The 122,497-nt window shown below is 35.1% G+C and overlaps 1 protein-coding gene across 1 annotated transcript; it reads left to right on the forward strand.

The window, feature by feature from the left end:
* Positions 1 to 30,039: 30,039 nt before the first annotated feature.
* Positions 30,040 to 118,202, forward strand: LOC144237628 (uncharacterized). Its single transcript, XM_077771327.1, has 3 exons — positions 30,040 to 30,255; positions 76,517 to 76,568; positions 118,129 to 118,202. The coding sequence occupies exons 1-3, from the start codon at positions 30,040 to 30,042 to the stop codon at positions 118,200 to 118,202; spliced, it is 342 nt and encodes a 113-aa protein (XP_077627453.1).
* The last annotated feature ends 4,295 nt before the right edge of the window (positions 118,203 to 122,497 follow it).

Raw genomic sequence — 122,497 nt, forward strand, 5'->3', positions numbered from 1 at the left:
GGAGCTACAATGGCGGCAGGCGCGCCACCACTCTGAAGTCTAGCCTCCATGAACCAGCACAAAGAAGCAGTTTGTGTGCTCAGCCCCCTCCAGGACCAGTTGGCGCGAGGGGACCTGGTGTGTAGGTATTTGGCAAGTACAGTCTTTCTATGCACCGAGCGGAGATTTTTCTCCCCCGTGCGTAGGTTTTTCTGTTTCGGACTCCCTCCTTTTCCCCTCTCACTCCCCGTAGAGGGTAGAGGGGGATCGCCTCCCACCCTGGAGTCTCCGATCCCAGCCCGATTTTATCTTCCCCGGTTCGCACTCACATTAGAAGGCTCTCTCAGTGGATTCTGCGTCCTTTTTCTCCCAATCTCTCAGGTTTTGTAAGGTTTCCAATGGCTTCAGATCTTTTCTGTGTGATGTATGGGCGCGAGTGCAAGTACGGAGCTCCTTACTTCTCCGCCATCTTGCCCTCTCTTGACTAAACTAGATTTACGAAGACTAACATGAGGCCTCTTATACCAGAGCTTGTTTATTAATATTTATTATAATGAGTTGGCTCATGTGATTGTGGGAGTTAGCTAGGCAACTCTGAAATCTGTTGGGTAAATTGTAGCCCACAGGTGGAATTTCCTTTTCTTCAAGGAAACCTCAGTTTTGCTCTTAACTTAAAGCCTTTCAACAGATTGGATCAGACCACCCTAATTATCCAGGCTAATCTCCCTAACTTACAGTCAACTGATTAATGATGCTAATCACATTTACAAAACAACTTCCACAGCAATACCTACATTAGTGCTTTATTGAATAATTGAGGACTGTAGCCTAGCGAAGTTGACACATAGAGCTGACCATCACATCATATGATTGAAGAGAGGACAAAGGTTGCATAATTTTTTCAGTAGATGGCATACGTATACACACATACACTTATTCAGTAAAGTTGAACTAGATATCTTGTTTTGATAAGGCTTATCTACAAAAATTAAAACAAAACCCAGAGATATTGGTAAAAGACTGAAAGCTTTTCCAATAAGATCAAGAGTAAAGAAAAAGATCTCCACTCTCATCACTTCTATTCCCTATTGTATGGAAGTCCTACCCATGTTAATTAGACAAGAAAAAGAAAAAGAAATTCATCTCTATTCTCAGATGAAATTGTATGTGAAAAATGTCACAGAAACCATATACACACAAACAAAAAATGTTCTATTTAATAAACAGGTTTACCAAGGTTGCAGTATATATGTTCAATACATTCAAATCAATTGTATTTATGTACACTAACAATGAACAATCTGAAGATGAAATGTGAAAACAATTCCATTTACAATAGAATCATAAGGAATAAAGTACTTTGGAATAAATTTAACAAAGAAGTACAATAATTCTTTACCGAAAACTACAAAATGCCATTGAATGAAATTAAAGACCTAAATGAATGAAAGAGACATCCCATGTTCATGAGTTGGAAGACAATATTGTTAAGATGGAAAGACACCAAATTAACCTATGAATGCAATACAATCCCTATCAAAATTCCAGCTCTCTATTGGCAGAAATTATAATATGAATAATAATTCATATGGGAATTCAAGAAAAGTTAAAATGATCATGTAGAATTTGTTCAAATTTGTTCAATGTGGAGAAGTCACACTGCCTTATTTCAAAACTTCCTACCAAGCTTGTAGTCACACAGTAATGTACTGGCAATAAAGAAAGATGTATGGAGTAGTGAAATAAATTGAGAGTCAAGAAATATACACATAAATTTATGGTTAATTAATTATCAATAGGGTGATTAAGGCAACCCAATGGGTAATGAATAGTCTATTTAACAAATGACTCTGGGATAACTAGATATGTACATACCAAAGAATGAGGTTGAACATTGTTTTCACACCACACACAAAATTAACTCAAAATGCATCTTTAACCTAAATGTAAGAGCTAATCTATAAAACTTAGAAGAAAACAAGCATAGGCTCAGGGTGGCATGTGGAGAGGAATGGGGTGTGACTTCTATTGCGTAAGGGTTTCTTTGGGCTTATGAAAATGTCCTGAAGTTAGACTGTGGTGATGGTAGCATAACTATGTAAATATACAATAAAGCACTGAATTGTACACTTCAAATGGGTGAGTGTACAGTATCTCTCACTAAAGCTATAAAAACCATGAAAACATTGGTAACATGGTGACAAAATAGAAAGGCATGATGCCTCAAGGAGGGTAGAATATAATGTATTATATATATGGATTTTTAAATTTCATTTTGGAAAATAAGTTTGAATTTAAGCAGATACAATTTAATGTCAAAGGTAAACCTAGTATTAAAAATACCAACAATATTGCATAGTAAATGTGAAACAGGTTAGAGGAATTAATGTAAGCTCAATAAATGGTTTGATATGGTTTTCAAAAAAGAAGAAAGGCATATAATTGGGTATGTTAATAGCATGTGTCTAGAACAAGGTGATATTTTCTATTCTATGACAGGTCAAATCAGTTCTCGGTCCAAAAATTTAATAGAGCCTTTGAAAAATGGATTGTGTCTAATGAAGAACACCTGTGCTCTTTTGAATGACCAAATCATCCAATATAAAAATCATTTTTAGAACAAATGTGTTTAACCTGAAAAAGAGAGGTCAGTATAAACCTGAAAAAGTGTGGTTGGTATAGCTAATTTTCTTTAAATATTTAGTGTAAATTACTTTACTATAATATAAAGTATTATTACCTTTTGATCCAGAAAACAGAATTAAAAACAATACCAAAAGTTAAAAGTAAGCAGATATTGATTTTAGCAATAGAACAACTTCTTTTAATACAGTGAAATGAATTGGTTTAGTAGGAGGCAAATTTTCCATCAGTAATAGTGTTCAAATAGATGTAACATGATCAGTTGGGGATTGTATTCTTAGAAATGACAAAATCTAATGGGATTAGGAGTTTCTGATTTTCAAATCAACAATGTAGTGGAAAGAATGCAGATTTTGGGGTCTGAAAGATTTGGTTTTTATTTTATTTATTAAAATTTTTTCAGTGTATATTTTTTTTTTGAGGGAGAGAAAGAGAGAGTGAGTGGGGGAGGGGCAGAGAGTGAGGGAGACAGAATTTGAAGCAGGCTGCAGGCTCTGAACTGTCAGCACAGAGCCCAACACACTGCTTGAACTTACAAACTGAAATCATGACCTGAGCCAAAATCCAACACTTAACCAACTGACCCACCCAGGCACACCTGAAAGATTTTGTTTTAAATTCTATCTCTGCTAACTCTTAGCAGTGTGGCTTTGAGAAGTTGCTAAATTTCCAAGTCCAATCTTCTCATATGTATGATAAGATTTGACAGATCTTTCTTCATTAGATCTTTATCAAATTCTGATTTTTTTAATGGAATGAAAGTCATTAAAATCAATTAAAAGAATTGTATAAGTTTTATTTCTGGTTTGGCTTTTAAGAAGCTTGGAAGTCACTACTTTGTTCCAAAGAAGTGAAAAGTTAAACTGAAAGATCAACAACTCTTAGATTTTGAAGAATAATGAGGTCACAGAGCAAACCTCTATCCTCAAAATTGGGGACTGATATAAAAATAGAGAGAATCTTAAGTGGAGCTTAAAACCATCAAGGTTTTTAGTCCCAAAGGGGTATGGAAACTGAAAAGTCTGGAGGCTTAGAGTGGAAAACTCAGACTCAAAAACTCCAGGAGACCCAGTGATCAGAGGTTGGAGAAGGCCACACTTTTAGGACTTTTAGGACTTTCACTTCCTGTAGTTCTACCAGGTTCTCACTGTGTTCGGAGAAAAATCCCCCTATACATCTGGCAGTAGGTAAGGGGAAAGGAACCATTTTGAAATACATCAGAGCATGTTTTTCATCTTAATGATATCTACCCCTAGGAGAAACTAGTTAACCAGAGGCTAACCTGCTGGGGTTTATCTGAACCTAACTGACTAGGGGAAGGGAAATACTCAACCACAGCCTACTCTAGCCATTGTGTCCTATTGAAGATGGAGGGTGAAAAACTGAGAAGCATGTGTGAAGTTCACAATCTAGTGGTACAGGGTCACTAAAAGTCTGAGATCTAATAATAGGACTATTATTCTCCTTTTACATATAACCACCACATTACTAAAGACCTATTTATAGCAGCTCCTTTTACCCAGTACATCATGCCCAGCTATCCAGAAAAAAAATTACAAAGCATACTAAAAGGCAAAAAAACACAGTTGAAGGAGACAGAGGAAGCATCAGAACCAGACATGGCAAAGATGTTAGAATTATCGGACTGGAGGTTTAAAACGACTGTGATTAATGTGCTAAATGCTCTGATGGATAAAGTAACATGTAAGAATTAATGGGCAATGGAAGTAGAGATATGGAAATCCTAAGAAAGAACCAAAACAAAATGCTAGATACCACAAATTCTGTACTCTTAAAAAATGAAGAATGTCTTCAGTGGACTTACTGGTAGACTGGACACAGCTGAGAAAAAACTCTGAGCTTGAAGATATCTCAGTGGAAGCTCCCAAACTGAAAAGCAGACTGAAAAAAGTCAAAGTAGAACATTCAAGAACTGTGGGACAATACAAAAGGTGTTAGAACATCTGCACACTGGAAATACCAGACAGAGAGAAAGGGACAAAAGAAATATTTGAAACATTAATGACTGAATGTTTCTGCAAATTAATGTCAGGCACCAAACTAAAGATTGAGAAAACTCAGAGAACACTCAGGAGAATAAATGCTAAAAATACCTATCCATTTATATCTGTATCTATATGTATAAGTCTGGGCATATCATTTTCAAACTACCGATAACCAATAATAAAGAAAAAAACATATAAGTCTGGGCATATCATTTTCAAACTACTGATAACCAATAATAAAGAAAAAACCAATAATAAAGAAGCTGGGTGGGGGGGCCTTACCTATATAAAAGAAAAAAATAGGAATTATATCTGTCTTCTCAGAAACCATGCAAGCAAGAAGAGAGAAGAGTGAAATATTTAAAGTGTTGAGAGAAAAACCCACAGGGCTAGAATTCTGTACCCTGTGAAATTATCCTCAAAAAGTGGAAAGACAAATAAGGACTTTTTCAAACATAAATTTGGCTTTGCTGTCAGTAGACGTATACTGCAAGAAAAAAATAGTATAGAGAGAAGGAAAATGATATAGATCAGATATTTGGAGCTTTGTAAAGAAAGGAAAAGTATCAGAGAAGGAATAAATGAAAGTAAACAAAAACCTTTTATTTTTGTCATTCCTATTGGTTGAACCAACAAAAGTTTGTTTCAAATAATAGCAATAATTATCTAATTGCGTATGCTTTATATAAATAAAATGAATGGGAGTAATGATACAGGGAGAGGAGGTGGAATTTAAGATTACTTTGTTATTATAAAGAATTGTGTATGAGGAAGCTTGGATAGTTCTATTTTTAACTTTCTGAGGAAACTCTATGCTGTTGATCCAGTTCCACTTCTGGGTGTATATCCAGAGGAAATGAAAACAGGATATCAAAGAGATATCGATACTCTCATGTTTACTTCAGTACTATTCAAAATAGACAAGATATGGAAACAACCTAAATGTCTGTCAACAGATGAATGGATAAAAAAATGTGGTAGTTCTCTACTACAAAGCTGTAATCATCCAGACAGTATGGTATTGACACAAAAAACAGACACATACACCAGTGGAACAGAATCGAGAACTCAGAAGGGGGCCCAAAAGTATACAGCCAACTAATCTTTGACAAAGCAGGAAAGAATATCCAATTGAAAAAAGACAGCCTCTTTAACAGATGGTGCTGGTAGACCTGGACAGCAACATGCAGAAGAATGAAACTAGATCATTTTCTCACACCATGCACAAAAATAAACTCAAAATGGAAAAAGGACCTGAACATGAGACAGGAAACCATCAAAACCCTAGAGGAGAAAGCAGGAAACAACCTCCTTGACCTCCACCGCAGCAACTTCTTACTTAACACATCCCCAAAAGTAAGGGAATCAAGAGCGAAAATGAACCATTGGGACCTCATCAAGATTAAAAGCTTCTGCATGGCAAAGGAAACAATCCATAAAGCTAATAGACAACCGACAGAATGGTTGCAGATGACATATCAGATAAAGGGCTAGTATCCAAAACCGATACTCACCAAACTACACACCTGAAAAACAAACAATCCAGTGAAGACATGGGCAGAAGATATGAACAGACACTTCTCCTAAGAGGACATCCAGATGGCCAACAGACACATGAAATGATGTTCAGTGTTCCTCCTCATCAGGGAAATACAAATCAAAATCACACTGAGATACCAGCTCACGCCAGTCAGAGTGGCTAAAATGAGCAAATCAGAGGACTCTAGATGCTGGCGAGGATGTGGAGAAACGGGCACCCTCCTACACTGTTGGTGGGAATGTAAACTGGTGCAGCCTCTCTGGAAAACAGTGTGGAGGTTCCTCAAAAAATTAACAAGAGAACTCCCCTAAGACCCAGAAATAGCACTGCTAGGAAATTATCCAAGGGATACAGGAGTGCTGATGCATTAGGGGCACATGTACCCCAATATTCATAGCAGCACTCTCAACAATAGCCAAAACATGGAAAGAGCCTAAGTGTCCATCCACAGACGAATGGATCAAGAAGATGTGGTTTATCTATACGATGGAATACTACATGGCAATGAGAAACAATGAAATCTGGCCGTGTGTAGCAACATGGATGGGCCTTGAGGGTGTTATGCTGAGCGAAATAAGTCAGGCAGAGAAGGACAGCTACCATATGTTTGCACGTATAGGAGGATTAGGAGGAACTTAACGGAGGTTCGTGGGGGAAAAGAAGGGGGGAAATGGTGGTGGAGAGGGAGAGAGGAAAACCATGAGAGACTGTTGAATGCTGAGAATAAACTGAGGATTGATGGGTGTGGGGGGGAAGGGGGCAGATGGGCATGGAGGAGGGCACTTGTGGGGATGAGCACTGGGTGTTGTATGGAAACCAACTTGACAATAAACTATTAAAAATAAAATAAAATAATTTGTAATTTAAAAAAGAAAATGTGGCATTTATATGCGATGTAATAATATTTGGTCATGAAAAAGAAGGAACCTTCTGCTTTTTGCAACTATACCAATGAACCTTGAGAACATTTTGCTAAGTGAAAGAAGTCAGAGAAATACAGATACTGTATGGTCTTAGTTATATGTGGAATCTAAAAAACCCAAAACTTGTAGAAACAGTAAGTTAGAAAGGTGATTACCAATGGCTGAAGGGTGGGGGAGAGGGAATGTGGAGATGTTGGTTAAAGGGCACATACTTCCAGTTAGAAGATAAATTCTGGGGATATAATGCACAGCACTGTGATTACAGTTAATAATGATGTACTATATACTTGAAAGTTAAGAGAATAAATCTTTAAAAAAATTTTTTTAAATGTTTTTTATTTATTTCTAGGAGAGAAAGAGAGAGAGAGAGAGAGACAGCGTGAGCAGGGGAGGGTCAGAGAGAGAGGGAGTCACAGACTGAAACAGGCTCCAGGCTCTGAGCTGGCAGTCAGCACAGAGCCTGACGCGGGGCTCGAACCCACAAACCGCGAGATCATGACCTAAGTGAAAGTCGGACGCTTAGCCAACTAAGCCACCCAGGCGCCCCAATTAAGAGAATAAATCTTAAATGATCACAAAAAAGCAACGGTAATTATGTTACATGATGAAGGCATTAACTAATCCCTCAGAGCTTGAAATTGAGTCTATTCTGCTTTGTTTTTGATAGTGATATTTACAATGATAAAAGTTATTGTACTTGGTAATATATCAGTCATATATCCAAAATATTGAAATTATTATTATTTTAACTCAAAATGTCCACCCATTATTAAATCAGTCACATAGTGATCCAAAATAAAGGTCATTATAAGTAAGCGAGATTACATTTCTTAATTTTTGCTAAAAAAGATTTCCATTTCACAGTGACCAATATAAATTATATTGCCACAGAGAGTGAGACAAGCCATAAGAGACTCTTAAATACAGAGAACAAACAGGAGGGGTGTTGAATGGGGGTGGAGGATGGCCTAAATGCGTGATGGGCATTAAAGAGGGCACTTGTTGGGATGAGCACTAGATGTTATATGTAAGTGATGAATCACTAAATCCTATTCCCGAAATCATTATTACACTATATGTTAACTCACTTGGATTTAAAAAATAAAATAAAAAGTATATTGCCTTTCACATAAATAAATAATGAATAAAATGATACATATTTAGTTTGTCTTTTTATGTTACTAAAGGAAGGTTATTTTTCTATTTTATCTTGAAACATATACAACTTCATTCTGTAGTCCTTTTTATGTTTTATTTATTTTATTTTTTAAAATGTTTATTTTAGTTTTGAGAGTGAGAGAGAGAGAAAGGGAGAAAGGAGGGGTGAACAGAGAGGAGAGAGAGAATCTCAAACAGGCTCCACTCTAACAGCACAGAGCCAGACATGGGGCTCAGACTCACAAACTTGTGAGATGACGACCTGAACCGAAACCAAGAGTTGGCCATTTTAACCACCTGAGCCACCTAGGTGCCCCTCTCTAGTCCCTTTTTAGAGCTTAGTATCCAAAATGTTGTGTGTATTAACAGCAGAAAGATGTTTGTCAGCTTTCTCTTAATCATTGAATACTACTTTTTCAATGATAGCAATATTGAGAGCCTAACTTGCTTCAAAATAATATATTTGCAGTGGATATTTGGAAATGTGAATAGAAATTTCCAAATTGATAGAGAGTAGATTTGAGGCTTATGCTTGGCTGTACCAAGAGAAATTCGATGTTTTTGATCATTTACTTTTTAAATCTAATTTATTATTCACTTTCAGGTAGACTTGATCTCTATCCAACTTTGATGTTTCTAAAACTATAAAATTGGCTACCATAAGTAATCTCTTAGAGATAGGTAATTTCACTGAAAATAGGTTGTATTTAAAGGAAGTCCAGAGATATTTTGATAGCCTAGTTGGTCCTACTTTTGTGGTTTGTCTTTGGTTATAAAGAACCTATTTGCAAGTGTTTCATATAAAAGATGTAATCTCTCTAATGAATGATTGAATAAGAGAAGCAAAGATCTTCCATGATAATTCTGAGTTCAAAACAGTACATCATTTATAATCTTTCTGTTTTTCTCTTTTGAATATTTCACTTGGTCACGTTCTCTGATAGTATGTTCTGTGGAAGTAATTACATCCTTTCTTAACTCAGCTCTGAAACATTTGAAATTAGATACTAAATTATTTAAGAAATGAGTATACGTACACTTTATATTCTAATCAAGATGTACGTAATCTGTACTTAGTAGTTTTTAAACAAAGATTGACATTATAACTTCAGTGACAGATTGACATTCTGACCTGGGTGATGAAGTAGATTTCAGTTATTTGAAAGAGCAAATTTGAATTGGCCTTAATACTCCATGTACTGTGTTCAATCAGTGCTTACCATATGAACAGGAATCTACGTCAACTTGGCACACTGAATTAAGGTTTTTGGAAGCACATTTTAGGAAGCATGTTAAGATGTGTTAAACCATTTCTGTAAACTGATGTTATCAGTAAACCATATGTTTCCATTTTTTCAAGTCTATTATGTAATAATAGAGAACATTCACTAGGTATTTACAATGTATTAGGCACTATTCTTTGTTCCTTCGATAGATTAACTCATTTAATTCTCATAATAACTTTATGAGATGGAGGCTGTCATTAACTATTTTATAGATGAAGAAGCAGACACAGAATGGTTAAGTAATTGTCAAAGTCACACATCTACTTAAATAGAGAAGCTGTGGCTCAACCACAGGCAGTTTTGTTCCAGAGCTCAGATTGGCAAAACATGAAAACATAATATTCCTTTAAATATTTACAAATATAATCTACCAATATTAGCGTTAGACCTTTACATTTACAAAATGTTCATGTAGAAACATTAAAGAAAACATACCCAAAGAAGACAGACTGGGACAGACACTGACATTATTTACAACTTGCTAAGAGTACATTTTTAGTTCACAGACAGATGTCATAGTCTAATAATGGAGTGACTCAGTTAAATCCAGTGTTTTTTGTTTTTGTTTGTTTTGTGTTGTTTAAGTACATTTCATGCCCAGCGCAGTGCAGAACCCAACTTGGGCTTGAACACATGGCCCTGAGATCCAGAACTGAGCTGAAATCAAGAGTAGAACACTTAATTGGATGGGCACCCACTCACCCCAGTCCAATGTTTTTTAAATTGATTACATCATCATTTCATTCAAGCTTCACTCTCAGTATTCAGTATACTTGGATATTGGAGTAAATTTCTGAGTTTAAACTTTTGAAACCATTTATACCAAGTGGGAAGTTTTATGAGAATATCTGATATATTAGGGTCCCTGGGAAGCTCAGTTGGTTAAGTGTTCGACTTTAGATTTTGGCTCAGGGCATGATCTAATGGTTCATGGGTTCAAGCTCTTCATCAGGTTCTGTGCTGGCAGTGTGGAGCCTCCTTGAGATTCTTTCTCTCTCTCCCTCTCTCTGCCTTTCCCCAGTTTACTCTCTCTCTCTCTCTCTCTCTCTCACTCTCGAAGGTCTTAAATAAACATCAAAAAAAGAATGCCTGATAAATTTAACAAAAAAGAAAGATGTAATTTTTAATTTTAATGTTTTTTGACAATCTAAAGCCTTTATTACTACATTGAATATATTTGTAGATTTAATAGAATATTCTATAAAGAATTCATAAAAATAGTTTGCAGATAAGATTATTGTAAATGACATTTGCAATACAACATCTTAAGAAATATGATTGGATGAAGATTCAATCAGAGTGAAAAAATAGCCTTGTAAGTATGATATTTCCTTCAGTGCTACTGAGAGAAAGTCCAAACCTCTGTGAAGACAAGTAAAGTTCCATAGTTCTTGGTGTGGTCCAGGAAGTCCAATAATGTTGAAACTTGGAGGAGTCGACCACAAAGAAGCTTTCTGCTATGTCTAGCAAATGAAGGTGGCAGAACTCAGCCCAGAGTGAAAAATCCCTGCATTATCTGGCCACCACGACCTGCACACAGAGGATGAGGTAGAGGAACTCAGACTGGCAGGTGGAAGGGTTTGAGTGAAGGGGAGGGAAGTGTACTGATTTAGGATCCAGGCCTCTCCTGGGGAAGGGCACAACAGGGCTTGGCTTTTGGCCTCCAGGCAGGTTAGGAAAGCTCCTTGTGGTGTGATGAATCTCATATTCTGTTCTAGAGCACTTTTAGCATCTCTACCACCATCTACTCTTCTTGTTTTGACTGTTTAGATCTCTCTTCTTCAGTTCTTAAACCAGAAAATTTAGTTCCGTCATCAACATCATACTGGGTCTTCACGTTTTTTTTTAAGTCTGTAAGTCTGTATACATTGAATGACTCTTTCTCCAGTCTGGCATTCTCAAAAGATGATTCAATCCCTATATACTCCTCTTTAGCCTCACAAAGCTTGTCAATGATGTGACCTTTCTCTCCAATCCCTGAAGCCAGTATTTCTGCCAGCTGCTTTCCACATCTTATATAAAGGCAAATTCTAACTGACTGAACAAGTCTGAATATAAATAATAGGCCCACCAATAAGCTTATGACAGGCAAACACACCACATTCTCCCACTGGAGGCTGTAGAAAATGGGTTGTTGACTGGATTCACTGAGCTCCAATACCACTTCATCCAGCTTCCCAAGAATCAGCACAAAGGTAAGCTCCAGAGAGGAGGGCAACACCTTGATGGCACCATTCTACCACAGAACTCTGTATGGTCACTGTGGATCCAACAGCTTCACCACACCCTAAAGAATGCCTCAATATTCCACCTGAAATCCAACAAGCAACTGGCAGTATGGAATGGTCAATCATGTGGTAGGAAGGGAGAGAGAGGTTTATATGTAAAAAGTGCTTGTCTTCATTACTGTCTAATTTTTCTTATTTCCCCCTTTCTTGTTTTTTTTTTTTACCAATGTGAAATTAAAATATATTGAAATGTGCCAAAATTGAATGTATGACTTGACAAAATTTTAAACCTTTATAACCAGCTGCAGTATTCCAAAAGTCTGTCAATGTACAGGTCATACCCACTAACACAGAAAATAATCCCTGTATAACTTTTTCGATTAATACCCACTCACCTTCAATGCATGCAACTCTATTAATTTTTATTTATGTAGCTCAATTTGGTAGTGGCAGAACTTCATGAAAATGCAATAAATCACTAGTGCACTTTGTGATGTTTGTCTCTTCTGCTCAAAGTAATGTTTTTTGAGATTCAGACATTTATTTGAAAAGAAGTTCATTTACTTTTTTTTTGTTTTTTATATTTTTAGGTTTTTATTTAAATTACAGTTAGCTAACATACAGTATAATATTAGTTTTAGGTGTAGAATTTAGTGAGTCAATACTTATATACAACATCTGGTGCTCATCATAACATGTGTGCTCTTTAATTCCCATCACCTATTTAACCAACCACTCTCCTTCCTCTGTCCCCCACCCCCACCCCCAGTAACCATCAGTTTGTTCTCTATAGTTAAAGAGTCTGTTTCTTGGTTTGCTTTTGTTTCTCCCCCATCTACATTCATTGATTTTTTTTTTCTTAAATTCCACATATGAGTGAAATTATATGGTATTTGTCTTTCTCTGACTGACTTATTTTACTTAGCATAATAGTGTCTAGCTCCATCCATGTCATTGCAAGTGGCAAGATTTCATTCTTTTTTATGGTCAAGTAGTATTCCATTGTATAACATTTTCTTTTGGCTAAACTGAGAAAACACATCATAACCTAAAAATAGAAGCTGAAATAGTCTTTATGCAAAGATTTATAGTGGAAAATAATATTATATTGATTCTTTCTAAAAAGAATTTAGAGACCTGCTATATCCCAGACATATTTTTTTCATAATGGAAAAACAGTAGTAAACAAAAGAGAGAAGATCTCCTGCCCTTGATTTTACTACCAATTGTTTATGAATTTAAGAACATTTCTACAAGAAGGAACAAAAATGTAAATACTTTGAGTGGCTTAGCAGATATCATAAATAGGTTAATGAGACAGGCTTCAAATATCAAGAAATAATGGGCCTATAATGACCTGCAATGTTCATACCCAGTCTAGAGGTTTTTGGGATACATTTGTGTAAGTCATTTTATCAGCCAACCAAATATTTCTGTGTTTTAGAACAAGGGAGATTTCAAACTTTGTTTAAGAATCTCAAGGATTAGGGGGTAGAGTTAAGATGGCAGGATAGCAGAGGACCCTAGTCCTGCATCTTCCCTTGGATATAGCTAGATAAATATCATATCATTCTGAATAACCAAGAAATCAATCTGAGGACTGAGAGAACAAACTGTACAACTAGAGGGAGAACAGAGGACACATCATAGAAGGTAGGAGGGGCATAGATATGGTTTGGGGTATAAATGGATTGTGGTTGCTGTAGAGAAGAAGCAGCCCAGGTCACAGAGAGAGATGTGTGTGAAACAGGAGCACCCAGGGATCCCACAAGGAAAACGTTTCTCCAAAGTCATTGACTAGGAAAACAAGAGGGGCTGATTTTTCTGTTTTTTGAACCAGCAAGACTCAAAGACTAGTGTTTTAGGGCTTCATGGCATGAATGGTATAGAGTCCTGAAGACACTGCTGTGCCCCTATAGCGAAAGCAGGCAGGTAACCCAGGGACAGGTGGCAGGATCTGAGGCTCTCCTGAGATGAAGTGGGAGAGACAACTCCCCCTTCTTGGAACACATCTGAGAGAGGTGGCATTGACTCACCAGGGACAAAGGAACTGACGAGTGACATTTCCCTCCCTCATTCCTAAGTATTAGTGCAGGGACACGTGCTGAGGGCAGCTAACTGGACATTAGTGTTCTTTACTCTGTGTCTATGTTCCTGAGCTCTGGTGTGTCTGCCCTTGAGGGTCAAATCTGCATCAGTCACAGCATGATGTGACCCTTCCCCAGAAGACAAGTGCAGGTCCCTGCCACATCAGGTCCATAGAGTTTAGAGTTATAGAGCCTAAAGTGCATTGTGCTTCTTTATGCAGGCAAGCAACCTGGATACCATAGGAGTTGTATAAAGCCTCAGCTCTAATGGAAATGGCATCAGGTCTCTTTTAACAAGCAGACAAGAACACATGTAGTTAAAATTAGCTAAGGTCCAACCATTCCACATTGGAGGCAAGGAGAAACTGCAGAGGACTGACCTGAGGGATAGCACAGCCAAAACACAGCAGCAGAGTGCATGCAGCATACACAAGAGACAATTCCTGAAGTGCCAGGCCCTGGACATTATATGACCTCTTCTTCATACAGCCATTACTCTCGGAAGCAAGAAACATAACAGACTTTCCTAACACAGAGAAGAAGATGGAGACCTAGACAAAATGCCAAGATGGAAGAATTCATCCCAAAAGAAAGTATAAGGAAAGGTCATGGCCAGGGATCTAATTGAAGCAGATATAATATGCTTGATCTAAATCTAAATTTAAAGCAACAATTATAAGGATACTAGCTGGACTTGAAAAAAGCATAGAAGACAACAGAGAGTCGCTTACTGCAGAGATTAAAGAATTTATAACTAATCAGGCCCCGGTGAAAATACAATAACCAAGAATCAAAACCAACTGGCTGTAATGACCACAAGGATAGAAGAATGAACAAATGATATGGAAGATGGAATTATAAAAAATAATGAAGCTGCACAAAAGAGGGAAAGAAAAATTTGGATCATGAAAGTAGACTTACGGAATTCAGTGACTCCATGAAACATAATAACATTCATATCATAGGAGTCCTAGAAGAAGAAGAGAGAGAAAAAAAGGGGCACAAGATTGATTTGAGGAAATTATGGCTGATAACTTCCCTAATCTGGGGAAGAAAACAGACTTCCAAATGCAGGAGGCATGGTGAACTCCCATCAGAATCAATAAAAGCAGGCCATTTCATTTTGCTGCTCTGAGTGAGTGAGTTCCACAGCCTTGTCTTTGAATTCATGATATTTTCTTCTGCTACATCTAGTCTGCCATTGAATCCCTTTTGTGTATTTTTCAGTTTGATTATTGTATTCTTCAGTTTTGTGACTTCTATTTGGTACATCCTTACATTTTCTATCTTTCTGTTGAAATTCTTACTATTTTCATCTATTCTCTCAAGTTTGATGATGGGCATCTTTATGATTATTACTTTGAACTTTTTATCAGGAGAATCACTTATCTCTGTTTCATTTAGATTTTTTTTTCTGAAGTTGTATCTTGTTCTTTCATTTAGAACACTTTTCTCTGTTTCTTCATTTGCTTGATTCTCTGTTTTGGTTGAGTGGTCATGTGTAGGAGATGAACCTTGTTTTTCAACCTTTCCCTACCTCTTGGTTATCTCTTAAACCTAGTGCTTGTACACTGCTTGTGCAGTTTCTCATAGGGGTGCATTTCAATGAACACCTAAATTCAGGTCTATTGGAAGCCAAGCCCTCAGGCATTAGTTTTTAAATAATGCAAAAGTATGTTGTCCTGTGGGACTCCAAGCATAGGTTCCATTGGCTACCATGGCCAAGTGATCTGGGTGTCCTGAGTGGCAGTTAAAAAAAAAATCAGGTTTTCAGATGAGTGTATAAGTGCTGCAAGATACTAGTGAGTCGTAGTAAAGCAGAGGGAGAGCAGTAGGATGGTATTACCAGCCTATGTTTCCTAAGAGCAATTCTTTAGGTCCCTAGACGTGCACTCAACCTGAAGTCTGTCCCTCAGGCTGAAGCTCCAGGACAAGAAAATAGGCCTCTTTCATAAATAGAATAGGGTGGTGTTTCACTGCTATCTGTGTAGTGCCCTGGGGGTAGTAGCCTGTCAGGAATGGTCTCTGTAATTATTACAGTGTCATGGGACCCATGAACACAAACATTCCTGGTCATGAAAACCAGGTAACGAAGGGGCATCCACTGAGTGGTAGGCACAAAAACTGAGGCACAAGATGCATTTAAGAGCCCCCAGTTTGGGAGATAACTGACACTCTGGAGTGCAGCAGTGGGAAAGCCGAAGATAATGGGCACCCTCTGAAGTCTCTGGAAAGGATTACAGTCAACCCTTAGACGTGTGTTTAATTAGAATCCTGCCCTTCCTAATAGGTCTTTTGTTTTTGTTTTTGTTTTTGTTTTGTTTGTTTGTTTGTTTTTGCATAGAGGCTGAATTCTTGGGTCTGTTGCATCTTGGCTGTGTCCTGGAGGTGGCAGCTATTTAAAAACTCTTCCTTTGTTGGTTACAATCTTGTGGGACCTGTGAGTTTAAGCCCCACTGGCAGCCAGAACCAGGCCATGAAAGATGTACCCTGGTGGCAGTCACAAAAATCAGGGTTCCAGACAAAGATATATAAGCTAATTTCTGGGAGATAACCGGTGAACTAGAGTGAGGCAGAAAAAGTACAAACTTGGCGTCTACCAGCCTATGTTCCCTGACAGCACTTCCATAGGCCCTATCTATGTATCAAATCAGAAGACTGCCCCTCTGGCCAAAGCTCCTACACAAGCAGATAGTCCTCTTTCATAGAAAGACAGGTGGTGTGTTTTAGTTTGCTATCTGTGCAGTGTCCTAGGGGTGGTAGCCTGCCAAGAACTGTCTCTCTTATTGGTATACACCAGTGGGATCCAGTAACACAAGTGACCTTGGTCTTCAGAGCCAAGGGATCAAGGGATGTCCTCTGGGCTGCATCCACAAAAATCAGGGCATCAGGTGTATGTAAAAAGCTCCCCTTTCAGGAGACACTGGTGCTTTCAGTCTTGACAGAGGGAAAGCATGAAGATTGTACGTGCTGGTTGTAGCAAGACAGAGGGGAAGTATAAAGATGATACTCTATGGAAAAAAAGGAAAAAGAGAATTAGAAAATGAAAAAAGAAGTAAAATAAATAAAAAGAGAGAGGATGCGTACTGGCTATAGCAAGGCAGGGGGAGAATGTGAAGATGGCCCCTGTCAGTCTTCATCTTGGAGTATTCCAGCAGGCTTCTATACATGTGTCTTAAATTAGATGCCTGCCCTGCAGCCCTGCACTTTAATTTAAGCAAATGGGCCTTTGAGAGGCTTAAAGTCTAGGTGGTGAGCTGCCTGTGAGCTGGGCCCTGGGGCAGATGAGTCCAAGCTTATGAGCTCTTCAAGAGCCGTTTCTCAGATAGCTAATCTTGTGGGTCTTGTGGATGTGAACCCCATTGGTTTTCAAAGCTAGATATCGAGCAGGGGCTCATCTCTCAGGTACTGTTTTAAAAGTTGCAGTGCTTGATATGGGGTACAAACCCTTTACTCCAGAGGGAAGCTCCAGGGTTTGAGTTTTCTTCTGAATGTGAGACGCTATGTCAAGGATAGGTTTTATGGCGAAATTGTGTCTTGGCCTCTTTGACCTGTTTCATTGTGGTTTCTTCTCATTATTTCCATTGTGTAGTTGTTGCTCAGCCAGACTTTAGGTTTCTTTCAGAGGAAATTGTTCCATATGTAGCTATAGACTCAGTGTGTCCATGGAAGGAGGTAAATTCAGGATAATCTTGAACAAGATCTAAGGGAAGGATGTCTTGATGTCACTGTCAGAATTCTTAAATTGTATGTACATATTGATAAAATAAAGGAAATTAATTTATACTAAGATATTAATCAAGTTAATCAAATATATTAGATTTTCAGAAAGAGAATTTGTACATATTATTTTCTATAAATTAAAAAGTCCCAATAGCAATGATATTAAACCAGCATTTTTATACAGGAATAATATAGGAAAAAATTACTATTTTAATACCATTTATAGCATTTAATTAGTAACAAATTATAGGCAATATTTTGTATCAGAATATAAATAATTTTGAGTTCCCCATTACATAGTGGATAGAAATTTTCACAGAAATATGAAAAAACTTGTTGAGTACTACTGGATCAAATGTCCCGTAGAAAAAGTACTTCTCAAATACACAAAATGATTCAAACTTTATTTCTTTTAATTGATTGAGTTTCCTTATAACTGTTCATCTCAAAGACCACCAGGGAGGGAGAACAGACTTGATATTTATTATCTAAAACTTTTCTTATTGAAATGACTTGTTTTCTATTTATAGTTTTCCAGTCTTTTTTCTTAATCCCTCTTTCTTCCCCATTAGCTTCTCCATGCATGAAGAGCTATGGGGTTTTTGCAGCACAGTAAGAAGGGCCTCAGTTCTGATTAGATATCATTGGGATGCTTTCTGGGTCTTCTATGATTTGTGAGGTACCAGTATTACCTGTCAGCCCTGATTGATCCTACAAACTGAAGAAAATCTACAAAATGTCTTCTTGTTTCTCCTTTACCTACTCAGGACCTACTGGTTCCCTCCACTGACTCAGCTCCACAGCTCTCTTTCCCTGGTGCTTAATATTACTAAATCCTGGTTTTCATTCATCTCTAGCCTTGGTAGTCTACTTTAATTAAGCCTTTGCTTGTGTGTGTTTGTGTCTCTGGTATGGCAACTTTGGACAATTGCCAACATATAATTACCTCTTTCAGATTGGTAAGAAATGGACCCTTTTCAACACATTCTCTTCTCTGGGTCTCAAATGGGAAATGTGGCAAAACTTCCTTGGTTTTTATTTCTTCCTTCAAGCTATCTCACAAATCTCTTCCAGTGGGACTTTTGGCCTGGCCCTGGAGGTCAAAGCATACTTCTTTCTTTACCTTCTTCTCACTATCAGTTGATCAGGGCCAGGTTTACCCCATCTTCTCCTGTCTGTTTTTCTTACTTCTCTTTACCAAAGTGGCATCTTACATGCCATCTTCTTAAGATATATATAGAACAGAGGGAGAGAAACTGATTGAGGCTGAAGGAATAAAGTAAAATAAGGTATAGAATGCCTTTTATATCAACCTGTCATAATATGGACTGATAAAATAAGGCAAGAAATAAGCCTTGCCAAACACCCAAACGTTTGGAGATGTATCACAATTTCAATAAATTTTCATCTTTTTTATTTTCTATAAAAAAGCTTTTAGCTGTATAAATGAATTACAAATTTGGAGTCTTCATTACAAATCCTTGAGCTTATTTTATTTGTTAATACCTTCTTATTGTATGCCTCTGGATATAAAACACATACTCTCAAGAACAGAGATATACAATAAACCTGAGATCCCCAGCTACAACAGGGTTCAGGGGCTATAGACACTCAATTGTTTATGGAGCAAATGCATAAGCTAAGAATATTGTGGGAATCTCCAACACATAACAACCACTTTTCACACCAAGATTTCTACAGTAAGTAAGGAAAAAAAAAGATTAATCTGGAACTTTTGTTCTCTTTAAAAATATTCTGAATTTATCTGTCCTAAAGAACTGAACACATCCTGCTAGCATTTAGAAGTAGCTTCTTCTGAGGATTCATAACCTGAGTAAGTTTAACATAGTAATTCTAGAACACATTTACAATCAAGCCATCCCTTTTGAAGTACCAATTGCTCTGAGCCCCTTTCTTCATTTGCAAAATTTATTTATTTAGGTACTGGTCCTCAGCAAAGTGTTTTAATGTTATAGGTAAAGTCCTCTATTGCTTAGCATATAAATAAAGGCTCATAAGAAAATTAGCTTTTATTATTACAAATGGGGGATAATTTATCTAAGTATTTATTTATATTCTTATCCTAACATGGCGGCATATTGTGGTCTTTAATAATGGTAGAATATGTAATTTAGAGTTTACATAGCATTTTTACACTCTCTATTTCACTTGTTACTCACTATAGTTCACATATTATTCACCATTCTTTTTTTTTTAATATTTTTATTTATTTCTAGGAGAGAGAGAGAGACAGCGTGAGCAGGGGAGGGTCAGAGAGAGAGGGAGACACAGGCTCTGAAATAGGCTCCAGGCTCTGAGCTGGCAGTCAGCACAGAGCCCGATGCAGGGCTCGAACCCACAAACCGCGAGATCATGACCTAAGTGAAAGTCGGACACTTAACTGACTAAGCCACCCAGGCGCACTATTCACCATTCTTGATATTGAAACAAACTAGTAGTAACTTTGCTACCAAAGAATTACTTTGTTCTTTTATAAAACATAGCACAGATATTTTGACATAAGAAAAATTAAAATGGAGAAAAGAGGAAAGCATGGCCATATATATGAAAGAGGAGCTGTGGAGGTGGAAAATGAAGGTTGTTAAAAAACAGTCCTTGACTTTTAATTCACTTCAAAATAAATCAGTTTTCTTAAATTTCTTAACTTGCTTTCAAAGAAAGCAGTGATTCTTTTTTTTTTTTTTTAACGTTTTTTATTTATTTCTAGGAGAGAGAGAGAGAGAGCACGAGCAGGGGAGGGTCAGAGAGAGAGGGAGTCACAGACTGAAACAGGCTCCAGGCTCTGAGCTGGCAGTCAGCACAGAGCCCGATGCAGGGCTCGAACCCACAAACCGCGAGATCATGACCTAAGTGAAAGTTGGACGCTTAACCGACTAAGCCACCCAGGCGCCCCAAGAATGCAGTGATTCTTAACTTTGGAGGTAGCATATATAGGAACCAAACTCAAAATTTACTCTGATCAGAAAATAATAATTATGAAATAATGGTAAGTAAATATCAAATATAAAATGAAACTCTAACCAAACCCAGACTAGACTGTTAGTAAAGCCTGGTAATTGATTGTTCATAATTGTTGAACCATATATTTACCCCTGACTAATAAGTACCATCAGCAATTCAATGTCAGCTAACAAGGCAAGGCATTTTCATTTGTTGACACTGTTTCAGAAATTGCAAGCATTAAAAAATCATTATCTTTTGTAATGCATTAAAAAAACAATTATTACCTTATGGTTTAGACACCAATGTATAAAGATATAATTTTGTGACATCAGTAATCAAAAGGAGTTGGAACAGTTTTAAATGATCAGAGTCATGTATGTTATTGATAAGTTAAGCTGGTAAAATTAAAATTAGAGTCTTATAACTTTAAAATATTAAATGTAATCCCCATGGTAACCACAAAGAGAATAGTTATAGAATATACATACAATGAAATAAAGAATTACGGTGTTTTACTATAAAGGATCAACCACACAAAAAAGGTAGTAATGCAGGAAATGAGGAATAAAAAGCTTTAAGACCTACAGAACATAAATAGCAAATGACAGAAGCAAATGCCTCTATATCAGTTATTACTTTAAATAAATTAGGGGTGCCTGGGTGGCTCAGTCAGTTAAGCATCCGACTTTGGCTCAGGTCATGATCTCATGGTTTGTGGGTTCGAGCCCTGTGTTGGGCTCTGTGCTGACAGCTAGTTCAGAGCCTGGAGCCTGTCTTTGGATTCTGTGACTCCCTCTCTCTGACCCTCCCCTGCTCATGCTGTCTCTATCTCTCTCTCAGAAGTAAATAAAACATTAAATAATTTTTTTAAATAAATTAATTAAATGGAGACAGGTATTGGTAAGAAAGATAAGAAAAATGACCAACCTAAATGTTACCTACAAGAGACTCCGTTTAGATGAAAGAAAGGAATAGGTTGAAAGTAAAAGGATGGAAAAAAATATTCCATGCAAATAGTAACCAAAAGACAGCAGAAATAGCTATAATAATATTAAACAGAATATACTTTAAATAAGAAAATTTCAAAGAAGGACATTATATATTAATGAAAGATTCAATACAGAAGGAAGATACAAATTAACCATTTATACACGTAATAGACCATTAAAATATATATAGCAAAAATTTAAGGATGAAAGGAAGAGATAGACATTTCTATAATAATAGAGAATTCAGTATCCTACTTTCAATAATAGATAGAACAACCAGAAATATAAATAAGGAAATAGAGGACTTGAACAACACAATAACAAGCTACACTTGACAGACATAAATAGAACACTCTACCCAACAACAATAGTATATAATCCTTCTTAGGTACACATGGGACATTCTCTAGGATAGACCATCTGTTAGGTCACAAATTAAGTCTTAATATGTGTAAAAGGATAGATACCATACAAAATATACATAATATCTTCTCTGACCATATAGAAGAAACTGTAAAATTAACAAATTTGTGGAAATTAAAGCACACATTCTGAAGGAATCATTGATCGAAGAAGAAATAACAAGAGAAAATAGAAAATACTGTACTTAGAGATAAATGAAAATGAAAGCATAACATATCAAAATGTATGGGATGCAAAGAAGGCAATGCTAACATGGAAATTTATACAGCAACTTCTTACTCAACACGTTTCCGTAGGCAAGGGAAACAAAAGCAATAATGAACTACTGGGACCTCATCAAGATAAAAAGCTTCTACACAGCAAAGGAAACAATCAGCAAAACTAAAAGGCAACTAATGGAATGCGAGAAGATATTTGCAAATGACATATCAGATAAAGGGTTAGTAGCCAAAATCTATAAATAACTTCTCAAACTCATCACCAAAAAAACAAAACAAAAAACCCCCAAATAATCCAGCAAAGAAATGGGCAAAGACATGAATAGACACTTTTCCAAAGAAGATATCCAGATGGCAAACAGACACATGAAAAAAATGCTCAACATCACTCATCATCCTTGATGATCAAAACCACATTTGAGATACCACCTCACACCTATCAGAATGGCTAAAATTAACAACTTAGGAAATAACAGATGTTGATAAGGATGCAGAGGAAGGAGGACCCTTTTGTACTATTGGAAGGAATGCAAACTGGTGCAGCCACTCTGGAAAACAGTATGGAGGTTCTTTAAAATTTTAAAAATAGAACTACTCTATGAGCCAGCAGTTGCACTTCTAAGTATTTATCTAAAGGATATAAAATTGATGATTTGAAGGGGTATATGCACTTCATTGTTAGAGCAGCACTGTCAACAATAGCCAAATTATTAAAACTACAATTGAAACTACAATGCGGTATCACTTCACACCAGTCAGAATGGCTAAAGTTTTTTTTTAATTTTTATAATGCTTTATTTATTTTTGAGAGAGAGGTAGAGACAGCATGTGCAGGGGAAGGTCAGAGAGAGTGGGAGACACAGAATCTGACACAGGCTCCAGGCTCTGAGCTATCTGTCAGCACAGAGCCCGATGCAGGGCTCGAATCCACAAACTGTGAGATCATGACCTGAGCTGAAGTAGGATGCTTAACTGACTGAGCCACCCAGGGGGCCCTCAGAATGGCTAAAATTAATGACTCAGGCAACAACAGTTGTTAGTAAGGATGCAGAGAAAGAGGATATCTTTTGTACTGCTGGTAGGAATGCAAACTGGTGCAGCCACTCTGGAAAACAATATGGAGGTTCCTCAAAAAGTTAAAAATAGAACTACCTTATGACCCAGCAATTGCACTACTAGGTATTTATATAAGGGATATAGGTGGGCTGTTTCGAAGGGGCACATGCACCCCAGTGTTTATAGCAGCACTACTGACAATAGCCAAAGTATAGAAAGAGGCCATATGTCCATTTGGATATGGATAGATATGTATATGTATATACAATGGAGTATTACTCAGCAATCAAAAAGAATGGAATCTTGCCATTTGCAACTATGTAGATGGAACTAGAGGGTAATATGCTAAGCGAAATTAGTCAGAGAAAAACAAATATGACTTCACTAATGTGGAATTTAAGATACAAACCAGTAGAACATAAAGGAAGGGAAGCAAAAATAATATAAAAACGAGGGGAACAAAACATAAGAAACTCTTAAATACAGGGAACAAACTGAGTGTTGCTGGAGAGGTTGTGAGTAGGGGGATGGGCTAAATGGGTGGGGGCAGTAAGGAAGACATTTATTGGGATGACCACTGGGTGTTATACATAGGGGATGAATCACTGGAATCTACTGCTAAATTATTACTGCACTATATAAGTAACTTGGATGTAAAAGAAAGAAAGGAAGGAAGGAAGGAAGAAAGAAAAAGAAAGAAATAAAGAAAAATAAAATGGAAATTTATAGCTATAAATGCTTACATTAAAGAAAAAGATGTAAGATCTCAAATCAATGTCATATCTTTATAACTTAAAGCCCTACAAAAATAATAAAATAAACCCAAAGCCAGCAGAAAGAAAGAAATAATAAAGATTGAAATGGAAAAAAAATGATATAGAGAATTGAAAAATAGAGAAAATCAACAAAACCAAAAGGTGCTTCTTTGAAAATATCAACAAAGTGAGAAAAAATTTAGCAAAATTGTCTAGGAAAGAAGAGAAGCCTCAAATTACTAAATCTGGAGTAAAAGTGGGACTTTACTACCAATTCTATGGAAGTAAAAAGGATTATAAGAGAGTACTATGAACAGTTGTATCCCAACAAATTGTTTTACCTATGTAAAAGGTACAAATCCTATAAACACAAATGGCCATTCTTCACACTCCTAATAAATGATAACATATTTCTAACATAAAGGCGGGAATGTAAACTGTACATTCATTATGGAAAACAGTACAATGGCTCCTTAAAAGACTAAAAATATAGCTACTATATGATCAAGCATTTTTGGGTGTTTATTATCAAGTTCATTGTTTATTTGGATTAATTATGTAGTCCTTCTATGAAAAATGAATCTTTAGATTTTCCATATTCTATGTATAGTGCATGAACTTTCCATTCAGTCTTTCATTAGTTTGATGGAAATATAGCATTTGTTTCTTTCATGTAAATTCCCAATTAATGCCCATTTTTTGTGAGGAAGTGCTTCCTACCCTCAAATGCATGCTGTGGAAAACTAGGGAATAGTAAGAATGATGTGGAGAGGTAAAGGTGTGGAGTACTTTTCAATTCACTATGAAATCATTGACTAGCACTGGGCCTCTTCCCTCATAGATTGTAACATGCTCTGTCAGCTAAAGACTGATTTGTTGTTAAGTCAGAAATGCATGAATGAATAAGGTATGAATATAAAGATAGAAAATTTTATTATGCAAGTATAAGTGGAAACCTCTGACTGCCAGTGTTGCGTTATTCTCTGAGGCTCAATAAATGTAGAGAGGTGGAAAAAAGGAAAAGGACCATGGGAATGATTTATGATAAAATATTAGTAAAATTATATATGGATGCTTTGGCCAAACTCGAAGTAGTGTGGGAAGTGAGTAGAAATGGATCATATATTTTATTCCACTCAGTGCCAACTCAAATGTTCACAGTGAAATTGCTTGGGGAAATGAAAAATTATGTGCTCCAAAGCTACAATAAGGATGATCACAGTACTGCCATATTTGAAAATGTGGTGAGAAGTGACATTCTTCCACTGATTTTACACATCTTTTGTTTCCTTGTCTAGGTTTTCAACTGTGAAACAAGTATGTGTTTTCTCTTACACATACATCCTTTAAAGAAGGTTTAAACTTCCTTTGATTTGATGCCTACTTTCCCTTTGCCAATCTACATTGTTTAATCACTAATTTCTTTTATACCCATATCACAAATCCTCAAATTCTCTTTCAACTTCAGCTGTTATTCTCACCTTGCAGAGATTATCATGGGAAGTTATTTTTCTGAAAACCTGGTTATGATTAAGGTGAAAGCTTAAAAAAAAGTGCCAGTTGATGTGTTGAGAATTTTCTTCTAAAGAATATTTTGTGGCCCCATTTAAAAAATGGAAACACATTCTATATTAAATTTTTCATAGCATGAACTACTTCTTTTGTTCTAAATGTTTCATAGATCAGATATATTTTATGTTGGCCTGAACAGTTTGGTCAGATAAAAGGTTTGGCACAGTTTTGCACTTAAGCAATAAAACTCTAGGATCAGAGTTCTGGGATCTCACATCCCAGCCACACCATTTCCAAGCTCTATGATTTGAAGCAAGTTAATTAACTTATAAGAGCCTCCATTTATTCATGTGTAATATAGAGATAATTCTACCTATGAAATAGTACTTATGTAATATAAGAATTTCTGGAATATGGAAATAATAAAAGATTAGCTATTATTAACCTAATTTCTGAAAATTAAATAAAGAAGTTGAAATAACGATAGTAGAACCTCAGTTTTTAAATTTAACAATGAAGAAATAATCAATGAGAAATCATCCCACTCTAATAGATAGAGACTAGAGGTGGGAAATGGGATTGATTAAAGAAGACTGAATCTCATCCAAGGCTTGGGATTGCTGCAGTATTGATTGGATATATTCAAATGATAATCTGACTCCAAACTTGACACTTGTAACTTTCCTTTTATAAGCATAAGCTAAGTAGGTGAATATGGGGTAACTGCAGAGGCCAAGTTCTGGCTCAGGTAGAATTATTTAATATCATCTCTATTACCAGTTACATTTATATGGAGGAACAAAATCTACAGGTTGAAAAATCTCCTCCAGAGGTAGAGGTAGTGGTTGAGGGACAAATGTTGTTGGCACTATTACTCTGTTTTATTTTATTTATGTTATTTTTAGTATTACTATTGATGATGCAAATAAGTATGCTATTTTTTTTCCTCTTTTTGATGCTTTTAATTGACTATCATGTATGCTTTTATTTTTATGCATGAGTGAGATAGGTGGGATTGAAATAAGCCTTCTAAAAATTCCCCGGAATAGTCCATAAACCATTTTTAAGCATGCTTCATGCCTGGTTTATTACAACATCATCATAATTGATATCCTACATTTTCTCAGTTCTCCCACATGACTCTGGCTTCATTCTGACCCATCCATTAATCTCAAGGCCAAACATTACAACCAGGCTATCATCCTATCATCTTCGGCTTTACTTTGATAAATGTTCCTATATTCTCATAATACTTTGTCATTTCTTCTTCATCCTCACTATTGCAACAGACAACTAATGGTTTTCCTGTTAAGAATTTCGTACTCTCTCATTCTGTTCACTAAACTCTTGTTGTAGTAGTTTTGCAAATCCCTTCCTGATCAAGTTACATTCCTGTAAATAATTTAAAAAATGGTTCATAGTTTAAAAACTTATAGGATAAGGTAAAAACACCTTAGTATATCAAACTAAATGACTATTGATTAGTTTCCATTTATCAGTCTTATTCTCAAGGGTGTTTCCCTTCTTTGGGAATTACATTTAGTTTCCCAAATAGGGTGAATGGTTTATAATGAGTGGGATTTTGGTCATTTTCTCCCTATGCTTGGAATGCTGACAGGGATGAGCCTGGTTGGTGGGCGGGGCGTGGGGAGTGTCTGCCTTGAAGATAATGAGTGTGTACATGATAGAGAAGTATAGTATTGGGATGTCGTGGTGTTAAGTTGTGAGCCAGGCATGAAGTATTGTCCGGACTGGTTTGTAAGCTAATCTCAGGAATGAATAATTACCTTTTGAGACTTCTTTAGCATGCTGTACCCATCCATAGGCTTAGTCACTACAACCTATGAGCCTCAGTCATATTTTATACAAATCCTTCACAAAGCACATTCTTCCACTTTTCATTTTTATCTTTTGATTCCTTTTGTTGTTAACTTTGTGTGTCAACTTGTATGCAACATGATATCCAGATATTTGGTCAAAGGTTATTCTAGTAGTTTCTGTGGAAATATTCTTTAGATAAGATTAATATTAAATCAGTAGAGTGAGTAAAGCGGATTACCCTGGATAATGTGGATGGAGTGGGCCTCATCCAATTAATTCAAGGCCTTAGTAGAAAAAGACTGATCTCCCTAGAAACAGAGGGAATTTTTCTAGCAGACCACCTTTGGACTCACAATACAACTCCCATGGACCTCCATCCTGCTGGCCTATGCTTCAGATGTTGGCTTTGTCAAATCTCCACAATCATATGAACCAGTTTTTAAAAATCTGTCTGTCTATCATCTATCTATCTATCTATCTATCTATCTATCATCTATCTATTTCTTGGCTCCCTTTCTTTCTAAACCTAATACTTTCCCTAAATGCCTGAAAACATGGTTAATACTAAACCCTAGATGTACTGATTTTCCCTATATGTACATACCTATGATAAAGTTTACTTTATAAATCAGGCACAGTAAGAGAGATATTAACAATAATAACTAATAATAGAACAATATAGTAATACACCATAATAACAGCTATGTGAATGTTGTATCTCTCCCTCTCAAAATATCTTGTACTGTACATACTCTTTTCCTTCTTGTGAGATGATGTGAGATGATAAAATGCCTATTTGATGAGATGAAGTAAGGAATGATATAAGCATTGTAAGATAACAGTAGGCTATTATTGACCTTCTAGTGTTAGATCAGAAGGAGGATCATCTGCTTCCAGACCACAGTTGACCATGGGTAACTGAAAATATGGAAAACAAAACCATGGATAATGGGCACCCTATTGTAGGTAGCACCGTTTTCCCATTGCATAAACACTGTGCTCTGAACAGCTGCTTTGTTCATTGTCCCATAGCACACTTTGTACATTCTTCTCCTCTGACTTTGCTCAGCTGTCATCCTTGCAGGTTTATCCTGTACAGCATCTATCTAGAGAATCCTGCCTCCATGTTACCCCACTTTCTCTGAGACATCTTGTTGAATTAGTTCTGGAGATCTATCTTATTATAAAAGCCTTCTTCCAAAGTCATAAATTTAACATATCACACAGCGCCTTGTATTGCAGGTTATTCATCTCTCTCTGTGTTCCTTATATGAGTGTTAATATGCCCATATAGGAGCACATACAGAATGTTAGAAATGTATACATCTGAAACAAGATGAACAAAAGAACATCTTTTCAAAGAATCTGGAGAAATTGAAATAGAATAACATGTCAAATTGCAGTTTGATTTGATTATCAATATCTTAAAAGACATTTCTCATAGATGTTTATAAGAGGCTTGAATTATTATATATTTTTTCAAACCTTCACTAGAGTATTAATGAAACTTTCTTTGCTCATGAAGTTTCTTCCTTTTCCTGATCATTATCTGAGGTTTAAGGAGCTAAATTATTTTGTCTTTAAAAATAATAGTTTTACTTTAAGGGAAAAAAAATGCTTAGCTTAGAAAAAAGGGAGGGAGAGCTATCTATTTCTTTACCTATCTATCAAAACAAATAGATAGAGAAAATTTGGCTTTTTCAATATGTGTGTGTGTATGTTTATTGCTTAAAAATTGGGGTTTTTTTTGCTCAATATATTCCAAATTTAATCCTTCAAAACATTACAAAGGTCAAAATAAAAAATAGAGTAATAAAAGAATAATTTAAATATAGCCACAAATGCTATTGTAAATGTCATATTTAAGATAGAAGAATAAAAATAAAGAGAAAAGGGACACTGAGTTTTTAAGACTTCTAACAACAGTGTTTTGGTTCATAGCAAAAATAGAGAAGAAAATACAGAGATTTCCCATATACCCCTTGCTTGTATATATGTATACCTTATTATCAACATCCTGTACCAGAGTGGTATATTTGTTACAATCAATGATGAACCTACATTGACACATCGTAATTATCCAAAATTCATAGTTTATGTTTCAGTTCATTCTTGGTGTTATGTGTTCTATGAGTTTGGGCAAACTCATATGTATCATATTATCAACCATTATAGTATCATAGGAAGTATGTTTACTGCCCTAAGAATCCTTTGTGTTCCTCCTATTCATTTCTCTCTCAACACACAAAACTCCTTGCAATCACTAATATTTTCAGTGCCTCTTATAATTTTGTTTTTTTGGAAGTAAAATAGTTAGATTTGTACAGTATGCAGCCTTTTTTTCAGAGTGGCTTTTTTTACTTAGTAATATTCACTTAAGTTTCTTCCATGTCTTTTCATGGCTTGATGGCCTGTTAGTTATTAGCACTGAATAATATTCCATTGTCTGGATGTATATTTATCCATTTACCTACTGAAGGACATCTTAGTTGTTTGCAAATTTTGGCAATTATGAATAAAGCTCCTTTTATGAACATCTATGTGAAGGTTTATGTGTCGATAGAAGTTTTCAACTCCTTTTGGTAAATACCAAGAAGCACAATTGCTGGATTGCATGGGAAGATTATGTTTATTTTTGTAAGAAGTCACAATATTGTCTTCCAAAGTGGCTATTCCCCATTGCTGTCAGAAATGAATGAGATCTCCATTGCTCAACATCCTTGCCAGCATGTGGTGTTGTCAGTGTTNGCAGAGCCCCAGCCAGCCAGTAGCGCGGACGCCCGGTGTCCGCACAGCTCTTTCTGGGGCCCCAGCCGCCCGGGAGCTACAATGGCGGCAGGCGCGCCGCTGCTCTGAAGTCCAGCCACCAGGAGCCAGCACAAAGAAGCAGTTTGTGTGCTCAGCCCCCCTGGGACCAGTTGCCGCAAGGGGACCTGGTGTGCAGGTATTTAGCGAGTACGGTCTTTCTATGCACCGAGCGGAGGTTTTTCTGTTTTGGACTCTCTCCTTTTCCCCTCTCACTCCCCGTAGAGGGTAGAGGGGGATCGCCTCCCACCCTGGAGTCTCCGATCCCCGCCCGGTTTTATCTTCCCCAGTTCACACTCACACTAGAAGCCTCTCTCAGTGGATTCTGCGTCCTTTTTCTCCCAATCTCTCAGGTTTTGTAAGGTTTCCAATGGCTTCAGATCTTTTCTGTGTGGTGTATGGATGCGAGTGCCAAGTATGGAGCTCCTTACTTCTCCGCCATCTTGCCCCCCTTCTCCTTAGTTATTTTAGTTTACTCATCAGAGTTTCATAATTTTTCTCATATAGATCTTGTACATATTTTACTAGATTTATACCTAAGTATTTCATGTTCAAGAGTGCTAATGCAAGTGATATGTGTTTTTTATTTTAAGTTCCACTTGTTCATTGCTAGTACATAGGAAAGTGATTGTTTTTGTGTATTAACTTTATATCTTGCCATGTTATTATAATCAATTATTAACTCTAGAAGGTTGTTTTGTTGATTCATTTGTATTTTCTACATAGACAATCATGGCATCTACAAACAAAGATGGTTTCATTTCTTTCTTACAAATCTGGATCTTTTATTTTTTGTTACATCGCATTAACTGAAACTTCTAGTATGATATTGAAATGTAGTAGTAAAAGGGATGTCCTTGCCTTGTTCCTGATCATAATGGAGAACCTTCAGAATTTTTATACTTAGGAGCTAATGTTACCTGTAGATTTTTTCCTAGATATTGTTGATCAAGTTGAGGAAGCTACCTTCTATTCCTAATTTATTCAGAATTTTTGTAATGAATCATTGGATTTTGTCAAATGCTTTTTTGCTTCTGTTGATATGATCATGTGATTTTTCGAGTGGGAGGTGGCTGAGAGAGAGGGAGGGAGGGAGATAGAGAAAGAGAGAGAGAGAGAGAGAAAGAGAGAGAGCCAGAATCCTAAGTAGGCTCCACACTGTCAGTGCTGAGCCTGATGTGAGGCTTGAACTCTTAAACCATGAGATTATGACTTTAGCTGAAGTCAGATACTTAACCAACCGAACCATCCAAGTTCCCCATAGACTCACACTTACTTTTAAATAAAGGAGAAATCTCAACGTCCCAATCTTGATTTTGGCTCAGGTCATGATCTCATAGTTTGTGGGTTTGAGCCTCACATTGGGCTCCGTACTGAGAGCATGGAGATTGCTTAGGATTTTCTCTCTTTCTCTCTCTTGTCCACCCCCACCCCTTCTCTCAAATATGTAAAAAAATAAATGGAGGAGTACCTGGGTGGCTCAGTTGGTTCTGTGTCCAACCCTGGCTCAGGTCATGATTTCACAGTCTGTGAGTTCAAACCCTACATTGGGCTCTGTGCTGACAACTCAGAGCCTGGAGCCTTCTTCAGATTCTGTATCTCCCTCTCTCTCTACCCCTCCCCTGCTAATGCTCATGTTCTGTCTCTCCTCTCTCACTCTCTCTCTCTCTCTTAAAATGAAATAAATGTTAAAAATAATTTAAAAAATAATAGAGGAGAAATCTCAATAGTGGAGAGCAAAGTGTTTCAATTTACAACTTTATGAATGTGAGAGACTTCTCCCATTATGTCAGTCTGATATTAGGAACCATATGATATGAACAATATTCAGTATTTAATAACTGAATAAATGAGTGATTGCATAAAGGGAAGATTAGATAGAGTAATAGATTTTACATTCAGTATGGGTGATTGGAATGGACATTTTTCTTCTTCTTAAATTTAAGATATTAGGAGGAAAACCCAGAGGAGAATAAAAACAGATAGAGTAATGGATCTCAATCCTGCCCACTAGAATTACCTAGACAAGGTTTATATAGACTAGTACTTGGGATTCACCCTTGAGGAGATAAAAGCATGATCTCCAGAGGTGACACTCCAAGTATAATATTGTTAATATTGCTGTCACTCCTTGTGTGATTTTAATATTCTAGCATTGTTCAGAACAGCTGTTTCAGAAAAATGAAGCATGTGAGTATGATAATAAGTTAAATATTCGGGGGAAATATTACCCAGCAGTATCTATTTCTTCAAAGACATGTGTTTTTCAATAAGGATAGATTTCTTAAAAGAAGCACTGACTCACAGTTATAGATGCTATCACAGCTCTCACGTAGCAATAGCTGAGGACATGAAACTGTGGCTTTCTTGCCTCAATTCATATGTAAAAAATACTTGTAGAGAATTATATGTTCAGAAAGAAAGTGCTCTAATGTCTTAAGTCATTGTAAGAACATTTTCTCCTGTGGTTCCTTACTGCAGTAGCTTCTTTTTTCTTTGTCTTTCATTAATTCACCTTCCTAATAGATTTCAGAAGTTTTCTAAAAATTTCTTTTCACTTTATGTATATATTATAAACTCATTTGCTCTGCATTTCAGTTAGGAAATATGACTCTAAATTACTAGGGAATATCATTTCTGGGAATCAAGCCATAGAAAATAACAATATCATTTATTCTTGCCTGTGTATTTGATTAAAAACTGTGTCTTTGGGGCGCCTGGGTGGCTCAGTCAGGTAAGCATTCGACTTTGACTCAGGTCATGATCTTGTGATTTACGAGTTCGAGCCCCATGTCTGCCCTGTGCTGACAACTCAGAGCCTGGACCCTGTTTAGGATTACGTGTCTCCCTCTCTTGTTAGGATCTCTCTTAGGACTATGCCTCTCCATCACTTGTACTCTGTCTCTCTCTCGCTCAAAAATAAATAAATCATTAAAGAATTTTTAAAATTGTCTTTAAATTTATCTTCTTAAAAATAATGAAGTGCAACAAGATGTTGAGAGCTGGCAGTTGAGAAGACTTCTTGTTTGTACTCTGTTCACTTTGTTAATTGAAGGAAGAGAACACAGTAAAAACCATTTTGTTTTTTACGTCCTCACCTACTGTTGAATAATTTCTGTTCCTATTGACATTGTAACAATAACTAACATTATTTTAGCTTCTTAGTTGTATACTATCTAATCTGAGGAACTTGTTTTTTAACTTTAATATTTTCAGAAAGCTATTTTAATTTTTTAATGTTTTATTTATTTCTGAGAGAGAGAGAGACAGAGAGATAGACTGAGAGAGAGACAGAGAGAGAGGCAGCATGAGTAGGGGAGGGTCAGAGAGAAGAAGACACAATCTGAAACAGGCTCCAGGCTCTGAACTGTCAGCACAGAGTCTGATGTGGGGCTCGAGCCAACGAACCATGAGATCATGACCTGAGCCAAAGTCAGATGCTTAACCAACTGAGCCACACAGGCGTCCTAAAGCTGTCCATTTTAAAAGGAATGGAATGTCTTTTTAAAGGTGATTCTAGGTACCTAGATAATTAATTAGATTTTAGTTTTCCAAGATAAAGAGATTGGTTAGATTTTTTCAAATGTATGGAAGATTTTAACCTTTATGTTAATGTTAACTATGGACAGTTATTCCGTCAATCTCAGAAAAAACAAGTTCCTGGTGAGTTGATTTAATTACATGTTTGAAGAGTGAAAGTCTTCACTTTCTCCTCCTTCTCTTTCCCTACTTCTAACTCCTCCTCTTCTGTGTTCTATTCATTATCATTGTTATTTTTTTCTTCAGATCACTATGATTTTAATGTTTACTTATATTTATTTATTTATATTTTACAAATAGTTTGTTGTCAAGTTGGATTCCATATAACACTCAGTGCTCATCCCAACAAGTGCCCTCCTCCATGCCCATCCCCCCCTCCCCCCGACATCCATCAGTCCTCAGTTCTCAGCATTCAAGAGTCTCTCATGGTTTGCNTGAGGTCCCAATCGTTTATTTTTGCTCTTGATTCCCTTGCCTTTGTGGATGTGTCAAGTAAGAAATTGCTGCGGTGGAGGTCAAGGAGGCTGTTATCTGCTTTCTGCTCTAGAGTTTTGATGGTTTCCTGTCTCACGTTCAGGTCCTTTAACCATTTTGAGTTTATTTTGGTGTATGGTGTGAGAAAATGATCTAGTTTCATTCTTTTGTATGTGGCTGTCCAGTTCTCCCAGCACCATCTGTTAAAGAGGCTTTCTTTTTNATCATACTGATCTCCTATATGTTTGGATAGGTTTATTCCTATGTATTTTATGGGTTTTTTTTTTGTGCAATTATGAATGGGATCAGTTTCTTGATTTCTCTTTCTTTTGCTTCACTGTTGGTGTATAAAAATGCAACCTATTTCTGTACATTGAATTTGTACCCTGCAACTTTGCTGAATTCATGGATCAGTTCTAGTAGGCTTCTGGTGGAGTCTGTCAGGTTTTCTATGTAGAGTATCATGTCGTCTGTGAAAAGTGAAAGTTTGACTTCTTCTTTGCCAATTCTGATGCCTTTTGTTTCNTTACTATGATATGCCATGCAGAAGTTTGATTCAAATTACGTCTGAGGGGAGTTCTTTGTGCCTCTTGTATTTCCACATTTACTTCCTTCCCCAGGTTGGGGAAGTTCTCTGCTATAATTTGTTCCAGGACTCCTTCAGCACCTTTCCCTCTCTCTTCCTCTTCTGAGATTCCTATGATACGGATATTGTTGCGTTTGACTGTATCATTGAGCTCTCAAACTCTTCTTTCCTGTTCCTGGATCAGTTTATCTCTTTTTTTTTTGTCTGCTTCTTGTTTTTCTATAATGGTGTCTCCTAAATCATTTATTCTCTTTTCTACCTCTTCAATCCATGCACTGGACACCTCCAGTTTATTATGTATTTCATTTATCATATTTTTTAATTCATCATGCCTGGTTTTGTTCTCCATGTTGTTTGCATCCATAGTTTATTTGATGTCCCCTATGTTTTTTTCAAGCCCAGCTATAAATTTTACCATTATTATTCTAAAATCTTGTTCAGTTATGCTGCTGATATCTGTTTTGAGCAGTTCATTAACTGTCAATTCGTCTTTGAATTTCTTTGGAGGAGAGCTCTTTCATTTCATCATTTTGGTTAGCTTTCTGTCTCTTGTTAGTTTTAAAGGCTTGTTATGCTCTCTGCACAACTGCTGTAAGCGCTGCTGTACCCAAGAAGACTCTTTGTCCAGGGCCCAACCTTCCAGAGAGTGGTTTTTGAATGGTATCTCTTGGTCTCTCTTGTTGAAACCTTGGTTATTTTATTTTCCTTCTCGTAGTGATATTTGGGACTCTCCACCATGTGTACCTTGTTTCTTGAGGTAGCCCTGGAGAAGAAAACAGACAGACAAACACAGAGGGAGCTGAGGCACACAAATGCGTAGGCAAATCCAACAAACATGCAAACTGAGAGGGAAAACGAAAAAAGTCAAGAGAAAAGACGAAGGAGAGAAGGTGAATAATAGAAAATAAAAAATATATAAAAAAGGCAAAAAGAGGAAAAGAAAAGGAAAAAAGAAGAAAAGTGACAAAGAATGGTTTAAAGCATATAACTAGATTGCCCAGCTACAATTAAATATCCGGGTGTATGCAGTGCTGGTTGAAGAACATAGAGAAAGAGAGAGAAGACAGGGCAAGGGTGAGGCAAAATTGGAAATAGAATGAACAGGCAGAAGGGATAAGAACCTTTTTTCAAAGAGCTAAAGGGTGGAATATGGTTGGAGAGGTGAGAGAAGGTCGCTGTTGTTATCCAGAGAAACTATATAGTCTAATTACTCTTGAAAGAGCTGAAAAGGTATGTAGGTGTAGAATTTACATCTACAGAATGGACTAAATGTGACTTTTTAAGCAAGCTGGTGACCAGAATTAATCAGGTCAGTGTTCTGGATAAAAAAAAAAAAAAAAAAAAAAGAGGAGGAGGGCAGCTCTCTAGCAGTGATGGGAGTGGTTTGATCCAATGCGTCAGGTGGGGGTAGGTCTGCCGTGGTGGTTGTGGGAGGAGAGTGGTGGCGCTCCAGTCCCTTCTTGAACCAAGTGCTGCACCTCACATTTTTGGGTGTGTAAACTCCCTGTGCCGTGGGCGCAGCCAAGGTGGGTCGTGCTCTTTATCCCAGGCAAGGCCTAGTTTCCAGATCCCAGTCCCTGTGCCCCACTGAAATTTCAGTAGACACAACCTAGCAGGTGACCCCTCAGGGCAATTCCAAGCCTCTTGCCTAGCCCTGGGGATTGAGCCAGAATCGCTGCTCCCTTCTCCTCCAGGTCGGGTTGGCGAGCAAGGACGGGGGTTTGCCTGGGGGGTGCTGAGGGTCCGCTGGAGAGGGGGAAACTGGGTCCTTCTGTGTCTCGTCACCCGTAACACGAACTAGCAGGTAAATCTCCCAGTTTGAAGCCCTTCGCCTCCCCTCTAGGGATTCAGCCGAGCCAGGAGCACAGAGGCGCCATCAGAGCGCGGCCCTTCTAGGACGAGTTGGTCCATGGGGATTTGGCATGCACGGTCCTGTGCCCCGAGTGGAGGTTTTTCTGTTCCCCAGCTACAGGAACTGTGTCTTGAGTAATTTTGGCCTCTCTCTTTCCCCTTTCACTCCCCATAGAGGGGGATCACCCCCATCCCTCTGTGTCTCTGATCTCAGCCAGATTGTATCTTCCCCAGTTCGCACTCATGTTAGAAGGGTTTCTCAGTGGATTCTGCATCATTTTATCCCAATCTCTTGGATTCTGTAAGGTTTCCTATGGCTTTAGATCTTTTCTGTGTGAGATATGGGGGCGAGTGCAGTGTACGGAGCTCCCTACTTCTCTGCCATCTTGGCCCCCTCTTTAATGTTTATTTTTGAGAGAGAGACAGAAAACAAACTGGGGAGGGGCAGAGAGAGGGAGACACATTATCTGAAGTATGCTCCAGGCTCTAAGCAGCCTGTACAGAGCCCAATGTGGGGCTTGAACTCATGAACCCTGAGATCATGACCTGAGCCGAAGTCAGCCACTTAACTAATTGAGCCACCCACATGCCTTAAAAAGTCACTATGATTAACAAGGAACTTTAAGGGCAGGGAGTATATTATTAGGCTAGATATTTTAGAAAGTAATTACTTTGAAGGGTGAAATAAGGAAACACTGAGCAAAATCTTTACAACTTTGTGGTAGTTATAAACTTCATAGGCAGAGTAATAAAAAAGCACCAAATAAAAATTACAGGTTGGGCTTCATAAAGTGAAAAATATTTCTTTTTCAGTAGATATTAAGAAAGTAGAAAACTAAGTCTCAGATCTAGAGAAAATATTTACAGTACCTGTATATGACAAAAATCTTTAGCCCATAATATATGAAAACTTCAGAAGACAAAATATATTTTAATTAAAAAATGGTTATAAGAGACAAAGAAGTATATTCTATATTAATAAAAGTTTCAATATAGCAGAAAGATATAACAATTATAAACATTTAAATATTTGGGTCTGTGTGATGTAGCATCTAATGACAGACCATCAAAATAATATGAAGCAAAACCTGAGAGAATTGAGAGGAAAAAAGATGGTTCTACAATAGTAGCTGAAAACTTCAATACCCCAGTCTCAATAATGGATAGAACAACTACACAGAAGATAAAAACGTATACTACTTTTAGTAGCCTCTGTGATTTAAAGAGGGTCTGAAGTTCTCAAAGTTTTGAGAATATTTGCTTTGTAAAGTTCTTAAACCTAAACAAGAGATGAATGGGGATATTATAACATAAATCTTGAGTCTTTTAATCATTGTCATTATCACTAGTATTCTTAAAAATATTAAAATAACCACTCTTTGGCAGCACCCTTCCCTAATGAAAGGAAGCCTCCACATTCTAAGGAAAATATACTTCAGTATTAAATAGATTTAAATTTATCTAAATCCATAAATGTTTGGGGGAACTTTTTTTCTCTTTGACATCCTATGATGGATCCTCAGAACAGAGTTTTTGTTTTTCATTTGAGTCAAGGTATTGTTTTCCCAAGAGCCTTATCTCGATAGTTAGTGGCTCTTGAAAGACTGTACTTAAATGTGTTTGTCCTCCTGAGAGGTGTCACTGTGGCCCAACATGCATAGGCAGGAATTCTTTGTGGAAGGTGTGAACAGAGACTGGATGCATACAGCAGTCTGCACAAATGCTCACAGGCTCCTTCATGGGATGGAATGGATCTGTAGTGACAAGAGGGTGGAGGGAGTGCCTCCACCATCAAGCATGAGGTTTGACCCTTGAGATTAATTTGAAGTTAATTTAACACTATAGGAATAAAGAACATATTCTATTTAACAGTTTGATAGTTTGATTTATAATCTGAGTATTTAGATATATGGTGCTTGGACTTTTTTAAATCTCTTCTCCTGCATCCCAGAACGTCAGAGGCAGTCTGATGGGGGATTATTAAAGATACACATTTTTTACTTTATAGTTGTTCATATGTACTTTCATTATAATCACCTCCAAGCCAGAGGGTAAAATTAGGTTAATAAAATCAGAACAAACTTCTGGAATCAGAAGGAGGCCTTAGATTCTTTGCCCTTAATCTAAGCATGAGGCAACTGAGATTATGAATTTTGTTTCAAATTATCCAGAAAGATAGTGGCAAAGCTAAACTAAAAGCCAAGGTACATAAACAGCTTTATAATTATCTTTGCCCTCTAATTAATTATAAATTATAAATAAATTTGATTAAATATAAAGTATAAATAAATTATAAGTTAAATATTAATTAATATATTTATTTTATATTTCTTTTAGCAGACTTCTTAGTGCAAATAACTTTTTAGGTCTTATCAAAAGTTCAAAAAATTAAAATCATGTCAGTACATGTTGTAAAGTCATGACTCAATGACTTATGGAAGTTGCATTTTTAATTTTGTGAACAATGTTATATCTACTGAATCCATGACCGACATTTTTAAGGACTTTAAATGGTATTAGCAGATATTCCATTAACATTTATAGAAAGCTTCTTACAAATTGAAATTATTATTTCTTCATTTCTGTGTTTACATAAATATTGGAAATTCTAAGAAAATGTGAAAATATAAACAACTAAAATGTTATATTTTATTTGGTGACTAATACACATTTTACAAACATTGGAGGAACTCATATAAATCAATAAAGAAAATTTATTAAATTAATTAAACCTGTGCTAATGTGCTATACTGGTTTTAAAATTGATTAAGTAATGACACTGCTCCAAAATGAATAGTCTTCTTCAGGAAACATAACTTTCAATTCTAAAATCCAGATGAAATTATTACTATGACTGTCTTAACATTATGCAATTCTGCTTTGGATATCATATCACATATGTTTGAAATTAAGGACTAAAAATTATTGCCTGGAGTTATAGCTTATTTTCCATGCAACTATCATCCGATTATTTAGCCATATCTGATTGCCCAACTCAATTAATTTAAACTTAACGTCCACTCACATTCATCATTTATCAGACACTCATTTATATTACAAGAGTAAGGTAGCATTGACATTTATTCTGGAAAACACGTCTTCTCAATGAAGGGCAAGAGGTCATGGCTATAGAAAGGGTGCGAAAAAATGCATCATCAAAAAATGAAGACGAAACTATTTTCAGAAATTTTTACTCACATTAAAGTATTACAGTATAATATAAAACGTTACTATATGGATGACCCCACCTATATTCTTTCAGTACACATTATCCAAATGTTACTAAAGTGATCAACCTTTAACTTTTTAATCTTTTTATATGTGATCTCCTGTAATTTTTAGAGGGAGGCAAATAGTGAGAAAAGAAGAATAAAAGAAGAAATGGTAAAGCAAGTATTCCCCGATTCAGGGAATTAAATATCCAATGAACAGAATGAGAATCTATTTATATATATTTATTCTTCTCTTGAGTTCATTTATTTTCAATGAATTGCCACAGATAATCAACATAACTAAAAACTGATTTAATCCAATTTGTTTTAATTAATAAAAGCTAAGATTTCCCAATAATATTGTTATGTTCTGTACTTGTTTTTATTGAAGGGAGGAAGCAGCAGTTGAGCAAAATCTGAAAATTTGGGCAAAAGTTTTGAAAAGTTTTTGGAAACCATACATACAATGTCTCACAGTCATGTAAATATTAGTAGAAGAGATAAAAGCCAATCAATCACTACTAACTCCAATTGGCAGTAAGTCGATAAGGCCTGCAGATCAAAGCAATCTTTAAACTATTGATTTATGAGCTAAGTAGGTGAATACATAGATTCAAGTAACAGGTAGCGAGACACTGGGACCCAGGTTTATGTGATCATACAAGGAGCCTGACTGGTTCCCTTGATTCAGCCGTAGAGATTGTGACCCTCTTTCCTGCTGTGCTGAAAAGCAGGAGGACAGAGGCAGAGAATCACCCTGCCATTGAACACGTCAACAGTGGCTTTCAGAAAACATGAAGCAGAGTAATTGTTCTTTCAATTGGCTTCTAGGTAAAGAATTTTCTACAGGTTAAGGTAAAACTTTATCATATTGTGTGCTTCTCAAAAGTGACCGTATGGCCATGGAATCTATCAGGGACCATTCTTGTGGCTCAGATATGCTCAGACACACAGCCCAAAACAAATAGAAACTGGGAGGAAGTGTCATTCTGCAGGGTAAAATGTGCAGATGTCATCAGACTATTAAAGATAGCCAAAAGCTATCTGACATTTCTCCTATCCATAGGTGGATTCTATTTTTGTTTTCCTCCTTGAATGTGGGTATCTATATGACTGCATTGACCAACGCAATATGGTGACTGTGTAGCTATGATAGGTCCAGGCTTTGCTTTGAAGAAGACTGGAGTCTCCCTTGGCCTTTTGGAATCCTAGATTATCATGTAAGAAGTTAGTCTTTACTCTGGAGCAAACAAATGGAGAAGCTCCTGTTATGCCCTAATTGGGAGAATCCCAAAGACCACTGAGGTGCCCATTCCGATGCAAGCACACGAGGGTCTTTGTTCAAGCTCGAGCAGGGACTCCAAGTCACCCCGAGGCAGCGGTGATGGTATGGAGCCCCAAACTCGTGGTCGCAGGGCTTTTTATTGGGGTTACAGTGGAATTTGGGGCGTTCCAGCTTGGCAGCCTCCTGATAGGTTGACTTTTGGTATAGGCTGTCTTGTTGGTACCCGATTGGTTCAGCTCATCTGGCTTGACTGCAAACTGCCAACCGGAATATCTTGGGACCTAGGCACCTCTTTTAAACTGATTGGCTGTTGCTGTTGCTAGGGGAGTAACTAAGGGCAGGCTGAGGCTGCTTAAGTACTTCCTGCGGTTTTTCCTGGAACTGGGTTCGGGCCTAACTCACCTTCAAGATGGAGGCTTTTTCTAAAATGGAGTCAGTTAGATTTAGGTCTCACACTCCGAGTTTTAATGGGAGGAAGACTCCAGCCAAACCCAGGCTTCTAACCATCTGTGTGCCAAGACACCAACGATATGAATGAAGCTATCACGAACAATCAAGACAAGTGGAGCTTCTAGTCGATTATCACAGAGTCAATAATACATGGAGCAGAAGAATCATCCATAGATCTTCCCTGCTTAAGTTCTTCACCTCCCAAATTGTGAGATTAAAATTGCTGTTTTTCATCACTAAAATTTGGAGCAACTTGTTACACAACAGTGGATACCTAGAAGAAATTCTCATTTTGAATTAGATTTTTTAATGTAATGAATTGCATTTATTGGAAAGATTATATGTGCATATCCTAAGAATAAAAAGAATAAAGACTAAGAATTTTTTTTTTTTGGAACAGACAAGAATAACTAGGCTGCTAGGCAGACTAAGGGTAGGAACCATTAGAACAAATATTTAGATGTGAAATTAGTAAAAGACCTCAGTATTAACAAACAACAACAAATATCTTGTTCCTAGATATATTAATTACATTGATTACAACTGACTGGCTAAAGAACACAATCTCTGTGATATAACAACATTTTGTTTCTTCTTAATGACATAATACCTTTAATTATAGGATAATTACAACTCATAATGACATTTGCTTTGACCAACTGCTTGCCTTTAAGTATAGACCATGTACAGCTATCTGAGGGTGTGTCTCACTTTGAATACTTTAAAGAAATAAAGCATAAAACTTAAAGAACTAGTGTTATATTTTACCCTAAACTAGTACTAATTAATGAAATTAATGATTCTTCCTTAGTTCCCATGATAGAAGACAATAAAATTTTATTAAGGGAAGAAAATGATCAAAATAGTCTTCATTTTCCACCAACAACACCAACCTACAGTTAAGAGAGCACTTACAGCTAAATGTGGCATAAAGTTTAGAAATTTAAAAAGTTTCGATAGCTTCCTCAGAAAAAAAGAAGATATTAAAACTCTATTTAGAAATTGATAAAGACCAAAATACTGAATAGGCAGTGAAAGTTTTTATGTACCATCAAAGATTTTTAACTGTCTGAGTCTTCATATAAGATATTCATTAGGTGACTATATTTTATTACTTCAAGTGAACATAGTTACAATTAAACTGAGGTAACCTTTCCATTTCGAGATGGCTTGTTCAGACTATTTGCAGTTATGACTGAAAGGGTCACCTCTATCCATGCACTAAATGAAAGATACTCATATTTTGTCCCTGCCACTATTTCATGGTTTTACCTTGGAAATTAATCCTATCAAATTGACCCCTAAAGGCACACACCAGTTGCAGAAGGAAAGTTTAATATCTCATGATATTGGTAATTAGGAGAAAACACAGATGTCAGTTGTACTTGAAGAGTTCCTATGGTAAATTCATTTAGAATCTTTACTCATCAAAACCCAAGAGTTTTGGCCAAACGTTGTGCCAGGTAATGGGGATGGAAATATGGTCCAGAAAGAGCAAGAAGACCTGATCCTGTGATACTGCTAGCCAAGAATGATCAGTCCAGGCAGCTACTCATAGTTACACAAACTGTGCTCTGCACCCTGCTGATCCAAGAGTTGAAGGTGAGTGTGAAAACCTGTTTGTCTGCACACACAGACACAGGTCTCCTCGGCCCAGACAAAGAAATACTTTTCTCCTTATAGGAGTTTCTCACAGTAGTTTTCTTTTTTCTAACTCTTAAAAAGAAGTCATTTTATTGGCAATGTCCCTGAGTCTATCTTTCCCAATCATTGTGACCAAAAATGCACACCTGCATTTTTTAGTGTGATTTGGACTGAAGCAGGGATGAGCAGTTTGTAAGGCAGAGATACTTGAAGTCAGGTAGACTTAGAATTGTTTCCTTGAAGCTTTGTGTAGGTTGAAGAAAGTTATTCTAGTCAGCAGCTGGGTATTCCTGGATAGAGAAAAGATCTAGCTCTTAGTAGAAAATGAGAAGCAGGAGATACTTTGAGACTTGGCAACCACAAGTGACCAGAGGGTTAGGGCTGGATAAGGCAGCAAGAATGTTGGCAGAGGCAGTAGTGTGAGGCTAACTAATATATCAGTGTTTGGTTCTTAGTTACTCAGAGATTGGATGAGACTTGTGTGGGCAGTTTGGTTGTCTGCAATGAGATATTAGAAAATGAATAAATATTAAAGCTAGAATAAGAATTTTTGTATCAGCTTTCTTTAATTTATGCTTTGTCATGCCTTAAGGATATGAATTCACTCTCCTCAGTTATTAGTACATAACTGATAATTAAAATTATAAAAATATTAGCCAACATTGACTTGTAATACTCTCGATTTTCCAAGTACTGTTTTAAGTGCGTTATATTTTTTTTATCTCATTTAATACTTACAATATCTCTGTGAGGTGAATGACATTTTCTTATTTTTGGAATTTAGGAACCTGGCTGAAGTTTAAAGAGGTTAAGTCACTGTAGGCACATACATATGAGTGGCCAAGACATTTCAATCCTCCCTTCATTTTAGCATATGACTCCTACAAGTAGGCCATTTTTCCCTTCGTTCTTTGATGGCAAATGAGATTTAAAAATTCTTTACATTAGATCAAAACAATTGAAGAGATATTTTCACCTAATACTTAAAAATCTCTTATTTTTACTCATATCTAATCAGTATCCTAAAGCAGTAATTCTTTCTTCTGATTATCACAGTCAAAATAGGGACCTTTGTTGTTTTTGTTTATAGTGGTTTAGAATTTCTATTTTTAAGTTCTTTTTTAAAAATTTTATTTTCATGTTCTTTAATACAGAGGGAAAAAGATACTACAGAATTATAAGAGAGATCATACGCCAACAATACATAACAATTTACCTAGATATATCTAGCAATATAATTTGGAAATACATAAAATAAAAACTTATAGAGTTATAAGGCAAAAAGGACAAATGCATAACCATGTATAAAGCAAGAACTTAGGGGTGCCTGGGTGGCTCAGTCGGTTAAGCGTCCGACCTTGGTCCAGGTCATGATCTCACCATTTGTGGGTTTGAACCCCGCATTGGGCTCTGTGCTGACAGCTAGCTCAGAGCCTGAGCCTGCTTCAGATTCCGTGTCTCCCTCTCTCTCTGACCCTCCCCTGCTCACGCTGTCTCCTTCTCTCTCTCAGAAATACATAAAACATTTTTAAAAATTAGAAAAGCAAGAACTTAAAGAATTACAAGCAAAAAAAATTATACACATCTATCAGAAACAGATGAATCATACTGCATTTACTTGTTTTACTTTATTTTATTAATAGAACCTCTTTTACTTGAATGTGTAATACACGATGTTACATTGGTTTTCTGTTTATCTGGTTTTAATTGTGATTCCATTGCCAGAGATTTGGGTGAAAAAGATTTAAGGTGTGATTTAGTATCTGTAATTTTCAAAAAATTCTTTTAGTATACATATCCATCCTGGTTTTGGAATCACTGTTATGTAATTAATCCTTAAAAGCCCATATGTTTAAATCTCTTATGATCTTACCAAGGAAATCTCTGTTACCTAATCACTGAAAATAATGGTGAGATATTGAGAAGATGTGTAAAGTCCTATTTATTGGCTTGTGTTTAAAATGTAGACATGTAACTTTAAAATGAGAAAGTTTTATTTAATTAAACATTCTCAAAGATCGGTTGCAAATTTGACATTAGACCAGTTCAAGAGTAGAGTGTTTTGTTGTTGTTGATCTTTGAATGCTGATTGTATTGAGCAATAAAGAGGAATGTACAAAATGACAACTTCAAGTTCTTTCTAGATTGCCAGAATCAACATACCAGGGCCCACTGCCTGGCATGACTCTTTCCACTGTTTTTAAAACTCTCCTTTTGTAAAAACGGAAACTAATGTCACCTATTTGCAGGATTTGGGGGAGAATGTTTGCAAATCACTGGCTCAGAGTAGACAATAAAAAATGTTATTTTTCCTGCAGAAATATAAAATCTAATTAGGAAGCCAAAGCAAGGAAACAAAATAGTTAATTCTAATGCATTGTGGTCAGGGTCAGTGAAGGATTTCTCAGGGCAGGTTCAGCCAGCTTCTCCCTCCTACACCTTAGGTTTTCTCATCTACCTAGGGGAGATCATCAAAAGAGATTGAATTCAACAATAGGTTTTTCTGCTGTTTCTATGACAACCAAGTGAAAATAATCACAACACTTCACTTCAATCCTTAATGCAATTTAGTCAGCAACATTTTCTGAGCACCCACTGTGTGCAGAGAAATGTACTGGAAGGTTATGGCAACAAGAAATTTTATTGTCATAAGTGGAAACTGCTAGGAGAAAATAACTTTCTCTAAAAATATATCCTCTGAAAAAAATTTCTAAAAATCTGCCTCATTATTTGCACATTGGGGCTTCTAGGTTTACATTGGGCTTTAAGTGTTTCTTTGCAAACTTCTTCAGAAATAGTTACCAAGGTAAGAGTGGAATTTGTCCTCTACATTGAAAATAAATGGAGTCTGTTGAGATAATAGTTGAACACTATTTTACTAAAACTTGTTGATTTCTCTCTAGCATTTTCTCCTAGGTAAATAGATACACCTAAATACAAATGTAGGCAAATGATATTTACTCAAAGTTTTGCCTTTTTTTTTTTTTTGGAAGATCATGGGACAGTAAGGTTAAACAAGAAGAATGTCATTAAATAATAGTGAGTAGTAAAACAGTTATGGTGACCTTTCTCATAAAAGCTTGTAATGACTAGCTGCAGACTGTCATATAAAAAACCCAAGTATCTTTCATCTACCTTCTCAAAGCCATGTGTGGCTAGTCCGTAGTAGGCAAGAACAAATACCAGGTGTCTCCCACTGACATTCTTATCTCTTCAAAATTCTTAGTAATGTGTTGCCTTAACACCCGTCGCTAACCCACAATTTTCCAGAGCAACTTTCCACTGAGATTTATTCCACTCAGGTTGATTTTATATATAATACTATGTGTGCTCTTTTATGCATTTGCATATTTCTCCAACTAACCTAAACAAGTAGAAGAATTAGTGAAATACGATGACACAGCATACCCACACATGCTTATTTAAACAGAGTGCATTTATTCAATTTTAAATACCATTGTTTCTTACTACACAATAAGCAGAAGTTCCTTATGTTAAGAAATAGAAAATATTGGGGCACCTGGGCGGCTGTCGGTTAAGCGTCCGACTTCGGTTCAGGTCATGATCTCACGGTTAGTGGGTTGAGCCCCGTGTTGGGCTCTTTGTTGACAGATGGCTCAGAGCCTGGAGCCTGTTTCAGATTCTGTGTCTTTCTCTCTCTTTGACCCTCCCCTGCTTGCACTGTCTCTCTCTCTCAGAAATAAATAAAACATTTTAAAAAAGAAAAAAAGAAATAGAAAATATTAATGACAAATTAGGAATATTAAAGAGATCCATAATTTAATACTCTTGGACTCTGATCATTAACATTGAAGTGTGTCTTCTGCTTTTATTATTAAAAAATGAGATTATTCTTTTTACATAATTTATAATCTCACTGTATATTTACTGATATACCATTGATCATCTTTGCATATTGTTGTGTACTGAACTGTGCCTTCTCCCTCGTTCATTTTGAAGTCCCAACCCCTAATGTTACTATATTTGGAAATAGGTTCTCTAGAGAGGGTACAAAGATTAAAAGAAGTCATAAAGGTATGGCTCCAATCTGATAGGCTTAGTGTTCTTGTTAGCAGAGAAGAGGCAGCAGAGTGCTCTCTGTCTGAGGGCACAGAACAGTTTATGTGAGACACAGTGAAAGATACCCCTTACAGGTTTAGGAAGGGGTCTCACCAGAAACCAAGCCTTCTAGCACCTTGATCTTGGACTTCCAGCCTCCAAAACTATGAGAAAATAAATTTCTTTTGTTTAAGTAAGGGAGACTGTAGTGTTTTGTTAGGACAACCTGAGCAGACTATACATAAAATATGTTTCTATAACCACATTTTAATCATGACATTGTATCTTCTGTATATCATAATTTATTTTTACTTTCTAATTTTTAGCTATTTCAATTTCCTAAATATATTTCAATCTTAGTATTTATTTTCATAAGAAAAGTTCTCAGAAATATTTCTGAATATAAGGCAAAGCACATTTTAAAATATTTTTGATCCATATTAGTAACTGATAGGTCAATTTATACTTCTGTGGGCTGTGTGGGAATGTGACCATTTCACAGTATGTCCTGTAAATAAATTAACATTTTTCAAAAATCTCTATGAATCTGGTAGTCAAAAATTATGTTTTGTTTTTTTACTCCATTTGAATTTTTAAATGTGATTTGTAGGGAATTGATTATATTTGTGATTTTATTTTATAGTGATTTGATAGCTAATTTTTATTAGCCTTTGTATGTCTCAACTTAGTGACTTGCATATGCATATCCTTGTAGGTATTTATTTTTTTATAGGAAAATGTGCTTGTAATTTATCTATTTTTGTATTGAAGAAAATTATGTACAGAGCCAAGAGATTGTTATAAATGATATATATTTCAGTGACACTAGAAACATATTTATCCATGATGAGGTGGCATTGAGTGGTAGTTGAGCACAAAAGAGCATGGGGAATATTTGATTTCCACATCACCATTTTTGATTCTAATTACTGCTTCTCATAAAATTTTTACTTCTACTATTAATACCTTATGTGATATTTCCCAGGGCAAACTCCTCGTTTTACACCTTCTACATAGTTAGTAAATATCCTATATACTTTTGCTGATTAATATTTTAAGTCTGCAACTTCTTATGTTCATCTGAACCCAATTTTAATCTTCGATTTTTCTCTCAAAGAATGACGTCACCATCCACTCACATTCTTATATCAACAACATGAGTGCCATCTTTCATTTATTTATTTTCTTCATTTACATCTAATGAGCCAATACTTTGATAACTTCAACACACATTTATTGATATGCAGCTCTATATCAGATAGTGTTCTAGACTTTTGGCATACAGCAGGAAACAAGACAAAGTCCTTGTTTTTGCAGAGCTTATATTAGTGTGTGTATGTATTAGGAATCCAATAAGAACATAGAAATGAACATAGAACATTGAATTTTAAGAATTATTAACTAGTTACAAGCAAGTAACTATTAAGAGATAAAGAGAACCCTATAGAATTCAAGAATAGTAGATACAGAGATCAGCTACTACTTCTAGGACTGAGAGCAAAACCAAAGGAAGAAACAAAGTTAGAAAAGACTTCCCACTCCAAAGACTAAGACTCAGATCTTACTGGAAAGAATCTGCTTTTAGTCCCATTGAATAGTAGAGCATTTGCCTGAAGAGTCACTGGCAAGGTCTGGCAAACAGGAAACTGCCTGCTGGGGAATGATGTGCTTAGGAGCCACCCATTGGAGCACCAGCAAAACATCCTGGGATGCTTCTTGCTGGAATGACACCAAGACTTGTTGAGAAACTTTTCACTGAGTATCTGGTAGTCTTGTTGGCAACCCACCTGCTGGAGTGCTTTAAAATTCCCTGGAATCCCTCCACCTTGCCTAGACTACCTATGAAACTCACTGGAGAGTAAATGCCATTGGATGTTCTGCATACTACTGCTGGCCGTGCACTGTGGAGTGGGAGCAAAAGCATACCAGAGCTTCGAAGCCATTCCTCTTGCAGTGTTCTACTTGTGCTCTTTTACTTAGAAAGTTTATCATTGTGCCAAGTGGCAAAGTAGAAATGTTTGCAATATTCAGATTCAGTATCACAAACAAGGCAAAGAAGGAAGAATTTTTAGCTGAGAGGCAAATAGTTGTTAAGTGGCATAGCCTACTTCTTTGGTTATAATAACAAAACAACTCTAGGTTTCCATTTAACCAGATAGAGATACAATATTTTAAGTAATGTTGTCAACTATTCCTTGAAATGATTCCCAAGAGTCATTTTATCCCTTGCTAGCTCTACTAAGTTATTCCTCTAATTCTGTCTAAGTCTTATTGAATATTATGTTACCTAAAAACTAAATTTTAAGGTTTACCTGTGACAATTTGTATTTACATTAATAATGAATACAAGGAGGTAGAAGAAGAAAATAAGTAGCATAAAGAAACACATACATAGACAAACAAAGAGAAAATAAATAAAGCTACTATATATCGTGATTCCATAGTTGGTCACAAGTCTGTAATTTGTCTATAATTGGCATATGACTACCTTTTCTACCACCATTCTGTATTACCTTGCTCTCATCACGAACCTCATTGGTTAGTGTTTTACCTGTTGAAGTCACTCAAACACTCATTCCCAGAGGATCTGATTGTTCAGCAGTCCATTACTGGCTTTAGTTTTGAATTTTTCTTTTAAGTAGTAAGAGTCATCTCAGAGAATTTTTTGGATTCTAGACATAGTGCTCTTTTCCCTCAATTATGTAGTATAGCATTTACCCAGTTTTTCCTTGGTCATTGGGATCAACACTCCAGAAGATAGCTCCTTTTTTCTGTCTACTGATTCAGGGACATCAAGAGTCCCCTGATGGTCACGTGACAGACCCATCTTACAATTTAATGGAACCATTACTGTGTTTCATGGTGAAAGTATTTTTCCCTTGGTGACTAAACCCTTCAAACCAGCAGAGCTCAAAGTTTTCATGAGAGACAACAGGAAATTATGTGAGTGCCTTATTAAGTTAAAGAGTGAGAGGACCCAGTTCAGTGATTACCCTTTGATTCTAGGACTCCTGTATTCTGGATCTAGGGGAGACAGCACCATAACACGATCTCTGATTCAAAGGATCTTTACCATCCTTTAAGACAATTCAGTTGCTTCCCAACTGGCAACAAATCTGGGATTTTATTAAGTCATTACACCTTCCAGTTAGACCACCTGCCTCTAGGTGATAGAGTATATAGTAAGATCAATTATTTCCATAGCCTTGAAATTTTGCTGCATGACATTTGCTTTGAAATGCATTCCTTTTCCAGAAATAAATTCTGTGATGAATCCCATGAAGGATAAGAAATTCATCTAGGAGTTTGTGGATATTTGTGCTGGGAGATTAATTGCTGGCATGGCAAGCAATTCCATATTCAGAGTATGTGTCTATTCCAAGTAAGATGGGCTTTTGACCCTTTCACTATGAATTAGATTCAGTTTAATCAATCTTTCACCGGGTGGCTGGCTAGTGCTTTGGGAATTGGTGCCTATCAGCAGTTTAGTGTTGGTCTCTGCGTTTTGTAGATTAGGCACTCAGTAGGAGCAATGGCCAAGTTACAGTTGCTAAGGGCATCGTATATGTCCATAATGTTGAGCCCATATGCAGTCTCCATTTATGCCCTTATGGCCACTTCACTTTGGTGCTTACACAGAAAGTACTGGGATTCTGGGAAAGAGGTTGATCAACATCCACAAAGTACATTATGTTGTCTACCTGATTATCACGAGTGCCTTCAATAATGGCTGCACTTTGCATCTAGTATAGCATTACTGCCCTTATTGTATGATGTGTTCATCTTGTCTTTGATGGCTAGATGTTGCTACTTGGCCCATGTTATATGGAGTGCATAGCATTCATTGAAATCAGAAAGATCATCTCAGTGATAGTATTCTAATACCTATATGAGCCTTATAAAGGATAATGCCTATCAAAAATAGAAATGTTTGGAGTGTCTGCATGGCTCAGTTGGTTGAGCATCTGACTCTTGATTTCCACTCAGGTCATGACCCCAGAGTCATGAGATAGAGCCCCATGTTGGGTCCAAGCTGAGTGTGGAGCCTGCGTAAGTCTCTCTCTCTCTCTCTCTCTCTCTCTCTCTCTCTCTCGCTGGCCCCTCCCTGCTTGTGCTCTCTCTCTCTCTCAAAAAAACATGATAGAAATACTCATTCACTTATGTATTTCTCTATGCCTTAGTGAAAAGAGTATCTCCTGTGAATCTTTGGAGGATGTGTTTGGGATGAGTTTGCAGGTCATGTGTGATAAATCTATGCCGACGTTCCTATATCCTTAAGACTTTATCTTATAAAATTTAATCCCTATATCCTTAAGACTTTTTAATTCCCTCATCACATCATGACTGAGAGTTTGGGAGTATGCACCTCATCTACCGTAGGTCACAAATGAACTCAACTTTCAATCAGCCAAGTAATTTGGTAGTGCCACCTTCACCTCCATGAAGTGACAGCTTTAATCTGAAATCTCTAATAAGTGCACAAATATCAATGAGATATTAATATGATATCTATCTGAGGAATCAGGGAGACCTCAGTGAGATTTCTGAGAATCAGTAAATAGAAAACCCAGCTCTCTAGTTTTCAGACAGTGGTTTTAGTTAAGAACTGAAGGACATGAGTTTGGTATTTTCTTTCAGTAAATGCTCCAATGATGATACTATATAGTATTTGTAGTCACTACCACTGCCATACAATCGAGTGCAGCACTCATTTGAGTCCCAAGATGCTTGCTTTTGTTGGCACATTATCATGATCAGTGACCAGGGGCAGTTTCATTCATTTTGATTCCACTGTATGCCGTAGATTACACCAATCCTATTTACTCTTGGAAAGGATCTAGGACTTGAGCTCAAAACCAAGACCACATCAATCCAGTACTAAAATCACATCTTTGAAGGTCTATCTCCTGAAAATATTATCAGTATCAATTCTGTCCAGTCAAGAGACATAAATTGCACTACTAATTTAAATAGGAAAAACTTAATGTAAAGGATATAAAGAATTTAATTTAATAAAAGACTTATTAACTCCAAAAGTGGAATTACAACTAAGCAGTAAATTGTATTGAGTTTTTTTGTTATTGCTATAACAAATTAACACCAACTTAGTGACTTAAAACAATACAAACTTAAAATGTTACAGTTCTGTTGTCTAAAGTCTGACTTGTATTTTATTGATCTAAAACTAAAATGTCAGAAGGGCTGCGTTCTCTAGTGGAGAATCCATTTCCTTGCCTTCACCAGCTTCTAAAGGCCACTTACACTCTGCTTCATGACCCCCTTCCTTCATCTTCAAAGCCAACCATGGTTTAATCCTCTTTTATGTTGCATTTTCCTGGTCCTTCTTCCATCATCATATCTCCCTTTGACTACAGCTGAGACATCTTCTTCATTTTTAAGGGCTCATGCAATTAGATTGGACACACCCAGATAATACAGGATAATCTCCCCATCTCAAAATTGATAGCCTGAAATCACAATTGTAAATTTCCCTGTTCCATGTAAAGTAGCATATCTCTGGTTCTAGGGATTAGGAATAGACATCTTTAAAGGGATATTTTTTGGCTGCCACAAGATCTCCTAAGAATCTAAGAATATCATGTAGAGGAGGCAGCTGCTATCTCTGTGGTTAAAGCAGACTACTCAAGGAGGGAACAAACTTGGAAAAGAGCATCCTCTAAGGTTGAGATTTAGGCCTCATTAGTAGAGGTAAACTGTGTAGATGTAAATGGATGGAAACAGTTCCCAACTTTGATATTATCTCTGGAGGGCAAGATGAAAAATAAACACAAATGCATAAATTACTTTAAATAGTATTATATGTGCCAAAAAAAATAAAAGTGTTATATGTTAAAATGTTATTGGGAGAAGTGACTCATTTAGATTTGTCAGTCAAGAAGAAATCTTTTTTTAAAAGTCATATTAGCAGATACTTCATTGGTATTAAGAAGCTAACCTCCCCTCTCTCTGAAGTAGGAACAAATATAACAACTTTGTGGAGTTTAATATGTATTGAGGACTGTAGGTCTGGATCTTGGTATGAGGGGAAGAATGAAGAATATGTTTAAGAGGTAAGGAGCCAGGTACCACAGGGCCATGTAAGCCAGGAGACTATGATTACAGTTTCAAGTTTTCATCAGAATAAGATGAAAAGCAATTAAAAAGTTTTGGCAAGTAGTAACATGACCTGATTTCTATGGTTTCTTTCATTCTCTCTTTCTTTCTTTTGGTCTTGGGGCACCTGGATGGCTCAATCAGTTAAGTGTCCTATATCGGCTCAGGTCATGATCTCACAGTTTATGGGTTCGAGCCCCATATTGGGCTCTCTGTCGTCAGCATGGAGCCCACGATCCTCTTCAGATCCTCTGTCTCCCTCTTTCTACCTGTCTCCTGCTTGTGCTCTCTCTTTCCCTCTCAAAAATAAATAAACATTAAAAAATTTAAAAATTACTCTTCTTACTGTATGGACAATAGATTGTGTCTTGTTGATTCTTCTGTCTGCTCTTTGAAATGTGAGTTGTTTGTGGGCAGGGACTGTGCCCTTATTGCTACCTTCTTCAGAATCTGCATATTACTTGAAACTTGGAAGCTCTGGAAAGTCTTTGAATGAATGAATGAATGAATGAAAGGCAGGAAGGCAGGCAGGCAGGCAGGAAGGAAGGAAGGAAGGAAGAAATGAAACCTAATTGTTTTTCTACAGGGAGTTGTCAAGAGTGAGAAAGGAGTGCCAAGTGATAGCAAAAATGTATAGAACATTCTTCTGAGCAAGACCAATCTTCCATGGTGATGATAGGGACAGGGAGATTAATCCAGTTAGCATGTTGTCTATATTCCAAATGTCTGCTTGTAGTACTAAAGGAGTATATATTTGCCTTTTCCTATTTTGAGTTTCCTCCTGAGCATCAATTCTGGTGGAATCAAGTTAAATAAAATGATTGTAACATTCTGTAATGTATATTTTAATAACACTGGCTCTATGTAAAGATAATCCCATAAGCAATTAGATAACACCACTAGGATATTCTTTTAGAGAGCAGGTTGAAGTTAGCTCATTTATACATAAATCATATTCATACTATTCATGAATCTCATTTATTCTCTGCAGCATAAATTCTTCTCAAACTACTTTCTAAACTTTCTACTCAGACTATTTAAATCACATACAACTCTGCACCTAATTGTACCTAATACTTTTTACTGTACTAATATTTTATTAAAGCTTCAGGCATGGATCATACAGGTGTGATAGCCAGAAGTGGAATATGAGCAGACCACCTTCGACATAGGTCCCAATGTTTTAGCTACTGCTGTTGATCTTGGCTTTTTTCATGCTGAGGTTGAGAAAATAATGTTCTGCCTGTTTGCTCTGTTTCCTTTGTTTATTTATTCTCTCTCTCTCTCTCTTTCTCTCTCACTGTCTCCTCATTTCTTCTATCCCTTATATCCTGGCTTATCTATTTTGTTATTCCTGTATTTACTAATTCATTCAACTCTTAGTTCTATTGAACCTTTAGATTTGCCTCTCACGTGAGACTGATTCTCTCTGTCATCAAGACTGTCTTTTGGCAAAACCAATTTTGCACCTTTTTCTAACATTCTTATGTAATCTAGAATAGAAATGGAGAGAATGGAGCAAACTGAGCAATATATAAATGATAAAAAGGTAAGTGGTTTTATATATTAAACGTATGTTGCTAAAATGCCAGATGATTACCTAGACTGGTTAGAAGAATTATGAGTGTAAGAAGTAGAGAAATGGATGTGTAAATAAGAAGGAATGTTAGCTGTGAAGGTAGATTTTATAGAATACTAAACCAAAAGAGGGGAGAAAAATACTCTGAGAAGAAAATATTGAACTGTAGTCTTTATATGGAGATTCAGAATGATGATGAGATTTAAAGTGTGACTATACTATTTAGTAAATGATGCATAGTAGAAATGAAGACATGGAATAGTGTTATGTAGAGAATTAAGGATGTGAGAGATCAGGCAATTATTACTTTATTTTAAAATTCTTTAATGGACTTTTGGAACACCTGAGGCACAGAGTCATATGCCATATGTCATTTCTGTTGCCTACACAAAATATTGATTTTAATAATCTCTAACAGAATCTGTTAAAATATTTTTCATTTCAAATTTTTATTTAAACTTAGTTAACATACAGTATAGTATTGGTTTCAGGAGCATAATTCAGTGATTCGTCACTTACATATAACCTCCAGTGCTTATCATAATAAGTACCCTCCCCCAGCCCATCTCCTACCTACTTACTTCCATGAACCCTCAGTTTGTTCTTTATCTTTAAGATTTTCTTATGGTTTGTTTCCCTCTCTTGTTTTTCTCCCCCCACCTTATGTTAATCTGTTTTGTTTCTTAGATTTCACATATAAGTGAAATAATGTGACATTTGTCCTTTTCTGACTGACTTAATTTGCTTAGCATAATACATTCTAGCTCCATCCATGTCATTGCAGATGGCAAGATTTCTTTCTTTTTTTATGGCTCAGTAGTATTCCATTGTATATATATATATACACCACTTCTTCTTTATCCATTCATTTGTTGGTGGACATTGGGATCTTTCCATAGTTTGGCTATTGTTGATAAAACAGTTGTAAATGTAGGGGTGCATGTACCCCTTTAATCAGTATTTTTGTATCTTTTGGGTAAATACCTAGTAGCACAATAGCTGGGTCATAGGGTAGTTCTATTTTTAACTTCTTGAGGAATCTCCATACTCTTTTCCAGAGTGGATGCACCAACAGTGCAAGAGGGTTCCCCTTTCTCTACATCCTTTCCAACATCTGTTGTTTCTTATGTTGTTAATTTTCACCGTTCTGACAAGTGTGAGATGGTATCTCATAATAGTTTTTATTTGTATTTCCCTGATGATGAGTGATGTTGAGCATCTGTTTTCTCTGGAAAAATGTCTACTTATGTCTTCTGCACATTTCTTAATTGAATTATTTGTTTATTGGGTGTTGAGTTTTATAAGTTCTTTAAAGATTTTGGATACTAACCCTTTATCTGATACGTCATTTGCAAATATCTTCTCCAATTCCATAGGCTTCATTTAGTTTTGTTGTTTCCTTTGCTGTACAGGATCTTTTTATTCTGATGAAATCCCAATAGTTCATTTTTGCTTTTGCTTCCCTTGCCTCTGGCAATGTGTCTCATAAGAAATTGCTCTGGCTGAGGTCAAAGAGTTTGCTGCCTGTGTTCTTCTCTCAAATTTTGATGGATTTCTGTCTTACATTTTGTCCATTTTGAATTTATTTTTGTGTATGGTATAAGAAAGTGGTCCAGTTTCATTCTTCTGCATGTTGCTGTTCAGTTTTTCCAATACCATTTAAACAGACTGTCTTTTTTTCCAATGGATAATTTTCCTGCTTTGTTGAAGATTAGTTGAGCATATGGTTTTGGGTATTATAAGAAATTTAAAACAGTCAGTAAGCACTCAAAAATTACATTCCTTCCTCTCCTTGCTTTCCTTTCTTTTAACTATAATATGAATGTTTTGTCTACTAATACAGAGATTTCAGGTAATAATGTTCCATTCCAAATCATGAAATATCTATGGATTTGTTCACATTCTTTTGTATGTTTTTTATTAAAGTTGAAGTCATGCATATTCTTGGTTAAATTAATTTCTAGGTTTTCAAATAGATTTTGTGGCTATTACAATCCCATCTTTTTGTTATTTTAATATTATTTATTATATTTTTCTACTGCTTAATGCTGTTGTTGATAAATCCTACTCTTTTATGAAGGTTGGTTTTTCCATATTTCTTAAATCTATTATTAGTTAATGGATATAGAGAGAAAGAGAGACATCAGGTTTAGTAACATTACTTTGTATCTCTGTGTCTCAGTTTCCATGTCTGTAAACAAGGAGTACTAATAGCACCTACTCCATCGGATAAGATTAAGGTATTATTCCAATTGCCACCTTAATCGAGAAATATGGTTCTCAATTCTATATTCATTATTGTGATCATTCTCAATTGTGGAAGTCATGCAAGTTAAAATTCTTCTCATCAGAATGAAATGATTAAAATGGATTGATATCCTCCACTTATTGGTAAAATCAGTGGCTTATAAGCTACATTTTTTTCTACCTTTACTTTGTTTTGCAAAGATTCACCATAAACTTAACTTTCACCTCTCTCCATTCTAACTCTGTAAACCTAATATATCATTACTTTACTTATTTTGAATTCACACTAATGATTTCTAAATAAAATTAAGCCAATATATACTACTTATTATTCACAAGGAAGGTTTTTCCCTTTAATATCAGAATCCCTTTACAATAGCTTCCAACATTAGGCATCAATTTGGTAATATATCACATTCTAAAATGCCTATTGAAAACTATATCAGCTGTGAAGATTTCTAAAAACTACTAGACATATTTTTTTCCTTAATTTCATGTCAGTGACCAGCACTCCAAACCAAGGGCAAATTAAGTGTGGTAGTAAAGAGTGTGAAACAGTTGATAGCTAAAGACAGAATTACTTATATTTAAAGAAACTGCCTTGGCCTATGAGAATGTGAGAAATGAACAGAAGTAGAGGATTCTGGTGATTTTTTTGAACCTGAAATATAGTATAAGACCTCTATTAAAAACTTAAAATAGAACATACTTTCATACCAGCATGATCATGATCATTTTGCACTCTTCTTAACCTCTGTAATCCTTGAGAGCTATTCAGAAGTGCTGAGAATTAAAGCTGAAAACGTAGACAGAAGTGTAGGCAGTATTAATAATAAGAGCTTCTGTGTATTTGCATTTACAACATAACAATCATCCATCTTCAAACTCTTGGAACTCCAATATTTGACATGATACTTAAAATTATTCAAATAAAAGCCATACTGAAAAATTATAATAAATATGAAGGACTCATACTTATGAAGAACAAACTCTAAACTGGGGAAATTATGAGTTTTCTAATCAATTTAATAATAGAGTATGACCCACATGTTAAGGTAAGGACTATACATATAGCATGGCTAACAAATATCAACAATAAATATTTATTCATATAGCATGGCTAACAAATATCAACAATAAATATTTATTCAGTTTGTACACATCAAGATTTATCTATGGTGTGAATACTTCCTATTCCAATATTAAACTTTAGAACAAATACACTGTATCTTCTGAAAGTGTTTTTCTTTTAGTTGATAAGTGTATGCCTGGTCTTTATCATAGTCTTTATCCAAAGCTTAATATATTTTTAGTTATTTACTTATTTTGAGAGTTAGAGGGAGAAGGAGAGAGTAAGGGAGGGGTGGGGGTGGGGGCAGGGAAGAGAGAATCCCAAGCAGGCTCCAGGCTGCCAGCCTGAGCCTAGTATGGGGCTTGATATCACCAACCTTGTGATCACGACCTGAGCTGAAATCAAGAGCCAGGTTCTTAACCAACTGAGCCACCCAGGCTCCCCCAAAGCTTAATATATTTTAAAATTCAATTATGCAATCTATCTATTACAGAACCATGTACTAGACCGAACCTAAACACATATTCCTTAATTTGAATTGATTTGCATTTAATAAGCACATTTGCGAGAATGTAGTTTTCCAATGATGACAATAATAAGTAAGGGAAAATATAAGTGCATAAACATGCTAAAATAATCTACCCTCAAATTCAATTCAAATAGCTATATATTTGTTACTTGGAAATACAGCCAGTCCTATATTTTCCAGAGCAAGTGCTCTAAGAAACTACAGGCTATCCACAACAGGGTTTTTTTGGGTTTTTCTTAGTTCTTTACTAAAATAGATATTAATGGAATACAATAGTTGCTAATGGGCTATTGAACAACAGGATAGAAAGGAAGCGAGGCTGGGGCAATGTATGCCAATTAGCAAGTTCTTAGAGTGGCCGCAGGGTGAAGCACTGGTTGTTCCAGGCATCAATCTAAGCAGCAGTAAAGGAGGATTCAACTCTGAAATAGGCCACACCTGAATTTCTACCTAGTCAGAGATTTCATGTGGCATGATCAACTCATAATTAGCTTGATATATGGTAGGAAACTTTTTCATTAAAAAAATTAAGAGATTCTGAACATAATTATCTTACTAGAATTTGACTAGAATAACCAAACATATCTCTCCAGTGAAGAATTAAACACGACCCTTTGGGAGGGTGAAAGGAGTTTCAGAGCATCTCAAACTTTAAATTTTATGAAGCAATAAAAAATTCTCAAAGAGCCAGCTAACTTCATATTTGCATACGAACTATGACCAATGATTCACTCTGAAAACAATGTGAGGGTAAATTTACAATTTAGCTCAGAGTCTGCATAGCATGGTGTAAATGAATCAAACAATATACAATAAATTTCATGGACAGTTAAGTTTTAGTTCTGGTGGTGTAAATCACAGGTGGGCTCCCATTACAGATAGATATATTGTTGGGATGATGAAAACAGTGAAGTTAAAAAAAAGGTCTTATCCTGCTTTAAGTATCTGAGCTTCAGAAGAAAGAGAAACTCAGTAGGGGAGATAACCGGTGGTGATAGGAACAGAAAAGAACTAATCCCAGTGCCAAAAATAAAAGGAAGAATCAAAGTGAAGCCACCTGTGTGACCTATCTGAACAATCCTAGGGTGAAATGAATCAATCCAACTTCCAATTTGTGGCTGAGCTGTAGAAATGGACCTAGAAAAATCAAAGAGGATTGGTTGGGGGAGGGGAAAGGGGAGCCTGCTGGGTAGTTGTTTGATCAAGCTCAGCTTTGCTCCATCAGATGAGAAAATCAAACAGTTTTACTGTATGTTGGTGGAGCATTTATGGATTTTAATTCTGCTGGAATGTACATGTTCATTTTGGCTAGGAATGGAGTCAGACAGACCAAGCACCTAACACATTTAATCTGTATTTATCAAACTTTCAACTCCATTTCTTTCATTGATCTGAAAAGCTAGAAATTCAGAATTCATAAATAAAGTTTAGCAAGAAAAATCAAACAGTTGGAATCACAGATGTACTTGGTAGGTTTGAAGATTTAGATGCAGTTTCAAAGCCTAAATAAGCCTACATTAAACCATTTAATATAAAAAAACAGATTTAGATGCATTTTGAAAGCCTAAATAAGCCTGCATTAAGCCATTTAATACAAAAACAGAATAAAAGTCTATTGATATTAAGTTTTATTACAATTTATAATCGTCTTGTTCTCCACTCTCCTCAGGGAAAAATAATATTTCAGTACAAAATTTGCATGTCTACAAATCTTCTGAAACTAGTAGAAAATACCTTTTAGTAAATTTTCAAGTAAAAACAATAAAACACATTTCCAAAGCTGATAAGAGGTAAATAGGTCAAGACAATTACATGCATCATTCTCTATGTTATTTAAAAAAATTACAGTGAGGCATTATTTAGGAATTTCTTTTCATTATTTTCAGTAAGATTTTTATGCAAAAATCCACAGTCATGAAAAAAGAATTCTCTTTCAGATTTTCTTCAAGTCCTATGGAGTGCTAAGTGTATAGAGTACATATAAATTGGATAGCGAAAACAAGTTTTTATATTGAATTTTATAGTCATTTAAAGTAGAAATGTAAAAGGTTAAAAGGTGGGGGGGTGGGAATAGGAGTTATTTTTGAACAAAGGTATTCATCCTGAGTGTGTGTTTATAGGAGAGACTGAGAAATCAGGCTCTCTGCAGAACAGCTACTGAATTTATCAGGGAGTCTCTTCATACATGCTTAATGTGGAAATAGCTTATATTTCTTCAGTTACATCTAACCATTCAAGAGGTGATCATGATCAGGAAAAGTATTGACTATGAAAAAGTTGTGCATATGTGTATTATAATAATTGCATTTTATTATCCAGTTAATTTGGTGGAAAAATAATACTACTAGTGGTGGTATTCCCATTAGACAGTGTTGTCTGTGAAGGAATATAAGGAATGAATGGATCTGCTTTCAGATTCCAGCTCTGCCACTTTCTTGTTGCATAAGGTTGATAAAATTACTACATTAAGTGAGCCTCAGTTGTTTCATCTACAATATGAAGATGTAAAATTTAAATGTAAAACAACATAAGATGCCTTAGGCATCTTAAGCACACATTAATATTTAAGTCTTATTAATAGCATTATTTTTATGCAATCACAATAATTGGTTAATAACAGTGTATATATATAAATATATATATATTAATTGTAGTATTATGCATGTTATAGAGCAGGCACACATCAACTATTTAAGGTAAGTGATAATAACAAATACTGGAGAGACAAAATATTATTTCATTTACTTGGACTTGAATTTACAAAATTTTGTGACTAGGTAAGGCATTCAGAGTTCATCTCAATCTGCGGAAAGTGGTGGAGTTTTTTAAATTGATGAATGCCTTACTAATTTGAAGTGCTTCATTAGAAGAACTTTTGTAAATTGTTTGCAAGAACATTAGGATTGCTCATGCATAAACTTAATGAACTAACCAATAAATAAATTGGTAAGATTATTAATGAGATACTTGCTTATTCAAGAATTCTTTAGTAGCTTGTCTACAGGATCTTTAGAAGACTAGTGAGTTTTCTCAGATTCTTGTTCATCTTTACTTGTCAGGAGTGGCACATGAAGGATGTAAAGAAAATTTGGTAAGGATGAGTAATTTTTATGTGAGTCACATTAAAACTAAAATATTAAAAAAGGATCATAGAAATCAGTACTAGGTAGGAAGACTATTTGTATACTCAGACTAGAATGATGTCAATCATGTTTAACTTGGCTTAACTAATGAATTCAATATATCATTTCAAGAAACACATACAACTTGGTAAAGAATTTTCCAAGGTAAATGCCATGATACTAAAATTTTATTCAAGACTGTATATTAAACCTGGACTTTGCCAAAACACTGCAACATAACAGTGAGTAAAACACATTCTCTTCTTCCCTGTCAAGGGGAGAAGCAGACAATCAATCAAAAATTATAATACAGCTCTCCTACATCCTATTTGTCCATAAAAAGTAGGCTTCTTGTAAAGAATTAAGAAAAAAGAACAAGTGAAAACATGAGATATTATTTACCAGGAACACACTGATTCTCAAATCTCCTCTGCCACTGAAAAAACGAAGTACTCTGGACATTCTTCTTGAAGTCTAGATTTCATTCTTATAATTTTTGTGAACATATCAGTGCAGGTGTCATAGCCAATTCATTGAAATGTATATGGCACATGAAACGGTTTTGCTATTCTGGGTTGAGTTTCCATTAATAGGATAAACTCGGATGACATAATGCAGCTGTGCTTAACTTTCAAAAATAAACTTAATTTGAACTGTAACATACTTACAGAAGAGTACATGGGGTCATAAGTGTTTAGCTCTCAGTGTATCACTACAAAGTCAACACCCATTTAACCATCTTCCTGGCCAAAAGATTGAATAGTATCAAGTCAGAAGCCCCTATCAGGCCCTTATCCAATTACTACTTCAACCCATCTTCTTAGAGGTAGTAATGTTATTTTAAAGCCAACTGCTTGTGTTTAATGTTACATTTGAGAGATTTATCATTCTTTCTGTGTATAACAGTAAATTGTTCATTCCACTGCTATGGAATAATTCATTTTATTACTAGATCTCCGTGTATTTATTCATTCTACTGTTGTTCGATATTTGATGCATTATTATAAGTAAATAATTGGTGTATTATTATAAATAAAGCTTCCCTGAATATTATCATATATGACTTTCAAAGGACACATTATGCATTTCTCTCGGATATATGTTCAAAAGTGGAATCACTCTTATAGGATTTATATATGTCAAATGTATGTAATAAAAGTATCTTCCTAGCTTGTTTTCCACTGTTTAAATGTTGCCTGACTTTTGAAATTAAACTTTTTGGTGGAGGACATGGGTCCCTCAGTCGGTTAAGCATCCAACTCTTAATTTCAGCTCAGGTCATGATCTCACAGTTAGTGGGATCGAGCCCCACATCCACCTCTGAGCTGGCTCTGAGTTGGATTGAGATTCTCTCTCTCTCTCTCTCTCTCTCTCTCTCTCTCTGCCCCTCTACTGCTCACATTCTCTCTCTTTCAAAATACATAAACTTTAAAAAAATCTTTAAAAACTTTGTTAAATTAATAAACTATTTTTAAAGATCATCTATTTCTGAATTCTAGTTTCTTTCATTTAACGGTACATCAACCCTTGTGCCATTGCAACACTGTCTTAATTACTGTGTATTTTTGTAAGCCTTAATGTGGCAAACAGCCACACACAGTCAGGATACTGAGGCTTTTCTTTCTAGGAAGCAGCTTTATTCGTGCCAACATGGGCTTAGTGAGCTAAGACCCCAAAAACTGAGCCCCAAGCACAGCGGGGATGGAGGGGGTAGGGAGGTCGAGTGTGGGGAGGGTGGTTTCCTTTTGTACAGTTTTTGCTCCTTTGTCTCCCATATATGGTAACATACAGTCTGAATGGGTGGTCTATGTTAGAGACACGAGGAATGTCACACACAAGCTTGTAGCCAGGTTGGCTTCTCTTGTCTTGAGGTTTTCACCACATTCCTTAGGGAGAGCCTCTACCATATTGATACACAGATGTTTATGTATTTCAATTTTATTGTTATTTTGTTTAGATTTTTTTCTTGATTCTTAAGAATTTACTACTTTGTTGTATTCCCAGTGCCTTTCAGGATTTTTTGTCTTGCTTTTCTAGTTACTCTTCATTGTCTTTAGCTTATCTGTCATTGGAAACAGTGGCAATATTTTCCAAGTAATAACACAGTAATGTGTATCCTACTTGCTTTCTCTTGCTATTATGAACTTTATAAGGACAAACAACTTGACGCATTGAGCATAATGACATGCATGTATACCATTATCTTCCTTCCATTGCTGCTTTCCCTGTTGAATTATCCGTATATATTTTCTTATTTACTCTCCCTCATTTATTAAATACTTTGTTTTTGTTTACGTACTTCCTCTGTACTATAGTCTCTGCAATGATCATTATAGAAAATCATCTATGTTATAGATTGAAATGTGTCTTCTCAAAATTTATATGTTGAAGTCTGAACCTCAGAATGTGTCTTTATATGGAAATAGTGCCATTGCAAGTGTAATCAGTTAAGATAAGGTCTTCTTACTGGAGAAGAGTTGGCCTCTAATCAGATATGAATGATATCCTTATAAAAAGAGAAAATTTGGACACAGACATGCACATGAGAAAACACATGGAAACGTGAAAGTGGAGATCATGGTGATGGCTCTGGAATTCAACCACTTCCAGAATTGCTACCAAATTATTGGAACCTGGGAAATTGGCATGGAGTAGATCCTCTCTCACAGCCATAGACTTCTGGCACTTTGTCTCAGACTTCTAGCTTCTAGATCTGTGAGAAAATACGTTTGTGTTCTTTAAACTACTTCATCTCTGGTACTTTATTGTGGCAGCCCTAAGAAGCTAAAAATCTCTGCAAGGCTTACATGTCCAAAACAGTGGACTTTCAGTTCATCAATTTCCTTATGAACAATCAACTTCTGTGGTTTTAATCACTCATTCACATTGTTACCAATGAGAACATTTCATCATCATATTTTCTCTCTAAAATGACTAACCCATACATATCACTTTTAGCAAAATTCCCTTTTGTTAATAAGCATGTTCTTCCAAACTAGATCATAGATCCTTATCCATTAACTACATTCTTTCTCTTTGCTCATTTTCTTATTTCATTCCTTAGAAGCATATAAACTATGACTCATCATTCCAGTAAAAATACTATTAAATAAAGGATGGAAAAGCAAATATCAGGCCAATAATATCTAAAATAACACCAAGTGAATAAATATTAATATGAACTAAAATTAATAGAGATACTTGATGGACCAAGATGATGACATAGGAGGCTCCTGAACTTCCCTCTTCCCATGGACACACCAAATATACAGCTACACATAGAGCAGTTTCCTCTAAGAGAAATCTAGGAGCTAGCTGAGTAAATACTATACATAGGGCAAATGAGAAAATGCCCACAGTGAACATGCAGGAAAGGCTGAGAGACATTCCCACCATAAACCTCATTCCTCTCATTGCCTATACACTCAGGAAGAACACGTAACTGCCAGTTTTCCCCTGAGGAGCAAAACACCTAGTTCTGAAAGCCTATGGGATATGTGTGCAAGGATCCTACAGCACTATAGCAAACAAAGAAGCAGTTCTCAAGTGGTGTGGGAGCACTCCCTGTGGCTATAACCCTAGGGTTCAGTGATGAGGGGCTAGGCAAACACACTCACCTCTCAGTCTTTCTCTTCAGATGCTGACTGCACACTCTACAAGCTGCTGCCTGAGGGTCCCTCTTCTAATTAGCATGTATCTAGAGACCAGCTGTAATCCTCCCCAGAGACTAGGGGATCTCCTGGGCACTTCCTCCTGCCTTCTCCCTCCAGTTCACTCCAACAATAAAATGAAGCCACCAGCATCTCTTTGGAAGAAATTTGTTTCAGTTAAAGGCAGAGTACTCTAATAATGGTGGTGGATAAATCATTTATAACTAGTATAAAGGTTAAAAGACAATAGTAATAAGAATACAACTCTAATGGATATTAGTTATATCCATTACTGTTAATGGATAAACAGTATAAAAAGGTGTAAATTGTGCCATCAAAACATAAAATTTGGAGCCGGGTGTAAAAATGTAGTAGATACATAAAAGGTAAAGAGAAAGGAATCAAAGTGTACGACTATAGAACATCATCAAATCACAAAGAAAGAGAGCAAGAGAAGGAAAAAGGCAAAAAGAAATTACAGGACATCCAGAAAACAACTAAGAAAATGCCAGTCGTAGTCCCTGCCCATCAATAATTACTTTATGTGAAACATCAAAGGCCCCGACTACATTATTCAATTAAAAGACATACAGTGGATGAATGGATAGAAAGACAAGACTGAATCGTATACTGCCAAAAAAGATACATTTCAGTCTTAAGAAGAAATAGAGACTGAGGGTGCCTTGGTGGCCCAGTCAGTTAAGAGTCTGACTCGATATTAGCTCAGGTCATGGTCATAGGGTTTGTGAGTTCCAGCCCTGAGTTGGGCTTGGCACTCACAGCACAGGGCCCGCTTGGGATTTTCTCTCTCCCATTCTCTGTGCTCCTCTCTTGCTCGTGCTCTTTCTATCAAAATAATGATAAAATAAACTTAAAAATAAAAGAAGAAACAGAGACTGAAAATAAAACTATTGAAAAAGATATTCCATATAAAATAGAAACCAAAAGAAAGAAGGGGTAGTTATATATAGACAAAATAGACTTTAAGCCAAAAACTGTAATAAGAGACACGGTCAATGTATAATGATAAAGAGATCAATTCATGATGACAATATAATCATTTTAAATATTTTTACAGTCAACATCAGATTACTTAAATATGTAAAGCAAATATTAACAGATCTGAAGGGAGAATTAGACAGCAATACAAAAAGAGACTTCAGTACCCCACTTTGGAACAGTATGAAGGTTCCTCAAGAAATTAAAAATAAAGCTACTATGTGATTCAGCAGTTCCACTTCTGAGTATATATCCTTAGAAAAGAAAACACTATCTCAAAGAGATATTTGTACTTTTGTGTTCATTGCAGTATTATTCATAATAGCCGGTCATTTTATGGAAACAAAGTGTTGGTTGGTGGATGAATGGGTAAAGAAAATGGTGGGGGTACCTGGGTGGTTTAGTTGGTTAAGTGTTCAACTTCTGCTCCGGTCATTATTTCATGGTTTGTGAGTTTGAGCCCCACATCAGGCTCTGCACAGAGGATGCAGAGCCTGCTTGCGATTCTCTCTCTCTCCCTCTTCTCCTCCCCAACTCTCCGTCTCTCTCTGTCTTTCTCTCCCTCTCTCTCAAAATAAGTAAGCTTCAAAGAAAAGAAAATGGTGTGTGTGTGTGTGTGTGTGTGTGTCTATTATGTCTATGTGTACATAGACACACACAGTAGAATATTACTCAGCCTTAAAAAAAAAAAAAGGACATTCTGCTGTTTTTGACAACATTAATGAAGCTTGAGAGCATTATGCAAAGGGAAATAATCCCGAGAAAAACACACTGCATGATATCACTTACTTATGGAACTAAAAAAATAATTTGAACTGATATACATAGGAAGTAGTATGGTGATTGCCAGGGACTGAAGGAGTGGAGAAATAGGGATAGGATGGTGAAAGGGTACACATTTTTGGTTATAAGATGAGTAAGATCTGAGGATCTAATGTATAACATGGTGACTACAGTTGATAATACTATTTTGTGTAAGTGAAGTTTGGTATTAGAATAGAACATAAGTGTTCTCATCAAAAAGAGGAAAAGAGGTAAATATATGAGGTAATGAATGTGTTAATTAGCCCAGTAGTGGGAATCCTTTCACAATGTAGAAATATATTAAATCATCATGTAGTATAGGTTAAATATATTATAATTGTATATATCGATTATACTTCAGCAAAGCTGAAAAATTAATAGAGAATAAGTGTTAAATAATGAAACAAGAAATAATTTACCAAAAATATAAAAATCATGAACTTACTTTCATGTATGTATACAAAATATGTATCATATACACATACATATTTAGGTGTGTTTATATGTGTAATATAATATAGATTAAGCTTGTATATAGCACCTATTGTATTCCAGGCATTATTTAATCCCATTACATTTGTGTAATCCACTTAAGAAACTTCAGGTATTCTTATTAAGCTCCTCTTATGCATGAGAAAACCGAGGGATAGAGAGCCTAAGTAATCTGCCAAAGATCACAAAACTGGTAAGCAATGGGGTAGTGCTCTGAACCCATGCAGTTTAATTCCACACCACTTTGGTATTATTCTAAGTTAACCTGGTATGTAGCACATAATATCAACCTGTATAGAAGCAAATAAATGGAAAAATCACAGAAAGAAATTTAGTGGGGTATTTTGAAAAAAAAAAAAGAAAAGAGAAACTTTTTTTTTAAATATTTTTATTTATTTCTAGGAGAGAGAGAGACAGCGTGAGCAGGGGAGGGTCAGAGAGAGAGGGAGTCACAGACTCTGAAACAGGCTCCAGGCTCTGAGCTGACAGTCAGCACAGCGCCCGACGCGGGGCTCGAACCCACGAACCGCGAGATCATGACCTAAGCGAAAGTCGGACGCTTAACCGACTAAGCCACCCAGGCGCCCGGAAAAGAGAAACTTCTGATATCCATAGCTCAAACAGTCAAGACAAAATGTAGGAACAACATATTTAATAAGACTGCTAACAGGACGATGCACAAACATGATTGCTATCAAGTAACAAGCTATAGTTTTTTTTTTTTTTTAAATTTATGAGTGAGAGAGAGCGACAGTGTGTTTAGGGGAGGGTCAGAGAGAGAGGGAGATACAGAATCTGAAACAGATTATAGGCCCTGAGCTGGCAGTCAGCACAGAGCCCAACGCAGGGCTTGAACACACGAACTGTAAGATCATGACCTGAGCTGAAGTCGGACACCTGACCGACTGACCCACCCAGCTGCCCCAAACGAGCTAGCGTTTTAAAGCATTTTTAGAATATTGTAAAAATTCATTATTCCATAGAAAGAGAATCAGGCAAATCCTATTTTCTGAATATGGTACACAAAATTAGAAATAAAGTACTAATGTAGTCCAGATATTTCACAAATTTATAGATAAAATTACATTGTAAATTATTAAAATCAATAAAATTATGAAACTTAAATTTTAAAATATCATAGCATGTGAGATGTAGCTAGACTGGCAATTAGATGAATGTTTATATCATAATTACATTTATTACAATATAAAGAAAGTTTTTAAAAAGTCAGAAAATCATTTAGCCCAAGAATTTTGAAAAATTGCCCATAGAATGTAGAAGTTTGGAAATTGAATTAAACCAGGATTTGACAGAAAACCCAGTCCAAAACACATACACAGATGCTAGAGATTATATTTTAAAAATACCTATGGGAATACTATCAAACAGACAACTTTAAGTCTCAATGGTCAAGATGAAAAATGAGGAGTACAAAAATCAGTATTAGAATAATTTTAAAAATTATCTGTAGGTGAGTAGGGAGTTTAAATACCGTAAGAAAATCTTTTGAACAATGTTTTGAATAGTTAATGATAATACATTTGAAAACTTCAGTGTAATAAGTAATATTCTAGAAAATTATTATTTAACATTACTTAAACATGACAATAACTCTGAATTTATCAGTTGCTGCAAAAATTACTGGTAAAAAATCAATACACGTATTAATAACTTAAACAATTTAAAGAGAGAAAAAATGTCCACTTTTTTAAGCTATTCCCCAAAATGGAAAAAAGGAAGTATATGATCATTTTTGAAGTATTGAAGCATTTGAAGCATTTCAGCATAAACATACAGATGAAAAGGGGAAGGTGCGGGGAAATCCGTGTGCCAGTCTTATCTGTGAATCAGGCGCAGAACTTTAAGTAAATTATCATGAAATTAAATCCATCAGTGCATTAAAAACTCAGCCTTGACGAAGTTGGTTTTATTCAGTAATTACAAGGATGGTTCAACATTTGAAAATCTAATAGTGAGAGAGTAAGTAAATGGCAACACTGTGATTTAACTCAGGTTGCTGGTTTCTTTCACCAAAATCAGTCCTGAGAAAAAGAGTAGAGTATGGATCTTAGAACTATCATAACCAGTATTAGAAACTCTTAGAGGAAGTAAGGCTCTTTGAACTTATGTGGGTGGACAGTCTTAGCAGGAAAATAGTTTGGGGAAAAACTTTCAGTTTTGCTTTTGACACTTTTCTCTCATTTTCTTGTGTTGAGTAGGCTCATTTTCCAGTTACCTAGTTGCAACAGCCCAGTTAGATGTAATTGATTGAGATGTATTTAATTTTAAATAGTGAAAACTAAAATTATGCTTTTTCAAGTGCCTATAGATAATTATTTCATTTATTTAATAAATTTAATAATGGAATTATTCTATAATTAAATTATAAATCTATTAAAATTATTTTATAATATATACAAAAGACTCATATTTGTCATAGAAATAATATACACCTTCATCTGCTAGATACAGTGAAATAATATGGAGAAATAAGAAATTAATAATAAATATAGAAAACCAATTACTGCAATCCAAATGAAAATTATAAAGTCTTAGGTAAAAAAATGTAAACACTTTCAGAATATTTAAAGCATCACGTAAATGCAAAAGTAAGTAGTCACATGGATGAGATGTGACTATAGTAGTACTTTGATAATATGATGGCTTTTATCTGTTATATTTCAAAACTGGTAGAGAGCAAAAATAAATAAATTATACTTTCACTTCAGTAAATGTCATTAAATATATGATATATATATATAATTACTGAATGTAAAAATGTTGCATATGAATGCTAATCAACAAAAGTACTTAAGATATTATCTCTATGGAGAAATAAAGGGGGATACACCAGGTGATAGACATAACACATCTTTGACTTATTATTTTATATCTTAAACTAGATGGTACTTACACAGGTGATTTTTACAAGTTATTCTTTATATATTTTTAATATCCTAAATATTTACAATAATTTCAGGGACTTAGAATAAATGTGTCATAAGAACACCTCAAATTTTGAATTAATCTAGTTCATTTTCTGCAGTCACATTTTAGGTTCTGAGATTCAAAGCACATCTGGTAATCAATCTTTTCAGTAGCTAAAGCAGATTTTATTAAATGCCCTGAAAGTGGGAGAAAGTAGGGTTCTGTTTGACGAATTTGGGGTCACTTACGCTATTCTTTCGGTTTAGTTTTTATGGTACGTCATTCATTATCACAGAAACTACCTACTGACAATTCTGAGCATTTCAGTTCAGGACAGATGGCTTTAGGGTCAGTAAATTTAACAGAAACAGACTATGTAACACTTTTGCTCAGCAGTTCTTAATGTGCTTTCATACACACTGTGGAACAATGGATGAGAGTCTCAGACCTCCTTGCTTATATGGATAAAGGATAAAATGTGCATCCAAGAATATATGCTTATGCTTTCTTGAATAGTTATTTGTAAGCATTAATGTCCATATTAAACCGAATTTCAAATATTTAATATTTTAATGTGGAAGAAAATAAGAAAATAAATGTCACTCAAATAATGTGTAACATTTTAGTTTACTATTATAAACATCTGTATTTTCATAGGGAATCGGAATAAGTGCTTTTTATGGGTTATCCTACTTCATCTTTTTAACACTACTGTGAAATAGATTTTCTTGTTTACTTTTTAAAGATGAGAAAACTGATTTGCAATGAACACTTTTAATAAATTGCCTGAGTTCTTTTAGATAGTGAATGCACAGGTATTAACGGGGCTATTTATATTGTTTTATTCAAGTACAACATAAAGAGCCATACAGAAACCCAGAAACCAGAAGAGTGGATTTCAGTAAACTTTTACAAATTTAACTCAATCTTTGCAACTGCCATCCATATAAAAATAGAATTTTCCAAAAGTTATAAATTACCTTTATGATCCCTTACAGTTATTACTACCTCAAAGTTATTTTGCTAACGGTCCACCCTTGTGATTTCTATTTTTAGGAATTAAACTTTTTCTATTATATAATATATATAAACATATATACCCATACATATTTTTCTATTTACATAAAAGGAATCATGCAATCTACATTACTTTGTTTCAGCTTGCTTTCATTCAAAAAATGTCTGTGAGATTCATTCATGTTGTATGCATCAGTAGCCTAGTAATTGTCAATGATTTGTTTTTCTTTATGGAAAAGATAAAAATATCCATTATTTGTTGATAGACATATCTATTTTGTACATATTAGATTTTCTATGGGTAATATTGTTAAAACACTTTGTATGTGTCTAGGAAGAGGAATTTCTGTGTCATGGAGTATACTATGGTCAGTGTAGATAAATAATGAAAAGCAGTTTCAAAACACTTGTTCCTATTTATTATCCCACAAACCATTATAAAAGCCTTTCCAGATCCTTATCAAAACAGTATTGGCTAATATCTTTTCTGATTTTAGTCTTTCTGATGATATTTCTTTGTGCTTTTAATTTTCTTTTAATTTTTTTAATTTTTTCTGAGAGAGAGAGAGAGAGCGCGAGCATGATCAGGGGAGGGTCAGAGAGAGGGAGACACAGAATCCGAAGCAGGCTCCAGACTCTGAGCTTTCAGCACAGAGCCTGACGCAGGGCTCGAACCCATGAACCGTGAGATCATGACCTGAGCCAAAGTCGGACGCTTAACCAACTGAGCCACCCAGGCACCCTTTTGTGCTTTTAATTTTTATTGCATTTTATTGATAACTGAAGGAATTGAAATACCTTCTCCCAGACCAATACCTTACCCAGGTTGTGGCTTGCTTTTTCACTACCTTAATAGTGTTCTGTGATGAACAAAAGTTTTAAATTCAAATAATGTCTAATTTATTAGTTACCTCTTTTATGATTATCATAAATTAAAACCTGTAAAAATTCATTACTTATCCTAAGTTTATTAAAATGTTTCTGCATTTTTTTCTAAAAAAAAAAAAGAGTGTTTTCTTTTTGTATGTTATGTATTGGAATCATTTAAGGTCTGCCAGTGTTGAATTTAGGGCTGGATGGCTAAGGTATTCTCAGCCAAGATAGCTTGGCTTTCTTAGGGAGAGTCTCTTCCTTCAACAGTCTAGCTTCTTCCAGTAGGTTGCCTGACTATATATTCACAACAAGTGTAGAAACCAAGGGAAAACGTTTGGGAAAGACTACAGAATTAGAGGACAAAGGAAAAGATGTTGGGAGATAGCAACTGGGGACATCAATGCACTCAATGTACTGTAGTCACTTCTTTGACATTAATTATTAGTCTCCCAAATGTAATATGAAAGGAATTTAAAAATTTATTATCTTTTAAGGTACTCAGATGAATCATCCAATCATGGTATCAGACTCAAAGACTTGACTATCATATCAGGTCCAAATGGGTCTTCTTGGAAGTTACTCTTACTGGTCAGGGGACCTATAAAATTAAAAGATAAGTTATCTGTTTTCCACACAAATAATGGACAGTAGTTTTATGATTTACTCTTAGAGACACTGCCATCCACAGGGGATAATGTTAGAAATATATAGCCCTAGGGGCACCTGGGTGGCTCAGTCGGTTGGGCATCTGACTTTGGCTCAGGTCATGATCTCACTATTTGTGGGTTCGTGCCCTGCGTTGGGCTCTGTGCTGACAGCTCAGAGCCTGGAGCCTGCTTCAGATTCTGTGTCTCCCTCTCTCTCTGACCCTCCCCTGTTCATGCTGTCTCTCTCTCTCTCAGAAATGAATTAAAAAAAAAAACATTAAAAGAAAGAAATATATAGCACTAGTCTGTAGTAGTTACAAAATTCACCTGCATTAAGGCTGCCACGTTCTACTACTCTGAGGTTGGGGAATGTTTCTTGATTTGAGCTCCAGTTCTTCTCTAGAGAGTGAATCTACAGTCCGTTCTTCTCCATGGTTCTCAGATCAGCCATCTGAGAGTCATTCCTGTTCTATCACGAGGTGATTGTTCCCAGGTCGTATCCATATGTTGAAATTTATCAAATTGTATAGTTTAAATACGTCTAGTATTATGTATGGCCATTTTATATCAATAAAGAGTCATTAAGTTTGTGTGAAAAAAAATAAGTAAGCTACCCACTATACAGTAGCATATATGAATCATGAAAACATAATGGAGTTTGTAAAGATGTAAATCCCAAATATTACATACTGCATACGCAATTATTATGAAGCTTAAAAACAAGCAAAGCTGAGAAGCATATTGTATTTGATAACGTTTTGTTTTTTATTTAAGTGATGGGTTCACAAGTGTTCACTATTTTTTTACTTTAAGAATTAATTACTTGTATATTATGTATACTCTTTCATTTATCAATTATTCAAATGATAAAAGAATAAAATATGTAAGTGAATCAGTAATATAGAACAGATTATGATACTTACTATTTAGCAATGAGTTGCCCTTGGACTTTAGAAGAGATGTTCCTCAAGCCACTAATGATGATGGTGACAGTGATATACCATCATATATGAACCAAATTCCTGAGAGGTGCTGTATCATTTGAAAATCATATCTGAACATATCATACTAATGCCATTTAATTGGTTTGTCTATATTAGGATATATAGGTCTTAAATATATGACATTGTAAACACAAAAAGTTCTCTTTGATTAAAAGCTGTTGAATTTGTTTTCAGATAAATCTGTAATCTACATATTTTTATTCTCAAGGCTTTTTGTGTTATCTCATTGAAGCACCTTAAATATAAGATATATTAAAGATATAATAAAAATAGATTACAAAGAATTAACAGGTAATAGTCTTTTCAAAACTTAATGGTGTAAAACAATGAATTCATCTATTCATATTAATTCAGAAATGCTACCATTACGGTAGGATTTTTAAAAAATTTTTAATATAAAGATAAAATCACCCTATTAAATTCTTTAGGTTTAATTCCATTTAAGGTATTTCAATAAAGAACGTCATTTATATGGTGTACAGCAGGATAGAAACATCTGGTGTTTATGCATTTTCTGCTAAATCACAGATGACTAATTATTTTCCATGTGTCAGGAAAGAAAATTGATTAATCACCCATCCTTGTTAGCCTAATGTTCTGCAACTAAGATCTGTTCTTTTAAGTCTTCAACCTCCTTTGTACATTTTATGGCCTTCTTAATTGCAGAGATATTTATTTCCATATTTTTCAAAAATTCCTTTAAATATGTTTGCATCTAGATACTTCCAGAAATTTTGTTTCAAGATGAATTTTAGCAATTGTCATTGAACCAGCCAATAGAAATTCTTTTATGATTTTGATTGTTTGAACACGGTATAATTTGGAGAAATTTGATATCTCCATTGCTCCATTGCTATTTCTGCTTCCTAAAAATATCTGCCAACTAATTTATTCCTTTATATGTATTTAAGTTAGGTTTTATAGTTTTCATTGTGTAGCTTTTATATATTTTTGCTATTTGTATAGGATCTTTGTGCAATTTTTTCTAAATTGTTTTTTTTTTCTGATATATAGAGAAATTATTGATTAATGTATAATCTCTAAATGGGGTTAATAATGCCTGATTTGGGGCAAGAGAAGGCTTAAAATTGAAATACAGAAACAAATTTGGATAACTTCTCTAAAGGGAACTAACTTAAAGCAATTTTAATCCTACTTTGTTTTGTAGTGCTTTCCAAAGAATTTAAAAAACCAGTGTTTCCTTAATGACCTTTTTTTCCCCTTTCTCATTCAGAATAACTTTTAATGCATTCTACATTTCAATGGTATATTTATTATGGGGATTTTTTTTCCAAACTGCTTTATAAAAGTAAAGGCAAATGGTTTGGAAAACAATGGGCAAAGACATTCCTTGCAAAGAGCAGAACAAGATTATGGCAGATGTGTTCACTAAGGAAATTTCTCCACTGTCAAAGCAGGCAGTTTTCAGAGTAATGGCTTGGCAAGATTTCATAACTGTTTGTGACCATTCATTGTTGAATGCTATTCATTCTGTATAATAATTATTGGAAATAATTATTGTGTTTATCATTTTTTGTTTGATTGTTTTTAGGTAATCAGACCACAAGAAACCACATTGAGACCAATCAGAAGGCCCAGAAATCTTGGACTCTGAACTGGACACAGTTATTTGTTAGGACTTTGGATCGACTCTTGAGGGGAAAATACGTGTATGAGTGTAAGGGTGGTTGGTAGAGGCTATGGCGGAAGTACTTTATCTCCTTATAACAATTCCACTTTCTTTTACTATTAAAAGGATTTATACATTTCAGTTGGGCATGTCTCCTCTCAGCTAAAGATTACATTTTCTTTTTTTTCAATTGTACCTATTTAAGGTATACACATTAATGATTTGATATCCATATACATTCTGAAATAATCATCACAATCAAGCTTGTTAGCAAATCTGTTACTTCACACAGTTACTGTGTGTGTGTGTGTGTGTGTGTGTGTGTGTGTGTGGCGAGAATACATGGGATATACTTTCAGCAAATTTCAGGTATAGGGTACGATATTATCTATAGTCACTATGCTATGTGCAATAGATCTTTAGATCTTAGTGATCGTACAGAACTTATATTTGTATCCCTTGACCATATCGCCATTTCTCTCACTCCCCATACCCTGATAACCACCATTATACTCTTTGCTTCTATGACTATAACTATTTTAGATTCCACAGATAAGTGAAATCATACAGCATTTTCCATTTTTTTGCCTAGGTTATTTCAGTTAGAATGATGTCCTCCAGCACCATCTATGTGGTCACAAATGGTAAGATTTCCTTCATTTTTTAAGTTTGGATAATATTCCATTGTATGTGTATATATACTGTATTTTCCTTATCTGTTTATCTGTTCATTGACATTTAGGTTGTTTCCATGTCTTGCCTATTGTGAATAATGTTATAATGGACATAAGAGAGCAGGTATATCTTCAAGATCTTGATTTTAATTCCTTTGAATAAACATCCAGACGTAGGATTGCTGGATCATTTAGTGTTCTATTTTTAATTTTTTGAAAAATCTCCCTACTGTTTTCCATGATGGTGGTACCAATTTACATTCACACTAATGTATACATTCCCAGTAACATGTAGGGTTGGTTCTGTTTTCTTCACATCCTCACCAATGCTTAGTATCTTTTGTTTTTTCAGTAATAGCCATCCCAACAGTATGAGGGGATATTTTATTGTAGTTTTGATTTGCATTTACCTGATACCTTTGCAGGTATCTGTTGGCTATTTGTATGCTTTTTTTCCAGAAAAATGTTTCAGATGCTTTGCACATTTTTTTTATTTGGGTTATTTTTGGTTTTTGAGTTACATGAGTTTTATAGTATATCTTGAACTTAACCCTTTATCTGAAGTATGATTTGCAAATATTCTCTTTCATTCTATAGGTTGCCTTTCATTTTGTTGATTATCTTCTTTGCTGTGCAGAAGCTTTTTAGTTTTAATATTGAGTATAGCTGAAACACAATATTAAGTTGCATGTGTACTACGTTGTGATTCAATTTCTCTATATGTTATGCTAAGCTTACTATAAGTGTGGCTGTCATCTGTTACCATATAAGCTTTTACAATATCATTGACTATATTCCCTATGCTGTGCCTTTTGTTCCTATGACTTATTCCTTCCATAACTGGAAGCTTATATTTCCTACTCCCCTTCATTCATTTTGCCCACCCACCCATCTCCTGGTAATCATCAGTTTGTTCTCTGTATTTATATTTCTGATTTTGCCTTTTGTTTGTTTGTTTGTTTATTCATTTATTCTGTTTTATTTAGATTCCACATATGAATGAAATCATGTTGTATTTATCTTTCTGGATCTGATTTATATTACTTAGCACAATACCCTTTAGATCCATTCATGTTTTCACAAATGGCAAGATCTCATCCTTTTTTAATAGCTCTGTAATATTCTCTTTTGTGTGTGTGTATATACCATGTTTTCCTTATCCATTTGTGTCTCAATGGATAGACTTCAACTGCTTCTATATCTTGGATGTAGTAAATAATGCTGTAATAAACGTAGAGGTGCATATATCTTTTTGAAATTGTGTTTTTGTTTTCTTTAGATAAATATCCAGCATTAGAATTATTGGATTATATGATATTTCTATTTTTAAGTTTTTGAGGAAACTTTATACTGTTTTCCACAGTGGCTGTACCAGTTTACATTTTCACCAGTAGTTGTGCAGAAGCTTTTTAATCTGCTGTAGTCTCACTTATTTACTTGCCGCTACTTATGGTGTCATAGCCAAAAAATTGTGCCAAGACCAGTATCAAAGAGCTTTTTCTATATGTTTTCTTCTAGGAGTTTTACAGCTTCCAATCTTCCAATTTAAATCTTTAATTCATTTTGAGTTGATTTTTGTGTATAGTATAAGGTAAGGGTCCAATTCTTTCTCCTCCTTCCCTCTCTCCCTCCCTCCTTTTCTCGCTCATTCCCTCCCTCCCTCCTTCCTTCCTTCCTTCCTTCCTTCCTTCCTTCCTTCCTTCATTTCTCATGTGGAGATAACCAGTTTTTCCAATATCATTTACTGAAGAGACTTTCTTTTCCCCAAAGTGTTTTCTTGGTGCCCTTTCAAAGATTAGTTGACAGTATATGTATTGGAAGACTGCATTTTCAAATATGTCTTGCAAGTAAGTAAAGCATTATGACTATGTGCTGGTTATGGGATATGAGAGAAAAGTATGTATGTGACTTCTAATTCATGTTTATGAGAATAGTTGTGTTAATTCTTTCCCACTCATTTCCTTTCCATTAGTTGAAATGTACAAGTAATATTGTAAGCTATAATATACACGTTAGGACATGATGTATTGAAACTAAACCTTGACGATGACTTGGGTGAAAGAACAGAAAGTGATTGGATTCTCAATACCACATAGTATTTATGTATATTTATACTTTTTACTTGAGAGTAGTAGTATATACTATGTAATCTACAAATAAATTGCAGATGTATTTACAAAAATAACTTACTGGTTGGGTGCATTTTTCAGCCCATGCCAAAACTTGGGTGCTAATACTTCAGGAGGGAGCACAATACCAGGGAAGTAGGAGAGAAGATACCTTTACAGTGAAGCAGAGAAGAAAAATAGCAGCTATTTAAGGGAGTACATTATGGAGCTGGTCACAGTTTCGGAACAGGTTTAGCTGGTGGTTGATCTCACAAGAAGTCGTCATAGAGGCAAAGGAAACTTCTTAATCTTTACAAATAGCTGGACAAAGGAGAGAAAAGGCTATCATTTATATATTTTCTTTTTAAAACGTTATTATTTGAAGCATCAGCTGTGCTCCTTCTCCAGATGGTATTACTTGGCTCCTTCAAAGGAGGTTGGTTCCTAGAGCAAAGTGTAGAGAGGAAGGAGCTGGGTATCTGTTATGTGTGTGATCATGAGCAGTTCCTGCTGAAGCTTGCACCTTAGCAACAGCAGAGAAACCATGTGCCAGAGTGAGAAGATTTGAAATGGGGGTAACATGCTGTTTCTTAGTGTCTATGAATGACCCGGGGGACTTGTTCAACAGATTAACAGTCCAGATGATTTACTATGTGAGGTTGCCAACAAAGCTCTTTGGAGCCTTTTTCCAAAGAAAAAGCATTTAGTGCTTGTGGCTTGCAAGGAAGTATTAAGTGTACAGCAGTGTTCTTGCAGTGTCCACAGTAACATTAAGCAGAGGACATTGGAAGAGGTAAAGCACAGGACTGAAAGATAGTCTGAGGGGTGCCTGAGAAGCTCAGTTGGTTAAGCGTCCAACTTCAGCTCAGGTCATGATCTTGTGGTCTAGTCCGTGGGTTTGAGCCCCGCTTTGGTCTCTGTGCTGAACTCAGAGCCTGGAGCCTGCTTCAAATTCTGTTTCCCTCTCTCTGTCCCTCCCCTATTCTCTGTCTGTCTCTTTCTCTCAAAAATAAATAAAAATTATAAAAAATTTATATATATAAAAAAGGAAGTCTGAGATGAGTTCTGTAGTTATGGACATTAAGAGAGGTAAGTCTCTATAAAAGACAAATACTAGTAGCTTCTCTTTCAGTGCTAGATTTTTGTACCTAATCGGTGAGGATATTTAAGTTTAAGGGCATTTTTAAGCTGAAATATTTGAAAAGAATCTGCTTTTACTAGAAAAGTCTATGGTGTTTGATTTAATGAGTGAAAGAGTCCAAGAAGCTTTGAGTGTCTAGGGGAAGTCTTCTACTGGCAGGGGAGTGTGAGAGGCCCTGTTGATGCTTATGAAGGAAACACGGACTTATGAGACTCATTTAAATACATAGTAAACTTAAGTAGAAGACATTCAAAGTGTTGAATATCTTTATTTATCTGTGCTCTGCTCTAAGTTCAGAATTCCCTCAAATCTTTATTAGACCCAGAACAAGAAGCAGTCTCCTACATCTTAATGAATATATGCATTTACTTTTTTTCATGGAAATATATAAATAATAAGTAGATAATTTTATAGACTGTGAATTATATGATTATTTGTCCAGTTCAACTAAAGTTACCTATCATTTTAGAAAAAGAAAATCATGTAGATCAGTGGTTTAACTAAATTAAATTCACACCTTCCACACATTGGAGAAAATTATGTCTGAACCTTTTGGTATTCAAGTGAGTTTCAGGCTCTTTTAATTGTTGGGTTATTTTAAGCAAAAAGCTTTAAAAAAAATTGAAGATGCCTTCCAAACAACTACTTGATAATATCGCAGAGGAATTAATGTAAATATGATATGTATTATCAGTAAAGAAGAAAATCCAATATCTATTTTATGCATCTGCACTTTTATAGAATACAGCAAAGTGATTAAACAATATTATGTGATATGGTAATTTTTGCCCATATTTATAAGAAAGTTTATGGCACTGTAAATTAAGCATGACTCTATTTTAGATACCTAAGAATAAAGCACCATCTCACTAGTTCTTTATAGATATTGTATAATATATTATCTGTTGAATCACTCTGTGAATGCAGAATAATGGTCTTTGATGTTTAATACTTTTGGTTAAAATCCCATTTTTATAGTTCAAGAAAGTGTTTTGACCCATGCACTCTATGTTCTGATTTATCTACTTCACATTTAGTGAACCAAGAATAGTTTTAAAAGAGTTCTGAAGATGCCAGTGAACATTTGAAAGTATTTTATGATACCTATATTAAAAAAAAAAAAAGAATTCCCATTACAGGGGAGTTTAAATTGTCCAAACCATAAAAGGATTATTTTTCTAACAAGTGAACTAGTGTTCTATTCCTTGTGTCTTTCCTGTATTCTGTAGACTCTTTGGAGTAATCCAGGATCAATTCTGCCAGTGCCCAGGCAATTAGCTCTTTGGCTGCAGTTCACCTGCTAGCTTGATATCCCATCTTCTTATTAGACACTGGCACTTGAATTTCACCCAGCCTTGATAGGTCTTTGAACTCAGTGTGATATTGTTATATGGACTAGATTTTGCCTCATTTAAAATTGCTCACTGACACACGCAAATGGAGAAAGGCAAGGGGCTCTTCAGCAGGAAGTCCAGTGTTCACTGTAGAAGTAAAGAAAGGATCACTTTTTGAAGCCATTCATTGTTTTCCACAAAAGTGATTTATGTTATTTAATCAAAGAAGTTTTCCTTACAAAATGTGCTGTGCTTCTTATTAAAATATTGCCATAGACTGAATGTTTGTGTGTCCTCAAAATTACTATGTCAAATCGTAACTCCCAATTTGATGGTATTGGAGCCTTTGGGAGGTGATTAGTTCATGAGGATGGACCCTTCATGAATGAGATTAGTGCCCTTCAAAAAAGAGACTTCAGAGAGCTCCCTTGTCTCTTGCACCATGTGAAGTCACAGAGAGAAAACAGCTGCCTATGAACCAGAAAGTAGGCTCTCACCAGGCACCAAATCTGCCAGTGCCTTGATCTTGGACTTCCCAGCCTGCAGAACTATGAGAAATTAACTTATGTTATTTATAAAACCACTCAGTCTATGGCATTTTATTATAGCAATCCAAAGAGCCTAAGACAAACATATTATTAGCAGGCTTAAAGTTTTAAATATTAGTTTTCTTCCAGAATGTTGAAGAAGTAATTTTACAGTTTTTCACAATATTTTGAGATCCCTCATTTTCTAATGATGAAAACAGATATGAAGAGGGTAAGAACAGTGTTTATTAACTGTCTCATCAAACATAGAGTACACCTGGTAAACTAAAAATAAAATTGACTCTTGAACACTCACAAAATTCATTCTGTTGTTATTTTACTCAGAGATGATAGGTCTCTTCAGACAGAGAAAACCTAAGTTCTGGTGGTAAGGACCGTTAGAGTCCCAGTTGATGACATTAGGCTATAATGTGTGAGTACAGTCATTGTTCCTGTCTGTTCTAGAAGGCAAACACTAAGAGAAGAATATATAATAGAGAATATATAAAATATGTAATAACTGTTTTAATTTGGAGTATTACCAAACGGTTGTTGAAAGCAATGCATATTTGTATTTTAAGTGGTGGTGAATAAAGTGAAACTAAATTTTAAATATACATTTTTTAAAGTTTTTTTTAAACTTGATTTTTAATGTTCATATTGAAAACCCAGCCTTTGTGAAGAAACCAGTTTTTTAGTGTTAGTTGTCTAGGTAAAAGCACTAACCTGGATAACAGGAATCAGTATTGAATGTACTTCTAGATCATCTATGAAAAATGAATTATGCTAAAACAAATTACATTAAACAAGTTAAAACAATTCATTTTTAATTCTGATATGTATATCCAGCCTTTAAATACACATACCCTTTCATGAAGTATAATCAAAGTCAAGTTTTATTATTCTCTTCATCAAGATTTTAACTTTAGCAACAAGTCAACAATATCATTTAATATATGCTAGACATGCAAATATATAGTTCATAAAACTACCACAAATGTATAAAATATAGCCTCAAAATGCATATATTTGAATTAAAATGTTATGAATTGATTTGCATTCATTAAAATATATTACCTTAATACTATCAAGCAAATGTTTTACAAATATTCAGTCTCATTCTAATTCTGGATTCCTTAATTTCATAAGTAAAGAAACCTCATCTCAGCAAATCGTACTGTGGTTTATCTACATTTTTTGAATTATATACTCGTTGAGGACGGATTACCATCTGTCATTTATTTTAAACCCACTATTCTCTTTCATCTACCAGTAGGTCAGTTTTATTTCTGGTAAGTGACAGGAAATATTAAATGAAAAGTGAAATATTCCAAAAATAATAGCTTTGATATCTTTAGTTTATGATGATTTTTACTTTTTTAGCAACGTGATATTTCAATTTAACAATTTCTTGACTGCTTTCTCTGTACAAAGCATATGCTGAGTACTGAGCCAAAGAAAGATAATTGAGTTGGGTGCTTCCCATAAGGAATCTTCCACCTTAAAAGAGAGTTACACATGTTTTTCAATAGCTGTAATTACACGTCTACCATTGACATTGCCAAAATGGAAGCAGGAATTCATGGTGAGGCATACCAGAAAAAAAAAATAATGGTAACTCAGAATGTGAGTTGAAACTTTAATGTCTTGTTACTTTTCAAACAGTTCCTATTTTTATCAGTAAATTTAAGCATATGTTGTCCAGTCCCAAAATCTACAATTGGTGAAATAAAATACAAGAAATGCCCCAGAAATCTTAGAGTACACAAAGTAGTGATCAGTTTTCTGAATTCCACTGGGCATGTATCCTTCTCAAATTATACTAGCTAATTCTTGTATGTGATTAACAGTCTTAATAATTATCATTATTCTTAAAATTTATTTTCAGACATTGTTTAAGCCCACATTATGTTATTTTTTATTCTCTTCCTATCTTGATTAATTTGTCCTTAGAACTCAGTCAGCTTATCCTTAGTTATTTTATTTATTTATTTATTTATTTATTTACTTCCTTCCTTACTTACTTAAAGTTCATTTTATTTTGAGAGAGAGAGCATGCATGAGTGAGCAGGGGAGGTGTAGAGAGGTGGGGTTGGGGGAGAGAAAATCCCAAGCAAGCTCTGCAATCTCAGCTTAAAGCCCAACATGGGGCTTGAACTCCGAAACCGTGAGATCAAAAGTAAGACCTGACCCAAAATCAAGAATCAGTTACTTAACCAACTGAGCCATCCATATGCCCCTATCCGTAGTTATTTTATTTTATTTTTTAAGTTTATTTATTTTGAGAGAGACAAAGTGCAAGCAGTGTAGGGGCAGAGAGAGGAAGGAGAAAAAAGGAGAGAGAGAGAAGAGAGAGAGAATCCCAAGCAGGTTCCACACTATCAGCACAGATAGCAATGCAGGGCTTAAACTCATAAGCTGCAAGATCATGACCTGAGCCGAAGGCAGACACTTAACTGACTGAGCCACCCAGGCACCCCATATCCTTAATTATTTTAAATAAAATAGCATCACTTATATAATTGTCAGTAACTTAATCTTGTATCTTATTTTACACACTTTTAAGATGATTATCTTAAGATATTTCTCAAATGTTCATTTTATCGTTTCTCCAAATATGATTTTAAACCTGCCAAATATACCCTGAAATTGGATCTCAAATTCTAATTAAACTGAGATAAACTTATGTGACCTTAAAAACCCCAGTGTAGAATGAAGTTATGTTTCTTTCTTTTTATTTTAATTTAGAAGTAATATTCCACATGCCTGAATCTGTATTTGTTTAATAGATTTTTATTATCGCTCAAAGTATAATATCACTTACAGAAAGTATATTTTACAGGTATTTCTATATACTATTCAACTAGAAAAATGCAATTATTTTATTAATTTGAAACTGTTTTTAATATGCTGGCAGGGCATTGTATATCTTGTTAAATCAGCAAATAAAGTTATGGGTAATATAATTACAGTGTAGCTATAAATATAAATGTTTAATTAGACACATTTGCATTTAGGGAAATAGAAAATGTATAGTCTTGATGATAATTTTGTTACTAAACAACTTTATGAGGCTCTCCTAAAAGGAATGCTGGGTATTTATCTTTTTGATGTTTTTATTCCTGGAGCTATCTTTATGGATAATTAAAATATTAAGTTTCAAAGACTTGTACTTAGTGTGTTTATCAGTCTTGGTCTCAGCTGGAAACAGACAGCAAATTAAAATTACGATAATTGAAGGAGAGTTTAATAAAGGGACTAAATATAAAATTGGGAAGATATAAGAAAACTACATGAGAAAGCCAAGACTCCCAAGCAAATACAAGTGGTTGTTATCTGCCCTAGCCCTTTTTGATGAGCATGGGGAGAGGACATTTCTGGAAACTCAAAAGGAAATAGGACTAACTTGCAAAACAAGGTTTCATTTGGTTGATGGACATAGGCAGACTTAAAGTGAGGAAGCAAGGAAATAATATTCTAGTATCTGTTCCCATGGGTCTTTGGGAAGGCTTTCCCTATTTTCAGGAGGCTGAGCACATGGGTGTCCTGTGATATGGCTTATAAAAGTTAATCTTCAGAGACTTAAGTGCAGGGTGAATCTGAGAGGCAAACAAAATATATCAGGCACAGTACATGTCAGGAAATGGTGAAATTACTGTATTAAATAATTCACAGGGAGTCTTTAGCCCATCAGCATAATCAAAATAAAGTTCGTATCACTAGGACATAATGTACACCAGGCTAATTTACTCAGAGTAATAGACAAAGAGAACACAAAAGTACCAATAATTTACTCTCCCCTAAAATCCATAATATTGTCTTAAAATACCATATACCCATAATTTTGTCTTAGGGACACATTTGAGCAAGTCAGTTGTGCTAATTGTCACCATGCCTTCTGACTGGGACTGCCTTCTGTTAGTATACACTCCCATATTCTTTTCCTGTTTAGCTTTTCTTCTTAAAATAAAGTATTATGCCAGCAAAATGGGGGATTAGCAGCTCTAAGCTCTCTTCCTCCTTAGAGAAACATTGGAAGGTAAGCAAAAACTGTTTGGGCCACCTTTGTCACATATCTGGGAAACCATCAAAGATATAGAGCAACTAAATGAATGATGAACCAAGAAAAAAGTAACTTCAAACTAGTAGGAAAGCTTTGTGGTGTTTTACTTGGCTTTGCCCCACCCCCTCCAGTCTTGAAGAGAGAAGCCTGTTTTCCCGGGACAACACTCTCTTCCCTGGTTCCAGAAGAAGCAGAACACACCCTTTTCACGTATTACTGCTTGTGTCTTTTCTAACCTATCTGAAGGACTAACACAAGGCACTTGTGTCTGTTTCATCCAACTCAGACATCAGGCCAGAAAAGTGGTGAAGATCATTTGGAAACATTGCAAATGGAATGACAATTCACAGATGCTTGGGACAAAAGAGTGTAGTATGTTTTAATTGACTAAGACCCAGAAGCAAAACCTGGGAAGAATTTCTTTGCGAAATTAGAATATTCAAAGTACCGTTCTATATGATGGAGTTTGGAAGTTCATACAATTACAGCAAGAAGCATTGTAAAAAAAGGACATGAGAAGACAAATTTTTCACCTCTACCTGATCCCTAAGCTCAGTATAAGCCTGGCAGAGTGTTGAAAGAGTGCCTGGGCACTCAGCAAGTCTGTAAAAGCTGGGGGAGGTGTTATTTATTTATTTGTTTGTTTTGTTATTCTTAGTTCCTTGTGTTCAAGAAAATCTCTGGCAATATACTAGCTGAACAAAACCTAAGAAATAGACTTCCGTGTCCATATATGGTAAGGAATACAGTCTTTACAAAATATAATATTGAAAGTCCTGAAATAAACAGACACTACAGCCTTCAGTCATTAAAGCAAGAGAGAAGTGATTCATCATGTATAAGGGATCCTCAAAAAGATTAACAACTGATTTCTGATCAGACTATGGAAACCAGAAGACAGTGTATGACATATTGAAAGTGCTGAGAGAAAACAACAAAAAGCCTGTTAACCAAGAATTCTTTAACTTATAACTGTCTTTCAAATATGAGGAAGAGATTAAAACTTTTTGAGATAATTAAAAGCTGCAGGAGTTAATTATCACTATTTCTGCCCTATATGGAAAGATCTACAGAGTCATTTGGTTGAAATCATAGGAAACTAGACACTAGTTAATGACTCAGGGATCTCTCTGAAAGTAAATACATCAGGAAAGTATAAACACCAGTATTATTATATTTGTGGTGTATAACTCCACTTTTTATTTAATACAAGTTTGAAAAGACAAAGGAATAAGATAATTATAACTCTTTGTCATTGGCCACAAAATGTAGATAGAAGTGTTTGTACAACAAAAGTGTAAAGTGGGTGGAGCTGTATGGAAACAGCATTTTTGTATGATTTTCAAGTTACATTTGTATCAAGTTGAACTGGATTTTATAAATGTCAAATGTTAAATACAATAAAAACCACAAAAATAATGTATCTGTTTCTTCATAATGAAAAGTGAATTAAAATTCACTACAAAAAAGACACAAATAGGGTGAACATGAAAGGATGGAAAAAGATATTCCATGCCAATAGTAGTAACAAAAAGAGAGTTAGGGTGGCTGCACTGTTACAAAAGGCAAAAGATACTATATATTGATGAAAGGGTCAATTTACCACCTACTATAATAATTACAAACATACATGCACAAACAACAGAATCCCAAAATATATGAACTAAACACTGACTGAAGTAAAGGAAGAAATAGTTCTACAATAAGAGTCAAGACTCTAATACATCACTTTCCATAACGGATACAACATCTACTCAGAGGATCAATAGAAAATAGAGGACTTGAACAGCACCAGAAAGCAGCTACACCTAATGGACATATATAGAACCCTCTATCTAATGGCAGCTGAATACACATTTTTCTTAAGTGTACATGGGACATTCTCCAGAACAGATCATATGTTACACAGAACAAGTCTCAGTAGATTTAAAAAATAAACATCCTTCAAAATATCTTCTCGGAGCACAATAGAATGTGTTAAAAATGAGTAATAGAAGGAAAATTGGAAATTTCTCATATATATGGAAGGTAAACAGTGTATTCTCAGACATTCAGTGGGTCAATGAAGAGATCACAAGTGAAAATGGAAAATATTTATAAATGAAAGTAAATGAATACATAATATACCAATACTTATGGCATGCAGCAAAGGCATGCTCAGAGAAATTTATAGCTGTATGAGCCTCTATTAAAAAAGATCTCAAATCAATAACCTAACTACTCCTCAAGGAACTAGAAAAAGAAAGGAAACTAAACCCAAAGCTGGTAGAAGACTATAAATATGAAGATTAGACAATAATAGAAAATAAATAACACAAAGTAGAGAATAGAACAGAAATAGAGGTAACCAATGAGAAGAAAAGTTGATGCTATAAAACTCTTTCATATTTTATTGCATATTTTCTTTTTTTTTATGTCTTTATTTTATTTTGAGAGACAGAGACAGAGAGTGAGCTGGGGAGGGGCAGAGAGAGAGGGAGACACAGAAACCAAAGCAGGCTACAGGCTCTGAGCTGTCAGCACAGAGCCCGACGCTGGGCTCGAACCCACGGACCATGAGATCATGACCTGAGCCAAAGTTGAACGCTTAACTGACTGAGCCACCCAGGCTCCCCATATTTTATTGTATATTTTCTAACTCACCATTCATTAAATTTTGCCTATTAATATAGAGTATGCTTTTCTTTCTCAAAGGGGAAATAGTAATAGGAATATTAAGCATGTGGCATAGTAAAATTCCTGGTAAGTTGATACCCAATCAACCTTTTAGGTAATCACAATAGAATGTGTATTGATAAATATATCAATTCATCGTAAACAGGATATTTCACCTACACAGTGCTGAATTCCAAATTGCAGACAAGTCTGCTGTTCACATCCTCTGTACTATAATGAAAAGAAACATATTCTTGTTAAATTTGGTGTCTGATGTAAAATACCATCTACTGACAAAATAAAGAGTGAGACTTTAATGGGATTGCATAAATTAGACTTTGGATTTATCCTTACTTTTGTTTTAGACTCTATCAAAAATTACACAGAGAGTATACTGGTTTGATAGGTAAAAATACATCACTCTTGCATGTGTACTTGTTTGGACAGAATCCTACTTTCAGTCCTAGAATTGAATGCCAACTCTGCATCATTCATTACTTTATTCCTTCAAATGCTGACTAGAAATATGGAGCTAAATGACATAGCTCCTTGGCTCCAGTTCATAAAAAACTAAACCTAATTACAAATTTAAAAGTTTGTATGAAGAAAACTATCAGAAAACCAAAAAAGAAAATTATGGGGGTAGGGAGAAGAGACAGATTATTCTCCATACTTAACACCTTATTTGTTCTGTATTAAATTAATATTAATTAGGTATTATTTTTATTCCCAATAGAATGAAAGCACCAGGTATCTTTCTTTCTGTCAGGTATCCCAGAATTCTAGAACACCTTACAACTACTCAGATATTTATAAATGAAGGAAAGAATGAATAAAAAATGAGAGAGGAAATGGAAAGAGAAATGATTGATTAAGTAAATTTTTATCTAAGATGTGGTAACTGCAGCTCAGATTTGTCTGAAGTAATCACATGAGTTTATTCTAAAGTTATGTCCTATAATAAGGAAGTATGTTTTAAATAATTTATTTTAAATTAGATATGATAGCAAGGTCAAGATATCTTTGTGAAGAATTAAAATAACCTAAATATTGTGTTATGATCTAACATTTTCCCCTTTACTATGGATAATAATTTTTTTAACTGTTTTTAAACTGAAATTCAAGTTGGTTAACATACAGCGTAGACTTGGCTAGAACCCAGTGATTTATGTCTTACATATGACACTCAGTGCTCATCCCAAAAAAGTGCCCTACTTAGTGCTCAACACACATGTAATTCATCCATCCACCCATCTTCCACCAACCCTCAGTTTGTTTTCTGTATTTAAGAGTCTCTTGTGGTTCACCTCTCTCTGTGTTATTATCTGGTTTTTCCTTCCCTTCCCTTTTTGTTCATCTGTTCCCTTTCTCAGATGCCACACATGAGTGAAGTCATATGATATCTCTCTTACTCTGACTGATTTATTTCGCTTAGCATGATACCCTTTAATTTTATCCATGGTGTTGCAAATGGCAAGATTTCATTCTTTTTGATCACCAAATAGTATTCCATGTACAAATATATATATGTACATTTATATAACCACATTTTCTTTATCCTTCATCAGTTGATAGACATTTGGGCTCTTTCAAGTCACAGGACATAAAATAAATGTACAGAAGTCAGATATATTTCTATATACCAATAATGAAGCAGCAGAAAGAGAAATCAAGGAATCATTCCCCAAAACTATAAGATACCTGGGAATAAACCTAACCAAAGAGGTAAAACATTTGTATGCTGAAAACTCTAGAAAACTTATCAAAGAATTTGAAGATGACACAAGGAAATGGGAAAACATTCTATGTTCATGGATTGAAAGAACAAATATTGTTAAAATGTCAGTATTACCCAAAGCAATATACACATTGAATGCAATCCCTATCAAATTAACACCAGTATTCTTCACAGAGCTATAACAAACAATCTAAAAATTTGTATGAAATCAAAAAAGACCCCAAATAAGCAAAGTAATGTTGAAAAGAAACCCAAAGCTGGAGGCATCACAATTCCAGACTTCAGGCTGCACTACAAAACTATAATCATCAAGACTACATGGTATTGTCACAAAAACAGACACATAGATCAATGGAATAGAATAGAGAACCCAGAAATAGACCCATAAAAATATGATCAACTGTTCTTTTACAAGGCAGGAAAGAGTATCCAATGGAAAAAAGACAGTCTTTTCAACAAATGGTGCTGAGAAAACTGGACAGTGACATGCGGAAGAATGAACTGGACCACTTTATTACACCACACACAAACATAAATTCAAAATGGATGAAAGTCCTAAATGTGAGACAGGAAACCATCAAAATCCCACAGGAGAAAACAGGCATCAACTTCTTTGACCTTGGCCACAGCAACTTCTTACTTGGCATGTCTTCAGAGGCTAGGGAAATAAAAGTGAAAATGAACTATTGGGACCTCATCAAGATAAAAAGCTTCTGCACAGCAAAGGAAACAATCAACAAAACTAAAAAGCAACCAACAGAATGGGAGAAGATATTTACAAATGACATATTGGATAAAGAGTTAGTATCCAAAATTTGTAAGGAACTTACCAAACTCATCACCCAAAAAACAAATAATCCAGTGAAGAAATTGAGCAGCAGACATGAATAGACACTTTTCCAAAGAAGACATCCAGATGACAAACAGACACATGAAGAGTTGCTCAACATCACTCATCATCGTGGAAATAGAAATCAAAACTACACTGAGATACCACCTCACACCTGTCAGAATGGCTAAAATTAACAACTCAGGAAACAACAGATGTTGGCAAGGATGTGGAGAAAGGGGAACCCTTTTGCACTGTTGGAAGGAATGCAAACTGGTGCAACCACTCTGGAAAACAGTAGGGAGGTTCCTTAAAATTTGAAAAATAGAACTACCCGATGAACCAGCAATTGCTCTTCTAAGTACTTATCCAAAAGATACAGTATTGATGACTTGAAGGGGACATGCATCAATTATTTATAGCAGCACTATCAGCAATAGTCATATTATGGATAATCTTAAATTTAATGAAAAGATGAAGAAACTCAGTCATTTCAGGGGCAGGGCCTCTTGTTAAACTATACCCTTGAATTCTAGTAACTTTTGGTACCATCACATACTCCACATGATCCTCCAATATAATGATGATAAATAGCATAATTTTCTAAACAAGGCAAATTTCAAAGAACTTGCAGGTCTTTGCAAAATAGCAGAATACTGAACTTCATCTAAATTAAGTCTGCATCAAAGTTTGTGTGAAACATACCACTTTAATAGAATGCTTAATAAACATAAGAAATTTTGATAAGCTGATTTCAAACTATATCCGAACATTGTATATAATATTTGTAAAATGTCCATGTTGCTCTTACTTTATTCTATTTATCTGAAGACATTTCAACCTGGTATTATGCATGATTTGAAATAATTCCAACTTAAATGTAAACAAATGCTTTTTATCAGGACATAGATATAAAGATTACTAAATCAGATGTTTAGGTTTTTCTTTAATTAAATTAAGTGAATACTTTTTATATCTGTATATATTTTTTCCTTATATATGCATATTAATCCTTGGTAAATGGTCACTTAAAATGTTATAAGGATGTTTCATTGACTAAAATATTTAGAGTACACATTAATAATTACAGCAAATAATTATCATAAATAAATTTCTATGGTCTTACTAGTTTTAAATTTACATTAGAAGGACCCAGATTAGGTAAAATGATGTTGCTTTAATAAAGGGTCATGGATACTCCATATTCTGTATATGTCTTAAGTGACTAGCCAAATTGACCAAATCTAACAATGTGGCTAATACTTTTAGGTGCTAATCATGGTCTTAAGACTTTTCTTTGTTGTTTCATTTAATCCTAAAAACAATCCTATAATGTAAGGACAGTTATTACCCCGAGTTTACAAATAAAATAACAGAACATTAACTTCACCAATTTACAGAGGTGAAAAGTAGCAGATGTAGGACTCAAATCCATACAGTCTGTCTGAATATATAGCTCATACTCTGTAACAATACCTACAGATCAATTCATTTTATACCATTGCGTCTTATGTTAAATTTGATAACTTGTATTGAGCTCTTAATCTACAATGGGCTGTGATGATAGGTGATTCATGGTCCATTCTTTGCTTAAGTATTTTCTTTATGAAATTATTCGATACAGGTGAATGATTCCATTTGTTGTTAACAGATCTTGGAACTTGACTCACTTGCATTTTCTAATATTTAAGTAATCTTTTTACCTTTATCTTTTACCATAGAAAAAGAATCGTTGTATTTTTAGGTGAGATAGGTTTTGAAGTCACAATATCCTCTGTTCCAGTTGAAGCTCCATGTAGTACAACATTAGGAAAGTCAGCCAATCTTTCTGACTTTTAATTTCCTTATCTGTAGACATGGAGATAATACCTGCTACATATTTTGCTGGGAAAAAAAAAGGAAATATAGAATGCAATGCATCTATCAGATAGTTGGAAAAGAGGAGATATTTGTAAAGGAAAGATAACTTTATCAATAGGTGTCTATTAAATTTTATATTAGATTAATAATGACTATCAAATGCCTATGCCAGGTTAGAAAATCAGATTACTATATTAAATAGATTCTGAATATAGATGGTGAAACCTCACTGTTACTAATTCATTTTCCACATTTTCCCTTTGAAATTCTCATGAAAATATTTCAAGTAAAGTAAATGTAGTATAATGCAAGAAAATGGTGTTATTGATGAACAACCTGCCAGAAATCACAAAGAATAAAAACAAAAGGATCTCCGTCAATCAAAGCGCAGAGGCAGAATGTCACACCCTGATGGAAAAGGCTAATTCTACCCGCCTCCCTGATTCAGGAGTTACAGTTGAAGGAGTCTGGTCCTGTTTCAATCCTGCCCTCCCCTTTTTTATTCTCCACATCATCTTCAGTCTTTTCAGTTTCCCTAAGACTTATTCCTTGGAGCACTTGAAAAGAGTAAGATGAATGGATGGGGGAAAAAAGGACTCCCCGTAAACAAGGTTACACAATTCTATGTGCAGCCCCAAAATATCTTAACTAAAACTTTCGAGGGTGAGACAAGTTAGTTTGAATCAGGCTATTTTCTTTGATTTTTGAAAGAGAATGCAGTTTGTATACTATATATGAGACAGTTCCCTACTCCCGTGTATGAATATCCACACTAAATGTAATACAAAGCCTATAGATTTCCTCACCTCAGTCAAGGCCAGATCTTATTACCAAGTCAGTTATGGCAAAGCAGTTTTGATTTCATTTTTGGCTTTTGGAATTGCAGTCAAGGAAATGTAGGCTTCCATTATTTCCCTTCCCTTTGAAAGTCAAAGTAAAAATTTGAATATTAAGTCTCTTCGACATTCATGCAGTAGAGAAAACTCTTTAATCTGTTATGACATTTTGTTGCATAACATTGACTATCCTTTTATTTATTCCATTGAGTATTGACCATATGTACTAAACTTCATAGTACCAAAAGAGACTTCAAGAATGTACAAGACAGGTGATGTTCATGCCCTCATAATGACAGCCTAAAAGAAACAAAATTCACTAAAAGATACTGCATGAATGATTAGGCAATCCCAGCTGAGATAAGAAAGTCTTAAGAGGAGTGTTCTGAGAGACTTTAGTGAAGTACCGACCCAGTTTGAGAGAGGAATGAAGCCTTCTTTGAGAAAGTGGTATTTAAGTTGGTAGTTTAAGTAAGGGAGTTGGAAGAAAAGCAACTCTGAAGGGAAGGGAGCAGGTGGTAGACTCAAGAATAAAGAAAAGATTTCTGTGAGAAGCTGAAGCATTATGGAGGGGAACAGATTGAGTCAGAATTTGTGAACAATTGTGAATTTGGTCTTTATCGTAATAACAATGGAAAGCCATTGAGGGATTTTAAAATAGATCATCATGCTCAGACTTGCATTAAAATATTACTCTGTTTTCAGCAAGGGAAATGAGTTAATGGGCTATTTTGAGAAATACTTCTTTAGCAGCAACTCATTTGGGAAGCTGATTCTGGGACTGTAATTCACAGCAAGGCAGCACAATTACTGGTCTCTAACACTGGGCATTAAGATTCGAAGTGGATGAATTTTGGGTCTAGCAAAGATATAAAGATGGGGCTTGTTGGAGATGGTAATGGAAATAGTCATAAAGCTAGAGGCGAAGGACTGATAATGGCAATATATGAGGAACATTACCTATTGGTAAGAAAAAGATAATAACCCATTAAATACATGGGCAATATATATTATATACATTTTACCAGAATGTATATATTAGATGGTGCTCTAATTCAGTAGCAGTCAAGAAAATGCAAATTCTTGAAACTCATAGAGGTTGCTAATGTCTTAAATTTTTACATATTTTACATATATTACATATTTTTATACATGTGTATAATACATATACACATATATATGTGTACATATATATTTAAATTAGATAGCAATGATCAACTCTTACTTTCCAGTGGAAATTAAATTGAGAGTATATATAATCATGATTACTAGTATCTTAGATTTGCATTACTAAAATATTGCAGACCTGAAGTTTAAGAGAAAAGGTTGGAATTTATTGACCCTATTCTTTGGGACAAGCCTGAGAGAGACAAATAGTAATGGTGAATTTGAGGGAAAAAAAAAAAGAAAAATACTTTCTAAAATAAGCATTCCAGAAAAGTTCTGAATATTTGAGAACTTCACCAGCAAACATATGCCCTTGCTAGAAACTAGGATGTTCAGCTATTAATGTGTAATTTTGGTTATCAAACCAGTCATTCAGGGACTTGCTAAAGGCTGTTGATATAGCAACATTAAAACCTATGTCATCGAGGATCTCTGTAATTCCCCATTTTAGTGAATTACAGTGCAGAGAGGCAGGTTTATATATAAACCCAATATAACAGAATATAAGTGTTCTGAGATCACATGAAAATTTCAGTATTAATATCAGTATTTTTGATGAATTATGTAAAAAGTAAAGGTTAAAGGTTTTTTTTGGTGCATTTTTGTTTGTTTGGTATTTTATATTCAGAGCAGCAAAGTTTTATTCCTTAGTTCAGAAACATCAATATGAACAGCACATTAATCTGAACCTTCAGAAGCCAGATCAAGAAATATATATAAAACCTGATGAATTTTGTTTACCTGTCATATAAGTATATCTGTACAAGTTCCTTGATAGTATTTCATGTCAAGGACTCTATAGTATTATGCAGCCTTGGACTGATAAATGACTGAAACAGTGTACTTACACTACACTTACATTATTTCAATCCAAAAAATTGTGGGATTGAATGCTCTGTAAGTACCCAGTACTCATAGAAAATGGTAGTATTGTTTGTACCTTTGTTGAAACCCTTTGAAATATGAAATATATCAGTAACTGTGTCCCTGGAAAGCCCGAAACCAAAGCCTTTGTTAACTGATTCCTTTTTGTTTCATGTAATGTACAAATTAAAAATTCTCCACCTTATTCATAGCTACTGAATAAACAATAGTTTACCTGACTAATGATATGGACGTCAATTACTACTTCATTATAATGTTAAAATGGTAACTTGGACACATTTTTCTTGAAAAAATATTAGAGTATGATCAAAGTTTTGTTATATATATATATAATATCCATCCTTTATATCTGTATTCACAAACAGTGAAAATACCACCCATAATACATCAAAATAATGTTTTTCAAATTTAACCTCATTTTATTTTTCATGATCATTTGAGGAGATAAAAAATGACTAAAAATAATTATACCAGAAAATTATGGATCAATAATCAAATTTACAAGGTGTCAAGAGTTAAATGGACTGAAACTAAACAAAATAAAACAAACTAGAAGTCAATGAGGTTTATCTTAATTCCAATCCTGATTTGCAGTCTGAGAAGAATGCATCATTTAGAATCCCTTCGACTGGATTATTTTTACCTTAAAAGAAATGTCATTATCATACCCATCGTCTTCCACACAAGGATAATATAATGTTTAATGAGAGTACTTGTAAAGTATCTTGAGTGCTTAAAGGGGAGAGATTTCATTAATCTGAGAACTTTTCCTTAATGTTTGAACATGCAAGTCATGATGTAAAAATGATCAGCTTGTTTTCAGATTTATTACGTCTGTTTTTAAAGTGCTATATTCTTAAACACAAGAACAAAAAGGTAGTTTCCTCTAAGAGGTATAACTATCAACGCTTCTTATATTTTCGGGCTAGAAATCCTTTTAGTATAGTATTTATGATTAATAACACATAGCATTTCCAAAGGAAGCAAAGAAAACAAAATTATAATAAATGACAGTATTAAATTAAGTAAATTATTTGTTAAGAGCATATTTAATGCTATACATCAATGGCTTTGTGTAATTTCAACTAGTTTGTTGAATGTAACATTGTTTTAATTTTTTTTAATTTTTTAAATTTATTTCTGAGAGAGAGAGAGTGAGAGACAGCATGACNCCGGATGCGGGGCCAGAGCCCGAGGCGGGGCCAGAGCCTGACGTGGGGCTTGAGCCCACGAACCATGAGATCATGACCTGAGCTGAACTCAGCCACTCAACCGACTGAGCCACCCAGGCGCCCCTAATATTTGTTTTAGAATTGACGATAAACAGTCAGGTGCTAATTAGTAAGCGATTACATATATGGGCTGTCTCAGAATCAAGATAAAAGAATAGCAATGTGTGCAGAATTAGGTCTTGTGTTTTTCACTTTTACAACTAATTCAAGAAACTGTAGACCTCTGAAGTTTATCTTCTATAGGTTGTATTGCTCCTGATAACACTCCACTTCTTTTCTTTTACTTACTAAAGGAGAATTAATACTGCACCTATATTTAACGGTATATAGACTTTTCTAAAGGTCAGTAAGGAAATTGACCAAAAAAAAGAGTAATTTCAGCTATTTGATATAAAAGTCAAAGTTTTAGATTATTTTTAATTTTAATAAAGACCTTGAGGGGATACATAAGAATATGTTTCCTTAAATGCATTGAATTATTATTTTTTTAAAAAGTGCTCCAAATATGGCAATACCATTAATGATGGTTGAATATGTACAATTTTTATATAACTTTTACCTCAACTCACACGAGGGTTTTATTTCTTCCTTTCATCTCTTACATAAATATTCTTCTTGAATACTTGAAAATTGCACTTTATCACTGTTCTGAGACTCTCATGCTCAATTATTTTAGATCTCTAATTTTTTATGTAAACATCTAAAGTTTTATGCTTTTTCTGGATTAACTTTATTTTATTCATGCCAAAACTCATGTGGGAAGAGAAGACGCTGTCATGACAAACCAGTGTTGAATAGCAGAAATGGGAAAAAAAATCTACTACACAGTTTTTCTTTTTGTATGATTCAGGGGTATTTTCTAAAGAAAATTTAATTTTTATATGTTTTAAATATACTTAGCAAGTAACTAACCCCAAATCTTTATTTTTACATTGTGGACTACTTGAAGCGTTTAATTTAACTGCAGTTCAAATTTAAAAATTCTTCGGACGTGGGACATTCTCCAGAATAAATTACATTCTAGGTGACAAATTAGGCCTCAACAAGTACAAAAAGGTTGAGAACATACCACGCATACTCTCTAACCAGGATGCTATGAAACTTGAAGTGAACCATAAGAAAAAAATTTGAAAGACCACAAATACGTAGAAGTTAAAGAATATCCTCCTATAGAATGAATGGGTCATATAGGATATCAAAGAAGAAATTTTTAAAAATGCATTGAAATAAAGAAAATGAAAACAATACAGTCCAAAACCTTTAGGATACAGCAAAAGCAGTCGTAAGAGGGAAGTATATGGCAGCATTTTTAATATGATGTATGTAGATATGTATGCAGAAAGCTTTTTTAAGAATAAAAATATTTGCCTTATGATGGGGGTTAAGGAGTGCATTTGTTGTGATGAGCACTGGGTGTTATATGGAAATACTGAATCACTGTATTATAACAACAAACTAATATTGCACTGTATGTTAACTAACTGGTATTTAATTAAAAACTTAAAAAAAGAAAAACATTAAAAAGACTGGATACTAAATGAAGGTATTGAAATACATGCCTACATTTCAAACTTGCATTTTTTCATAACAGAATTTTCCATTTGTACATCTTTTCAAGAAATCATATTTCTGTGAATTTTAATATCCAAGACAGATTTTGTCATTAAGCAAATTTATGTTTTCATATATAATTGGAATAAAATATGCATCTTATCTGAATATAGTCAGTATTATTTTGCATTGTCATATGTCCTGAATTAAACTATGTAAATATGTGTATAGGAGTGTTACTTGATGGGAATATGGTTTAAGATATTGTCATGGTATCATAGTGTATGTTTGGTTAAGTAGAACATACATTCAACTGAGGTAGTTTACAAATATTTTCACCTTTTTTTCTAATATTTTAAATGTCTGAATGCTGGACTAAAATCTGTCACATGAAAATGAACATAGGGTTAAGAATCAGACTGTCTGGGGTGCTGCGGTAGCTCAGTCAGTTGAGTATCTGACTCTTGATTTCAGCTCAGGTCATGATTCCAAGGCTGTGAGATCGTCCCCCATATGGGGCTCTGTACCGAGTGTGAAGCCTGTGTAAGATTTTTTCTTTCTCTTCTTCTGCCCCTCTTCCCTGCTTTCTATGCTTCTAAAAATAAAAATAAAAACCTAAAAGAATCAGACTACCTAACATTTTCAAATCAAGGTAACACTTATTGATTGTGAATGGTAATACTTTTGATGCAGAGTTGTTGTAAAGATTGATTGAGATACCATTTATGTAATTTTCTGGGACATGAATATGCAATTTATGCTGGATATTTTTTAAATGTTAATTTATTTTTTCCTACACTTCCTAATTGCTTATAATCATTAGTTCTTTGATGTGATAGCAATTAGAAATTATGTTCTAATAGCCATTTCCCTTTCTTCATCATCAATGACATCCCTGAAATTTAGCTGACCAGTAATTACTAAATTACCAGCCTTCTTTTAGTAAGGTATGGCCATGTGAAGACATGTGGTCAGTGAGATGTAAATGAAGGTGGTATATGTAATTTCTTGGTGTGCATGTTAGTGAGAGGTGTGTCTTTCTCCTCTCTTCCTTCTTATGCCAGGTTGGATTACAGATGTAATGGCTAGAATAGCTGTAATCAAATTGGAACTTAATGTTGAAACTACATTCTATTTAATTTTTGTTTGTTTATAATGTTTATTTATTTTTGAGAGAAAGAAAGAGACAGAGCATGAGCAGGGGAGGGACAAAGAGAGGGAGAGATACAGGATTCGAAGCAGGTTCCAGGCTCCAAGCTCTCAGCACAGAGCCGGATGCAGGACTCGAACCCACAAACCACAAGATCATGACCTGAGCTGAAGTTGGACACTTAACTGACTGAGCCACCCAGGTGCCCCTGTTGAAACTATATTTTAATGAAGACAAATCAGTAAACAAGCTTTTTCTGAAAAGAACTATTTAAAAAAAAAATATATATATATATATATATATATCTCCAGGGAAACTAGGGCCCCTTAAGCTAGCATTGGTACCATCAGGTTAAGTCTTTCTCTGCTTCTGATGGTAGTTTGGGTACTCCATGTGTAATAGCGGCTAGCTTGCAGTCATGCTCAGGTAAAAGGTACTTTTCAGTGAATTTACTTATATCTATGTAGCATCTGGGTAGATTTTGTTTTCTTTCACTCTCAAGTGTTAGCGGTGTCTTAGTCAATTTGGGCTGCCATAACAGAATATCATAGACTGGGTGGGTTAAACAACGTTTATATCTCACAGTTTTGGAGGCTGAGGAGTCCAACATCAAGGTGCCAGTAGATTCAGTGTCTAGTGAGAACACACTTCTTCATTAGCAGATCTTTTTTTTCTTATTGTATCTTCACATGGAACATAGCAGAATCAGACTTTGCGGTCTCTTCTTATAAAGGCACTAATCCCATTCATGAGAGCCCCACCCCATGATCTAATTATCTTCCAAAGACCCCACTCTCTAATACCATCATATTGTGGGTTAGGATTTCAACATATGTGTTTGGGGGGGATGGGACATAAGCATTCAGTCTATAGCACATAAAAACTGAAGAATACAAAATTCTAAGGAAAACTTATGAATGCATAAGTTTAAAAACAAACAAAACAAAAGGGAATATCTAATTCTGAAGGAAACAAGTCTATGTGATAGAGCAAACTATAAGCCTAAAAAACTGATTAACATCCTGAGTGAGATTAGAAAAGATCCTGAATACCTATAAAGAAGTATCATAAAAAGTAACAGGAAGAAAAAAATTTAATTTATTATTGAAGTATTGTTGACATTCAATGTTATATTAAGTTTCAGGTGTACAACATAGTGATTCCACAATTCTATACATTGCTTAGTGCTCACCACAATACGTGTAGTCACCATTGTCACCAATATTATTGACTATATTTCCTCTGCTGTACTTTTCATCTCTGGGACTTATTTTATAACTGGCAGTTTGCATATCTGAATCCCTTTTACTATTTTGCCCCTCCCCCAACACACCTTCCTCCTGGCAACCACCAATTTGTTCTCCCTATTTAAGAATCTGTTTATTTGTTCATTTGTTCCTTTTTTTTAAAAAAAAATTCCATGTATAAGTGAAATCATATGGTCTGACTTAATTAACATAACTGAAATCTCTGTCTGACTTAATTAATTTAGCATAATACCTTCTGTGTGCATCCATGTTGTTGCAAATGGCAAGATCTCATTCACTTTTAGGGCTGAGTTATATTTCATTGTGTATTTATTTATCACATCTTCTTTATTCGTTTATGTATGGATGGACACTTGGGTTTCTTCCATATCTTGGCTATTATACATAATATTGCAATAAACATAGGGGTGCTTATATCTTTTGGATTTAGTGCTTTAGTTTTCTTTGGGTAAGTACACAGTAGCAGAATTACTGGATCACATAGTATTTCTATTTTTTTTTAATGTTTTATTTATTTTTAGGAGAGAGAGAGAGAGAGAGAGACAGCGTGAGCAGGGGAGGGTCAGAGAGAGAGGGAGTCACAGACTCTGAAAGAGGCTCCAGGCTCTGAGCTGGCAGTCAGCACAGAGCCCGACACGGGGCTCGAACCCACGAACCGCGAGATCATGACCTAAGCGAAAGTCGGACGCTTAACCGACTAAGCCCACCAGGCGCCCCATAGTATTTCTATTTTTAATTTTTTGAGGGACCTCCATACTCTTTTCCTCGGTGGTTGCATCAATTTACATTCCTACTAACAGTGCACAAGGATTCCCTTTTCTCTACATTTTCAGTAACACTTGTTATTTTTTGTCTTTGATACTAGCCATTCTGAGGGGTGTGAGGTTCTAGCTCATTGTGGTTTTGATTTGCATTTCTCATGATTAGTGATGTTGAACATCTTTTTATGTGTCTATTGGCCAAATGTATGTCTTCTTTAGAAAAAATGTTTATTCGGGTCCTGTGTCCATTTTTTAACTGTATTATTTGAATTCTTGGTGTTGAGTTTGATAAGTTCTATATATATTTTGGATACTAACCCCTTATCAAACATATCATTTGCAAGATATATCTTCTTTCAGTAGGTTAAACAGGAAGAAAATTTTAAAAAGTTCTTTAGAACCTAAAAAGAGAACAAGTGTTGAGTAAATCTTCCAGAGTAAGAACCAACAGTCATGGAAAATATGGAAGGAAAGATAAAATAATTAAATGTGTAATTTGAGACATCAAATAGCTAAATATTAAAAATTCCAAAAAGAGGATATAGAGGTAAAAAAAAGGAAAATAATTATTAAATAAATTAATAAAGGAAGAAAACATCCTAAAGACAGGACCTTTAATTGAAAGAGCCTATCAAATGGCAAGGAAGAGTAAATAGAGATACACCCTACAAATCATAGTAAGAATTTACGATACCAAGGAAGGAAAGAGAATTCTAAGTGACTTCAAGGCAACATATAGGGAAACCACAATGACAAAAAGACTTACACTATTATTTTCACGATTAAGAATATTTATAAGAGGCACGGGTGGCTAAGTCAGTTGAGTGTCCGACTTCAGCTCAGATCATGATCTCATGGTTTGTGAGTTCAAGCCCTGAACTGGGCTCATTGCTCTCAGCACAGAGCGTGCTTCGGGTCCTCTGTCCTCCACTCTCTCTGCTCCTCCTGCTCACACACTTTCTCAAAAATAAATATAAAACATTAAAAGAAGAATGTTTATTGAAAGGTAATTGCACAAGCTCTTGAACATTCTGAGGTTAAAATGATTTTAAATGAAGAACTCTATCCCCACCCAAATTATTACAGTCATGAGATCAAAGATATTTTAAAACAGGTCAAGTATCAGAAATTTTGTTTCCCTTGAGTATTTATGAAAACATAGCTTAAGGATAGACCTAAGCAAAATTAGCTTGAAAATAAAGAATAACATAGACATTGAGGAATTTCTCAGTTAAAACTTTCATGTTATCTGAAATTCACTTTTCTATATGAGCTTGTCTGTTAATTATTTGTGCTTTATTTAAGAAACAGTATTTTTTCTGGGCACCTGGGTGACTTAGTCGGTTAAGCATCCGACTTTGGCTCAGGTCATGATCTCACCTTTCATGGGTTTGAGCCCCACGTCGGGTTCTGTGCTGACAGCTCAGAGCCTGGAGCCTGTTTCAGTCTGTGACTCCCTCTCTCTCTGACCCTCCCCTGCTCATGCTGCCTTTCTCTCTCTCAGAAATAAATAAAAAACATTTAAAAATTTTTAAAAATGAAATAGTATTTTTCATAAATTTCCTTTAAGTGAACTAGTAGGCCTTTTTAAAAAGGCTGTGATTGTATTAGTACAAAACTAGCATATTTCGGTATTAGAAAAGTATATTTGGGCATTAGAACTTATGCTTGCAAACTATGGGCTTGAATGGGCAAGTAGAACAACCATGAATGATATGAAACATGGAATTTATTAATGAGTGTAGAATTTTAACATAGATTTTAAAACAGTATGGAAAATTTTGCTTTTGTATCTGATTGTGGGTCTGAAGTTGCTGTAAAGCTGCAGTCAAGAAGAAAAGGTCCAGCACACTTGGGTAGATCAGTGAATTAAGCATCTGACTTTGGTTCAGGTCATGATTTCATAGTTTGTGATGTTGAGTACTGCAGAGGGTGAGCTTGAGCCCCATTCCAGGTGAACACAAGCCCTGCTTCAGGTGAACCCTGCTTCTCTCTCTCTTTTTCTCTCTCTCTCACTTGTACCTCCTCTTTCTCTCTCTCAAAAAAAAGTTCCAATGAATTAAAGGAGTGTGAGGGTAAAATGGGATCAGTGAAGATAAAATAGAAGCTGTGTCTTTTACTGTCAGTCTTTTAAAAGAAAAAATATAAGTGATTGGTGAGCAAAATCAAGTTTATTCAGGAATAGTGGAGGAATTGCAATTTGGGACAAGCAAACTATAGCAAACCATAGGCAAGTCCAGAGAACAAGGAGGGGAAGCATCTTTTTATAAAAGAAAGGAAAAGTTGGCAGGGGTTATTTTGAATAAAGGTTTGTCAGAAGAAAATGAGAGTTCGAGGTAGTGGCTTGTCATTGGCTCCAGGCATGGACAACTTTCTGCTGCCAGGGGAAAGGAAATCTTTCTTTTTCCTGCTGGACCATGGAAGCCTCCAAATGTGAGACATATGTGAGAGTCCTTCCCTCATCACTTCCCAACTCCAATTTCGAGTCAAGTTTCCTTAACACATTTGCACAACTCACCACCTGCAGCTTTGATGATGAAGGTGACCTGGAGAAGGAGCAGGCACCCTTTGCCTCAATGCTGCAGGCCAATCTGTCCAGGGACATTATTAAAGAAGGCAGTCCAGTGGAATCTGGAAGAATTCTGCCTGACTGCTTCCCAGTGCCCCAAGGCAAGAAGGCAGATCAGGGTCAAAAGAATAAATTTGAAGAGCCCCTGGTGCCTTCAGAGCAAAATGGCACTGTCTCACTCTGTCTTCCAACTTTACCCCACCTGGGACCATACAGGAAGATTTGGAGAAGGATAGTTTAACTTAGCTAGATTGAATCAATACACCAAACAAAAGATGTAGATTTTTAAAAGATGGGCACTAGTCATAATAGATTTTGCCTAATAGAGGAAATAAGGCATTGTGTTTCAAAATTACAATATAAAATAGATTGTAGTATGCCACATGCTATTAGAATCTTATATCACAGTGTCATATGCCATTAAAGATTATCAGCTTCTTTCTCAGTTCTAGAGAAGAATTCTTTATAGATTGAAATTATTTATAGCCTATCTTTTTCAGTATTAACTTATGGTCTTTTCATCAGCAAGCCCCTTTGTGTGTGTGTACATATGTGTGTGAAAAGCAACAACTAAAACTAGAGAAGGATAAGTTAAACTCTGTGACTGAAATCTGACTTGCACAACATTTATGAGAAAATTGCTTTAATATATATTCATAACTCTGGTCTCTGGAAGTCACTGCAAACTCATCCATAAAGGACAAGGACAGGGACAAGGACATAGACTTCACAGTAAGCCGTTCATGGTAAAGTCCTGCTGACTAAAAGGAATAAGAAGGTTTCCTTTTCTCCTAAGTTATTGCCAGTCAAGGCAACAATGGCTCAGTCTTGAAATCAAGAAGCTTGGGACTCAATTGCCCTAGTGCCAATAATCAGGATGGTTTCAGAAATTTGGAATGTGAATTATCTGATCTGATTTGTTCTTACAGCATTTAAGAAGTTTTTTTTTTTTAACTTCCTTGATACCACTACAAAATTGCTTATCTAAAACTATAATTTAAAATTTGCTCCTTTCCTAGGTAGATTCCATATAAAACTTGGTAACAGCTTTATTGAACATTACGAACTCAGTAGGGCACAAACATGAAAAATTAGTGAATTCTAAGTGACCATAATGTGCTAAACTCCAAAGGAGGCAGCACAGGTTATGTGAAAATGAGTTAGGCATGACCCTGGGCCCAGAGACTTTAGCTTAGTAGAGAAAATAAGGCATGAGTTGCAACAATTGTAATATAAAGTAGACTGTAATATGTTGCAAGATTTAAAATCTTACATCCAAGCTATCATATGATTTTAAACATCATTAACTTCTTTCTGAGTTCTGAAGAGAAGAGTTGTTAGAGGTTGAGTTTGTTAAACTCTTTCAAATGTCTATTTGTGGTCATTTTATTAATAAAAAGAAAGCACAGAGATTTACTAAAACAGACTACTTCTGAATAGCAGCGTTAAACACTGGCATCTTCAAAGAGTTGAATAGTGGCATCTTAAAGGATGTGATTTGGAGGAGGCAAATATTAATTTTGTAGCTAAGTAAATTTAACATCATTTGCTGAAAAGTTTTGACTCAATAACCTGGATACATTTTATTTTATTTTTTGGTCCTCAAAGGAATCCAGCCTTACTTACAGTGGAATATCCAATTAATAATGGGATTATAATCAACACCTCTAATGTGGTGTCTGTCATTAATATTTTTAATATAACTTTTTATTTTATAAAATTCAGTATATTTAGGATACTTACAGGGAGGATTGTTGACATAGTTCTGTATATTTGCTTTTGATTTTCAAGGCTGCTTTGGCTATATAGGGTCTTTTGTGGTTCCATACACATTTTATTAACGTTTGTCCTCACTCTGTGAAAAATGCTACTGGTATTTTTTTAATTTTTAAAAAATGTTTTATTTATTTCTGAGAGATAGAGAGAGACAGTGTGAACAGGGGAGGGTTAGAGAGAGAGGGAGACACAGAAGCCAAAACAGGCTCCAGGCTCTGAGCTAGCTGTCAGACAGAGCCCAATGCAGGGTTTGAACCCACGAACCGTGAAATCATGACCTGAGCCGAATTTGGATGCTTAACTGACTGAGCCACCCAGGTGCCCCCAAAATGCTGCTGGTATTTTGGTAGGGATTGCATTAAATGTGTACATTGCTTTGGGTAGTATAGACATGTTAACTTTTTTCTTCCAATTCATGAACCTGGAATGTTTTGCTATTTCTTTGTGTCATATTCAATATCTTTTTAAAAATGTTTATTTATTTAAAGAGAGGGAGAGAATACAAGTGGGGAAGAAGGGCAGAGGGGGAGGGAGAGAGAGAGCGAATCCCAATCACGCTCCGGGCCATCAGCCCAGATTCTGATGCGGGGCTCAATCCCACAAACTATGAGATCATGACCTGACTCAAAATCAAGAGTCACATGTTTAACTGACTGAGACACTCATGTGTCCCTCAATTTCGTTTATCAGTGTTTTATAGCTTTCAGAATCAATCTTTCACCACTTTGATTAGGTTTATTCCTAGATGTCTCATGGTATTTGATGCAATTATAACTGAGAGTGAGTCTTTGTTTTCTCTTTTTGCTGCTTCATTATTGGTGTATGGTAATGCAACAGATTTCTGTACATTGATATTGTATCCTGTAAATTTACTGAATTCATATCAGTTCTAGCAAGTTTTTGGTGGAGTCTTTTGGGTTTTCTAAGAGTATCTTGTCATCTGTAATCTTCCTTGCTAATTTCAATGCCTTTTATTTCTTTTGGTTATCTGATTGCTGAGGCTAGGATTTCCAGTACTATGTTAAATATCAGTGGTGAGAGTGGGCATCCCTGTTTTGTTCCTAATGATAGAAAAAAAGCTTTGAGTTTTTCTCACTGAGGATGGAATAAGTTGTGGGGTTTTCTGCAGGCCTCTGCAAGCCAGGTTGACCCGGAGAGTGATGGTTGGAGTTGGCGAAGAAGACATGGAGCCAGACTCTTCAGGTGGCCTGCTGAAATTTATTTTCCAGCTTAGAGTTTTTATATAGCAAATCCAAACAATCATGCTTAAACAATTTACATTTTTTGAAAACAGTCATGGGATTTAATATTTCTAAATGTTCTTAGCAACAGTGATTTCACAGTACAAGATTTCTACTTAAATTGATAAAATTTAACCAGGTAGTCATAACAAAGTTCTACATATTCTTTACTACACATGGCAGGAAATAAGTGAAGCATATAACCAGAATGCACGAAAACAAAGTGCCCTTTGATTGTTTAAATTCAGTGGGCATGCAAAAACAGGATATGCTTGTACCCGCGGTTATGGGTAATAGAGTCTCAGAACCCCTTACTAAGAAAGAACAGTGTCGACATTTATCATAGAGGAGGTATGGAAATGTTTTACATGGATCAACTAGAATTGGTTCTCTTCATTTACCAATCTCATTCTCTGGCCAGAACAATCCATAAGTTGTCTCACAGTCTTGAGGTCAGCAGGCAAATATTTCTCTAACACTTTTCTGAGAAAGTCCTCCAAAACTAGTAAGTCTTGTTTTCGTCTCTGCTTATGGCATAATATGTATTCTTACTGGCAATTAGACCCATACAAGAAAAATGAATTCTAGGTCTCTTATAGACACCATGCGTACCGGACTGTCTCCAATTTTGCTAATTGCTACAATATTCATTAGACAACATCTGATTGAGGGGATGGGCATGATATTTAGGTACATTCCATTTTGGAGGAAGAGGGGGAACTTTGGGTGATTCTGGTTTCATATTAACCCTAGAATAGACTAACAGCAGAAGTGACAGTAAAGGCACAGACTAAGCAGAGAAGAAGAATTCTTCAGGGGGTTGTTCTGACTGCCTTGCAGTCCTTTCCCACAGGTTTTTCCCTGGGCCTTGCCATCAGGGATGACCTGTGCAGTTTCAGTCTCCAACAGTTTTCATATATGGACTTTATTATGTTATGTTCCTTCCGTCCCCACTTTATTGAGGTTTTTATCATGAATGTATGTTGTACTTTGTCAAATACTCTCTGTCCATCTATTGAAATGCTCCTATGGTTCTTTTCTTTTATTAATGTGGTGTTATCACATTGATTGATTTGTGATATTGAACCACCCTTTCATCCCATAAATAAATCTCACTTGATTGTGGTGAATGATTCTTTTAATGTACTGTTAGATTCTATTTGTTAGTATTTTGTTGTGAATATTTAGATTTATGTTCATCAGGTATTTTGGCCTGTAGTTCTCTTTTCTAGTGGAGTCTTTGTCTTAGTTTGGAATTAGGGTAATGCTGACCACATAGAATGAGTTTGGAACTTTTCTTTCCTTTTCTATTTTTTGGAATAGCTTGAGAGGAATAGTATTAACGCCTCTCTAAATGTTTGATAGAAATTCCTGGAAAGCTATCTAGCCCTGGTGTTTTGTTTGTTGGGAGATTTTTGATTACTGATTCAATTTCTTTGCTGGCTATCAGTCTGTTCAAGCTTTTTATTTCTATTTCTTCCTTGTTTATTACCAAGTTTTGGTAATTTATATGTTTCTAGAAATTTATCCATCTCTTCCAGGTTGTCCAATTTGTTGGCATATACTTTGTCATAATAATAATCTTTTTGTATTTGTTGAGGCCATTTTGTGACCTAAATATGTGATCTATTCTGGAGGATGCTCCATGTGCACTTGAAAAGAATGTGTATTCCACTGTTTTAGGAAAGAATGTTCTGAATTTTTCTGTTAAATCCTTCTGGTCCAGTGTGTCATTTGAAGCAATTGTTTCCTTGTTTATTTTGTATTTAGTCAGTATAAGTTGGGCTTTAAAGTGCCCTACTAGTTTTGTATTATTATCAATTAGTTTGTTTTTTCTTTCATAATTTATTGTCAGGTTGGTTTCCATATAATACCCAGGGCTCATCCCAACAAGTGTCCTCCTCCATGCTTATCAACCCTCTTCCCCTCTCCTTCACTCCCATCAGCCCTCAGTTCTCAGTATTCAAGAATCTCATGGTTTGCCTCCCTCCCTCTCCCCAACTATTTTCTCCCCTTCTCCTACCCCATGGTCTTCTTTTAAGTTTCTCCTGTTCCACTTATAAGTGAAAACATATGATATTTGTCCTTCTCTGCCTGACTTATTTCGCTCAGCATAACACTCTCTAGTACCATCCATGTTGCTACAAATGGCCAGATTTCATTCTTTCTCATTGCCATGTAGTATTCCATGGTATAGATAAACGACATCTTCTTGATCCATTCATCAGTACCCCAATGTTCATAGAAGCACTTTCAACAATAGCCAAATCATGGAAAGAGTGTAAATGTCCATCAATTAGTTTTCTTAAGTTTGTTATGAACTGTTTACATACTTGGGTGCTTTATGTTGGGTGCATAAATATTTACAATTGTTATCTCTTCTTGTTGGATTGTCCCCTTTACCTTTCATCTCTTTTTAAACTTTTTGTTTTGATGTCTAATTTGTCTCATATAAGTATTGCTACTTCAGCTTCTTTTGACATTCATTTGTGTGTTAAATGTCTCTCTAACCCCTCATTTTCATGGGTGGATGGATTAAAGGTGATGGGGATTAAGGAGCACACTTGTGATGAGCACTGAATTTTGTATGTAAATGTTGAATCACTTAATTTTATACCCCAAAGTAATATTACACTGTACATTAACTACAGTTATGGAATTTAAATAAAAACTGGAGAAACTAAAAACAAAAGGTTCTCCTTTCCCTCACTTTATATCTGAAGGCATCTTTAGGTCTAAAATGCACTACTTGAAAGCAACATTTAGATGAGTCTTGACTTTCATCCATTTGGATGCTGCATGTCTTTTAATTGGAGCATTTAGTCCATTTACATTCAAAGTAATTATTGATAAATATGTATTTATTACCATTTTATTATTTGTTTTGTTGTTTCTGGACCTTTTCTCTGATCCTTTCTGTCTTTGTCACTTTTGGTATTTCCTTTGTACTCAGAGTCCTCTTTAATATTTCTTGAAGGACTGGTTTAGTGATTACTAACTCCTTTTGTTTTTGTTTGCCTGGAAACCTCTTTATCTCTCCTCCTATTCTGAATGATAGCCCTGCTGGATAGAGTATTCTTGGCTTCAGATTTTTCCCATGCAGCACATTGAATATATCATGTCGTAGTCTTCTTCCTTGCCAGTTTTCTGTTGAGAAATCTCTAGCTACCCATATGAGTTTTCTCTTATAGGTTAAGGACTACTTTTGTCTTGCTGCTTTTAAGATTTTTGCAAATTTAATTACAATATGTCTTGGTGTTGGCCAGCTTTTTGTTGATTTTGATGAGAGTTCTGTGTGCTTACTCAATCTGGATATCTGTTTCTTTCCTCAGATTAGGGAGATTTTGAGCAATGTTTTAAAGTAAATTTTCTGCCTGCTTTGCTTTCTCTTATTCTTCTGGGACTCCTCCACAAATGTGATTATGTTTCATGGAGTTGCTGACTTACCTCAGAACTATTTTAATACTGTATGCCGTGAAAGTAATGATGTGATCATCATTTGTTAATTTACTTTTTCAATCTAATACAGGAATAAATGACAACATTTTATGTAAAGACTAAGAACATGTTTAAGAAACTTGCTTAATGTTATGTTTCTACCAATAGAGAGCTCAGGGACACTGGGTGTCTACAAATGGTAGATTATTAATTAATGGGTATACAGTTTTCAAGCTGAAAAGAAATTAAATTTTGATGAAGTCATCATTTGTGTAAATTTATGTGGAAGAATAAAGAGTTAAATCTAGGGATTCTAACATCCATTTTGACACCATTTTCATCAAATCATTTTCAAAATATATTTTTAAAATAATATAATTATACAACTTCATTTACATAAATATGCAAAATAGACAAATCCATAGGCACAGAAAGCAGATTGATGTTCCTAGAATCTGGAGAGTAAGGGGGAAATGAGTAGTGACTATTTAATGAATACAGAATTGTTTGGTTTTTTTTTTGAGGAGTAATGAAGAAGTTTTGTTTGGATAGGGGTGTTGGCTGGATATTGAGTTTACTAAATGGCACTGAGTTGCTCACATTAAAATGGTTAAGTACATGTTCTGTGAAGCTCACCTCATTTAAAAAAAATCTAGAAAATGACAAAACAAATATCTGACATAACATGAGAATGTAAATTGGTGTAACCACTATGGAAAACAGTATGGTAGTTTTTGAAAAAACTAAAAATTGAACTACTATATAGTCAGAAATACTACTTCTGATTATATATCCAAAGGAAACAAAATATCCTGAAGAGATATCTGTACTTCCATGTGCGTTGCAGCAGTTTTCACAATCGCCAATATATAGGAACTATCAAATTTTACATTGACAGATGAATGGATAGAGAAAATGTGCCATATATACACAATGAAATATCTATACATTATACATGTATATATGTATACATATAAATATATATATATATATTATTCAGCCATAACAAAAGAAGTAAATTCCGTCATTTGTGACAACATGGATGAACCTGAAGAGTATTATGCTAATGAAATAAGCCAGACAGAAAAAGAATAAATACTGTACTGTATCACTTACATGAAGAACCTTAAAACAACAACAACAACAACAAAAACTAGCTGATTTCATAGAAACACAAAATATAATCATGGTTACCATGGCTGGGGATAAGGGGGAATAGGGTGATGTAGATCAAAGGATAAAACTTTTCAGTTATGTGAAGAATAAGTTCTGAGTATTTAATGTACAATATGGTGACTATAGTTAATAATATAGTATTACATACTTGAAACTTGCTGAGAGTAGGTCTTAGAAGTTCTCACCACACACACACACACACACACACACACACCCACACACACACAGAATTAACTATGTGAGATGATAGATTAGTTAATTATTATCATCTTGGTAAACATTCCATAATGTCTCTATATATATATCAAATCATATGTTGTACATTTTAAATATATGCTATACATCTGTTTATTACTTTTCAATAAAGTTTTAAAAATCTTCCAAGAAAAGAGAATATATGATCAGAGTTTGTGGATGCATTTTAATATGTATTTTACTACTATAATCTCAGAGGCATATTCTGGACTTTCAAAAAGCTGGAAATGTAACATTCTTTTGAAAGATAATAAAGTCAATAATATCCAAAAGAAGTTGAAAATTTGACAAAATAACACTAACATTTGTGTCAGAAGAGCTGAGTGGAAGACTTCCAGTTTAATGATAGTGTTAATTTGGCATGTCTGCTTTTAGAGGAAATTATTTAAAAAGAAGAGAAAAAGAGAAATAAATGTAATTTAGAAGACATCTAACATATTTTTTTTATGTTAAACCATAAATTAGGGAGATTTGGCAAAGGAACATCATCTTTAATTTCCTACAGGTAGAAATCAAAAGAAATTTCTAGTGCGTCTTATAATAGAAAATGCCTACTGATGCATATTTCTCACAGGTGAAAGGCTTACCATGAAAAGCAAGTTGTAAATCATGTGTTTATAAGAAAGAGAATATAGTCTGCTGGTTGATGGTAGGAGCTGACTTGGAGCAGGTTTAGCTATGATGATCAGTATGAGGTTGCAAACCAAGGAATTGTATGAATGTGTCCATTTGGCATTGGGAAGAAGACAGACTTTTCATTGTGAAAAATGATAATATGCCTATCTCTGTTATCTAGGGAGACTAAAAACTAAGGCAAAAAGTATTTGGTCATGATGGGAATTCTTCTTAGCTTGGAACACTGCTTTGCACATGAATCTCTAAATCATTAGTTCTTTATCTATGAGTAATCTCAAAGCAATCAATACAAGATCTGTATAATGTTACAAAAAAAGAAGAGGAAAGTAAAAGATAAATGGATGGCAGATGAAGAATAGCAAATAGAAGAAAGAAAAGATGAAAATTATATGCAATTGTATTTAGTTTTGTTTTTTAAATTAAATAATTGAAGTATATTTGACATATAATGTTACATTAGTTTAAGATGTACAACATAGTGATTTGGCAACTCTATATGTTATACTATGCTCACCACAAGTGTAGCTACCATCTGTCATCATACAATGCTATTACAGTACCATTGACTGTATTCCCTACACTTTACCTTTCATCCTTGTAATTTATTTATTCCATAACTGGATGTCTGTATCTTCTACTAATTTTAATTCCTTTTGTCCATCTTCTACCTCCTTTCCCTCTGCAATTGTTTTTAGAAAATTGTTTCAACACATTAAATGAAGGCGTTTTTCAATTTTTTTAAACATTTATTCATTTTTGAGAGACAGAGAGAGACAGAGTGTGAGTGGGGGAGGGGCAAAGAGAGAAGGAGACACAGAATCTGAAGCAGGCTCCAGGCTCTGAACTGTCAGTACAGAGCCCAACGTGGGGCTGGAACCCACAGACCATGAGATCATAACCTGAGTTGATGACTTGAGTTTAAGTCGGATGTTTAACCGATTGAGCCACCCAGGCAGCCCTATTGAATGAAGGTTTTGAAACAGGATCCCACAATAAACTGACCAATGGATAAAGAAGATGTCATATATATACACACAGTGGAATATTACTCAGCCATAAAACGAATGAAATGTTGCCATTTGCAATGATGTGGGTGGAGCTAGAGTGTATTATACTGAGCGAAATAAGTCAGTTAGAGAAAGGCAAATGCTATATGATTTATTCATATGTGGAGTTTAAGAAAAAAAAAACAGATGAACATGGAGGGGAAAAGAGAAGCATACCATAAATCATCCTTTTTTTCTTTCCATTTTTTTTTAACATTTATTCATTTTTGAGAGGTAGAGAGAGAGACACACACACACAGAATCTGAAGCAGGCTCAAGACTCAGATGTCAGCACAGAGCCCAGTGCAGGGCTCAAACTCATGGACCGTGAGAGCGTGACCTGAGCTCAAGTCAGATGCTTAACCACCTGAGCCATCCAGATGACCCAAACCATAAAACATTCTTAACTATAAAGAGCAAACAGAGTTGGGGGAGGGGATGTGGATAGGGAGATGGTCTAAATGGCTGACGGGTATTAAGGATGGAACTTGTTGTGATGAGCACCGAGTATTACATATAAGTGATGAATCACTAAATTCTGCTCCTGAAACTAATATTATACTGTATATTAACTAACTAGAACTTAAATAAAATCTTTAAGCATGAAAAAAAGCACAGTCCAAAGAAGAATTATAAAAACTCAAGGGAGACGTCAAAAAGAATGAAAGGGAGATAAAAGGTAAGCCAGAAGAGCTCAGGCAATGAATCAAAGCCAGTATATCACCACTCCCCCATTCATCAGTCTTGAGTTGGGCCATTCCTATAAATGATTTGGGATGATGATATTTGCCAGATGACATGTACGGAGAAGAGAATGGTTATAAACCCTACCTTTCCACTGTTTTCCTAAGGTGTTCCATAAAGTGGGGGGCATTGCTAGGTCTAGAAATTATTCAAGACATTCATATTTTGGTCTTATTTAAACCCTTTTAGTGACTTCATCTTTATTTTAGACATACATTAGGCATGATGAGGACTTTAATCTCTTTGACAAATCATCACACAGAGAAAGATATAAATATATCATTGAAATTCACACAATTATAAAGGCATTATGTAGAGAAAAGTATAATTTGTTGCGTGGCTTTTTGAAAAGTTTCAGCTAAAATGTTTGTCTTTTAGAGGCAATCGTGTAGGTACAAGGCTTTTGGAATGAGGTTTTTAGAGCATTTTCTACCTGTCTATAGGATACATAATTGGAGGACACAGGATACTTTATGTGCTGGGTATTTGAAACAAAGAATTGTTCCCAAGATGTTGGGAACATAACAACATTTCTGTGAGTATTCCAGATGCATGAAAAGCATTCTTGGAAAACTAGACCACGTTTACAAATTGGTTTTATAACAATGAGTATACCCAAGGATAAGATATTCCAACAAAGGTTAAATGTTTCTCTCTCTCAACATATTTTTAATATTCATTGAAGAGTAAGGGAAAATATCTTTGACACATTACATTAATTTAAGAGAAAGAAAAAAACCTTATCAAACATAAATGATTTGAGACAGAAAGGAACTAAGAATATAATAGCATTAATCAACAGAGATAAAGCATTAGAAATATACTATTGTTCTCCTTTATATTAGAAAAATAAAAGAATTAAAAAGGCATGTAGGCTATTAAAGTCTAATCTCTCTCTCACACACACACTTGGTATGTTTTTCCCTGTGGAAAGTCTGAAAAATAATGCAAAAGAGCAATTTGCTACGTTGAAAGAATTAAATTGATAGGTTCTCAGAACTTAAGAGACAAATCAATGCAGTGCATCATTTCAAATCCATTGACTAATTTGTTTTGAACTCCACTCTTTTCTGTTCCTTGCCACAGTTTTCTCAGCATTTTCCACTGGGAGAATGCTGTTTTATTAATAAAATTTAACTTGCATATAAACACAGAGAATGAACATAAATTCAATAATACTTCCCTACAAAGCAGTAGTTGAAGACTCTTCTGGGATAGCAGCATCTTAATCAGATAGCACAACATACTTTCCAGCTCTAGAGTCTGCCACTGACATGTGTGAAGTATTCACACAATTATGAACATATTTTTCCTCAATGTATTCATTCATTCATTCATTTATTCATTTAATAACAAAGAACCAAAAAGCGATTCAGATGAAGTGCAAAAGTCCTGAGAGTTTATAGGACAGTGGGAAACTGGTTAATTAAATCATAACATGTGATGTAAGTTTGACTAGAATAAGGGTTAGTAAACTATGGGGCATGAACCAAGTCCATCCCACTGCCTGCTTCTATACAACCAAAAGATTAAAATAACTTTTACATTTTTAAGTAGTTGAAAATGTTGAAGAAGAAAACTAGTATACATGACACATGGAAAGTACATGAAATTCAAATTTTATTCTTAATGCATTTTTGTTTATTGAACATACCCACACTCATTTCTTACTGTATTGCTTATGACTGTTTTTGTGCTATAAGAGGTTTAGTTGAGTGCTTGCAACAGAGACCATAGGATCAGCAAAAGCTAAAATATTTACTATGTGGCTCTTTACAGAACAAAGTTTACTGACCCCTGGACTAGAAGAACATAAAAGAGCATGGAGTTAATTTAGAGCAATCTACTAGAGTGGTCAAATGAGCAGAGTACACAGTGAACCCTCTAACAAAATTATCATTAGTATGTTCTTTCAAGGAAAAACAGAAACATTGTGCTACACATTCCATATTCTGAACATGGCCTGTAAGAATTTCAGATAGTTCTGCATTGTAAAGGAGAGCTTACAGTTTTATTACATTATAGCCAGCCCTGAACTCCTTAAAAACTGCTGTTTCTGCCCCTAACTAGAAACAAAAGCATAAACTGACAATTGGGATTATAAAATGGAAAGCTTCTGACTTTTCCAACAAAAGGCATATAATTTTGGTAGATCAAAGTGTCCTTGCAAAGTCAATACTTATAATCCTTTGCACAGGATTCTCTTCTGTCATATTTCTTAAGGAAGCCTCTCTGCGCATCAGCGATAAGTAATAAAACAGAAATGTGATAAACAGACTTTCAATTAATGGTTCTTTTATGCAAAGCAAAAATTAAAACAAACAAAAAACTCAAACCATTGCCTTTACCATCATTTTTCCTTTCTCTGTCTCATACTGTTTCATTATAGACTCATACCAATAAAATAAAGCAATGTTACAAAAAGATTTCAGTCACAAGTATTAATTAATAAAAGATACCTCTCTATGAACGTACCACTATATTCATTATTTTACAGATTACACAAGCTCTTTTTTTTTTTTTTAAATAAAAGGTTATCTTTGATTTAGTCACTATCTCTAACTTCTTCCTTCTCTTCTCATTTCTGGACTCTAGTTACCATTCTGTAAATAGAGAATTTACATTCTATGTATACGAGAGAGTATATTCTTTTAGAATGTAAGATTCCAAATATATTTATTTTACAATTAAAAAAATTATTTCCCTTCGTTTACTCTCCTCTGATCTATGTAAACATGCCAGCATCAATTCAGGAAAGAGTTCTCCAAGACTGGAAGAGATAAAGTTGACTTCATGTGTCCAAAACATGAACTGAGTCCAGTTAGTTTGATCATTTCAAACTAACAAGTACAGTGCAATGTAGAAGATACGATATGGCCAAGCTAACACCCTGATGCCAGTTAAAGGAGTATGTAACCTAATGGGAGGAGAGATAAACAAAAACAAATGCAAAAGCTTTCTGGAAACAAATATTTCCCACATTTCTTGTGTTAGTTTTCCACTTGAGAAGATAAGAACACTACCAGAGATTTATATAAAATAGATTAATATTGTCTAATGGTCATTATTGTAGCATAACCTGATACTAACAGTCAAACATTATGAAACATAAAAAAAATAAACGAAAATAAAAAGAAATCAAAAGCCTTGACTGTAAGAAATAATTTAAATATAGTGGCTGTGTATCTTCTATTGACAATTGGCACAATTTGCCTCTGAGGAAGAACATAGATATCATAGATAGCATCTCTTTCACTTTTAAAAGTATCTCTTAATTTATATATTTTGGATACTAACCTCTTTTAAGTTTTTATTTAAATCCCATTTAATTAACATACAAGTGTAATAATACGTGTAGGTGTACAACATAGTGACTCAACTGTTTCACACAATCCTTTATTGGATATGTCATTTGCAGATATCATCTCTCATTCCTCATTTGCCTTTTAGTTTTGCTGATTGTTTCCTTCACTGTGCAGAAGGATTTATTTTAATGTAGTCCATTTTGATGAAGTTCATTTTGCTTTTGTTTCCCTTGCCTCAGGACACGTATCTAGAAAGAAGATACTACAGCCAATGGAGAGAGGTTGCTACCTGTATTGTCCCCTAGAATTGTGATGGTTTCCTGTCTCAAATTTGGGTTGTTCATCCATTTTGAATTTATTTTTGTGTATGGGGTAAGAAAGTGGTCCAGTTTCATTCTTTTGCATGTTGCTGTCCAGTTTTCTCAATACCATTTGTTGAAGGGACTTTTTCCCATAGGATATTCTTTCCTGTGTGTTGAAAATAATTGACCAAATAATTGTGGGTCCATTTCTGTCTTTTCTATTCTGTTCCATTGGTCTAGTGTCTGTTTTTGTGCCAGTACCATACTGTTTTAGTCACTACATCTTTGTAATATAACTTGAAGTCTGGAATGGTAAAACTCAGTGGCACCCCCCCAAAATGAATAATCTATTTAAAAATGTATAGAAGACATGAATAGACATTTCTCCAAAGAAGACATACATATGGTCAACAAACACATGGAATGATGCTCAACATTACTCATCACCAGGGAAATACAGATCAAAACTACAAAGAGATATTGGCTCACACCTGTCAGAATGGTTAAAATCAACTCTGCAGGAAACAACCGGTGTTGCCAAGGATGTGGAGAAAGGGAGACCCTCCTGTACTGTTGATGGGAATGCAAACTGTTGCAGCCACTCAAAAACAATATAGAGACTCTCTTAAAAAATTAAAGAAAGAGCTCCCCTACAATCCAGCAATTGGACTACTAGGTATTTATCCAAAACATACAAAAATACTAATCCAGAAGGATACATGAACTCTTAGTTTTTAGCTTCATTATCTATAATAACCAATCTATGGAAATCAGCCAAATGTTCATTGTCTGATGAATGGATAAAGAAGGTGTAAGTGTATATACATATACTCAGCCACAAAAAAGAATGAAATAAGTGATGCTATTTACAATGACAGGGATGGAGCTAGGGAATATTATGCTAAATGAGATAAGTTAGTCAGAGAAAAACAAATACATGATTTCAGTCATAAATGGAATTTAAGAAAACGAACGAAGAGTTTACAAAAAAGAGAGAGAAAGGAGGCAAACCAAGAAACAACTCTAAACTATACAGAACAAACTGATGGTTACCAGAGGGGAAGTGGGGGTGGGTGGGTAAAGTAGATGATGGGGATTAAGGAGGGTGTTTCTTGTGATGAGAACCAGGTATTGTATGGAAGTATTGAATCACTGTATTGTATACCTGAAAGTGATATGACACTGTACGTTAACTAACTGGAAATTAAATAAAAACTTTTAAAAAGGAAGAAAGAAAAGAGAGACTAGAATTCACAAAGATGAAAGAAGTAAATATTGATTTTTTAAAACTGTAAAGCAATAGAATTAATAAATGATCCCCATAGATATTTTGCTAGAATTCAAACCAATAATAGGTAAAACTATCAGTATAATAAAATACATAAATACACAAAATTAGAAATAAAAAAAGGAGATATAATTGGGCTGTGGAGCCTTTTTTAAAGTATAAGAAATATGTAGCAGAGTACGTGAAATGCATAAATACAGAAAAATAGTGTTCTATCCTACTTTTAATTCCCAATTGAAAAACATAAGGGTAAAATCAGGCAGTCTAGTGATACAAATTGGGCTAGTACTCATCCAACAGAGAGTTAATGCCTGTAAGGGCACCTGGGATAGGTATCTGCGGTGCCAGTAATGTTCTCTATCCTTATCTGGATGCACATTACACGAATATGTTTATTTTGTAGAAATTCATTGAGCTGCTCATTTATTATTTTTCACACTTCTCTACATATGTTAGATTTCATTAAATAAATTACTTAAATATTTAATTTTTAACTTAAAAAACATTTTTATTTATCTTTTTTTGTAATCCCTATACACAGCATGGGGCTTGGATTCATGACTTCCAAATGAAGAGTTGCATGCTGTTCAGACTGAGGCAGCCAGGCACCCCAAAAAATATTTTTTAGGAAGTATTTCTTAATTTAAAGGTTCATCTCCTTTGAGAAACTGGAATTGTAAGATATATACCTAGGCAGCAAATGATTTAATTTCTATTTCTAGTTTTATTTCTATTTCTCCCTTTTGTATAAATGAGACAGATTCTTGAAGAGTTCCTCTGGAACTGTGTTTCTCCTCATTGCCTGGAGTAATGTCTGATACCTACTAGAAATTCTAATATATGAACAAGAGATAAATTAAAACATACTGAACACCACAAGAATATGCATATATTGCAGCTATCCCACAAGTAATGGAGGCACACAACTACAAGTGACTATATGATAATCTAGGAAGATTTTGACTAAAAAAGTTACCTTTAAAGTTTTATAACACCTTAGTTCATTAAAGCTATTTGATTGCTTTTTGATTTTGCTTTTTGCTGATTTCTCTTTTGTGCCTTTTGATTGCTAGGGGATGCTACAAGGGAAACAAGGATCCTGGGGGAATGTCATGAATTCTCAGAGCCCCACTGAATCCTTTACAATCATTATTATATCCTATGCCAATAAGTGATCATTAAAACTAGAGTTTTATCACCATATAACTAGCAAATAAGATGCACAAAAAGTAGGCATAAAGAATATGCTAGTTAATGCTTTAAATTATTTTTATACTAATCTTTAAAGAAAAACTCTAAAGGTACAAAAATATGATTTCCAGATGAAAACAAGTTTTTATTCTTAAAATCATATATAAAGATTTGTCAACTGTAACAAATGCAAAACTTGAGTCCAAAATAGGAACTCTGTATACTTTCTGCTCAGTTTTGTGGTGAACTTAAAACTGTTCTGAAAAATGAAGTCTATTAAAAAAAAAAAGAAACAAATCCATATATACATAAAGCAGTGGTTCACTTTTACTATCCATCAGAATCCCTGCAGGGGTTGTTAAAGCACAGATTGTTGGGCTCATCCTGACCTACATTGTCTCATTTAGTAGGTTTGAATGAGGCACAATAATTTGTGTTTCTAATAAGTTCACAGAAGATGGTAATGCTTCTGGTCCGTGGACCACACTCTGAACCAGTGACAAGGGGGAATCTATAACAGTGTGGTCTTACAGATGACTACTTTCTGGAAATGTTTCTTCTTAAACAGAAAAAGTAACGAGTTAAAAAGGCATTCCTGTGTTAGTAACTGATTAGCAAATCTCTCTCTTTTTATTTTAAGTCAATTCATAGTTTAACAAAAACTACTATTTGAGCCAGCTCAAGCTTCAGTAAATTGGTGTGCTATACGCCTCACTTTAACAATTTAAGTCCCTGATTCAGAGGCATCTGGGTGGTTCAGTCACTTAAGCGTCCGACTTCAGCTCAGGTCATGATCTCGCGGTTCGTGGGTTCGAGCCCCGCGTCCCCGCGTTGGGCTCTGTGCTGACAGCTAGCTGAGAGCCTGGAGCCTGTTTCGGATTCTGTGTCTCCCTCTCTCTCTCTGACCCTCCCCTGCTCACACTGTCTCTATCTCTCTCTCAAAAATAAATAAAAAAACACTAAAAAAAAAATCAAATCCCTGATTCACTTACCTGAAAATGTCATTTGAGTTACAATGTTGTTTCTGAGATCACCTCTCTTTGCCTTTCTCTGGACTCCAAGTACACAGCACAAATCCGATGTCCTCTGTAAGCTTTCTCTTACCTCCCTCTCACCAGCCTGCAGACTTGCTTTCCTTCTTGGCTCCCCACTCTTTTATAACACCTAGTATTCCAGTCATTGATCAGGCATTGGGTAGAGATGGTTATTAGATACTCTTCAATCCATGGGGTAAATTTGCAGGTAGGTTATTAAACTTTGAAGGTAAGGTGAGGATCTGTGTCCCTTTTAGTTTCTCATCGGCTTTTATTTTGGACTCTTTCACATTGTCCTGTGTATATTCTGTTGACTTATAGACCCAGTTCCAGTGTCTTTTTCTCTAGTTTTTTTTTTTTTTTTAATTTAAGTGTAGTTGACACACAATGTTACATTAGTTTCAGGTGTACAAATATAATGATTAGAAAACTCTATATATTATGCTATGCTGGTTAACCTACTATGGAAAGAGATTATAGGATAGCAACGAAATAAGAATCTTCCCAGGTTTTCCATTTAAAGTTATTTAAAAAAATTTTTTTTATGTCTTTATTTTATTTTGAGAGACAGAGACAGAGAGCTAGCAGGGGCGGGGAGGCAGAGAGAAAGGGAGACACAGAATCGGAAGCAGGCTCCAAGCTCTGAGCTGTCAGCACAGAGCCTGACATGGGGCTTGAACGCACGGACTGTGAGATCATGACCTGAGCTGAAGTCGGACACTTAACAGACTGAGCCACCCAGGCACCCCTAAAGTTATTTCTTTTAATTTTTAACTTTTTTTTTTTTTTTTTT

The sequence above is a fragment of the Crocuta crocuta genome, unplaced genomic scaffold (genome assembly GCF_008692635.1).
Source record: "Crocuta crocuta isolate KB4526 unplaced genomic scaffold, BGI_CrCroc_1.0 scaffold235, whole genome shotgun sequence".
Taxonomy (NCBI): domain Eukaryota; kingdom Metazoa; phylum Chordata; class Mammalia; order Carnivora; family Hyaenidae; genus Crocuta; species Crocuta crocuta.